Source organism: Homo sapiens, chromosome 14 (genome assembly GCF_000001405.40).
Source record: "Homo sapiens chromosome 14, GRCh38.p14 Primary Assembly".
NCBI classification, from domain to species: Eukaryota; Metazoa; Chordata; class Mammalia; order Primates; family Hominidae; genus Homo; species Homo sapiens.
This window is the reverse complement of record NC_000014.9, coordinates 76,880,968-77,000,896: the sequence shown is the minus strand read 5'-3', so window position 1 is coordinate 77,000,896 and position 119,929 is coordinate 76,880,968. Positions and strand designations below refer to the sequence as shown.

The 119,929-nt window shown below is 51.2% G+C and overlaps 2 long non-coding RNA genes and 4 pseudogenes across 2 annotated transcripts, besides 43 other annotated features; 3 read left to right on the top strand and 3 right to left on the bottom strand.

Moving 5' to 3' along the window:
- Positions 5,155-5,294: an enhancer, noted in NCBI's record as "active region_8785". NCBI's record gives its function as "activates an Ori minimal core promoter by ATAC-STARR-seq in GM12878 lymphoblastoid cells {active_cell/tissue: GM12878}" and the evidence as "EXISTENCE:reporter gene assay evidence [ECO:0000049][PMID:35858748]".
- Positions 5,335-5,384: an enhancer, noted in NCBI's record as "active region_8784". NCBI's record gives its function as "activates an Ori minimal core promoter by ATAC-STARR-seq in GM12878 lymphoblastoid cells {active_cell/tissue: GM12878}" and the evidence as "EXISTENCE:reporter gene assay evidence [ECO:0000049][PMID:35858748]".
- Positions 5,335-5,845: a biological region, named in NCBI's record as "H3K27ac-H3K4me1 hESC enhancer GRCh37_chr14:77461395-77461903".
- Positions 5,337-5,845: an enhancer, noted in NCBI's record as "H3K27ac-H3K4me1 hESC enhancer chr14:77461395-77461903 (GRCh37/hg19 assembly coordinates)". NCBI's record gives its function as "activates a minimal SCP1, AML or CMV promoter by ChIP-STARR-seq in primed H9 embryonic stem cells {active_cell/tissue: H9 hESC(primed)}" and the evidence as "EXISTENCE:reporter gene assay evidence [ECO:0000049][PMID:30033119]".
- Positions 6,563-7,063: an enhancer, noted in NCBI's record as "H3K4me1 hESC enhancer chr14:77460177-77460677 (GRCh37/hg19 assembly coordinates)". NCBI's record gives its function as "activates a minimal SCP1, AML or CMV promoter by ChIP-STARR-seq in primed H9 embryonic stem cells {active_cell/tissue: H9 hESC(primed)}" and the evidence as "EXISTENCE:reporter gene assay evidence [ECO:0000049][PMID:30033119]".
- Positions 7,064-7,564: an enhancer, noted in NCBI's record as "H3K4me1 hESC enhancer chr14:77459676-77460176 (GRCh37/hg19 assembly coordinates)". NCBI's record gives its function as "activates a minimal SCP1, AML or CMV promoter by ChIP-STARR-seq in primed H9 embryonic stem cells {active_cell/tissue: H9 hESC(primed)}" and the evidence as "EXISTENCE:reporter gene assay evidence [ECO:0000049][PMID:30033119]".
- Positions 19,752-20,251: an enhancer, noted in NCBI's record as "H3K4me1 hESC enhancer chr14:77446989-77447488 (GRCh37/hg19 assembly coordinates)". NCBI's record gives its function as "activates a minimal SCP1, AML or CMV promoter by ChIP-STARR-seq in primed H9 embryonic stem cells {active_cell/tissue: H9 hESC(primed)}" and the evidence as "EXISTENCE:reporter gene assay evidence [ECO:0000049][PMID:30033119]".
- Positions 22,344-22,845: an enhancer, noted in NCBI's record as "H3K4me1 hESC enhancer chr14:77444395-77444896 (GRCh37/hg19 assembly coordinates)". NCBI's record gives its function as "activates a minimal SCP1, AML or CMV promoter by ChIP-STARR-seq in naive H9 embryonic stem cells {active_cell/tissue: H9 hESC(naive)}" and the evidence as "EXISTENCE:reporter gene assay evidence [ECO:0000049][PMID:30033119]".
- Positions 22,344-22,922: a biological region, named in NCBI's record as "H3K4me1 hESC enhancer GRCh37_chr14:77444395-77444896".
- Positions 22,793-22,922: an enhancer, noted in NCBI's record as "active region_8783". NCBI's record gives its function as "activates an Ori minimal core promoter by ATAC-STARR-seq in GM12878 lymphoblastoid cells {active_cell/tissue: GM12878}" and the evidence as "EXISTENCE:reporter gene assay evidence [ECO:0000049][PMID:35858748]".
- Positions 29,666-30,167: an enhancer, noted in NCBI's record as "H3K4me1 hESC enhancer chr14:77437073-77437574 (GRCh37/hg19 assembly coordinates)". NCBI's record gives its function as "activates a minimal SCP1, AML or CMV promoter by ChIP-STARR-seq in naive H9 embryonic stem cells {active_cell/tissue: H9 hESC(naive)}" and the evidence as "EXISTENCE:reporter gene assay evidence [ECO:0000049][PMID:30033119]".
- Positions 31,655-32,195: an enhancer, noted in NCBI's record as "OCT4-NANOG-H3K4me1 hESC enhancer chr14:77435045-77435585 (GRCh37/hg19 assembly coordinates)". NCBI's record gives its function as "activates a minimal SCP1, AML or CMV promoter by ChIP-STARR-seq in primed H9 embryonic stem cells {active_cell/tissue: H9 hESC(primed)}" and the evidence as "EXISTENCE:reporter gene assay evidence [ECO:0000049][PMID:30033119]".
- RPLP1P1 (ribosomal protein lateral stalk subunit P1 pseudogene 1) lies at positions 31,714-32,342 on the bottom strand (annotated as a pseudogene).
- RN7SL356P (RNA, 7SL, cytoplasmic 356, pseudogene) lies at positions 33,132-33,379 on the top strand (annotated as a pseudogene).
- On the bottom strand, positions 35,095-41,259 carry LINC01629 (long intergenic non-protein coding RNA 1629). Its single transcript, NR_133913.1, has 3 exons — positions 41,144-41,259; positions 38,290-38,566; positions 35,095-35,282 (listed from the first exon to the last, which is right to left on the bottom strand). It is a non-coding gene; the product is annotated as a long intergenic non-protein coding RNA 1629 (long non-coding RNA).
- Positions 38,712-39,111: an enhancer, noted in NCBI's record as "active region_8782". NCBI's record gives its function as "activates an Ori minimal core promoter by ATAC-STARR-seq in GM12878 lymphoblastoid cells {active_cell/tissue: GM12878}" and the evidence as "EXISTENCE:reporter gene assay evidence [ECO:0000049][PMID:35858748]".
- Positions 38,717-39,011: an enhancer, noted in NCBI's record as "tiled region #14350; K562 Activating DNase unmatched - State 1:Tss". NCBI's record gives its function as "activates a minimal TATA promoter and a strong SV40 promoter by Sharpr-MPRA in K562 cells {active_cell/tissue: K562}" and the evidence as "EXISTENCE:reporter gene assay evidence [ECO:0000049][PMID:27701403]".
- Positions 39,122-39,171: an enhancer, noted in NCBI's record as "active region_8781". NCBI's record gives its function as "activates an Ori minimal core promoter by ATAC-STARR-seq in GM12878 lymphoblastoid cells {active_cell/tissue: GM12878}" and the evidence as "EXISTENCE:reporter gene assay evidence [ECO:0000049][PMID:35858748]".
- Positions 39,216-39,751: an enhancer, noted in NCBI's record as "NANOG-H3K27ac-H3K4me1 hESC enhancer chr14:77427489-77428024 (GRCh37/hg19 assembly coordinates)". NCBI's record gives its function as "activates a minimal SCP1, AML or CMV promoter by ChIP-STARR-seq in primed H9 embryonic stem cells {active_cell/tissue: H9 hESC(primed)}" and the evidence as "EXISTENCE:reporter gene assay evidence [ECO:0000049][PMID:30033119]".
- Positions 39,222-39,431: an enhancer, noted in NCBI's record as "active region_8780". NCBI's record gives its function as "activates an Ori minimal core promoter by ATAC-STARR-seq in GM12878 lymphoblastoid cells {active_cell/tissue: GM12878}" and the evidence as "EXISTENCE:reporter gene assay evidence [ECO:0000049][PMID:35858748]".
- Positions 39,752-40,286: an enhancer, noted in NCBI's record as "H3K27ac-H3K4me1 hESC enhancer chr14:77426954-77427488 (GRCh37/hg19 assembly coordinates)". NCBI's record gives its function as "activates a minimal SCP1, AML or CMV promoter by ChIP-STARR-seq in primed H9 embryonic stem cells {active_cell/tissue: H9 hESC(primed)}" and the evidence as "EXISTENCE:reporter gene assay evidence [ECO:0000049][PMID:30033119]".
- Positions 41,369-41,438: an enhancer, noted in NCBI's record as "active region_8779". NCBI's record gives its function as "activates an Ori minimal core promoter by ATAC-STARR-seq in GM12878 lymphoblastoid cells {active_cell/tissue: GM12878}" and the evidence as "EXISTENCE:reporter gene assay evidence [ECO:0000049][PMID:35858748]".
- Positions 41,479-41,658: an enhancer, noted in NCBI's record as "active region_8778". NCBI's record gives its function as "activates an Ori minimal core promoter by ATAC-STARR-seq in GM12878 lymphoblastoid cells {active_cell/tissue: GM12878}" and the evidence as "EXISTENCE:reporter gene assay evidence [ECO:0000049][PMID:35858748]".
- Positions 44,037-44,571: an enhancer, noted in NCBI's record as "H3K27ac hESC enhancer chr14:77422669-77423203 (GRCh37/hg19 assembly coordinates)". NCBI's record gives its function as "activates a minimal SCP1, AML or CMV promoter by ChIP-STARR-seq in primed H9 embryonic stem cells {active_cell/tissue: H9 hESC(primed)}" and the evidence as "EXISTENCE:reporter gene assay evidence [ECO:0000049][PMID:30033119]".
- Positions 44,120-44,479: a silencer, noted in NCBI's record as "silent region_5960". NCBI's record gives its function as "represses an Ori minimal core promoter by ATAC-STARR-seq in GM12878 lymphoblastoid cells {active_cell/tissue: GM12878}" and the evidence as "EXISTENCE:reporter gene assay evidence [ECO:0000049][PMID:35858748]".
- Positions 44,820-44,889: an enhancer, noted in NCBI's record as "active region_8777". NCBI's record gives its function as "activates an Ori minimal core promoter by ATAC-STARR-seq in GM12878 lymphoblastoid cells {active_cell/tissue: GM12878}" and the evidence as "EXISTENCE:reporter gene assay evidence [ECO:0000049][PMID:35858748]".
- Positions 46,652-47,221: an enhancer, noted in NCBI's record as "H3K27ac-H3K4me1 hESC enhancer chr14:77420019-77420588 (GRCh37/hg19 assembly coordinates)". NCBI's record gives its function as "activates a minimal SCP1, AML or CMV promoter by ChIP-STARR-seq in naive and primed H9 embryonic stem cells {active_cell/tissue: H9 hESC(naive and primed)}" and the evidence as "EXISTENCE:reporter gene assay evidence [ECO:0000049][PMID:30033119]".
- Positions 47,222-47,791: an enhancer, noted in NCBI's record as "H3K27ac-H3K4me1 hESC enhancer chr14:77419449-77420018 (GRCh37/hg19 assembly coordinates)". NCBI's record gives its function as "activates a minimal SCP1, AML or CMV promoter by ChIP-STARR-seq in naive and primed H9 embryonic stem cells {active_cell/tissue: H9 hESC(naive and primed)}" and the evidence as "EXISTENCE:reporter gene assay evidence [ECO:0000049][PMID:30033119]".
- Positions 58,742-58,851: an enhancer, noted in NCBI's record as "active region_8776". NCBI's record gives its function as "activates an Ori minimal core promoter by ATAC-STARR-seq in GM12878 lymphoblastoid cells {active_cell/tissue: GM12878}" and the evidence as "EXISTENCE:reporter gene assay evidence [ECO:0000049][PMID:35858748]".
- Positions 60,458-60,958: an enhancer, noted in NCBI's record as "H3K4me1 hESC enhancer chr14:77406282-77406782 (GRCh37/hg19 assembly coordinates)". NCBI's record gives its function as "activates a minimal SCP1, AML or CMV promoter by ChIP-STARR-seq in primed H9 embryonic stem cells {active_cell/tissue: H9 hESC(primed)}" and the evidence as "EXISTENCE:reporter gene assay evidence [ECO:0000049][PMID:30033119]".
- Positions 64,871-65,468: an enhancer, noted in NCBI's record as "OCT4-H3K4me1 hESC enhancer chr14:77401772-77402369 (GRCh37/hg19 assembly coordinates)". NCBI's record gives its function as "activates a minimal SCP1, AML or CMV promoter by ChIP-STARR-seq in naive H9 embryonic stem cells {active_cell/tissue: H9 hESC(naive)}" and the evidence as "EXISTENCE:reporter gene assay evidence [ECO:0000049][PMID:30033119]".
- Positions 65,469-66,067: an enhancer, noted in NCBI's record as "OCT4-H3K4me1 hESC enhancer chr14:77401173-77401771 (GRCh37/hg19 assembly coordinates)". NCBI's record gives its function as "activates a minimal SCP1, AML or CMV promoter by ChIP-STARR-seq in naive H9 embryonic stem cells {active_cell/tissue: H9 hESC(naive)}" and the evidence as "EXISTENCE:reporter gene assay evidence [ECO:0000049][PMID:30033119]".
- On the top strand, positions 71,390-72,925 carry LOC124903349 (uncharacterized). Its single transcript, XR_007064274.1, has 2 exons — positions 71,390-72,472; positions 72,674-72,925. It is a non-coding gene; the product is annotated as an uncharacterized LOC124903349 (long non-coding RNA).
- Positions 73,187-74,143: an enhancer, noted in NCBI's record as "H3K4me1 hESC enhancer chr14:77393097-77394053 (GRCh37/hg19 assembly coordinates)". NCBI's record gives its function as "activates a minimal SCP1, AML or CMV promoter by ChIP-STARR-seq in primed H9 embryonic stem cells {active_cell/tissue: H9 hESC(primed)}" and the evidence as "EXISTENCE:reporter gene assay evidence [ECO:0000049][PMID:30033119]".
- Positions 75,252-76,246: an enhancer, noted in NCBI's record as "H3K27ac-H3K4me1 hESC enhancer chr14:77390994-77391988 (GRCh37/hg19 assembly coordinates)". NCBI's record gives its function as "activates a minimal SCP1, AML or CMV promoter by ChIP-STARR-seq in naive H9 embryonic stem cells {active_cell/tissue: H9 hESC(naive)}" and the evidence as "EXISTENCE:reporter gene assay evidence [ECO:0000049][PMID:30033119]".
- Positions 75,657-75,951: a silencer, noted in NCBI's record as "tiled region #783; K562 Repressive non-DNase unmatched - State 23:Low". NCBI's record gives its function as "represses a minimal TATA promoter and a strong SV40 promoter by Sharpr-MPRA in K562 cells {active_cell/tissue: K562}" and the evidence as "EXISTENCE:reporter gene assay evidence [ECO:0000049][PMID:27701403]".
- Positions 76,247-77,242: an enhancer, noted in NCBI's record as "H3K27ac-H3K4me1 hESC enhancer chr14:77389998-77390993 (GRCh37/hg19 assembly coordinates)". NCBI's record gives its function as "activates a minimal SCP1, AML or CMV promoter by ChIP-STARR-seq in naive H9 embryonic stem cells {active_cell/tissue: H9 hESC(naive)}" and the evidence as "EXISTENCE:reporter gene assay evidence [ECO:0000049][PMID:30033119]".
- Positions 79,543-82,599: an enhancer, noted in NCBI's record as "VISTA enhancer hs1466". NCBI's record gives its function as "enhancer in: neural tube[8/8] | hindbrain (rhombencephalon)[8/8] | midbrain (mesencephalon)[8/8] | dorsal root ganglion[7/8] | forebrain[6/8] | limb[8/8] | branchial arch[8/8] | heart[6/8]" and the evidence as "EXISTENCE:transgenic organism evidence [ECO:0001131][PMID:17130149]".
- Positions 81,774-81,924: a silencer, noted in NCBI's record as "fragment chr14:77385316-77385466 (GRCh37/hg19 assembly coordinates)". NCBI's record gives its function as "represses an EF-1alpha promoter that drives an FKBP-Casp9 reporter gene in an ReSE screen in HepG2 liver carcinoma cells {active_cell/tissue: HepG2}" and the evidence as "EXISTENCE:reporter gene assay evidence [ECO:0000049][PMID:32094911]".
- Positions 82,303-82,362: an enhancer, noted in NCBI's record as "active region_8775". NCBI's record gives its function as "activates an Ori minimal core promoter by ATAC-STARR-seq in GM12878 lymphoblastoid cells {active_cell/tissue: GM12878}" and the evidence as "EXISTENCE:reporter gene assay evidence [ECO:0000049][PMID:35858748]".
- Positions 83,417-83,711: a silencer, noted in NCBI's record as "tiled region #8364; K562 Repressive DNase unmatched - State 12:CtcfO". NCBI's record gives its function as "represses a minimal TATA promoter and a strong SV40 promoter by Sharpr-MPRA in K562 cells {active_cell/tissue: K562}" and the evidence as "EXISTENCE:reporter gene assay evidence [ECO:0000049][PMID:27701403]".
- Positions 91,985-92,044: an enhancer, noted in NCBI's record as "active region_8774". NCBI's record gives its function as "activates an Ori minimal core promoter by ATAC-STARR-seq in GM12878 lymphoblastoid cells {active_cell/tissue: GM12878}" and the evidence as "EXISTENCE:reporter gene assay evidence [ECO:0000049][PMID:35858748]".
- Positions 95,284-96,483: an enhancer, noted in NCBI's record as "BRD4-independent group 4 enhancer chr14:77370757-77371956 (GRCh37/hg19 assembly coordinates)". NCBI's record gives its function as "activates an origin of replication core promoter dependent on BRD2, P300/CBP, MED14 and CDK7 cofactors, and independent of BRD4, by STARR-seq in HCT116 cells {active_cell/tissue: HCT116}" and the evidence as "EXISTENCE:reporter gene assay evidence [ECO:0000049][PMID:35650434]".
- Positions 95,284-97,046: a biological region, named in NCBI's record as "BRD4-independent group 4 enhancer GRCh37_chr14:77370757-77371956".
- Positions 95,955-96,004: an enhancer, noted in NCBI's record as "active region_8773". NCBI's record gives its function as "activates an Ori minimal core promoter by ATAC-STARR-seq in GM12878 lymphoblastoid cells {active_cell/tissue: GM12878}" and the evidence as "EXISTENCE:reporter gene assay evidence [ECO:0000049][PMID:35858748]".
- Positions 96,309-97,046: an enhancer, noted in NCBI's record as "H3K27ac-H3K4me1 hESC enhancer chr14:77370194-77370931 (GRCh37/hg19 assembly coordinates)". NCBI's record gives its function as "activates a minimal SCP1, AML or CMV promoter by ChIP-STARR-seq in naive H9 embryonic stem cells {active_cell/tissue: H9 hESC(naive)}" and the evidence as "EXISTENCE:reporter gene assay evidence [ECO:0000049][PMID:30033119]".
- RN7SKP17 (RN7SK pseudogene 17) lies at positions 110,284-110,634 on the bottom strand (annotated as a pseudogene).
- Positions 114,125-114,577, top strand: RPL22P2 (ribosomal protein L22 pseudogene 2; annotated as a pseudogene).
- Positions 115,850-116,667: an enhancer, noted in NCBI's record as "H3K27ac-H3K4me1 hESC enhancer chr14:77350573-77351390 (GRCh37/hg19 assembly coordinates)". NCBI's record gives its function as "activates a minimal SCP1, AML or CMV promoter by ChIP-STARR-seq in naive and primed H9 embryonic stem cells {active_cell/tissue: H9 hESC(naive and primed)}" and the evidence as "EXISTENCE:reporter gene assay evidence [ECO:0000049][PMID:30033119]".

The window sequence follows — 119,929 nt, the reverse complement described above, 5'->3', positions numbered from 1 at the left end:
ATTAATGTGGCAGCGTCTTCATTGACAAAGCAAAGAGGCAAACAAGGCGGAAGGGAGTGAGCCACGCAGGGAGACAGTGGTGGCGTGGAAGGAAAAGGGCAGGCGTGTGCAAGTGTGTCTGCAGGGATAGGAGGGGCCCGGGCAGGGCGAGCTGAGCGGGAGGAAGAGGCTGGACAGAAATGTCTGCATCTGTGAGGAAATGTATGCGTGAGAGAGAAAGAAAACGTGAGAGGCTGTGTCTGAGAGGGAACGTAGCGCTGCGAAGTGTGTGCGTGACGACAGAGGAGAAGACAGAGGGAGCCAGGAAGGGAGGGAGGCGGCAGGGGGGGAGGCCTCTCCTCCCTCCTTCAGCCACAGGCTCTGGAAGGCCCTGCGGTGTGGACTGAGGGACAGGCAGGAGAGGTGAGATTTCATTACCTTTCCCTTTGTGTGACAGTTTCGAGTTAGAGATGTAAGACTGGAGCTATAAATAATCCAGTCACAGCTGCATCCTGGAGATTTATGGTGCATGCCAATGCCAGCCAGCTTCAGGCTGGGGAGGGGTTGGGTTTGCTTCACACAGCCAAGATGAAAGGCTGATTCCCCCCAACTAGCTCCCCCCAGCCCCAGCTGGCCCCCACCCACCCCTGTGCCTCCCTCCTGGCCCAAGGGGCCCAGAGGGGAGAAAACCTCACAGATGCTTAGACACCCTCTCTAGTCCTGAGCAGCCGGAGCCCCATGAAACCTGGCATAGTGGTGGCTCTGCTAGCTGGGGAGACCAATGGGGCAGGGGGAGCAAGGTGGGCAGAAGGTGCCTTACCAGGGCGGGCGCGCTGCCTCATGCCTGTAATCCCAGCACTTTGGGAGGCCAAGGAGGGAGGATCACTTGAGGTCAGGAGTTCGAGATCAGCCTGGCCAACATGGTGAAAACCCGTCTCTACTAAAAATACAAAAGTCAGCTGAGCATGGTGGCGTGCGCCTGTAATTCCAGCAACTCGGGAGGCTGAGGCAGGAGAATTGCTAGAACCTGGGAGGCAGAGGTTGCAGTGAGCTGAGATTGTTCCACTGCACTCCAGCTTGGGCAACAAAGTGAGACTCTGTCTCAAAAGAAAAAAGAAAGAAGGTGCCTTAGACAAGGGGCAGGCCTGGCTGGGCCTGGCAGGGCCTACAGGTGACCCAGACTATTCAGGCTTGATGAGGTCCCAAGGGGCCATGACCCTCGCCCCCGCCCCACCATTCCTATTCTTCTCAATGGGCTGGAACCCTGTTCCAAGCCTCAGCTGCAACGACTGCCAAGATGGGCTTGGTGCAAGACTCTGTGTGGGACTAGGGGGTCCTCCCAACCCAGGAGAGGGTGGCTGCACATCCCGTTGGCCTGGGGAACAGCCCATTCCCCAACTATGCAGCCAGTGCATCTGGGACAGTGGGAGAGTCACCTCCATGGATCTGTCTCCAGCGCTGCTGTGAGGGTGGAGGAGGAGGCGAGCGGAGGCATCTGGGGAACCCAGACATTGGCTTCTCCTCAGGTTCTGTGGGAGCTGGAGGAAGAGGATGAGGGTGGGGGTCTCAGGAAGAGGAGCTGGTTCCAGGCACCCCTGCTATGCCTGTGCCTCTCTGCAGTTTTCCACCAGAACAGGTATCCACCTGTGGCCCCCTCAAGCCCTAAGCTTTTGAGGGCAAAGAGCATGCAAGCTTCGCTCTCCCTGCAACCTGGGGACTGTGCGTCAATGTTTGCAGAACAGTCAGGTCCTGGTGCTGGAGTGCACCCTCCCATGGGCTGAGCCCACAGAAGGAGTTTCCTGAGAGAGAGGTGGCCAGGCCCGCCTGGGTCTGCCTCCTGGGGACTGAGGATCTCCTGAACTTCCCACCCTCCTCTCCTCCCTCTTTGGGAACCCCCAGGGCCTGCTAGGGCCCAGCTGTATCAGGCAGCAGCTGCCACCTCAGCAGTTTCTGCTTTGCTTTTCTTCTCATTCCCTGAGCAATATTGAACATCCAGAGAGACAACCAAATCCTGGGTATCTGGGTGGTGATGGAGGCAGTAGCTCAGCTGGTTACTCCTTGGGCAGCTCAGCCAAGACAATCCATACCTCAGGCCAGGCCTCTGGCGGAGGGAGGATGCTGGGAGGCTGGGCCCTTCCTTCAGAAGACTTCTCTGGGGATGGGGGTTCGTGGGATGCCCGGGGCCTCCAGAGCACTCACAGGTTGGTTGTGGCAGGGTCTTTTCTTGGGTGAGGAGGGCAGTCTGTTCTCCTTCAGCCTCCAAAAGTAAACTCTCTGGGACGGGGGTACACACAATAGGATTTCTCCTTCAGGGGGCTCAGAGGCAGCTCAGCCAAAGACACAAAGCAAGCTTGCCCAGTTCAGTGCATGGCAGAGCCACAGGGTTCAGCAGGGGATCTGGAGGCTCTAAGGACCTACCTGACTGCAACTTGGATGCCTCTTCCCCTTCTGCATTTCTGGTGCACCTGTCAGGGGACCACCTTCCGCCATAAGCATTGTCTATCTGTCCTGGGTGTTTGTATCAGTCAGAGTTCTCTTTGAAAGCAAGAGAAATGGACTCTGATGCTCTTAAGCAGAGAAAAGATTTACAGAAAAGATTTGGGGTGCTCATGGCATCCACAGAAAGGCTGGAGCCCCAGCTTGGAAAATGCCTTAAGGGATGCGGGGCAGTCGGCATCACTGCCAAGGTCATGCCACAGGGTGGTCTGTTTAGGATACCTTTGCTGTCACCACCTCTGTGCCTTCCATGGGTCTCACTGCAGCCTCTCTGTGGCCTCTCTGCCACAGCCCCTGCCTCTGCCAGGAATATCTGACCCTGTGGGTCTGAGCTACTTCCTTTTTTTTTTTTTTTTTTTTTTTTTTTTTGAGATGGAGTCTTGCTCTGTTGCCTAGGCTAGAGTGCAGTGGCATGATCTTGGCTCACTGCAATCTCCACCTTTCAGGTTCAAGCAATTCTCCTACCTCAGCCTCCTGAGTAGCTGGGATTACAGACACACGCCACCAGTCCCAGCTAATTTTTGTATTTTTAGTAGAGACGGGGCTTCACCATGTTGGCCAGGCTGGTCTTAACTCCTGACCTCGGGTGATCCGCCTACCTCAGCCTCCCAAAGTGCTGGGATTATAGGTGTGAGCCACTGCCTGGCCCTGAGCTACTCCTGTAAGACTGCATTCCCGGGGGAATTTCTGAATGACTGAGTCTAGGTCATGAGCCCACATCCTGGCTGCCAGCAAGTAGAGGGAGAGAGAATCTCCAGCTTTGATTTCTGTGATTTGATTTCTGTGATTTGATTTGATTTATTCCATAAATACCCCTCAGGAAGGGACATTCCCATCCCCAGCTCCCAAACAGAATAGGAGCATTCTGGATGGCCTTCCCAATTGGTGCCTCCAGACTTCATCCCTCTCACCCTCCCCCACTCTGAAGTCCAGGAGGCTGATCTGTATGGGCTGCATCAGCTGAACTCTCATGCTTCCTGGCTTCTGGCTGGGTTTGCCCAATGGGCGGCACCACTGGAGAAGAATGGAGGTGGGAGGTGGGAGGTGGGAGGGGAGAGGGTGGGGTATTGTTCCCCTTGCTCCTTTCCTTTGCAGCTTTGGGTCTCTCCAGCATCCAGTCACTCTGTCCCTGTCCCACCAGGTCTTCATCATTTTTTGTTGGTTTCCCTTTGTGCTGCCCACCTTTACAACTTGTCCCTTCTTGAAAGATCCTTCAATTGCCCTATTTTAGGGTAACATCTGTTTTCTGCTGGGACCCCAGAATTATACAGGAGGGTTTAACAGTGAGAAGCAACAAAGCTCCAATGAATGCCCACAACATGGTGGAACAGATGCCCATTGGAAGCTGGCAGCATGATAAATGCTCAAGAGCAAGGAATTGGAAGCCAGGCCTAGGAAGGTCTAAATTCTTAGCCCAGCTCTTACTACCTGTGTGAACTTGGCTGAATTCCTCAACCATGCTGAGTTTTTGTTCTTTTTCAGAAGTAAAAGTTAATCCTTAACTCAGGGATAGGTTGTGCCATGGATTTATTAAGCACTTGACACTTAGGAGACCAGTGATCCACTTATGTGGATCCCAAGCTATCAGTAATGGCTCTTGGGAGCACTGTGTTGAGAATTCCGACACCTTGTTCTGGCCTGGAGGTGATGGGTGCACTCGTGATTGATTAGTGATGTTTGTCCCAGTGCAGCCTGGGCAGCAGCATTACTCAATAATAGCTATGCCTTTTTATATTTTTTTGCTCCTTGGGAAGGGAAGCAGGATTCTGCTGGGGTCAAAAAGGCCAGGATCCATTCCCATCAGCACTGCCCAGGTCCTGAGTCATGGAGTCACCTCTCCTGGTTCAGCACAGGCTTCTAGGCAGGGTGGATGCCTGGCAAGCCCTCTCTTTTAATCAGCAAACTGCTTTAGCCCTATTTAGATTGTTTCAATGTCTTTCTGCTGTGACCTCTGTTCATTTCAATCCCCAAATGCCTAGTCTGATCCTCCCTGCCAGCACAGGTACACCACACAGATGCACGCACACCCAATCCCGCGTTCACATAGTAACTCGAATCTCATATAGTAACTTGAATTTCTCAACTCCATGTTACGCCACTCCCCAAGCCTCCCCCATTATCTCCTGCCCCACCTCAGGGGGCCTGATATTATTCCAGCGACACACACCAGAGTTGGCTGAAGGTAGAAGAGATAGAAGAGAAACCATGCCATAGGCGTCCTATGACGAGTGCTGGAGTCTTGGTGATCAGCAGGTGGTCCCTGGGGCAACCAAGAAGATGGGAGTGACCAAGGAATCCTTCCCCGCAAATCCTCCTTTCTAGTTTTAGTTGCACAAAGGAGCGACCTTCATTTAGTTAAGAAACATTTATTGAGTACCTGCCATGTGCCAGGCAGCAAGTGCAGGAAATAGACGTGCTCTCTGTTGTGAAGGGCAGACAGGCATAACCCAGTGCAGTAAAGTGCTAAGTGGAGGCAAGCACAGGGGGACCTCTGATTGGGGTGGCATGGTGGGACAATCAGGGAGGACTTTCCTGAGGAGGTGGCTCCTAAGCTGAGACAGGAAGGATAAGGAAGCTGTTCCAGGTGGTGTGGTAAGGGCAGCATATGCCAAGATTCTGAAGGTGTGTGTTTGAAGAGCTGCTGGTTGCTGGCAGCACCATGGCTGGGGCTCAGAGCTGGAAGGGAGGAGATACTGGAGCAGAACTGGCTGGGGGCTGGGGGAGTACAGGGGACAGGTCCTACAGGGCCTTGAAAAGGGGCCTGGATTTTCCCAAAGCAGCACCCACCCCACCCCAGCCTGTCCTCTCCCTGCTTCGGCAAGTGAGGCCCTGAAAGGACAGACCTTCCAATCTCCTCCTTTCTGTGAGCTGTGGGGCTTCCCAGGCAGTTGGGGGCAGATTCCCACCTTCCCTACCCCCCTCAACCCTTCACGCCCTGTAAGTCATCAGGAGAATAGTGAAAGCTGACTCAGGCAGTGGCGGGTGAGCAGGTGGGTGGCAGTGGCTGAGTGAAGAGGAGCTGCAGAGCAGGCCCCCCACCCCCAACCTGCTGAATGAAGGCTTTAGTGTAGTCCCCATAATAACTGGCAGGCCCAACCATCAGGTGCAATATAGAGTAAAATAGGTGTTCAGGCATTGTATTTCTCCAATGACTAAGTAGCTGTTACCTCTTCCTCTCATTAACCCCCTAGCCCCTTTTTCCCAGCCACCTCCCACACTCAGACTTGCTTCCCTTTGGAAAATGGGAAATGATATGTCTATGAAGCAAAGTGTGGCTCTGTGTGTATGTGTATAGCTATATGTGTGTGTGCATGAAAGTATTTCATGTATATGTGAGGAAGTATATAAAAGGAATATAGGGGCCGGGTGCAGTGGCTCACACGTGTAATCCCAGCACTCTGGGAGGCCGAGGCGAGCTGATCACCTGAGGTCAGGAGTTTGAGACCAGCCTGGCCAACATGGTGGAAACTCTGTCTCTACTAAAAATACAAAAATTAACCAGGTGTGATGATGGGCGCCTGTAGTCCCAGCTACTTGGGAGGCTGAGGCAGGAGAATCGCTTGAACCAGGGAGGCAGAGGTTGCAGTGAGATGAGATCATGCCACTGCACCCCAGCCTAGGCAATAGAATACTTCATCTAAAAAAAATAAATAAATAAAATAAAATAAAAGGAATATATATACTTATGTGTGCATGAAAATATTTCTGTTGATGCCATGCATGGGAGCACATGTGCATGAAACATGCATGGTGCTGTGTGTTTAAGTAGGCGTGTCAGGAACATGGAGGCACACATGTGCACAGGTGTGCAGGAGAGTGTGGGTGGTTACGAGTCGAGGGGACATGAGGCACATGTGTGTGTTTGCAGTGAGTGTGCATGTGACTATCACTCCAGCTACTGTGACAGTGATTGTCTTTGCAGGAGAGAAGTTGTTGGGCTGGGATATTCCTATTAACCAAAGCAATAAAACACCCAACTGGTCTGGCTGCCTCCCCTCTTGCTTCTTTGTAATTCATTCTCCACCTAGCAGCCAGTGAGAGCATTTAAAAATGCAAATCAGGGCCAGGCGCGGTGACTCATGCCTGTAATCCCAGCACTTTGGGAGGCCAAGGCGGGCAGATCACCTGAGATCGGGAGTTCGAGACCAGCCTGACCAATATGGAGAAACCCTGTCTCTACTAAAAATACAAAATTAGCCGGGCATGGTGGCACATGCCTGTAATCTCAGCTACTCAGGAGGCTGAGGCAGGAGAATCGCTTGAACCTGGGAAGCGGAGGTTGCGGTGAGTCGAGATCGCACCATTGCACTCCAGCCCAGGCAACAAGAGTGAAACTCTGTCTCAAAAAAAAAAAAAAAAAAATGCAAATCAGATTATGTCACTCTAAGGCTGAAAACACTCCAGTGGCTTCCCATTGCATCTGGAATAAATCAAACTTGTGACAGTGGCCTGCAGGATGTGCCTCCACTTTGAAGCTTTGCTGTCTGTTCTCCTCTCACTCTCTGGGCGGGCACGCCATGCCTCAGCCAGACATCAAGAGCCTTCATACCTGCTGTTTCCTCTCTTGGACTCCTTTGCTGTTGGGTGGTGTCCTGCCCTCAGGTTTCAGCTCAACATGATGGCATCATCAGTGGGGGCATCCCTGACCCCCAGGTTTAAATTGGCACCCCCAGCCAGGCGCGGTGGCTCATGCCTGTAATCCCAGCACTTTGGGACGCCAAGACAGGTGGATCACTTAAGGTCAGGAGTTCGAGAGCAGCCTGGCCAACATGGTGAAATCCTGTCTCTACTAAAAATACAAAAATTATCTGGGCCTGGTGGTGCATGCTTGTAATCCCAGCTACTCGGGAGGATGAGCCAGGAAAAACATTTGAACCCACGAGGTGGAGTTTGCAGTAAGCCAAGATTTCACCACTGCACTCTAGCCTGGGCGACAGAGCAAGACTCAATCTCAAATAATAATAATAATAATAATAATAATAATAATAATAATAATAATAAATAGGCCGGGCGCGGTGGTTCACGCCTTTAATCCCAGTACTTTGGGAGGCCGAGGCAGGCAGATCATGAGGTCAGGAGTTCAAGACCAGCCTGGCCAACATGGTGAAAACCTGCCTCTACTAAAAATACAAAAATTAGCTGGGCATGGTGGTGCGTGACTGTAATCCCAGCTACTAGGGAAGCTGAGGCAGGAGAATTGCTTGAACCGGGACCCGGGACGCGGAGGTTGCAGTGAGCCAAGATCGCGCCACTGCACTCCAGCCTGGGCTACAGAGGGAGACTCTGTCTCAAAAATAAATAAATAAATAAATAAATAAATAAAATAATAAAAGCAAATAAATAAATAAATAAATAGGCCGGGTGCAGTGGCTCACGCCCATAATCTTAGCACTTTGGGAGGCTGAGGTGAGTGGATCACCTAAGGTCAGGAGTTCAAGACCAGCCTGGCCAACATGGTGAAACTCCGTCTCTACTAAAAGTACAAAAATTAGCCGGGCATGGTGGCGGGCACCTGTAATCTCAGCTACTAGGGAGGCTGAGGCAGGAGAATTGCTGGAACCCGGGAGGTGGAGGTTTCAGTGAGCTGAGATTGCACCATTGTACTCCAGCCGGGGCCGACAACAGCGAGACTCAGTCTCAAAAAATAAAAATAAATAAATAAAATAAAATAAATAAAGTGGCACCCCCAATCCATGTCCATCCTATCACTCCGACTTAGTTCCTCCCCAGCACTAGGTCCCTTAGGTCTGAAGCTGGCACTGAGATGGAGTTAGGAGTGCATAGGGCTCAGTGGGGAGTGGCCCCTATGACATGAACAGGGAGGATGCCGGATTGGGTAGGGGAGCAATCAGACCATGGTGCAGATCTGACAAGGTCTCTGCTGGCCCAACAGGAGGAGTCCTGAGTTAAGTAGAAATGGCTGGACTCTGTATAATAGTCTGGCTCAATCAGGGACTGGAACCATCCACTCAAATAAAAAGGGGAGTCACAGACTGAGAGAAAATATTCAAAAGACATATTTGATAAAGGACTGTCATCCGAGATAGACACAGAACTTGGGCCAGATGCAGTAGCTCACACCTGTAATCTCAGCACTTTGGAAGGCTGAGGCGGGAGGATTGCTTGAGCCCAGGAGTTGGAGACCAGCCTGGGTAACAGTGAGACCCTTTGTCTACAAAAAATTTTAAAAATTAGCTGGGTATGGTGGCGCTGGCCTGTAGTACCAGCTACTTGAAAGCTGAGACAGGAGGATCACTTGAGCGGGGGAGGTCGAGGCTGCAGTGAGCCAGGGTTTTACTACTGCACTCGAGCCTGGGTGACAGTGACACCCTGGCTCAAAAAAAAAATAAAATTATATATACACACAATGAACTCTTAAAACTTAACAATAAGAAAACAAACAACCAGATTTAAAAAATGAGCAAAAGACCCAAAGAAGATACCTTACTAAAGGAGATATATAGATAGCAAGTAAGCATATGAAAAGATGTTCAACATCATATATCTTTTTTTTTTTTTTTTTTAGATGGAGTTTTGCTCTCTCACCCAGGTTGGAGTGCAATGGCACGATCTTGGCTCACTGCAACCTCTGCCTCCTGGGTTCAAGCGATTCTCCTGCCTCGGCCTTGTAAGTAGCTGGAATTACAGGCACCCGCCATCATGCCTGGCTAATTTTTTGTAGAGACAGGGTTTTACCATCTTGGCCAGGCTGGTCTTGAACTCCTGACCTCTGGTGATCCGCCCGCCTTGGCCTCCCGAAGTGCTGGGATTACAGGTGTGAGCCACCACACCCAGCAACGTCATATATCTTTAGGGAAGTGCAAATTAAAACAACACTGGGATTCTACCACACATCTGTTAGAATATCCACAATCCAGGACACTGACAGCACCAAATGCTGGTGAAGATGTGGAGCAACAGGAACTCTCACTCATTGCAGTGGGAATGCAAAATGGTACATTTGAAGACAGTGTGGCAATTCCTTTCTCTTTTTTTCTTGAGACAGGGTCTCACTCTGTTGCCCAGGTTGGAGTGCAGTGGCACGATCTCAGCCCACTGCAACCTCCATCTCCTGGGTTCAAGTGATTCTCCTGCCTCAGCCTCCCTAGTAGCTGGGATTACAGGCACGCACCACAGCACCTGGCTAATTTTTGTATTTTTAGTAGAGGTGGGGTTTCACTATATTGGCCAGGCTGGTCTCAAATTCCTGACCTCAAGTGATCCACCCACCTCAGCCTCCCAAAGTGCTGGGATTACAGGTGTGAGCCACCACACCCAGCCTCAAGTTCGGCAATTTCTTTCTTTCTTTTTTTTTTTTTTTTTGAGATGGAGTTTTGCTGTTGTTGCCCAGGCTAGAGTGCAATGGCATGATCTTGGCTCACCGCAACCTCCACCTCCCGGGTTCAAGCAGTTCTCCTGCCTCAGCCTCCCGAGTAGCTGGGATTACAGGCATGCACCACCACCCCGGCTAATTTTGTATTTTTAGCTGAGACAGGGTTTCTCCATGTTGGTTAGGCTGGTCTTGAACTCCCAACCTCAGGTGATCCACCCGCCTTGGCCTCCCAAAGTGCTGGGATTACAGGTGTGAACCATTGCGCCCGGCTAGGTTCAGCAATTTCTTACAAAACTAAACATACTTTTACTATATGATCTGGCAATCATGCTCCTTGGTAGTTACTCAAATAAACTTAAGTTCACACAAAAACCAGCACACGAATGCTTATAGCAGCTTTATTAATAATTGACAAAACTTGGATGCAACCAAGATATCCTTCAGTAGGTGAATGAGTGAATGAACTGTGGGACATCCAGACAATAGGATATTATTTGGGGCCAAAAAGAATTTCACTACCAAGTTATGAAAAAACATGGAGAAATCTTAAAAGCATATTGCTAGTCTGGGCATGATGTCTCACACCTGTAATTCCAGCACTTTGGGAGGCCAAGGCAGGAGGATTGCTAGAGCCCAGGAATTCTAGGCTGTATATGATTGTGCCACTGTACTTCACCCTGGGTGACAGAGAAGAAAGAAAGAGAAAGAAAAGAAAGAGAGAGAGAAAGAGAAAAAGAAAGAGAAAGAAAAGAAAAGAAAGAGAGAGAGAGGAAGGAAGGGAGAGAGAGAAAGGAGGGATGGAGGGAGGGAAGGAAAGAATGGAGAGAGAAAGAGAGGAGGAGAGGAAGAGAGAGAAAGAGAGAGAAAGGAGAAGAGGAAGAGAGTGAGAAAGAAAGAAAAAAGAGAAAGAAAGAGAGAAAGAAAGAAGCATATTATTAAGTGAAAGAGGCCAATCTCTTTTTTGAGATGGAGTGTAGCTCTGTTGCCCAGGCTGGAGTGCAGTGGCATGATCTCGGCTCACTGCAACCTCCACCTCCCAGGTTCAAGCGATTCTCCTGCCTCAGCCTCCCTAGTAGCTGGGATTACAAGCGCCCGCCACCACGCCCGGCTAATTTTTGTGTTTTTAGTAGAGACAGGGTTTCACAGTGTTGGCCAGGCTGGTCTCGAACTCCTGACCTTGTGATCTGCCCGCCTCGGCCTCCCAAAGTGCTGGGATTACAAGCATGAGCCACCGAGCCTGGCCAGGCCAAAGAAGCCAATCTTAAAAGGCTACCTACTGAATGATTCCAACTATATGACATTCTGGAAAAGGCAAAACTATGGAGACAGCAAAAAGATCAGTTAGAGCAATGAAACTATTCTGTAGGATACTATGATGATGGATACAAGCCATTGTACATTTGTCCAAACACATACAATGTACTACACCAAGAGTGAACCCCAATGTAAACTATGGACCTCACTGATGATGATGCATCCGTGTAGGTTCACAAATCATAACAAATGCACCCCTCTGGTCAGGGATGTTGATAATGGCATGGTGGAGGCGATGCACGTGTGGGGACAGGGGGTATATAGGAAATCCATGTACTTTCTTCTTAATTTTGCCAGATTGCTCTAAAAGATGAAGTCCATTAAAAAAAAAAAAAAAAGAGGCTGGGCTGGGCACAGTGGCTCACGCCTGTAATCCCAATACTTTGGGAGGCCAAGGCGGGCAGATCACCTGAGGTCGGGAGTTCAAGACTCACCTGACCAACACGGAGAAACCCCATCTGTACTAAAAATACAAAATTAGCTGGGCATGGTGGTGCGTGCCTGTAATCCCAGCTACTCGGGAGGCTGAGGCAGGAGAATCGCTTAAATCCAGGAGGCGGAGGTTGTGGTGAGCCAAGATCATGCTGTTCCACTGCAGTCTGGGCAACAAGAGTGAAACTCCGTCTCAAAAAAAAAAAAAAAAAAAAAAAAAAAAGAGGTCAGGCACAGTGGCTCATGCCTGTAATCCCAGCACTTTGGGAGGCCGAAATGGGTGGATCGCTTGAAGCCAGGAGTTTGACGCTAGCCTGAGCAACATGGCAAAGCCCCGCCTCTACAAGAAATACAAACATTAGCCGGGCATGGTGCTGTATGCCTATAGTCCCAGCTACCTGGGAGGCTGAGGTGGGAGGATGGCTTGAGCCCAGGAGGCAGAGGTTGCAGTGAGCAGAGATTGTGTCACTGCATTCCAGCCTGGGTGACAGAGAGAGACCCTGTCTCAAAAATAAAATAAATTCAATTAAAAAATAAAAGAAAGGCCGGGCGCGGTGGCTCACACCTGTAATCCCAGCACTTTGGGAGGCAGAGGCGGGCGGATCACGAGGTCAGGAGATCAAGACCATCCTGGCTAACACAGTGAAACCCCGTCTCTACTAAAAATACAAAAAAATTAGCTGGGCATGGTGGCGGGCGCCTGTAGTCCCAGCTACTCGGGAGGCTGAGGCAGGAGAATGGCCTGAATCCGGGAGGCGGAGCTTGCAGTGAGCCGAGATTGTGCCACTGCACTCCAGCCTGGGCGACAGAGAGAGACTCCGTCTCAAAAAAAAAATAAATAAATAAAATAAAAGAAATAAAAGAAAAGAAAAGAAGAGAAGGGAAGAGAAAAGAAAAAAGAAAAGAAAAGCTTATATTCCTTCAGGACTCCCTTTCCTTCTCTCCTCACGGACATTCTTCTGCTGCCCAGGTGTTGTGACTTCCCCTCAGGGGAATGTGTTTGCTAGGTCTGCCTGTCCTTTTCTCCTCTGGATTGGCTGAATCCTATGTTAACAATTTTCCAGTTTAGGGGCTGGCCTGGCTGGAAGCTCCTGGATCTCTGTGGCTCCTCTGCCCTCCCTGCAGCTCTCTACCCTACCTTCCTGTGGCCCACTGTCCTTCTGGAAAGAATTTCATAAACAAATGACAGCCACTGTAAGCCCTGTCCTGGTATAAATATGTACCCTGACACCCAACTGGGGAGATGGAAATTCAAGATTGGTGAGAGAAGAAGAAAATCCTGAGTAACTCATTAGCACCACCTCCAACCAAGCTTAATCTTGCCTCCTTTGGTGTCAGACAGCGGCAAGACGAAAAACATCTTCCCTCCTCGCCCTCCAGGGATGAAGCTGTCACACAGAACAGACTTGAGGGGGGCCCACCAACTGTGCGCCCCACTTCCATTTCCCAGGTCTTGATTAAGACTTTTAAAGGCAGTTAGCTCTGAAAAGATTAGGGCATCTCCACCCCCATGAATAGTACAAAATGAAATCAATATTAAGCCACAAAATAAGTGTGAGGAAGCCCTTCAACATTTTGAATTTTCCCATGATGACAGCTTTGAAGTTGTTTATTTTTTGAAATATCAAATATGAAATTCTTGGTTTTCTTTTTTTGAGATGGAGTCTTGCTCTGTTGCCCAGGCTGGAGTGCAGTGGCGCGATCTCGGCTCATAGCAAGCTCTGCCTCCCGGGTTCACACCATTCTCCTGCCTCAGTCTCCTGAGTAGCTGGGACTACAGGCGCCCGCCACCACGCCCGGCTAATTTTTGTATTTTTTTTTTTAGAGACGGGGTTTCACCGTGTTAGCCAGGATGGTCTCGATCTCCTGACCTCGTGATCCGCCCGCCTCGGCCTCCCAAAGTGCTGCGATTACAGGCGTGAGCCACCGCACCCGACCTCAATATGAAATTGTTTTTTTTTTTTTTTTTTTGAGGCGGAGTCTGGCTCTGTCGCCCAGGCTGGAGTGCAGTGGCGAGATCTCAGCTCACTGCAAGCTCCGCCTCCCGGGTTCACTCCATTCTCCTGCCTCAGCCTCCCGAGTAGCTGGGACTACAGGCGCCCGCCACTACGCCCGGCTAATTTTTTGTATTTTTAGTAGAGACGGGGTTTCACTATGTTAGCCAGGATGATCTCCATCTCCTGACCTTGTGATCTGCCCACCTCGGCCTCCCAAAGTGCTGGGATTACAGGCGTGAGCCACCGTACCCAGCCAATATGAAATTCTTAAATGATTTTCTCCTTCGCTGGCTTCCTTCCTGTGGGTTTTGTTTGCATGTTGCTCTTATCTGTGATCAGCCCTCACCCCCAGCTGGCCTTCCTGCCTCCACCAGGCCTGCCCTGGTGCTGGACGTGAGGAGGGTGGTTCTAGGGCTGAGCTTGAGGACCCCAGGGGGTCCTTTCATGGAAACTGGCCTGGCGTGCAGAGGGGAGGGTCGCAGAGTCAAGTCCCCTCTCACCAAGGTTAGTGGGCTTGCTGAATAGTCCAGGGTATACCAGCTTAGGGCTGATCAGGGCTGAGCTGAGCAGGGAGGGCAGAGTCCTGGGTGGCTATCAAACTTGAATCAAATCAACAGACAGCTACTGCGGTCCATGTTGTAGGCAAAAAACAAGTTGGCTTGGACGGGAAGGCCAGTACTGGGGTCTTATTATCTGGTGGCCTTGGGCTCTTCTGACCTGTGGGTGGCTCAGATGGTGGAACAGAATGGTCAAGAACCCACTTGGATGCTGCCCATCAGCTCAGGTACATTACTGTCTATAAGGACAGGAGGATCACCCGCATTACAAATAGGCAAACTGAAGCCAGGGCCCATGCCCAGTGATGGAAGAGCTGGATCTGTCTGTCTGGCTCGGTCTGGAGATTTTGCTCACAGTAAGCCTCCAGGGTCCAGAGCCTGGGGCTCCTCACTCATGAGTTTTATCATTGTCTGGCACCTTCTGTTGCTGGAGGGAGAGGTGAGAGGCCTACAGGCATTTTTGTCCTGTCTGCATATTTGGTCCACTATGTGTTGGGCGTTCGCAAATCTGTTACCTCATCCAGGCTGCATCCCTGCAAAGTGGGGAGTGTGGGCCCCATTTTACAGATGAACTCAGCAAAGGAGAGGGACTTGCCCAAGGTGGGGCATATGGTGGGGACTTCTGGCCCCCTGGAAGGGAATCTCCACGGATGCAGAGTCTGTCTGGCTCCCAGCTATAACCCCAGGCCACAGCCCCCAGCACAGCCATCAGTGCATTGTCAGCAAGCAATACATATCTGGTGAATGAGTAAGTCAGTGAATAGTGAATGATTGCTTGATTCCGTTTGGCCCCAAATCTTTGCCCTTTCCTGGTTTTCACCTAGTCTGGGGAGCTGCAGCTGAAAGCAGAATCCCTGGGCCTTCCTGGTGGAAAAGTCTCCCTGGGCTGTGCTGGTGAGAGCCCCTGGGTGAGAGGCCTTAGCAGTGCCAAGGCCTCCCAGCTTCTGCCTGCTCAGGGAACCCCTGCCCTCACCCCTGCCTGCCGCAGCCATCCCTAGTGGCCACATATAGTCCCAGAAGATGCAGGGAGGGTTTCGCTGCAGAATAAACATATAGGCTGTACATCCAGTGATTCAGAAGATCCTACTGTGCTGGCCTCCCTCTTCCCCAAACCATGCTGTTGCCATAGCAACAGTTGCCAAACTAGAGCTTGCTGAGGGCATCCCAATTAACCCCTTCCTGGTGCACAGGGCCCTCAGTACACCTGTCCACATGGCCTGGATGCCCACAGCACTGATGCCCAGGCTGAGAGACAATGGCACAGGGGCAACTTGTGCCAGACAGAGGCAGGGTGGTATTGTGGGCAGAAATGCAGGCTTTGGCGGTCAAAGGGCCTGAGTTGAATCTCTGCATCAGCTATGCGAACTTGGATACTCCAAGAAAACTTTCAAGCCTCAGTTGCAATATGGACCTAATACTGTGTCCACTCACAGAGCTGTTCTAACAGTAGGCTGGATAAAGAATGCATCATAATGTCCAGTGGAATACGTGGCATGCGGTTAATGCTCGTGACTTTGGGCTGGGTTCATGCTCTCTGCATAGGAGGAGCTGGCCAGCATGCTGTGTGTACATATCCAGTCCACTTCTGTTATGCGGGGCCCCAGGGCATGTTAGGGGTGGGCACATAGTTACAGGCATACAGAACAGGGATTCATCTGGGAAAAAGGAAGCCGGTAGCCTCTCAAGCTGTACCAGGCCTGGAGATTGCCCTGGGAGAGCTCTCTCAAACAGCCCATTCATTCCACCTTGAACTCAACCCTCTCAAGGCCCCACTGGGCTCTGGGACTCCCAGAGTGAGAGGTTTGACTAGAAACCAAGAGGGGTAGGAGGAAGCTGATGGAGGAGGGGGTGGGTCTGTGGGTCTCTGGTGTGCAGAGGGGAGGGCTGCAGAGTCAAGTCCCCTCTCCAAAACGTTAGTGGGCTTGCTTAATAGTCCAGGGCATACCAGCTTAGGGCTGATCAGGGCTGAGTTAAGCAGGGAGGGCAGAGTCCTGGGTGGATGTCAAACTTGGACTTCCTCACACTTATTTTGTGGCTTACGAATACGTCTGAGGGGGTGCGGGTGGGGAGGACAGAAAATGAGGCTGTGCTGGAAGCTCTGGACTCACCTGGTGGCCTGTGGCCATGGCCCCCACCCCACCCCCGCCCCCTGTTAACACCAGTTGAGCAAAGGGACCCTGGGGAAAGCGACAGCAGAGAGTAGACCAGAAAAGGCAGTATTAGTGGCCACTGTTGATTGAGAGTCAGCCAGGGGCCAGAGCGATAACGCAAATAAGGCCACATTCCCTCCACCCACTGCTTAAAGCACTCTGATGGCTTCTCCCTGAGGGACCCAAACCCTCAGCTGTGGCTTACAGAGCCTCTGTCCTGGCCCCAGCCCACCTCTCTGCTCACTTTGCACTTCTCTGTTCCAAGCTGCTCTGCTCCCAGTCACTCAGACTGCTTTGTTTGTGTTGTTGTTTTTCAAATGAATTGCTTCTTTCAGCCTCAGCCTTCTGCACAGTCAAGGCAGGTGCCTCTACCTGAAATGCTCACGTACTCTTTCCCCAGTTCATTTACTGCATCTCATCAGTTACAAGATGTGCCATAGAAAAAAACCCTAACTTTTTATTTGAAATAAGTTCAGACTGAATAAAAGTTGCAAAAAATAGTACAAATAATCTTCATATTCTGTTTTACTCTGATTCCCCAAATGTTAGCTTTCTACCGTGTTTGCATTTGTACTGGTGTGATGAACACTAGAGCTATCTCTGTGCATCTCCTTCCCAACTCCCTCTTCAGTGACTTCATGGCGCCAGCTTTAAATTGGCCACAGAGAGTATTTACACCACAGAAATTGGTATCAGGGCTTTTTTGCCCTGAGAGAGTTGGTTGTTAAACATTTTCAGCATACCACCATTTTATCAATCTCTCTCTTTTATCTTTTTAAAACCTTTTTAAAATCAAATTCCCTCTGTCTCTTTTTTTTTTTTTTTTTTGAGACGGAGTCTTGCTCTGTCGCCAGGCTGGAGTGCGGTGGCGTGATCTCGGCTCACTGCAACCTCCATCTCCCAGGTTCAAGCGATTCTCCTGCCTCAGCCTCCCGAGTAGCTGGGACTACAGGCATGTACCACCACACCCAGCTAATTTTTTTTTTTTTTGTATTTTTAGTAGAGAGGGGGTTTCACCATGTTGGCCAGAATGGTCTCGATTTCTTGACCTCTTGATCCGCCTGCCTCGGCTTCCCAAAGTGCTGGGATTACAGGTGTGAGCCACCGCACCCAGCTCAAATTCCCTCTTTATATGTACAGTGTGTGTGTGTGTTCACTCATTCTTTTTATTTTTTTGTCTGAGGTGGAGTCTCGCTCTGTCTCCCAGGTTGGAGTGCAGTGGTGTGATCTCAGCTCACTGCAACATCCACCTACCAGGTTCAAGTGATTCTCCTGCCTCAGCCTCCCCAGTAGCTGGGACTATAGGCGCACATCACCACGCCTGGCTAATTTTTGTATTTTTAGTAGAGACGAGGTTTCACCATGTTGACCAGGCTGGTCTCGAACTCCTGACCTCAGGTGATCTGCCCACCTCAGCCTCCCAAAGTTCTGGGATTACAGGAGTGAGCCACCTCACCTGGCCTCTTTTTCTTTCCTTTTTTTTTTTTTTTCTGAACTGCTTGAGAGTAGGTGACAGATAAGTGTACCTTTATCCCTAAATACTTTGATACATTCTTCTTCAAAACAAGGACATTCTTTTATATAATAACCACAGTACATTTATTGAAATCAGAAAATTAGCATGGCTACATACAGTTCTATTGTCTGATGTACAGACCTTATTCAACCATCTCCAACCATCCTGCTAATATCCTTTACAGCAAAAGAAGAAAAATATTGGGCACAGTGGAAAACACCTGTAATCTCAGCACTTTGGGAGGCTGAGGCGGAAGGATTGTTCGAGCCTAGGAGTTCAAGACCAGCCTGGACAATATAGTGAGACCCTATCTCTACACACACACACACACACACACACACACACAAGCCAAGTGTGGTGGTGCACACCTGTAGTTCCAGCTTCTTGGGAGGCTGAGGTGGGAGGATCACTTGAACCCAGGAGGTTGAGGCTTCCGTAAGCCTGAATTTCCCACCTCAGGCTTCTAAGTAGCTGGGACTACAGGTGTGCACCATCAGGCCCAGCTAATTTTTGTATTTTTTTGTAGAGACAGGGTTTTGCCCTGTTATTCAGGATGGTCTCAAACTCCTGGGCTTAAGCGATCTGCCCGCCTCAGCCTCCTGAAGTGCTGGGATTACAGGCACACATTGCTACACCTGCCTATTTAATTTTATTTTTTATTTATATATTTTTTAGAGATAAGGTCTCACTATGTTGCCCAGGCTAGAGTGCAGTGGCTATTCACAGGTGTGATCATAGTGCACTACAGCCTCGAACTCCTGACCTCAGCAATCTTTCTGTCTCAGCCTCCTGAATAGCTGGGACTACAGGCACGCACCCCTGTACCTGGCTTTATTATTTTATTTTATTTTATTTTAGCACCTTCTCACTTTCTGGCACAAGATGTTCCAGGATCACTTGTATTTTCCCTGAGCCAACCTCAGGGAATTAGCTATTCTCCAAAGTCCCCTAGTTCCTTTTAGTGGAGAATGGCATTTGGAAACCAAGATTTGGGAGCTAGGGTGCTCCCTGCTCCTGGGGAAGATGCACCCTTTACATTTCTGACCACAGGATGCATTTTAGAGATGATGTCTTACAATCCCCCAGCTTGGCATTTGCCTCTTCTCCTTCTGGCCACCCCAAAAACTGAGCCCAGTAGTGACTGCTCAGCCAGGACCCCTTCCCCACACTTCTCCCCAGGCCGGTCCACATAACCCCTTTGTCCTACCTCTTCTTTCCACTGAGTCAGAGCCCAGGAGCCTACCAACCACAAACTCAGGAATTTTATACCCAGCAAAGCTTGCTGCAGGGCAAGGTAGATTTCTCTTGGATTCTACCCTATTCTGATCTCTGCCACTACACATCCTTCTTTGTTTTAAATTAGGTGGGAGAGAGAAAACTCCTCTGGGGCTGCAGAAGGTCAAAAGAGCTCTTTCAGTAAGCACAAAATAACATTTCTAAGGTTAATTGGCTGAATTTTTGTCTCAGTGTTATCTAAAATAATAGTGTGGATGATCAATAGAGTCTTAGATTCGATGAAATAGATTGCACCCAGTTATCCTTCAAAACTGAGCTCACACCACTACTCCTGAGTACTTTTCCTCTGTGTCCCTCAACACAATCAGTAACATGGATTTGGGGGTCACTGTTGGTCCATATCTCTCTGAGTGCCTTGCAAGTGGACTCACCTCTGTGTCTATCATGTTATCATATCTGTATCCTCAATGTGAGGTGCAGTTAGGCACTCAATAAGGATTTGTGGAATAAATGGCTGGATTAATTTAATCTTCTCAACAAGCCTGCAAGCACAGATGACGTTTTCTACTTTACGGGTGGAGAAACTGAGGCTCCTAGAGCCAAAGTTTGTTCAATATTACTTCGCCAGTAAATGGTAGACTCCAGATGCAAACCCAGGTGTGTCAGATTCCTATGTCTGTACAAAGTGTGTCAGTGGAGGAAATGATTTTCGTGAAGAATTGAATTCTTATTCCCATGATGAGGTTGGTCCCCAGAGTGTATAAATTCCTAGAAATTGGGGCAGCACAAATAAGGCTGGGCGCGTTGGCTCATGCCTGTAATCCCAGCACTTTGGGAGGCTGAGGCAGGTAGATCACTTGAGGTCAGGAGTTTGAGACCAGCCTGACCAACACGGTGAAACCCCGTCTCTACTAAATACAAAAAATTAGGCGGGCGTGGTGGCACATACCTGTAATCCCAGCTACTCAGGAGGCTGAGGCAGGAGAATCGCTTGAACCCGGGAGGCGGAGGTTGCAATGAGCTGAGATCACGTCATTGCACACCAGCCTGGGCAACAAGAGCAAAACTCCTTCTTAAAAAAAAAAAAAAGATGCAAGAAAGGACACAGAAGAGAGGGGCTGGTGCTGCAAAACCAGTTTCCACAGGTGGCCACAGTCACTCAGCTCATACTGCCACTAGGTTGGCCTGGGTTGCCCTGCCCCTCTATGGGAGGGCCAGGCAGAGGCATGGGTAAAGGGCAAGCAACCTGGCTGGGCCTGCCTGACCCCAGGCATGGGCCTTGGCCCCTTGTGCTGCCCGACTAGCCCTGGCCTGTGAAGGGAACTTCCACACAGACAGGCACTTTTGGAAATAATTTGAGAGGCATTAAGAAGATCATCTCGATTTCTTGATTATATGCTAAATAAGGGGTGAATAATTCATGAGTGGGGATTTCCTGGGACTAAGGGTCCCTCCCCTGTTTAGACCATATAGGGTAACTTCCTGACCTGACGCTGCCATGGCATTTGTAAACTGTTACGGGGCTGGTGGAAGTGTCTTTTAGCATACTAATACATTATAATTAGTGTATAATGAGCAGTGAGGATGGCCAGAGGTCACTTTGGTCACCATCTTGGTTTTGGTGAGTTTTAGCCAGCTTCTTTGCCACATCGTGTTTTATCAGGAGGGTCTTTGTGAACTGTTTCTTGTTCTGACCTCCTGTCTCATCCTGTCACTAAGAATGCCTAACCTGGGCCTGACGTGGTGGCTCATGCCTGTAATCCCAGCACTTTGGGAGGCTGAGGCATTGGATCACCTGAGGTCAGCTTGACCAACGTGGTTAAACCCCTCCTCTACTAAATACAAAAAATTAGCCAGGTGTGGTGGCACATGCCTGTAATCCCAGCTACTTGGGAGGCCAAGGCAGGAGAATCGCTTGAACCTGGGACGCGGAGGTTGCAGTGAGCCAAGATTGCACCATTGCACTCCAGTCTGGGTGACAAGAGTGAAACGCCATCTCAGAAAAGGAAGACCATCTCCTCTTCTAAGCAGATTTCTGTCCTAGAAATACCACAAATTATAATAACCACTCAACACTTATATACACTGACTAGGTGCCAAGTACTCACTTAATCTTCACGACAGCCCTGTGAGGTTGGGGTTATTTCCCTATTTTACAGATGAGGGTGCTGAGACACAAAGAGCAACTTGCCCAAGGTCATGATCTGGAATGTGAACTTCTTTGTTGTTTTGTTTTGTTTTGTTTTGTTTGAGACAGGGTCTTGCTTTTATTCCCAGGTTGGTGTACAGTGGTGCAATCATGGCTCACTGCAGCCTCGACCTCCTGGGCTCAGGTGATCCTCCCACCTCAGCCTCCTGAGTGTCTGGAACCACAGGCTCGAAGCAAGACTGCCAGCTAATTTTTTTTTTTGTTTTATTTTGTTTTGTTTTGTTTTGAGATGGAGTCTCGCTCTGTCGCCCAGGCTAGAGTGCAGTGGCGTGATCTCGGCTCACTCCAAGCTCCGCCTCGTGGGTTCACGCCATTCTTCTGCCTCAGCCTCCTGAGTAGCTGGGACTACAGGCGCCGCCACCACACCTGGCTAATTTTTTGTATTTTTAGTAGAGATGGGGTTTCACCGTGTTAGCCAGGATGGTCTCGATCTCCTGACCTCGTGATCCGCCCACCTAAGCCTCCCAAAGTGCTGGGATTACAGGCATGAGCCACCACACCCGGTTTTTTTTTTTTTTTTTTTTTTTTTTTTAGAGACAGAGTCTTGCTCTGTTGCCCAGGCTGGTTTCAAACTCCTGGCCTCAAGCAATTCTCCTGCCTCGGCCTCCCAAAGTGCTGGGACTCCAGGCGTGAGCCACCGTGCCCAGGCAAGGAATCTGATCTTGAACCAAGATCGTGCCATTGTACTCCAGCCTGGACGACAGAGCAAGACTCTGTCTCAATAAATAAATAAATAAATAAATAAATAAAGACGGGATGGCTTTAGGCCAGGCATGTTGGCTCATGCCTGTAATCCCAGCAAATTTGGGAGGCAGAGGCGGGAGGATCACTTGAGGCCAGGAGTTTGAGACCACCCTGGGCAACATAGGGAGAGCTCGTCTCTACAAAAAAATAGATAAAACAAAACAAAACAAAACAAAAAACTAGCTGTGGCAGCATGTGCCCCTAGTCCCAGCTACTCAGGAGGCTGAGGAAGGAGGATTGTTTAAGCCTGGGAGGTCGAGGCTACAGTGAACCATGATTGTGCCATTGTACTCCAGCCTGAGCAACAGAGTGAGACCTCGTTTCAAAAAAAAAAAAAAACAAAACAAAAAACAAAAAACAGATGGCTTCAGAGGAAGCTGATCATTACCAGACACTGAATCTGCCGACACGTTGACTGTGGACTTCCCAGAACCATGAGAAATCTATTTCTGTTGTTTATAAGCCAGCCATTTTATAAAATACCATTTTATGGTATTTTATTATAGCAGCCCAAATGAACTAAGACCGGGCATCATTATCACCTGGCCATCTATCTCTTATTGGGGTGGAGACACCAGTAGCACTGTCCAGTGCTACTCAGTGGAGAGTGACAGTTTGCTTTCCTTCCATGTGTCCTGTCTACACATCCACAGGAGGTGTGGCTGCTAGAGGGGTGAGGGTGAGCTGAGGGGCTGAGGCTGGCTCCTAGCAGGAAAGGGCTGACCTGCTTGTTGAGTCGGAGCCTCTGACATCAGAGCCCTGCCTCCCTCCCACCTCCACCCACACAACTTACACAAGCTCCTCTCCCCGGGCCACCCCAGACCTAAGCTCAGCGTGATGACGACGCAGTCACGGGTTTGCCTCTGAAATTCCCCTCCAGGAGAGCAGTGGCGGGCCTGTGCACGGCCTACCCCTTACATGGCTGCTGATGGAGGAAGCTGATGAGGGTGGGGAGGGGACGGGCAGTGAAGGACGGGGGAGGTTATAGGAGAAAGAAAGAGGAAGAGGAGGAGGAGGCATGGGCTGGTGGAGATAGGGTAGGGTGGTTGAACTGGATACACTGTCTGGATACACTGTCCAGATTTGGGCTCAGCCTTCAGGCAGGACTGGGGTGTTGGCACTGGCTAAGGGAGATTAGAACTCAGGCTTCCAGCCATGTCTGATCCAAAAGGACACCCCACTCCAGGTTCCCTCCTCTCCAAACATCACTCTAGGATCCAGGCTCCTTGTGACACTCCTATCTGGGGTCAGGGACCTCTTCCAGGAATTTATAAGAGTTGGGGCCCCCATCCTAGGAAAATCTTCCTCCACACAATCTTGAGCTACTACTACCCAGGCCATCTGTGGACCCTCCTAGAATTCTCATTAGGAACCTCAAAGCAAAGGGGGAAACAGCATTTCCCCAAGAGTTGGCAAGGATGCTTGCAAAAATAGACTCCCAGGCCTGACCTCAGCTATACTGAGGCAGACCCTGGAGGAGTGGTCTGGGGCCTACTTTTTTTTTTCTTTTCTTTTTTTTTTGAGATGGAGTCTTGCTCTGTTGCCCGGGCTGGAGTGCAGTGTCACGATCTCGGCTCACTGCAACCTCTGCCTCCCGGGTTCAAGCGATTTTCCTGCTTCAGCCTCCTGAGTAGCTGGGACTACCGGTGCACGCCACCACGCTCGGCTAAGTTTTGTATTTTTAGTAGAAATGGAGTTTTACATTGTTGGTCAAGCTGGTCTCAAACTCCTGACCTCAAGTGATCCGCCTGCCTCGGCCTCCCAAAGTGCTGGGATTACAGGCATGAGCCACTGTGCCCAGCCTGGGACCTACATTTTAAACAGGACACCAGATAAGTCTGGGAAGCTGGCTGAGGGTAGTTGTAGAGAGGGTTAGAGGAGAGGGTATTGGATAAAAAGGTAGATTCCTGGCTCCGTCTTCAGAGATTTGGATTTGGAATGGTAGGCTGGGTTCAGGAATCTGCATTTTAATCAAACAGCCCAGTGATTTTGATGCTGAGAGACCTTGAAGGAGGCCTGGAAGAGCTAAGAGCCAGCCCTAAGTGATCAGACTAGGTGGGGGCACAGGAAGGCCTGCGATAGATTCATGTGGTTTTCCAGAAAACTGCTCTAGCAACAGATTTGCCAGGCCAGGAAACTGGCTCTCCCCAGGGCTCCCAGTGAAAGGCTGTAAGGTGGGCTGGCCCAGGAGATCTTCTCCTTTCCAGTTAGGCAGCAGGGTGTGAGTCCCAATTTTGTATTCACCACCTGTGAGGCCTTGGCCAAGTCTCCTGGGGCCTCAGTTTCTCTGCCAGTGAAATGAGAGGCCTTTCCAACTCCAACAGTCTGTGACCATGTCATGATGGCCCTGGCCACGTTTCAGGGCAGCGTGCAATCCTCATCCAGCCAGCCCTCCCGACTGGCACCCTGCCCCTCCCTGGGAGAGGGCCTGGGGCCAAGAGGCTATCAGCTCAAGTCCTTCTCCACACTAGCTTTCCTTGAGGTGTGCAGCTGGAAGGGCCGCTCTCTCATCTGGAGTTGTCCCCATCCCCTGGGGCACCACGAGTGTTTGGCCTGAGTGGTTGCTGGTGTGTGTGGGAGGTGGGAGGGGCAGGGCTGGGCTGGAGACTGGAGATCAGGTGGGAATGTCAGGCCCCTGAGGCTGACACCAGCACGGCCCTATCCTCCTGCCTTCTCTGGGGGAAGCATTTCCAGGCCTGAGTGGATGTATCTAGGGTCCTGCCTGGGTGTAGTACACAGAAGGGCAGTGCCTTGGGCCTCTCCACCAAGGCTCTGGAGAGAAGATTCCTGGGAATGCGGTAACCGTGCAGGTGGCTTCCCCAGCCTACCGCTTGCTCTCTGGGCAGATCATGTACCTTTCAGCCACTGTGTGCTCCTGCACACTCCTCCCTTCTCTGCTTGCTTCTCTCCCCACCCCACTCCCTCCCTCTCCAGCTTTCTGATTTGGAAGGACGGCTGTGGGCAGCTGGCTACAACAACCCTTGCTCCCCCAGCCCATATATCCAGATTCCAAAATCCTTAGGAAGTAGAGTTGGAGGGAAGATGAGAGAGGGAACCCAAACTAAACATTTGGCTTCCTCCCTACTCAAAGTTCTCAGCACCACTGTTTTGTATAAGAAACCCACAGACTGAGAAAACCATAAGAGTGTCCAGGCGGCCGGGCGCGGTGGCTCACACCTGTAATCCCAGCACTTTGGGAGGCCGAGGCGGGTGGGTCACGAGGTCAAGAGATCGAGACCATCCTGGCCAACATGGTGAAACCCCATTTCTACTAAAAGTACAAAAAAAAAAAATTAGCTGGGCATTGTGGCGTGCACCTATAGTCCCAACTACTCGGAAGGCTAAGTCAGGAGAATCGCTTGAACCTGGGAGGCGGAGGTTGCAGTGAGCCAAGATCGCGCCACTGCACTCCAGTCTGGCGACAGAGTGAGACTCCGTTTCAAAAAAAAAAGAAAAAGAAAACCATAAGAGTTATAAGAGAGGAAAAGCTCATTCAGTCCTTTCATTCAACGGGTATTTATCGAGCACCTACTATGTGCCAGGCTCCAGGGAGAACAGTGAGCAGATGACGTAGTGTTTGCCCTCATGGAGGCATCAACTTGAGGGGAGTGGAGGCCCTCTCTGGGGGCCTTTTGTGGCTTCCTGCCTTGCTTGGTGGTGAACAGTTGTCCCTGGTCCCAGTCTTCCACACCGGGGAATAGAGCAGAATCGAGCAGCTGTTCTGAACATTTGCTCTCTATGGAGCTCCCCGAGGCCTCACTTTCCACTTGTCCCCGAGCCTCTGGGCATTTACCCCTGGGGAAGCCGTCCCTCCCCATTCCTTCTTGCCTCCCTCTCTCTCTCCCCTGATTTTAGCCCTGGCTGGTGGTTCTCAGTCTTGGCCCATCAAGCCCATCAGCGTCCCTGTTGGAGCTTTCACTGAGCAAGGCCCTGCCCCAGGATGGTCTCCCTCTGGAGGTGCAGGGGCGGGACGTGGACTCTGGATATTTTAAAGCTCTCCGGGTCTTTCTGAGACAATTACAGATTGAGAGCTTGACCCCTGAGGAAAAGGCCCGTGGGCATTTCCCCCTGGATGACCTGGAGCTGTGACATACAGAGGGGTGGGCCCAACAGGTTCAGAGGTGGACCAGCTGTGGGGCTGATTTCACTCAGGTGGGGCAGTGAGAGGCAGGGACCCTCTGCTTGCTCCTCAGGCCACTCCTACAGCCCTTTGTTCCCTGAAGGCTGCAGAGGGATCTGGGGCAGAGCCTGAGTTCAAGGAGGAGAAGGTGGAAGAGAATAGACATAGAGCAGCCCCAGCTTATTTCTCTCCTTTCCCTCTTTAGTCTTCCTTATCTTTCAGGGCACTGTTCAAATTTCATCTCCTCCAGGAAGCCTTCCCTGATTGCCCAGATCAAAACCAACCAATCAATTCCTCATAGGGCTTCCACGAGTATTTCCTTTTGATTCACTATTTTTTTTTTTGAGACAGAGTCTCACTCTGTCACCGAGGCTGGAGTGCAGTGGCACTGTGTCAGCTCACTGCAACCTCCATCTCCTGGGTTCAAGCAATTCTTCTGCCTCAGCCTCCTGAGTAGCTGGAATTACAGGCGTCCACAACTGCGCCCAGCTAGTTTTTATATTTTTAGTGGAGACGGGGTTTCACCATGTTGGCCAGGCTGGTCTTGAACTCCTGACCTCAGGTGATCCACCTGCCTTGGCCTCCCAAAGTGCTGGGATTACAGGTGTTAGCCACTGCGCCCAGCCTCATTTTGTATACTTGATTCATTAAATTTGGATTCGGAAATGACTTTGAAGTTGATCCACTCTCATTCTGCTTCAGGCAGGCCCATAGTACATGCCGTGGATGTGCACACCTCACCCCAAAGCCAGAGCCCCAGGTACCTGAGGCCACCTACAGCTGGCCTAGAGCTCCTGAAGGACTGGGATCTCGGCAGCTCTCTTGAACCCCTCTGACTGCAGTCCAGTGCTAGGGCTCCAGCTGCTGAAGCCTTTCACCTGTGGGAACCAGGCGACGCGTTGCCCCATCCCTCCTTCAGAAGCTGCAGCCAGAAAACCTGCAGCAAGATTCTAGGCAAAGAGCCCTTCCTAGGCCAGGAACAGTGGCTCACGCCTGTAATCCCAGCACTTTGGGAGGCTGGGGGGGCGGGGCGGGGGTGGATCACCTGAGGTCAAGAGTTCAAGACCAGCCTGACCAACATGGTGAAACCCTGTCTCTACCAAAAATACAAAAAAAAAAAAAAAAAATTAGCCAGGTGTAGGGCGGGTGTCTGTAATCCCAGCTACTTGGGAGGCTGAGGCAGGAGAATTGCCTGAACCCGGGAGGCGGAGCTTGCAGTGAGCCGAGATCACGCCACTGCACTCCAGCCTGGGCGACAGAGTGAGACTCCGTCTCAAAAAAAAAAAAAAAAAAAAGAGCCCTTCCTGTAGATGTGCAGGGCCAGATGATCAGGGCCCCGCCTGGAAAAAATTATGGAGCCCCTCCCCTCAAATGTAATGCAAGAAAAACCATATCAAAAAATAAAAAGCCCAGGCTGGGCATGGTGTCTCACGCCTGTAATTCCAGCACTTTGGGAGGCCGAGGCGGGTGGATCACCTGAGGTCAGGAGTCCAAGACCAGCCTGGCCAATATAGTGAAACCCCGTCTCTACTAAAAGTATAAAAATTAGCCGGGCGTGGTGGTGGGCACCTGTAATCCCAGCTACTTGGGAGGCTGAGGCAGGAGAATTGCTTGAACCCAGGAGATAGAGGCTGTAGTGAGCTGATACGGTGCCATTGGACTCCAGCCTGGGAGACAGAGTGAGACTCCGTCTCAAAAAAAATAAATAAATAAAATAAACAAAATAATAAATAAAATAAAAAGCCCAATAAAGAATGTGATTTTTAGCCGGGCACAGTGGCTCACACCTGTAATCCCAACATTTGGGAGGGTGAGGCAGGCAGATCACTTGAGGTCAGCAGTTCGAGATCAGCCCAGCCAACATGGTGAAACCCCATCTACTGAAAATACAAAAATTAGCTAGGCATGGTGGCACGTGCCTGTAATCCCAGCTACTCGAGAGGCTGAAGCAGGAGAATCACTTGAACCCGGGAGGCAGAGGTTGCAGTGAGCCGAGATCGCGTCACTGCACTCCAGCCTGGGCAACAGAGTGAGACTCTGTCTCAAAAAAAAAAAAAAAATGTTATTTTCTCCATGATGACTTTTTTGTTTCTTAAATATCATGTTCTAAAAACTTTTTCTTTGTTTTTTTTTCCTTTTTGTGGAGAACGGGGTCTCGCTATATCGCCCAGGTAGATCTTGAACTCCTGGGATCAAGCTATCTTCCTGCCTCTGCCTCCCTGAAAGCTGGGATTACAGGCATGAGCCACCGTGTCTGGCTCTCAAAATTTTTTCTCACTTTCTTTATTGTCCTGCTTTGCTGGTGACCTCAGCATGTATTACTCTGTGTATTGGGAAGTCCAGATTTCCGTGTGTGTATGTGTCTATGTGCACAGATACGTGCTGCATGCAAATATCACCCATACCTAGAAATGTACACACACACACACACACACACACACACACACACACACACACTCCATATTGACTAGTGGTTCTCAATTATGGCTGCATATTGGGAATACCTGGGGAGTAAAAAAATCCCAGTGCTCATGCTGCACCCTAATTAAAATAAATCAGTAGCCTTGGTGCGGTGGCTCATGCCTGTAATCCTAGCACTTTGGGAAGCTCAGGCGGGTGGATCACCTGAGTTCAGGAGTTCGAGACTGGCCTGGCCAGCCAGGCCAACATGGTGAAACCCTGTCTCTACTAAAAATACAAAAACTTAGCCAGGCATGGTGGTGGGCGCCTGTAATCCCAGCTACTCAGGAGGCTGAGGCAAGAGAATCGCTTGAACCCGGGAAGCGGAGGTTGCAGTGAGCCGAGATGGCACCATTGCACTCCAGCCTGGGCAACAAGAGTGAAACTCCAAAAACAAACAAACAAACAAAAATAAATCAGAACCGCTAGGAGCAGGACCCAGGTGTCAGTAGCTTGTAAATCTCCCCAGATGATTTCAATGTGTCATCAAGGCTGAGAACCACTGATGTAAACTGCAGCTTTCCTGACAGAATTCCTTTACTGAGCAGTTAACAAGAGTTGCATTCAGACTCAGAAACTGTTAAGAGACTGCACTTGGAGAGTAGCGGGCAGTAAAATGAAAAAACGCTTGGCCTGGATGCATTGTTCTCACCTGCAAAGTGAGGCTATTGGACAAGACCATCTGTGGAGTCCCACCCGACTCTTAGAAAATGCTTTGATTGCAGTATGTCCAGGAAGGAGAGAAAGAAATACACTGTTCAAGCAGAGGCCAGGCCCCTCTCTAGAGGCTGATGCGCGCTGGAGTTCTGAGCATCTACTGCACCATAGCTGCTTTTCTTTTTATCATGGGCATAAACCAAGGGCACCCTTGCCCACCTCCTCACTGGACAAACAGCAGCCAATCTGAGCTGCTGGGGACCAGCGATTAGGGAGGGATTATTGAGTGTGGTTCACAGGGGACCTGGAGTCTTGCAGCCAGCTCAAGAATCTGAAGTCCAGACCGAACGCAGTGGCTCACGCCTGTAATCCCAAAACCCTGGGAGGCTGATGGGGGCGGATCACCTGAGGTCAGGAGTTTGAGACCAGCCTGGCCAACATGGTGAAACCCCGTCTCCATTAAAAATACAAAAATTAGCCAGCCGTGGTGACGGGTGTCTGTAATCCCAGCTACTCGGGAGGCTGAGACATGAGAATTGCTTGAACCTGGGGGCAGAGGTTGAGCTGAGATCGCGCCACTGCACTCCAGCCTGGGCAACAGAGCGGGACTTTGTCTTAAAAAAAAAGAGTCTGAAGTCCAAACACAACGAAGGGTAGAAGGATTAGATAAGGCTGTGCACGGAAGGGGGCGTGAGCTGAGGGAACAGGGACAGTGGGCCTTTGGCTGCTTGGACTGTGAAAAGTTTATTTGTTAATTACAGCTTGAGTATCCCTTATCTAAAATGTGTGGAACCAGGTTGAATTTCAAAATATTTGCATATACATAATGAGAGATCTTGGGAATGCAACTGAAGTCTAGCCATTAAATTCACTTAGGTTTCACATACACATAGTCTGAAGGTGATTTTATACAATGTTTTTAATAATTTTGTACATGAAACAAAGTTTTTGACTGCATTTTGACTTCAACCCATTACATGCAGCCAGGTGTGGAATTTTCCACTTGTGGCATCATGTCGCCATTCTCGCCATTCAAAATCTTTTGCATTTTAGGCAGGGTGCGGTGGCTCCCACCTGTAATCCCAGCACTTTGGGAGGCCGAGGTGGGTGGATCACCTGAGGTCAGGAGTTCGAGACCAGTCTGGCCAATATGGCGAAACCTCTTCACTAATAAAAAATATATATATAAGGCTGGGTGCGGTGGCTCATGTCTGTAATCCCAGCACTTTCGGAGGCTGAGGTGGGCAGATCACGAGGTCAGGAGATCGAGACCATCCTGGCTAACACAGTGAAACCCCGTCTCTACTAAAAATACAAAAAATTAGCCGGGCGTCATGCGGGCGCCTGTAGTCCCAGCTACTCAGGAGGCTGAGGCAGGAGAATGGCGTGAACCTGGGAGGCGAGCTTGCAGTGAGCCGAGATCATGCCACTGCACTCCAACCTGGGTGACAGAGCAAGACTCTGTCTCAAAAAAAAAAAAAAAAAAAAAAAAATATATATATATATATATATGTATATATAAATTAGCCAGGCATGGCCGAGCACGGTAGCTCATGCCTGTAATCCCAGCACTTTGGGAGGCCAAGGCGGGTAGATCACGAGGTCAGGAGTTCGAGACCATCCTGGCTAACACGGTGAAACCCATCTCTACTAAAAATACAAAAAATTAGCCGGGCGTGGTGGCACGTGCCTGTAATCCCAGATACTCCGGAGGCTGAGACAGGAGAATCGCCTGAACCTGGGAGGCAAAGGTTGCAGATCATACTACTGTACTCCAGGCTGGGTGAGACTCCATCTGAAAACAAAAACAAAAACAAAACAAAAAAATCTGTTGCATTTGGCCGATCGCTTTGGCTCATGCCTGTAATCCCAGCACTTTGGGAGGCCGAGGTGGGTGGATCACGACGTCAGGAGATCGAGACCATCCTGGCTAACATGGTGAAACCCTGTCTCTACTAAAAATACAAAAAATTAGCTGGGTGTGGTGACGGGTGCCTGTAGTCCCAGCTACTCGGGAGGCTGAGGCAGGAGAATGGCATGAACCCGGGACGGAAAAAAAAAAAAAATCTGTTGCATTTTAGAATTTTTTTTTAAGATTTTTTTTTAAATGTAGAGACAGGGTTTCTCCATGTTGGTCAGGCTGGTCTCGAACTCCTGACCTCAGGTGATCCGCCCACCTTGGCCTCCCAAAGTGCTGGGATTACAGGCGTGAGCCACCATGCCCGGCAAAAGTAAGGTCTTCTTAAAGTAAAAATTTGAACAATATTGACGTATGCAGATAATAAATGAAAATTTTCCCACTCACCAGGTCCTCCCTAATTCTACTTCCCTTTCTCACCATTTTGGTGTTTATCCTTTCAGGCAATTTTCTTTCTTTCCCTTTTCTTTTTAAGTTCAGCTTTTTTTTTTTTTTTTTTTTTTTTTTTTTTTTTTTTTAGGAGCTGGGATTACAGGCATGCGCCACCATGCCCGGCTAATTTTTTTATTTTTAGTAGAGACATGGTTTTACCACTAAGTTCAGCTTTTGATCGAATATATTATAAAAGAGGTTTAGTCAGAAAGACCAAAGCCCATGTCATCATCAGAGTCCTCAAATTCTTCTTTCTTTGCTTCCATTTTCTTCTCCTCAGCTGGAGCAGCAGCAGTGGAGGTGGGCAACCAAGGCAGAAATGGGCGTACGCATGGAGGAAGAATGGAGAGAGTATGCGCATTCTTGGCTGACCACGGTGGCTCATGCCTATTATCCCAGCACTTAGGGAGGTTGATGCGGGTGGATCACCTCCTGCTGGTGCAGCACCAGCTGCTGGAGCAGGTCCTCCAGCCCCTACATTGCAGATGAGGCTCCTAATGTTGACATTGGCCGGGGCCTTTGCAAACAAGCCAGGCCGAAAAGGTTCAACATTTACACCAGCTGCTTTAATGAGGGCCTTGATCTTATACTCTGTGACAGTCACCTCATTGTCGTGCAGAATGAGGGCTGAGTAGATGCAGGCGAGCTCGGAGATGGAGGCCATGGCGCGGGCGAGTGTGGGACTGGCGCTGCCGGACGCAGTGCTAGTCACTGGATGAAGTGAGGGCCTCACCTCAATGTGTCCTTAGCTTCCTCGGAAGGACCGAACACCTTGGCAGCAGCTGAGGAAAGCTCAGGCAATTTTCTATATGCTTATGTTGTGTGTTTTGTTTTTATTGTTTTAAAAAACTTGGGTCGTATTCTACAAATTATTCTGCAAATTGTTTTATCAACAGTGTACCATGATCTCCTCTGTGCCTGTTCCTAAGTCAGAGTTACTTTTGTTTTTGAGTCAGGGTCTCACTCTGTCACCCAGGCTGGAGTGCAGTGATGCTATCACAGCTCGCTGTAACCTCAAACTCCTGGGCTCAAGTGATCCTCCCACCTCAGCCTCCCAAGTAGCTGGGACTATAGGCACACACCACCACACTTCGCTAATTTTTAAATTTTTTTTGCACAGACAGGTTCTCAATATGTTGCCCAGACTGGTCTCGAACTCCTAGCCTCAAGCAATTCTCCTGCCTTGGCCTTCCAAAGCTCTGGGATTACAAGTGTGAGCCGCCATGCCTGGCCCAGAGCTACTTTTTTCCTTTTGGCAGCTGTTGGAGTTCCATGGCCTCTGACCATTTACAGGAATGCTGTAGCCAGTGTACTTGTTGAGCTATTTCTGTAGGATACTTTCCTAAAAGTGGAGTGGTTAGTTCTGGATTGTGGTCAGAGGTGGGCAACCAAGGCAGAAATGGGCGTACGCATGGAGGAAGAATGGAGAGAGTATGTGCATTCTCGGCTGACCACGGTGGCTCATGCCTATTATTCCAGCACTTAGGGAGGTTGATGCGGGTGGATCACCTGAGGTCGGGAGTTTGAGACCAGGATGGACAACATGGTGAAACCCCATCTCTACTAAACATACAAAAATTAGCCGGGCATGGTGGCATGTGCCTGTAATCCCAGCTACTCGGGAGGCTGGGGCATGAGAATTGCTTGAACCTGGGAGGCTGAGGTTGCAGTGAGCCAAGATCCGCACCACTGCGCTCCAGCCTGGGTGAAAGAGAGAAACGCATCTCAAAAAAGAGAGTCTTACTGTATCCCCCAGGCTGGAGTGCAGTGGCACAATCTCCGTTCACTGCAACCTCCGCCTCCCGGGTTCAAGCAATTGTCATGCCTCAGCCTCCTGAGTAGCTGGGATTACAGGCGCCCGCCACCACACCCAACTAATTTTTGTATTTTTAGTAGAGATGGGGTTTTGTCACGTTGGCCAGCTGGTTTCCAACTCCTGACCTCAAGCGATCCGCCCACCTCAGCCTCACAAAGTGCTGGGATTACAGGCATGAGCCACTGCGCCCGGCAATGGGATGGATTTTATCCAAATGTCCCCCAAAAAGCGCTGTAGTCCCACCTGCGTACCCTCTGCCTTAGAACCTCATCAATGCTGGGGATACTAACCCTTTATATTTTTCCCAATGTGAATGGAGAATGTGAACAGGGCTTAAAGAAAATGTAAACGGTACCTAAAATGCAACCCTGTGGGGCTCTGAGTTGGCCGGCAGGGTCCTGTTTTCCCAGGTGGGATGAAGTGGGGAGTGAAAGGGGAGTGATTCTGGTCTTCAACATGCCAAGTGGGAGGAAGAGGAAACACTGGCAGGGGCTCCAGGTGGTTGTGTGTGTGTTGGCAGGTGAGGTGGGGGGGTTTAGTGACAAGGGGAGCATGAAGGGATTATCCATGCCAGCCCAAGGCCTGGGACCCAGCAGCCCACTGAGGGAGCTAGAGAGGCAGGAGAATGCAGTGGGAAGGATGCGGCCACCTGAAGCTAGACTGTCTCAGTTCAAATCCCAGTGTCACCACTTACTTGCAGCATAATTTTGAGCAGGTGATGTAACCCCTATATCTTCCATTTCCCCATCTCTCTTTTTTTTTTTTTCCGTTTTCTGAGACTATGTCTCTCTCTGTCACCCAGGCTGGAGTACAATGGTGAGATATCACTGCACTCTCTGCCTCCTGGACTCCAGTGATAAGCGATTCTCCTGTCTCAGCCTCCCGAGTAGCTGGGACTTGGGACTACAGGCGTACGCCACCACACCCAGCTAATTTTTCTTTCTTTCTTTCATTTTTCTTTCCTCTTTTTTTTTTTTTTTTTTTTTTTTTTTGAGACAGAGTCTCGCTCTGTCACCCAGGCTGGAGTGCAGTGGTGCGACCTTGGCTTACTGCAACCTCTGCCTCCTGGATTCAAGCAATTCTCCTGCCTCAGCCTCCCGTGTAGCTGGGACTACAGGTGCCCGCCACCAAGCCCAGCTAATTTTTTTTGTATTTTTAGTAGAGAAGAGGTTTTACCACGTTGGCCAGGCTGGTCTCGAACTCCTGACCTCAGGTGATCCACCTGCCTCGGCCTCCCAAAGTGGTGGGATTACAGGCGTGAGCAACCATGCCTGGCCACGCTGTCTATTAAATAGGGCTTGAAGAAGTGGTCTTCCTCAGCCTCTAGGGAGAGGATTACTGGCAAAGTTTAGAATGGTGCCTAGCAATAAATGTTAGCCTGGAGTGAGTTTCCAGTTGGCAAACCATCCTCCACCCCAACACACACCTTCCTACTCCCCTTCTATAGGGTAACCACTATTAACAGTTTGGGGTATGTTATTCCAGACTCTTGGAAACATCTAATCACATGGACTTGTGTGTGCATGCAGCTGCCTGTGACAGTTAAAAGCTCACTTAAACGAAATGGAGTTTCAAGGCTCAGAAACTGTGCAAGTCCAGATATAATGCTGACTTTGATCAAGACTTGACTCAGCCATACAGCGTCCCCACAGACCTGGGTCTCTGTCGCTTCTGTCTTTTGATGTCTGAACTTTCTCTCGAGATTCCATTAGGTGTGTGTGTTCTTCCCCTTCCTCAGCTCCATGGCCTTCCCTCATGGGACAAAAAGCCTGCCACGGTCCTAGACCTCCATCCTCAAACCACAGGATCCAAGGGAAGGCAGAATGCGTCCTCTGTAGCTTGGATGGTTCTGTGGGTCTAATTGTTCATCTGACAATCACTAGGTCTATGGTCTTGGCCGTACCCATTTTCTTTATCTGTAAAACGAGGACATTAAACTAGAATGTTTTAAAGAATCTCAGGTTCTCTTGTGCTCTAGAGTTCGTGCCCTGATTGAAGGTAGTTTATAGCCATGGGAGAGGTGGCTTTAGCAGGAAATGGCATCTAGAAAAAGGGAGGGGAGGAGAGGGCCTGGAGGGCCCCACCTTGCACACTGGCAGAACATACCCAGGTGGGTGGTGTTCAGATCTGGGCATGTCTGTCTCTGGGAGCCAAAAAACTGGATTGTGGTTGGAGGCAGGCAACCGAGGCAGAAATGGGCCTGGGGGTGGAGAAAGAAGAATGGAGAGAAGTGGGAGCGTTTAATCTGGGGAAGAGAAAGACAGGGGTCGTGGAGGGAGGTGGCAGTGCTGTGGGTAAAGGCCTCCTGGACTGACTCTGCAGCGGGGTGAGGAAGGACTGGACACAGTCACTGCGGCCCCTGGGGAAGCAAAGGAACAGTGGCTAGGATTTACAGTGCTTTATTTTGGCACAAAATTAGAAATATTTCCTTAAAAGATTTAAATACATTTAAATAACACTTTGCCAAAAGGTAAAAAGATCACAGAAGAGGATATTTGGGGCCCACACTGCTCCTGAGAGCCGGCCTAGCCTTAGGCTCCTCCCCCAGCCTGCTACTCCCAGGCTCAGAACCAAATGCTTTTTGTCACTCTCCCTCCGCCACCACCACCACTGAAACAGTGCTCACCACTGTTCTCACCTACCTGGCCTTTCAGCAGCATGCCACACCATCGGCCACACCTTCTCCTGTGAGCTGGGTTTCCCCCCACCCACCCTCTCCAAGTGGTCCTCCGTGGACTGCTCCTTCTCTGGTCCTTTGCTGGGGTCATTCTCTGTCAGTCACCTCTTTTTTTTTTTTTTCTTTTGAGACAGAGTCTTGGTCTGTCGCTCAGGTTGGAGTGCAGTGTCGTGATATCAGCTCACTGCAAGCTCTGCCTCCAGGATTCAAGAGATTCTCTTGCCTCAGCCTCCTGAGTAGCTGGGATTACAGGTGCATGCCACCATGACCCGCTAATTTTTTGTATTTTAGTAGAGATGGGGTTTCTCCACGTTGGCCAGCCTGGTCTTGAACTCCTGGCCTCAAGTGATCCACCCACCTCGGCCTCCCAAAGTGTGGGGATTACAGGCGTAAGCCACCGTGCCCAGCCTCTGCCAGTCATTTCTATCCTGCGTTTCCCTGGCTCGTGTCCCAGGCCTTTCAATCATCCCATCTTCTCACTCTATACCCTGCCTCCGTGTGTACATGGTGACCAGACTAAAACCCTATCCCAGGCCCCTGTTTAGGGTCTCAGACCACCATAGCCAATGGCCTAGTGTCCCACAGACATCTGGAATTCAGCCTGTCCCAGAGGGACCTTGTTGTCTCCTCTCTCTATCTATCGCTCTTCTTCTTCCAACTCTTCCTCCTGTAGGGAACAGGGGGGACCATGGTTTGTGCAGGAAACCTGGAGTCATCCTTCCCTTCTTCCTTTCCTCTAACCTCCATATCCACAATCCTGTCTCCTAAATATATCTCTCATGTCCATTCACATCTTCCCACTGCAACAACCAAACTCTTTTTTTTTCTTTTTTTTTTTAGACGGAGTGTGGCTCTGTCGCCAGACTGGAGTGCAGTGGAACCCTCTCAGCTAACTGCAACCTCTGCCTCCTGGGTTCAAGCGATTCTCCTGCCTCAGCCTCCCTAGTAGCTGGGACTATAGGCGCGTGCCACCATGCCCAGCTAATTTTTGTAGAGACGGGGTTTCACCACGTTGGCCAGGATGGTCTCGATCTCTTGACCTCGTGATCCGCCTGCCTTGGCCTCCCAAAGTTCTGGGATTACAAGTGTGAGCCACCACACCCGGCCTGTAACAAACTCTTGACGGGTCTCTCTTTGTCCAGTCTTGCCTCCCACTTCCATTTATTATGTCTCTCTGGCTTGAGGCCCTTCCATGGCTGTGTATGGAACACCCCACACCCCTCACCCCCCAGCCACCAGCCATCTGAATGGACTTCCTCCTCAGCCAGGGCAGTCTAAAATTTAACCTGAAAGACTGGTTCAGGCCATGAAGGGAAGCCAAGCCTCATTATACCCCTAACATCAACATCAACACAAACCTTATGTCTGATAAGAAACATTTACAGTCCATTCTCTCGAAAGCCTGCTACTGGAGGCTTCAACTGCATGATAAAACCTAGGTCTCCACAACCCCTTATCATAGCTCAGAGATTCCTTTCTGCTGACAATAACTCTTTCAACCAATTGCCAATCAGTTTATGTTCAAATCTAACTATGACCTGGAAGCCCCCCACTTCGAGTTGTCCCGTCCTTCCAGATCGAACCCATGTAAATCTTTTTTTTTTTTTCTTTGAGATGGAGTTTCGCTCTTGTTGCCCAGGCTGGAGTGCAATGGCGTGATCTTGGCTCACTGCAACCTCTGCCTCCCGGGTTCAAATGATTCTCCTGCCTCAGCCTCCCGAATAGCTGAGATTACAGGCATGCACCACCACACCCAGCTAATTTTTTTGTATTTTTAGTAGAGATGGTTTCTCCATGTTGGTCAGGCTGGTCTTGAACTCCCGACCTCAGGTGATCCTCCTGCCTTGGCCTCCCAAAGTGCTGGGATTACAGGCATGAGCCACCGCGCCCGGCCAGAACCCATGTAAATCTTACATATATTGATTGATGTATTATATCTCCCTAAAATGTATAAAAGCAAGCTGTACCTTGACCACCTTGCGCACCTGTCTTCAGGACCTCCTAAGGCTGTGTCATGGGCTTGTCCTTACCCTTGGCAAAAATAAACTTTCTAAAGGGACTGGGACCTGTCTCAGATATTTGGGGCTCACAAATCTCCATCACCCTCAGGACAAAATCCAAATGGCTGAGCAGAATTTCAAAGTCCTTTTGGGTCTGGCTTCTTTCCACCTTTGGGGACCCCAGCTCCCTGCACTCCCTCCCACCCTGTGAGCTCCAGCCAGCCTCACCCAAATGGCACCACTCACAGGCTGTTCGCTTGGCCTGGAAAATCTCTTCCTTGCTCATGGCTGACTTCAAGTCATCTTTCAGACCTGGATCCAGCTTCTCTCCCTCCAGGGAACCCTCCCTGGCTCCCCAGGGCTGGCTTAGCTGTGCCTCTCTGTGGGCTTGTCAAGAACCATGTGTTCAATGGCAGAGCCTTCATCCATGTGTTTTATCACTTGATTGCATCTCTGTATCCCAGGTTTCTAGAAGCTCTGTATGAGCAAGAACCTTGCCTGTCTTGCACTGCATTCCTAGAGCCTGGAACAGAATGCATTTGATAAATATTTTTGACTATTGATGAATCGAGACTTTTGACGAATTGGGTGCAGCCCAGGACTTGGGCAATAGCCCCTGCCTTAAGAAAGGACCAGGGCTCAAGCTCTAGGGTGAGAAGCTGAAGCTGACAGAGAAGTGAGAGTGACTAGAAAGTGAAAGTAAAGCTGAGCAGGGAGGAAAGAACCCCACGGTGTGAAGTCTCTGGGGGAGGGACCAGGCCAAGAGTTCATTCAACACAGTTGAGTGAGGCTCCTGAGGAAGCCGACGGGTGCCGGGATAGGCGGGGGATGTGTGGGCGGGACAGCGAGCTTGACGAAAACGAGAGAAAATGTGTTTTGTAATTAGTCATTGCCCCCTGGGGTGAGGTTGGGAGTTTTCACCGGAGGTGGGTTGACCAGATTTGCAAAATGACAAACAGGGGCTAACCGCGGGCTGGGGCCGCAGCGGGGCTTCCGGCCCCGCAGGCAGAAGTCGAGCTTTCTAGTTTTTTCTCTGTCCCGCCCCCCTGCATTCAAGGTTCCGCCAAATAGTAGAAACTGGGAGGAGAAAGACTCTCAGGAGACTGCCCAGGGGCCAAACTGCCCTTTCTGACTCCGGCCCCTGCGCTCTGCGTGGTCTCATGGCCAGGGGAAAGGGGACAGGGTGGCCCTTGCTACTTGGAAGGGTCCATCCAAGGATTTTGACTGACTTAACGCTGTGGAGGTTCTGGGGAAAGTTGAAAACATTCTGAAGATGGGGGATCTGGATGAAAGCTACCATCCCTCTTTTCCTCCTAATGAAAATAGCAGGCTGGGTGAGGTGGCTCACGCCTGTAATCCCAGCACTTTGGGAGGCTGAAGTGGGCAGGTCACCTAAGGTCAGGAGTTTGAGACCAGCCTGGCCAACATGGTGAAACCCCGTCTCTACTAAAACTGCAAAAGTTAGCCAGGCATAGTCTCAGCTACTCAGGAAGCTGAGACAGGAGAATCACTCGAACCCAGGAGGCAGAGGTTGTAGTGAGCCGAGATCGTGCCACTGCACTTCAGCCTGGGCGACAGAGCTAGACTCTGTCTAAAAAAAAAAAAAAGAAAAGAAAAAAAAATAGCAAAGGGAATGGAGCACATTTCGGTGTGAAGGTGTGAAGCGTATGGAAAAGTGGAGGTCAGTGGTTCCCCTACAGGCACTCCTGGGGTGCTGCAACCAAATGCTAGGACAGAGACCCCCACCCCCACCCCACTGCCGACACATACACAAAGGGCACACTTTGGTCTCCACTCCTCTATTTTCCAGAGCAGTGGCTTTCGAACATTTGAAATCAAGACCTGCACTAAGAAATGCGTTCCTATCTCAACCCATTACTCAGACAAGCATACTACCCTGAGGCAAAAACTTTATGAAATTAAACGTTCCTTTTAACCTGCACTTCTATTCTTACATTCTCTTCTATTTCCTTTTTTTAAAAAAAATTCTGGCTGGGCGTGGTGGCTCACGCCTGTAATTCCAGCACTCTGGGAGGCCAAGGCATGCGGATCACTTGAGGCCAGGAGTTCGAGACCAGCCTGGCCAACATGGCAAAACCCCGTCTCTACTAAAAATACAAAAAATTAGCCAGATGTGGTGGCAGGTGCCTGTAACGCCAACTACTTGAGAGGCTGAGGCTGGAGAATCACTTGAACCCAGGAGGTGGAGGTCAGTGAGCCAAGACTGTGAAACTGCACTCTAGCCTGGGCAGAGACTAGAGACTCTAGCCTGGACAGAATGAGACTGTCTCAAAAACAAACAAACAAAAAAATTCTGTGTATGACTATGATCCCTTAACTTGATTTCATGACCCACGAATGGATCTCAACCTACAACTGGAAAAACCCACTACTCTGGAGGAGCTGATTCCGTACTCTGCTGGATCTTCAATTCCTGACCGCTGGAAATTGGCTGCAATTTTCCTGGTGAGTTCCTCCCTCCATGTTCTCCTCACTAATACACCCTACACCAGACCTCCAGTCCTAAAAGCCACCACCTGCTTCACGTCACCACACCTGTGCCAATCAGATTTCCTCTGTTCCCTCTTGGACCTTCAGGGACCTCCAGGATAAATGCCAGGATCCCAGTTACTGGCAGACTGAGAGAAGGATGACAGCCCCAAAAGATCACGAGGTTCCTATCTGTTCATATTTGGTGGGCAGCTTTCGTCTGCAAGAACAAAATACAAGCCGGGTGAGGCGGCTCACATCTGTAATGCCAGTACTTTGGGAGGCCGAGGCAGGCGGATCACCTGATGTCAGGAGTTTGAGACCAGCCTGACCAACATGGCGAAACCCCATCTCTACTAAAAGTACAAAATTAGCCAGGTGTAGTGGTGCATGCCTGTAATCCCAGCTACTCGAGAGGCCGAGGCAGGAGAATCGCTTGAACCCGCGAGGCGGAGGTTGCAGTGAGCCGAGATCGCACCACTGCACTCCAGCCTGGGCGACAGAGAGAGACGCTGTCTCAAAATAAATAAATAAATAAATAAATAAATCAATAACAAAATACATAACTCAAGCAATTTAAACAGTGAGGGGTAAAACTGAAATCACATACCAGGAAGCCCAGAGGTCTGCGGTTCCAGGGTTGGTAAATGAAGTGACCACTCTATGTCTATTTCTCTCTTGTCATTGACACCCTTTGGAAGTGTCTTTTTCTACCTTAGTCTCAGTATGACAAGAGTGCTATGTCAGGGGGCTTTTGTAGGTAGCAGAAGGGAAGGGTGAGGCCAGGGTTTCAGCTGGCTGGGCAAGTGGGTGAGTCACTAAGTGGCTGGGCCCCTTTAGCCCCATGTAAGGACAGGCTGCAGCCACCCACTGCCCGCCCCAACTGTGTCTGGACAGAAATGGACATGTCTGCTTTGCAGCAGCCACGCCTCATGCTGGGATAAACCTATGAATCAGGAAGGCCACAGATGCTATCACCCGTTTCTCTCCACCAGTTACAGGCCCCGAAAGCAGAAATGGCTGTGGCCTCACCTACGAATCCTGAATGGCGAACCCAGCATCCTGTCTCTAGCTCAGTGCTGGATTCCCTGGAGCAGGAGTGCCAAATGTGGCAGTGAGGGAAACTCTTTGGTTCTCCCTTCCACTTTGGGCTCATTCTAAGTCTATTCTCTAGGCACTGAGACCCCTCATGTTGATTTCTTCTGCCTACATGGGCCTGTTGTCTGTCGGTTTTCCCAGGAAGAGCTGGGAACTTGAGGGTTGGGGTGGGTGGGTATAATGGTGGCAGAGTCTCCCCCGGTTTCTGTGTCTATGGTAGTACCTGATAGCACAGACCTTGCCTTAACCTAGGTCTAGTAGCATGTGGGACTGTGTGTGAACTGGAAGGAACATGAGTGCCACTTCCCTTACTATGTAGATGTGGAGCCCCAGGCTCAGAAGGGGATAGTGATTTGCCCAAGGCCACACGGCTCCTTAGCAGCAGAGGCATACACTGGGGTTTCCTGGACTTCAAGCCTCCACTCTTTTGCCACTCCCACCTGTGGGGATCCCTGCTTTGCCCCCTAATTGGCTCCACCTCCCAAAGTCATCATAAATGGCCCAGGTGAGAGTGGTGCCCTGTTGCTAGGGGCTACCGGGTCCAGGCAGTAACTCAGATGCCTGCCCCAGGAAAACCCTGACAGTGGAGGAAACGCCTGTGTTTCTATCCCAAGCTGGTTTGCCTCGCTCCTGCTGAACACAGTAAAAAGAAGGTAGAATCCACACTGCAGGCCCTGAGACAACAAATGCTCACCCTTCTGAGGAAAGCTGCCTTTAACAAAGGGGAGTAGGGCTTGGCTGGCCCTGGAAAGAATTTGCTACGGGTGCTGGTGTTAGGGAGGGTATGGTACCAGCCAGTGTGTAGGAGTTCTGCTCATGGGAGGGTGTACCGGGTGTGTGCTGATTCCTCTGTGTGTGCCCAGGAAGACGGCAGCTAGTGTAGACAACCAGGGAGTGCCTGACTGGCAGCTGGAATGCCAGGGTTCTCTCAGCCACCTGTCGGTCCTGTGACCTTGGGACTTAACCTCCCAGTCTCAGTTTTTCTCAGCTGCAAAATGGGGATGCTAAGAATCTCCTTCACAAGATTGCTAAAGAGGTAAAACGAATGGATGTGCATATTCTCCCAGCGGCTGGACAAAGTGGCTTATGCCTATAATTCCAGGACTTCAGTAGGCAGACGCAGGAGGATCACTTGAGCCCAGGAGTTCAAGACCAGCCTGGGCAACATAGCAAGACCCTGTCCCTTCAAAAAAAAATTAAAAATTAGCTGGGCATGGTGGCATGCACCTGTAGTCCCAGTTACTCAGGAGGCTGAAGGGGGAGAATCTTTTGAGCCCGCGAAGTCGAAGCTGCAGTGAGCTATGATCGCGCCACTGTAGTCGAGCCTATGTGGCTGAGAGAGACCCTGTCTTAAAAAAAAAAAAAAAAAGTTGTTCACCCAGGGACACAGCATGAGGGCTGCTCTGGAGGTAGGGGCTGGCATGGAGTTGTGCTCCTCCCCCCTGGGCCCTCACTCTGCCTGCGGGTGTCAGGCAGTGTGTGGTCTGGGGAAGGGCAGGGCAGGGCACAGCAGCTCCCGAGCCCCTCGTCTGTGATTTCCTTCCTGACTTCCTTGGCTGCCCAAGGCAGCACTAAATCAGGTCACCACATCTCTCTCCTCACAGTAGGTGTCATGCAAACAGCTCCTGCCCAGCTCCCAATCCAGGTCACCATCTCCCCACCCACTCCCTTTTCTGGCAGCCAAGGAAAGGGCTTCTTGGTGCTTTTATTCTTAAGTGGCCGTTTATTAGACCCTGGCTATGTGCCTGACACTGGGCCTATTGCTTTAAGTAGAAATAACAGGCACCATTTGCTGCATGTGATATACCAGACCCCATCATGAAATTATCCTCTTTTAGGGAGATATGATCACCTCTATTTTATAAGTGTGGAAACAGGCTCAGGAAAGGTATCTCATTTAAGGTCCCTGTGGCAAGTGCAGAGCCTAGGCTGAGACCTAGATGTGGAGATGTGGCTGATTCCAGAGCCTGTGTTTTCAGCCCCTGAGGTCCCATGTTAGGGGACTGGTGGCAGAGGGTGGGATGGGAGCTGGGGGTGCCAGGGGAGGGAAGGTGTGCCACTTTGGCCTCAGAAACCCCAGGGTCACTCCAGGAGACAAGGTGAAGTCTGAGGGGAGGAGGCTGGGGCTGAGGGAGGGGGGTGGGGGGGACACACACACACTCACCCAGACACACGTATGACACACACATGACAGGCCCACAGGCCAACACAGATGCCCACAGACAGGGACAAAGACCCACCAGACAGGCGCAGGGATCAACATGCACTAAGACACATACACAGACTCAGCCATACACAAAAGACAGACACAGCCGCGAAAATATACACCGGTGATGGACAGGCATCAGACATACAGACAGACCCTGCCACACCCGCACACACCCACGCCACACACCCCTGCTGGAGGGAAGGGAAGGAAGAGCCTCTGCCTCATTTCCGGGCCTCCTCCTCCAAAGCGGAGGGAAAAGCCTTCTGCAGAAGTGCTGAGTCAGCAGCGGGTGACAAATGAGCCTCCGGGCGGCGGGAACGGGCGCGAGCACTTAGCATGCAGAGCGCGTTCGTGCCAGCGCCAGCCCCGGCCCGCGGCGGGCGAGGGGGCAGGGAGCGGCGGCCGGCTGCCCGCTCGGGGGAGGCCTGGGGGAGGAAGTGACTCGCTTTGACTTTGCAAACGCCCGACTTTGCAGCCCAAGGTCACGCAGCAGGCGCCGCCAGCCGGCTTCCTGCAGGGAGGCGGGGTGGGCTCTGGCTGGCGCTGGGCGGCAGCCGGGCCAGGCAGGGGAGGGGCTGGACCCGGGGAGGGGAGGGGAGCAAGAGGAGGGGGTGGCCCTCCCAGTGTGGCAGGACTCCGCAAGAACAGACAATGGAACTGCGAGGAGAGGTCCCTGAGCGCGAGGGCCGTCTCAGAAATGCCCAGGGCCGGCCCAGGGAGCTGAGCGTGGCTAGAGCTGATCCCTGGGGTTCTTCTGCTCGCCCGAAAGCCCCCACTGGAATCTAGTCAAAGGGCACCTCGCAGCACGCCTGGGTTGCTGCAGCCGCCCCAGGCAGACTTCTTCCCTCCTGCCCCTCTAATTTATTCTTCACGGAACAGCCAGCGAGTTCTTTTCAAAACATCAATCACATCATTTCCTGTGATGGCTTCCCTCTGCCCTTAGAATAAATCCAGCCCCTCATTGCGGGTAACTCATCTCCGGCATGAGCCACTCTTGATTGTGAAAGGATGAGCTATTAAAAACGACACCAGGAGGACATGCCTGAACTGGGACTGTCCCAGCACCAGGCCCAACTTCTAGCCTGTTCCCACTGCGGCACTTCTGCCTACACCCCCCTTCTTTGCATGGCTGGCCCAGGTCTCAGCATGAATGTCAATGTCGTCTCTGCAGAGAGACCTTCCCTTGCCATCCACCTGCAGAGGTCCCTGCTCCTTAAGCAGTTATACTGCTTTATTTCCTTCATAGCTTTTACCACCCTCTGATTTTACCTTTTTTGTTTGTTTGCTTCTCTTTTGTCTATTTCCCTCCTTCAATAAAAGCTTGAGGGCAGAGACTTTCTCGGTTTTGTTTGGCTCTGCTGTATCCCCAGTACCTGGAAGAGTGTGTGGGACATAGTTGGTGCTCAGTAACATTAAATACAGAAATGAATGCACCAATGGGTGGCAGACCTGAAAGTGAACCAAGTCCTGGGAGGACAGCCTCAGGGACACATAACAAGGAGAGGGCCAGGGCCTGCGTGGGGGTGTTCCTGTGCAGGATCTATGGATAAGAGCCGCAGGGGCTTTGGGAGGCGGAGTGGGCAGATCACCTTAGGTCAGGAGTTCGAGACCAGCCTGGCCAACATGGTGAAACCTCGTCTCTACTAAAAATACAAAATTTAGCCAGGCGTGGTGGCGGGCGCCTGTAATCCCAGCTACTCAGGAGGCTGAGGCAAGAGAATCACTTGAACCTGGGGGGCAGAGGTTGCAGTCAGCTGAGATCATGCCATTGTACTGCAGCCTGGGCGACAGAGGGAGACTCAGCCTCAAAAACAAACAAACAAACAAACAAACAAACAAAAAAGGCTGCAGGGGCTCCTGACCCCTGAAAGCAGCAGGAAGGCTTTAGAGAAATCCTGAGCAGGCTTGAGAATCTCTGCTAGCTCTGTCTTTAGGCAATATTTACTATCTGGAAAGTAAGAATGAACACAACTTCTCCAGGGTTGTTGACGGCTCCTGGTCCTCTCCCAGATGTCACCTCCCTTCCTTGCCAGCTCCTAAGACACACTTGGCTCTGCTGGGAAATCCAGGAGTGAATTCCCTTCCTTTGTTTGTGAGTGTTGCACTGTTACAGGGGGCCATGATGGAGGCGTCAGCTGTGTTTCCACTCTGGGTCCTGCCAGGGTTGCCTCAGTTTCTTCCTGGATGGGCAGAGATTGAGCAAGGCTCTGCTGCTCTGAGGTGAACCTCTGGGAACAGGGAGGAAATCTGGCAAAATACAAAACCTACAAAATGTTCTTGCCCTGGCTTTCTGGCTTCAGTTGACTCCCAGCCTGGAGGACATTTTTTTTTTGCATTTGTTTTTTAATTCCTGTCTTCCCTATCCCCGCCCCAGAGTGAGGATCTGGTGAGATAATAATCATGATAGTGCTTTGAAAGTATCCCTGGCAGGCTGAGTAAATGGTAAGTCACACCTGTAATCCCAGCACTTTGGGAGTCTGAGGCAGGAGGGTCGATTGAGACCAGGAGTGTGAGACTAGACTGGGCAATATAGTGAGACCATCTCTACAAAAAATTTTAAAAATTAGCTCCTCGGGAGGCTAAGGTGAGAGGATTGCTTGAGTCTGGGAGGTGGAGGTTGCAGTGAGCTGAGATTGCACCACTGCACTCCAACCTGGGTGATAGATTGAGACCCTGTCTCAAAAATAAAAATAAATAAATAAATAAATAAAGGTATTCCTGGCTGAGGAATATAAGGGACTGTCATTATTACTATTTCTCTGCTGAGATTTACTCACATGGCTATGGGGCACAGAGGCTGTTGAGCCGCCTTTCTCCCATGTTCAGGAGGCCCCCCAGGAGCCAGTTTTTCTTTTTCTTTTTTCTTTTTTTTTTGAGACGGAGTTTCACTCTTGTTGCCCAGGCTGGAGTACAATGGCGCAATCTCGGCTCACTGCAACCTCCGCCTTCTGAGTTCAAGCGATTCTCCTGCCTCTGTCTCCTGAAAGTAGCTGTGATTACAGGTGCCCCCCACCATGCCCAGCTAATTTTTGTATTTTTAGTAGAGACAGGGTTTCACCATGTTGGCTAGGCTGGTCTCGAACTCCTGACCTCTGGTGATGCACTCGTCCCGGCCTCCCAAAGTGCTGGGATTACAGGTTTGAGCCGCTGCGCCTGGCCAAGCCAGTTTTTCTGACTCCTAACTCCCACCCCATCTCTGTGAGCTGGGCCTGCTGGTTCTGCTTCTGTGGAGAAAAGAGAAAGTGAAAGTGGCCCGGTGGAAGAGGCTCCCCTTGGAGCTCAGGGCCTGCTGGCGGCCTGTGGAGAGATCCCAGCAAGAAAGGGGAGCTCCTCCGCCCCACCCCAGGCCCCTGCCCTGAGCTGCCCGCACAGCCTTGGCCTGCCCTGTGGCTTGGCTCCTTCCTGCCACAGCCCTGGGCAGAACAGGCTGCCTGGGCAGCGGGAGAGTGGCCTGAGGCCACTGTTCCTGGTCTTCTGTCCTGACTCACCCTTCCAAAGTGGGTGAGAGGAGGGAAGGGAGGGCGTGGCAGCCAGGAGCTGTCCCCTGTGGGATGGGTTAGAAGCTGGAATGGCTGGGCCCTTGGGTCAGGATGCCACAGGGCTTCCCAGTGATATCACTGGGAGGCCCAAGGTATAGGTGTGGGCGAGGAAACTTAAAGGAACAAGATAATGCCATCAGCCGGCCTCTGGCACTAAGCTAACCTCAGGCCAGGCACCCTGCCAGGTGCTTTATCCACCTAGAAAACTTAGGGGTGCCTCAAAATCACAAGCTTCTGAAAAATACCTATGCCACTGGCCCTGCCCCGTTACTCCATTTATTCAATTATATATGTCTTTTTAAGAAACAGGATCTCCTGGCCGGGCGCAGTGGCTCACGCCTGTAATCCCAGCACTTTGGGAGGCCGAGGCGGGCAGATCACGAGGTCAGGATATCGAGACCATCCTGGCTAACACGGTGAAACCCCGTCTCTACTAAAAATACAAAAAATTAGCCAGGCATGGTGGCGGGCGCCTGTAGTCCCAGCTACTCAGGAGGCTGAGGCAGGAGAATGGTGTAAACCTGGGAGGCAGAGCTTGCAGTGAGCCGAGATCGCGCCACTACACTCCAGCCTGAGCAACAGAGTGAGACTCTGTCTCAAAAAAAAAAAAATAAAGAAAGAAACAGGGTCTCCTTTGGTCACTGCCCTACAGGCTGGAGTGCAGGGGCACAATCATAGCTCACTATAAGCTCACACTACTGGGCTCAAGTGATCCTGCCGCTGCAGCCTCATGAGTAGCTGGGGCTACAGGCACGATACCCAGCCAGTTTTTTTTTTCTTTTGAAGGGGTCTCACCATGTTGCCCAGGCTAGTCTCAAACTCCTGGCCTCAAGCAATTCTCCCACCTCAGCCTCCCAAAGTGTTGGAATTACAAGCATGAGCCACCACGCCCAGTCTCAATGAATATTTTTTTGAGTGCCCACAGTGCATCAGGCCCTGTCTAGACACAGGGACATAACCATGAAAACAGTTTGTTTGTTTGTTTTTGAGTCGGAGTCTCGCTCTGGTGCTCAGGCTGGAGTGCAGTAGCGAGATCTCGGCTCACTGCAATCTCCACCTTGCAGGTTCAGGTGATCCTCCTGCCTCAGCCTCCCAAGTAGCTGGGACTACAGGCATGTGCCACCATGCCCAGCTAATTTTTTTGTATCTTCAGTAGAGACGGGGTTTTATCATGTTGGCCAGGCTGGTCTTGAACTCCTGACCTCAAGTGATCCACCTGTCTTGGCCTCCCAAAGTGCTGGGATTAAGGCGTGAGCCACCGCGCCCAGCCGGAAACAGATTTTTAAAATCCCGGTCCTCATAGAGCTTACATTCCATTGGAGGGAGAGTCAATAACCAAAATACGTGAAAGTTTTAGTACATAAGATGGTGACATGTGCTATGGAGAAAAATACAGAAGGGAAGGAGGATAAGGATGCTGGAGTCGGGATGGGTTTGTAATTTTAAGAAGAAAGGTTGGAAAAAGCTTGCTGAGAAGGTAGCACTGATTCTAATTTATTATCTCTTCAATACTCACAAAAAGCCAAGGCACGGTGGCTCATGCCTATAATCCCAACATTTTGGGAGGCCGACGCGGGAGGATTGTGTGAGCCCAGGAGTTTGAGACTGGTTTGGGCAACATAGTGAGACCCCATCTCTACCAAGAAATACTAAAATTAGCCAGGAGTGTTGGCATGTGCCTGTAGTCCCAACTACTGGGGAGGCTGAGGTGAGAGGATCGCTTGAACCCAGGAGGTCAAGGCTGTGGTGAGCTCTGATCATGCCACTGCACTCCAGCCTGGGTGACACTACCAGACCCTGTCTCAAAAAAACAAAAAACAAAAAACAAAAAAAGCCAAGAATGCAGAATACAGTCACAATTATTAAGGAAGACGACACCAATGCCCAAGTAAGGAGTCCAAGGTCAGAAGGCTGAGAAGGGGCAGATCCGAAAGTCAAGTTCAGGTTATGTCTGTGCTTGTAACAACCACAGCATGATATTGGACACACAGAGAGAAAATGGAATGAAAAAGAAAAAGGAAGTAAGAGGGTGTATGGCCAGCCTTGCAATGGTGGCCATCTGTTTTCCAACTGAAAATCAGGACACGATCTGAAAGGATTTTCCTGTTGCTCGCAATGAGAGAGGCCGTCTGGGAGAGGCGATTTGGATGTGGGCCTGAAGGGTGGGATTTCTGAGACATTCCAGTGGCTTGTGGGGCCCACGAGGGAGTCCAAGGGTAGGGCATTTTCATGGCAACCTCAGTCTGGCCATTGGGACAGAAGCCTAGTGCAGACCTGGCAGAGAAACCGTGCTGGGCGTGGACCTGAGACTCGGAGGGCCAGGGGGCATGGGGAGCCACTGAGCAGCCAACACCGAGGGGACGAGGGGGCATGGTAGGGGGAGAGGGGAGTGTGTGGCTGGCAGCCCACACCCTAGGCCAATCTGGAGGATGGGCTGGCTGGTTCCAGGACGCCCCCTGGAAGGAGTCTGAAGGGCAGCTGTGGAAAGAACCCAACCTTTCCTGTTAGCCCAGCCTGGGTTTGAAAGTTCTCTCTGCCACTTCCTGCTCTATGGCCCTGGGCAAGTCACACAACTTCCACGAGCGTGTTTCCTCATGTGTGAAATGGGGAGAACAACGCACTCATAGGGTAGTTGCAAGGATTCTCATGCATTGAGATAACGCATGAACTGTGTTTGGCAGACTGCAGACTCCATAAATGAGTATTGCTGTTTCCCTCCACCCAGTGGGGCACTGGGGGCATGCCAAGATGGTGAGCCGGGTGGAATGGAAAGAATTGTGGGGCTTGGGAAACGGATGACCCAGTCACCCAGGGTAGTTTCAGCCTCCCAGCCAATTCCTGCACGTGGGCTGGGGCTTCGTCAGCAACAGAACAATACTCTTCCCCAAAGGCCGGGCCCACAGTGCAAGCCCTCCTCCCAGTCCCACCACTCTGCAGCTTTGGTGCCCTGGTGGATGGGCCTTGCCACCCACCCACCCCTTCAGGCATCCTGAGCAGCACCAGGGCCCATAGTGCCCTCTGCTCTGGTGAACAGCCAAGGTGCCTTCAGAAGGAACAGAGGGGCTCCCATAGCTTCTGCTGGGTGATCCCTTCCTTTCTGCCCAGCTGCCTAGGCGCCTTCCAGTAAACTCCATTGCTGCCCGCACTGTTGCTTCCGGAAGATTGTCCTTAAAGAAAGGAAAGAGAACCAGAAAGAACTTTTGCATCCCCCCACCACCTGCCCCCTACACACCCTTCCATGGGCTGAGCTGCATTCCTCCAGCCCCGGACGAGCCAAGGAGAGCTGGAAACCAGCCCAGCTTTTACCAATAATTCACCATGTGACCTTAAACATCCTTTCTAGGTCTCCTTGCCTTCATTTGTAAAGTGAGGGGTTCAGATTAGATCATCTCTAAAGTCTAGTCATAACCTCTAAATGATTGCATTCATCTATTCTTTTTTCTCTTCCTTCATTCATAGCACTTATACTTCCTGACATAGTATATTAGCATATTTCTTATTTGTTTGTTTATGTCTGTCTTAGTCCTCTCCAGCTCCCTGAGGGCACAAGTTTTTCTTTTTCTTTCTTTTTTTTTTTTTTTCACTGTTATATCCCTGCCACTTACAAAAAAGACAGTAGGAACTTATAACTGTCTGTGTACTGGAAGGAAACAGAAGATTGAACACTCAAATAGAGTGACCAAGGGTTCAAATAAGAACAGAAGGTGGGGTGCGGTGGCTCATGCCTGCAATCTCAGCACTTTGGGAGGCTGAGGCGGATGGATCACGAGGTCAGGAGATCAGACCCTCCTGGCTAACACGGTGAATCCCCGTCTCTATTAAAAATACAAAAAATTAGCCGAGTGTGGTGGCACACGCCTGTAGTCCCAGCTACTTGGGAGGCTGAGGCAGGAGAATTGCTTGAACCCGGGAGGCAGAGGTTGCAGTGAGCCAAATTGCGCCACTGCACTCCAGCCTGGGCGACAGAGTGAGACTCCGTCTCAAAAAAAAAAAAAAAAAAAAAGAACAGAAAGAACTGGCCGGGTGCGGTGGCTCATGCCTGTAATCCCAGCACTTTGGGAAGCTGAGGCAGGCAGATCATTTGAGGCCAGGAGTTCAAAACCAGCCTGGCCAACATGGTGAAACCCTGTCTCCACTAAGAAGTACAAAAACTAGCCAGGCGTGGTGGTGGGCACCTGTAATGCAAGCTACTTGGGAGGCTGGAGCAGGAGAATCACTTCAACCCAGCAGGCGGAGGTTACAGTGAGCTGAGATCATATCAGTGCACTCCAGCCTGGGGGACAGAGGGAAGACTGTCTCATGGAAAAATAAAATAAAATAAAATAAAATAAAATAAAATAAAAGAATATAAAAAACTATATATATATTTTTGTTTGTTTGTTTGAGATATAGTCTCATTAGTGCAGTGGTGTGATCTCGGCTCACTGTAACCTCTGCCTCCTGGTTCAAGCAATTCTCCTGCCTCAGTCTCCCAAGCAGCTGGGACCACAGACACGCGCCACCATGTTCGGCTAATTTTTTTTGTATTTTTTAATGGAGATGGGGTTTTACCATGTTGGCCAGGCTGGTCTTGAACCCCTGACCTCAGGTGATCCTCCCACCTCGGCCACCCAAAGTGCTGGGATTACAGGTGTGAGCCACTGTGCCCGGCTGTAAAGAACTATTTCTAAAGTTGTAGACGAAGTAAGGAGACCAATAAGGAAGGGAGATGCATCCCAGGGCTAACAGCAGAGTAGTGGGTGGGGCTGAGGGGGCGAGGCCAGGGAACCCTCCAGAGCTGTGGCTGAGCTAAGCTGCAGGAGAGGACCAGAGGACAAGAGCTGCAGGCATGGGCAGAGGAAAGCAGCCACTGGCACCCCATGCCCAGCAAGGAAGTGAGTGTGGGGTAAATACCCCGACCTCTTTATCCTTCTGCCCTCCAGTCACCTGCCACCTTATTCCATTGGCTGAATCTAACCCGAAGCCAAGGGGTAAGAACGCTCTGTGGCACAGTCCTGAGAGGTCAGGGTAAGGAAAAGGTGGAGGAGGGTGGACTATGGATCTAGAGAGGAAGTGTGGATTCAGGGCAGCACCTGATCAACATTGCTGAGCACTGGCTCGGTGCCGGAGTGCCTGTGCTGTAGCTGGACATGTGACAAGCAAGTTTAAAATCAAGGTCTCTGCCCACCAGGCAGCACAAACAGGATGCCTTGGCTGGGTCTTGGGGAGCCCCGCTTTCCCTCTGCCCCGGGGACTCCTATCCATATCTGATTTTTGGAAAAGCCTGCTTTGCAAAATTACACTGACAAATGGAAATTACAGGAGCACCGTTGAAGGGAGGCTGTGGGTGAGGGGAGGTGAGGGTAGGGAAAGGATTTGGAGGGCCTAGGCGGTGAGAACTGGCTGTGGAGCTCTGAACCAGCTCGGGAAGGTGACCTTGACATCAGTTGAGGCTCCAGAGTCTGAAAGGTTCAAATCCCACTCCATCACTCATTTACTGTGTGATGTTGGGCCTGTTCCTTGACACCTCTGATTTTCAGTTTTGGCATCTATGAAAATGGGGGGATGAATAGGACGTAGGAATTTTGTGCGGATTAAACGAGAATCTGTGCAAAGGGCTTAGCATAGTGCCTGAGCACAGGGCAAACACTTTATTATGATAATTAGAGGCCAAGGGCCACACTCCCCCCTTCCCATTTCTCACCCGACATGGGATCTCCACCCCCTTTCCAGCTCCATTTAGCTCTGAGTGTTTTAGGTCATTCTATGCCTGGCATTCTGCCAAGGCTTTGACAAAGACAGGAGTTTCTGCTCATTCATCCTAATGCAAGTTCCTGCGTTTATGATAATAGGGAAAAAATGCATGAAAGGGCTTGCTGCCTGCAGAGGGGAAATCAGCTTAGAATTGAAAATCGGAGTCCTTCCTTGGCCCAGCTTTCCCCTCCCTGAGCTTTGGCAAAGGCTGCAGCAGGGAGGGCAGCGGGGAAGAGAGGAGAGGAGAGGAAGGGGAGGGGGAGGGGGAGGGGGAAGAGCTGGCCAGTGAGGCAGAAGGGCAGGGTGGGGGCAGGGGCGAGGGCCCGGCGCACCCGGATGAATGGGTTTCAGGGTGGCTGAGGAAGCCTGCCAAAAAGGCCAAGTGAAAAGGCCGGCCCCGGGAGGCGCTGCGAGCGGTTTCCTTGGCGACACCAGCTGCTGCCTGGGCCCCGCGCTTGCCGGCTCTTTAGTCCCGGCGGGGCCTCGCCTGCCACCACATGGTTACTCAGCGCGGTAGGGAAGAAAAATCCCACGGGTTGCCTTGGCCCAGGTGTCACCAGCCAGTGCCACCGTGTTCTAGACACCATGCTGCCCCCTGCGTGGGGAGACGAGCACCTGGGAAGTACCCGTTGGTGCCTCCTAGAAGCACATACTTCACCTGGTCCAGTGTGGAAAGAGGGGCTGCCTTGCAGGGGCACGACAGGCTCTCCAAGGCCTACGGGCTTTTTCAGTGGGACATGGCAAGGCCAGTGTGTGTTTGTTAAAGATGGCTGTGCCTACGGAGGACTCCTGGAGGATGGGTGGGATGTGTACCCCGAGAGGCTAGGCCAGGCTTCTGTGGCTTGACCTAGGGCAACGGTAGGAGGTGAGTGATTTCAGATCAGAGTGATTTAAGAGGTACACATGACCAGGCCTGGTGCTTGGTTGGAAGAAGGGATGCCAGGGCTTTGGCTTGGGCAGCAGGCAGGTGGAGCCTGTGTTCCCCAGACAGAAAATAGGGGTTGGGGCCGGTCGGTGAACTGTCTGAAGAGAGGACCCCCTTGTCCCATTCTTTTCTGTTCCACTCCTCCCAATTCTCCCCCACCCCAGAGACTGCAAGGACTTGGATCAGGGTGGGGATGCCCAGGTTTGGTGAATGAATACGTGAAATGAGGAGAGATAAAAAAGTGTGTGAGGCCGGGCGTGGTGGCTCACGCCTGTAATCCCAGCACTTTGGGAGGCCGAGGCGGGCGGATCACCTGAGGTCAGGAGTTCAAGAGCAGCCTGACCAACATGGAGAAACCCCATGTCTATTAAAAATACAAAATTAGCTGGGTGTGGTGGAGCCTGCCTGTAATCCCAGCTACTCTGGAGGCTGAGGCAGGAGAATCGCTTGAACCCAGGAGGCAGAATTCGCAGTGAGCTGAGGTCATGCCATTGCACTCCAGCCTGGGCAACAAGAGCAAAACTCCGTCTCAAAAAAAAAAAAAAAAAGTGTGTGAAACAGCGCTGGGTGCGGTGGCTCATACCTGTAATCTCAACACTTTGGGAGGCTGAGGTGGCAGGATCCCTTGAGCCCAGGAGTTCAAGGCTGCAGTGAGTCATGATTGTGCCTCTGCACTCCAGCCTGGGCAACAAGGAAGACCCCGATTCCAAAAAAAAAAAGTGTCTGAAACAGGGTGGGTGTGGGGAGGGAGAGCATCAGGATAAAGAGCTAATGCATGCGGGGCTTAATACCTAGGTGATGGATTGATAGGGGCAGCAAACCACCATGGCACACGTTTACCTATGTAACAAACCTGCATGTCCTGCACATGTATCCCAGAACTTAAAATAAAAAATATATATATTTTTTGAGATGGAGTCTCGCTCTTTTGCCCAGGCTGGAGTGCAGTGGCGCGACCTCAGCTCACTGCAAGCTCCGCCTCCCGGGTTCACACCATTCTCCTGTCTCAGCCTCCCGAGTAGCTGGGACTACAGGCGCCCACCACCATGCCCAGCTAATTTTATGTATTTTTAGTAGAGACAGGGTTTCACTGTGTTAGCCAGGATGGTCTCGATCTCCTGACCTCGTGATCTGCCCACCTCGGCCTCCCAAAGTGCTGGGATTACAGGCGTGAGCCACCACGCCCGGCCCAAAAGAAAATATTTTTTTAAAAAGAAAGAAAGTGTGTGAAACCAACAAGAGATAGAAATGCACTCTCTCTAGATATTTATATACCATCTCCCTAGAGGCACCACCCAAGACTGCTGGGAACGAGGTAAAGTCACACCAACCTCTCACATGCTGACACATACTCTGATTGAACTTTGTCCCTTAAATGTGTCATTTTGGTTTTTTGGTCGTCTTAGCATTCAAATTGGCTTTCACAATTTTTTTGTTTGTTTTTGAGATGGAGTCTTGCTCTGTCGCCCAGGCTGGAGTGCAGTGGCGTGATCTTGGCTCACTGCAACCTCTGCCTCTTGGGTTCAAGCGATCCTCCTGCCTCAGCCTCCCGAGTAGCTGGAATTACAGGCACCCACCACCACACCCAGCTAATTTTTATATTTTTAGTAGAGACGGGGTTTCACTATATTGGCTAGGCTGGTCTCGAACTCCCGACCTCAGGTGATCCACCTGCCTCGGCCTCCCAAAGTGCTGGGATTACAGGCATGAGCCGCTGCACCCAGGTGGCTTTCACAAATTGATTGCAGTTCTATTTGGCTTTTACTCACTGTAGAGTTTCTTTCACAAGCCATGTGAGGGTGGAGTCCTTTCTCCTGCACCATAAAGCACATCTGTCTACCTGTGAGTGTGTGGGTTGCAGGTGCCCCTTGTTCTAAGTAAGCAGATACAGCAGATAGGTATTTAACCCAGAGAACCAGTTAGTGTTGACCTCGTGCTCTACAGAAGAAATCTCTGCAGCTTTCCTGCAAGGCTGTGAAGTGACAGCACGGCTCAGTGGACACAGAGCTTTACAGGGACACCACTACCTGTGTCATTTTTATGGGGGACTAGCTGGCCGAATGTACACTTTATCGGAATCCTGCCATCTACTCTTATCTTCCAACCTATAACATGCCTGCTACTTGGTGATGAAATGGGGGCTGGGGGCAGGGGCGAGGGGGCGGGCTGTGCACATCCAGGCCTGCCCTGTGTCCGTAATCCTCAGACTTTACCTGATGCCCTTTGTAACAGACTTCCTCACCCAAACTCCTCTCCCGAGACCAGTTTTAGTGTTTGCAGGACCCTTACTTACCACCATCTGTAATTGTTTTGTTGTTTACTTGTTTATGATGAAATGTTTATCGCTCACCTTTAAGGTTTTAGTCCCTAGAAAAGTTTCTGGCAATCAGGAGGACTCAGTTTTGTGTTTTTTGTTTTGTTTTGTTTTTGAGATGGAGTCTAGCTCTGTCACCCAGGCTGGAGTGCAGTGGTGCGATCTTGGCTCATTACAATCTCTGCCTCCCAGGTTCAAACAATTTCTCCTGGCTCAGCCTCTCGAGTGGCTGGGACTACAGGAGCGTGCCACCACACCCAACTAATTTTTGTATTTTTAGTAGAGATGGGGTTTCACCATGTTGGTCAGGCTGGTCTCAAACTCCTGACCTCAAGTGATCCACCTGCCTCGGCCTCCCAAAGTGCTGGAATTACAGGCGTGAACCACCGTGCCCAGCCCAAAAGGCTCAGTTTTTGATAGAGGAATTAACAAGTGAATGAGTGAATGGGCAAACTAGGAGAAGTGGCCAGTTTTTCTTACATGCACTCCTCCTCTGATTGGGTTCAGGAGGCCCTTAGGCAGTTTTCATGTCCATCTTTCTGTTTCCAAGGAGGACTGGATTCCAAATACCCCTGTAGGGGCCGGGTGCAGTGGCTCACACCTGTAATCCCAGTACTTTGGGAGGCCCAGGTGGGCAGATCACTTGATGTCAAGAGTTCAAGACCAGCCTGGACAACATGGTGAAACTCCTGTCTCTATTAAAAATACAAAAATTGGCTGGGTGTGGTGGCGTGCACCTGTAATTCCAGCTACTCTGGAGGCTGAAGCACAAGAATTGCTTGAACCCTGGAGGTGGAAGTCGCAGTAAGCTGAGATCAAGCCATTGTACTCCAGCCTGGGTGACTGAGTGAGACTCTGTCTCAAAAAAATAAAAATTAAAAAATGAATAACAAAAAACAAATACCCCTGTAGACTAGACAAGGGCAAAGCTGTTATTTATCACCCACAGATATTACTTGTGTCCCTATAAGTGCCAGACCCTCTGTGGGATGCAGCAAAGACAGCAGTGGGCAAGACAGCCAGGGTCCCTGTTCTCCTGCAGCTACCGTTTTAGTGTGGTAGACAGACAATATGTTGTAAGTGATACATACATATGAAAAAAGGCCTGTAACAGAGAGTTAAAAAGGCCATCTAATTGAGATAGGGCAGCCAGGGGAGGTCTTTCTGAGAAGGTGACATTCTAGCTGAGCCCTGAAGGTTGAGAAGGAACCAAACATGGGAAGAGCTAATGGGATGATGTTCCAGGGAGTGGGGCCAGAAAGTGCAAAGGCCCTGTGGCAGGAAACAGCTTGGGATGTTCCTGGAAGGCCAGAGGTCAGGAAAACGGGCAGAGTCCAGCGTGGAAGACCCATATAGCCCCTGGCGAGGAGTTTGGGTTTTACTCAAAGTGCACTGGACAATCATTGTAAGGGTTGCCTAGGAGAATTACATAATCGGACCATGCCCTGGCTTCTAGGAGCCAGTATTGGGTGGATTGGGGATGGGGTGGGAAGCAGGATACATCTCTGGAAGTACAGAGCAGTTGGAAGGTGGGAGGGAGGGGAGGTTTAGACAGGTTAGGATGGTGGCCATAAGGGTGGAGAAAAGTGGGTAGAAACGAGACCTGCATGGAGGTGGGGGTGGGTTGGAGCTGGGGAGGGAAGAGGATGAGTCTCCAGGACTTCTGGGTTTCTGGCTGGAGAAACCCAGCAAACCTGGTAAACAATGCAATGTCCAGCTGCTGTCAAAGAAGACCCGATGTTTGTTGGGCCTGTGAGAACTTTCCTGAGAGTCTTATAGATTGGGAAATAAAAGCTTCCACTCCTGCTAAATAAAGAGCCCCGTGTGAATCGCGCCCTAACCGTAGGTGTCTTTGAGGCACAGTGTCACAGGAGCAGAGCTTGGGCAGCAGTGATCATCAACCATTCAGCATGGTTTTGAATCATCTCATTCTTTCTGTGACTGTCCCCAATTCTAACATTTGAAAGCTGGTTGACTGAGAGAGCACTTTACCTTTGAAAGGCCTTCCCGCAGAAAGGGGAGCAGCTTTGTGGCCCCAGAGGGCAGAATCAGACAGTGAGAGGCATGGGGGTAGAGACTGCAGCTCAGCACCAACAGGAAGAGCTTGAGTAATGAGAGCTTTCTCATGGGATGAGCCTCCCATCGGTAGGTGTACTCAAGCAGAGGTGGACAGGATGCTGGGGTGTCTCCAACCTGGCAGCCAGTCAACCAGGAGACTCAATTCCTGTGGTTGTGAACACCCTTTTCATCTTGCTTCCCTGCATCTCAGGAGGATAACAGCTGCCTCCTATCCCCTGCACTAAAACCCCTCTGCTGGCTAAGGACAGCAGCTAAGTCACATCTAAGCCTGCCCTGCTTGTTCTGGGTTTAACAATCTCAGTGTTTCCTCCCACCCACCCGCTCGCCCATGGCCAAGAGAAGAACAAACCCCAGCGTAGGTGGAGAAGTGGGGGCCGGGGTGATGCTGTGCAGGCCTGTCCAAGGCCTCCTGGCTTTTCAGGAAAGGGTGTCCTCATGTCTGTGGGACTACCGAAGCCAGGCTTGGTTCCCTGAAACTCCTCCGCCCACAGGTCAGACTCCTGCAGGGACAATCAAGGGTGTCATGGGTGTGAGACGGGGACTTTCCTGGTCAAGCCTTCTGGACACCCCCCTCCCCTCATCCCAGCTGCACTCCCCAGAACAGCAGCAGCTGCCACTAGATAGGAAGGACCCCACCTCTGGTGTCCTTGGGGAAAGGGGCCTTGCATAGGCGGTGACACAAGCCACTTGGTCCCAGCTGCGGGTGAGGGGAGGGGCTAACACTTCCAGAAGACCCTGAACTCTGGCAGGCCTGATTGCTTTGCTCCAGGGCTGGTCTCAGCTGCTATCATGGATCCCTGGGAGCAGCTGGAGGGAAGAGAGATGGCATCCAGCGCCGATCGATCGTGGGAAGAAGCTGGCCCCTTTGGGAGGTAGCCCTGGGGCATGGCAGCACCACTCCTATCTAGGCTACCTCTGATGATTTTGGTTCTTTCTTTGCATTTCTGAGTCTAAGTTTTCATATCTGGAAAATGGGGATAGAACAATATCTACGTTCTGTGAGAATGGAGTGAAACGATGGACAAGACAAGCCTAGCACAGTTCTGGCACACCGTAGGTGCTGGATGAGTTTTCTCCTAGAATTTTCTTTTTTCTCCATACTCTCCCCTCTGTTACCGTCTGTAGAAGTGGAATTGCTTACCAGTGGTGGGGATGCTCTTGTAGGGAGAACGAGATCCTTCTGGTTCTGAAATATCCCTGCCTTTGCTGACAAGATTACAAGCCTGTATTGCTTTTTGCTTTTTTTTTTTTTTAATTGAGACAGAGTCTTACTCTGTCACCCAGGCTGGAGTGCAGTGGCTCACCGCAACCTCTGCCTCCTGGGTTCAAGCAATTCTCCCACCTCAGCCTCTAGAGTAGCTGGGATTACAGGCGCCCGCCACCACGCCCGGCTAATTGTGTGTGTGTGTGTGTGTGTGTGTGTGTGTGTGTGTGTGTGTGTGTGTGTGTGTGTGTTTAGTAAAGATGGGGTTTCACCATGTTGGCCAGGCTGGTCTTGAACTCCTGACCTCAAGTGATCTGCCCGCCTCAGCCTCCCAAAGTGCTGGAATTACAGGCGTGAGCCACCAGGCCCGGCTGTTTTTTTGTTTGTTTTTTAGAGACAGGGGTCTCACTTTGTCACCCAGGCTGGAGTGCAGTGGTGCAACCATAGCTCACTGCAGCCTCGATCTCCTGGGCCCAGGTGATCCTCTCACCTCAGCTTCCCAAGTAGCTGGGACCACAGGGGTGCGCCACCACACATTGCTAACTCATCATTTCTATTTTTATTTTTTGTAGAGCCAGGGTCTTGCTATGTTGCCTAGGCTGGTCTCAAACTCCTGGGCTCAAGCAGTCCTGTCTTGGCTTCCCAAAGTGTTGGGATTGCAGGCATGAGCCACTGCACGCGGCCCAAACTTGTATTTTGTTAACATAAATAAATGATAGAGAAGGCAGGCGAGAAGCGTAGCTGCCAGGCTGTGGGCCCACTGTAGCTGCCCACGCTTTCCAGTGGGTGCTGTGGAAGGGGAGGTCCTAGGTGGGGTGGGCTCCCTACCTCCCCTGACTGTGGCCCCGCAGCTGGGGAGGGATCTGGAAAGGGGATCATGGGCATGGTGATAGGAGACTGGTATTCCAGACTTCCCAGGTTGGGAGCCCAGTTGAGAGAGGAGGGGGGCTGGATGGGAGCCGGCCCTGGGGGAGATGGGGAGGGGCTAGGGGCCATTTGCTCTTCCAGCCAGCTGACCCTGTTATTTTTAGCCCTGGAATGCTCCTCCCAAGCCCCCTTCACTTCTATTTATCTTGCTTTGGAGTCTTGGTTCTTTCCCAGAAATTCCACATGAGGGGAGGCAGAGGGGATTGAGGGTGCCAGGAAGAATGGGACACACTGGCTGGGGCTGGGCTGAGGAAGAGGAGGAAGCTGCTCTCCTTCTCCCCACCCCAGCCCAGAGGCTGCCTTTTCCTCCTTTCTCCATTTTGGCTGGAAAATGGAAAAAACCTGGCTCAGAGAACACTCAGCTGTCACCAAGTTATCCTTCCTTCTTCTCAACCACCCAGATGAGACCTCCATTGTCCCCAGCCCAGGCCTTGGCTGCCCATCCTCTCACTTTTCCTTCAGGGAGCTCAGGGGACGGTTGGGGTGGTCAGGAAGGGTTTGCCTTGGAACCCGTAGCTGTGCATCAGGACACACTGGGGGTCCCTGGAAGGAGTTCCTGTGTGAAAATAAAAGAAGGGCCAGGTGTGGTGGCTCACGTCTATAATCCCAGCACTTTGGAAGGCCGAGGCGGGTGGATCACTTGATCCCAGGAGTTCGAGATCAGCCTGGGCAACATAGTGACACCTCATCTCTACCAAAAATTAAAAAAATTAGTTGGGCATGTTAGCACGTGCCCTGGGAGGCTGAGGTGGGAGGATTGCTTAAACCCGGGAGGTCGAGGCTGCAGTGAGCTGTGACTGTGCCACTGCACTCCAGCCTGGGCAACACAGTGAGACCCTGTCTCAAAAAAAAAAAAAAAAAGAAGAAAAGAAAAGAAAGAAAAAAAGAGAAAATGAACAGAATGAACAGGGGCAGTTAGAAAAGAATTGGTATGAATGCTGGAGGTTTTCTCAGCACTCCCTGAGCTTCAGTTGCATCCTCTGTAAAATGGGAATGACAACAGTTCCCTCTCTATGAGGGATCTGCTGGGGCATGAGCTGGTGAATAGATGGCACCATTTACACGTGGAAACCACTCCATCAATGTCGCCAGTGCTGGCAGGATGGGCCAATCCCAAGGCGGGTGTGCTTTTGGGTACTGATGGGGCCTGAGCCTCCTGAAGGCCACACCCCTCCCCAGCCTACTTTAGTTGCTGTCAGGCTGCAGAGTGCTCTGCTCTGGGCTCTTGGTGTTTTTCTTTTTTTTTTTTCTTTTTTTAAATTTTTTTATTTTTATTTTTTGAGACAGTTTTTCCTCTTGTTGCCCAGGCTGGAGTGCAATGGTGTGATCTCAGCTCGCTGAAACCTCCGCCTCCTGGGTTCAAGCGATTCTCCTACCTCAGCCTCCCGAGTGCTGGGATTACAGGCATGTGCCACCACGCCCTGCTAATTTTTTGTATTTATAGTAGAGACGGGGTTTCTCCATGTTGGTCAGGTTGGTCTCAAACTCCCGACCTCAGGTGATCTGCCCGCCTCGGCCTCCCAAAGTGTTGGGATTACAGGCGTGAGCCACCGCACCCAGCCTGCTCTGGGCTCTTGTTACAGGTGAATGTCACTCACTGGCAGCTCTCCCTGCTCCCCCCAGCACAGGGGTGAAAGTGGGCAGTAATTCTGGGATAAGGGACACTTTGAGGCAAGGTAATCCCCTCCTGCCAGTCCCTGGAGGAGAGGAGGGGAGTGTGCCTCTGAGGCTCCCCAGCAGGGTGGGCACGCTTTCTCTTCCTGTCCTGTTCTCCAAGCCTCCTTGTGGGAAAAGTCCATCAGCCCTTAGGGAGGGCCGGGCATCACCTGGAGCTGGCGCTAGGGAGAGAGGCCAAGGCAGTCAATGAAGAGCCTTGGTGGGCCCAGTGCTGAAGGAACGGTGGAATATTCTGGTCATGAGTCAGTCAAAAATGGCCAAGCTCCAGGCCTGGCGGTAGCCTTGGGGGTCTATGTGTAGAAGAGAGGGTGGACATGCCTGGGCCAGTTCTGGATAAAGGCAGGGGATGGGGAAAGCCATCTGGGGCAACCACTGTCCCCCTGGCATGGGATTAATGCCACTTAGAGGTGGAAAAGAGGCAGCAGCTGCCATATCCCAGGAAAGTCACTGACCTTTAGAACAGGAGACAGAAATAGCCCTGGAGAGTTCAGAATCCTGTGTGAGAGAGGTGGCCAGGCCAGGCAGGGCAGGCCCCAACATGAGGAGGGGAGGAGAACCATGTTAGTACCCACTGTGTCAGACATGATGCCCGGCATTTCACAGGCCTTCCTCACTTACTTTCCACCTCCAGCCAGCAGGGTATGCATGATTGTCTCCATTTTATGGATGAGGAAACTGAGGCTCAGAGAGGCGTGGCCAAACTTGTCGTCAGCAGAGTTGGGGCTGAGCCAGACCTCGCTTGTCTGACAGTCCACGTGTCCCCATGGCTTCCTTCACCCCCAGCCCAGTTGCTGCTGCCATCATGGGTGTTGGATGGGGTTATCCAGCTGAACCTGTACTCAGCTAGCCTGGTATAGGGGGGTGGAAAACCTCTCATTGAGGCCTGGAGGCTCCAAAAGGTGAAACTCAACTACTTCTGCTTATGAAGTCACCCCAGAGCCTCTTAATCTTGGCAGCCTTTGGCCAACTTTCCTTTTCTCCCTTGCTCACGGAAAGAGGGACTGCCAACATTTCTCCCCTTACGTCACCTCAATTGTGCCAGGCTCAGGGCTAGGTGGAACCCCTGGAGACCCCTCCCCTGTGGCAGTGGCAAGGATAAGCTTGGGGGAAAGGGCCCAGTCAAGCCAAGGTCTGAGAGGGTAAGAATAACAACGTGTTAAAATAACACGCTGACTGGCTGGTGGGCTCCTCCTCCCTTCCCTGATGGTGTTCCAGCCTCAGCAGCTCCCAGCTGTTTCTGCTTATCTGAAGCCAGGGAGACTGGTTGCCTGGATACCAGGCTGCTGATTCGCAGTTGGGTCCTTCAGGGGCAGGCAGAGCTGCTGCATCTCCAGCCAGCTGGGCGTGGCACCCTCAGCCCCCTGCACCGGCCCTGGGAAAGGTGGCAGGGAGGACTGGGGGTCAGGTGGGGAGCGCTGATGGAAGAGACCCCTTGTGCCGGAGTTGTTAGAGAATCTGAGCCCTGCCGTTTGCTGGCTGTGTGACCTTGCTCGTGCTAACCTCTCTGAGCTTTTGTTTCTTTATCTGTGAAGAGGGGATAAATATCCCCTGCCTCGAAGAGCTGTTGAAAGAATAGATGTGGGCTGGGCACGGTGGCTCACGCCTGTAATCCCAGCACTTTAAGAGGACAAGGCTGGTGGATCACTTGAAGTCAGGAGTTTGGGACCATCCTGGCCAACATGGCAAAACCCCATCTCTACTAAAAATACAAAAATTAGCTGGGCGTGGTGGCACATACCTGTAATCCCTGCTATTCAGGAGGCTGAGGTACAAGAATCACTGGAACCCGGGAGGGAGGTTGCAGTGAGCCGAGATTGTGCTGTTGCACTACAGTCTGGGCGAAAGAGCCAGACTCTGCCTCAGAAGAAAAAAAAAAAAGAATAAATATGATGAGTAAGTGACTGCACAACAGAGCACTACAGCTCAGTAATCCTGACAGCCTACCCAGCACCGTTGGGCCCCATCCAGAACCTTTGGTCTGCATCCCACAGGGAAGCCATGCGGGGTCACTGAAGCAGGCAGCTGGGGAGCCTCAGAGGAGGTGGCCTCGAGCCTGCTTCCATCCTCTAGGGATGGAGGCTATGACCCAACCTGGGGCCCTCAGAACTTAGCTGGGGTTGAAGGGCCAGCCTGGGGATGGGTTGGGGAAGACTAGGCCAGACAGCAGGCCGCTGATGGCATCTTAGGTGATGAAAGGAAAGCCAGCTTTGTGTCCAACCAATGGTGAATGTTCCCGTTCAGCATCCTTTCCTGGCAAAGGGAGAAGTTGCCGGATTGCAGGTGGAAGACTAGGGAAGGAGGCAAGAAAGCCCAGCATCGTGAGCTGTCTAAGGTCCCTGTCACCTGCCCTGGTTGAGTAAAGAAGACAGCAAGACTGGGCTGGGCGCAGTGGCTCACACCTGTAATCCCAACACTTTGGGAGGCTGAGGTGGGCAGATCACCTGAGGTCGGGAGTTTGAGACCAGCCTGGCCAACACGGAGAAACCCTGTCTCTACTAAAAATACAAAATTAGCCAGGCATGGTGGCAGGTGCTTGTAATCCCAGCTACTCGGGAGGCTGAGGCAGGAGAATCACTTGAACCTGGGAGGCGGAGGTTGCGGTGAGCCGAGATCACACCACTGCTCTCCAGCCTGGGCAACAAGAGCGAAACTCCATCTCAAAAAAAAAAAAAAAAGACTGCAAGGCCAAGGGAGCAGGAACAGGACCAAGAGGACATGTCCTTCTGGTCTGCTCAGATCTAGTGGTCCCCATGTGACCTTTTTTCACTTAAGAGATGAGTGAGGCAAGCTCAGGGCTGTGGGCTGGGGGCTGGCAGAGCTGGGCGGGAGAAACCTGAATCTCCTCTGCAGGAAGGGCTGTTCCCAAGCTCATCTGCTGGCTCTCCCGAAACCTCTCCAGAGCCAGGCCCATGGAGCAGGCACTGGGTCCAGATGAGAAGCAGCAAATAACCATGGGCTCTCAGTGGCCCCGAGGGGTGTGCAGGGCCATCACAGACCCTCTTCTTCACCCTCCTGACTTAGGAAAAGGGCAGCGAAGAAAAGGGCAAGTGGGAAGGGAAGGGAGGGGGTGCTGTTTCACCAGGGCCTGTACCTTTTTACTCCCTTAATGCAGCAGGAGAGCAGCCTGTGCCTGCTGGTAGCAAAGAGACCGGAGCCCATGAATAATGCAAAGAAGAGCATGGGGCAGCTAGAAAATGGTTACTGTTTCGTCAAAGTGGGGAATGGGCCTGGAATGCAAAACAGAGGGGAGACAGGGGCTGGAGTGGAGGCGAGGGCTTGGTGCTGCCCTTGGGCCACTGGGCTGAGGGACTCGCCATTCTTGTGCTGAGCCCAGCTCCTGGCTCTGGCCTCTCTGTGGCATCAGTAGCAGCCCAGGGCTTGCAGACTGGGCAGAAGGGTTGGGCCCTGCCCCAGGCCTGGCCTTCTGTTAGGGCGACTGGAGGCAATGGCCACCCATCATATCTTCACAGAGTTGCTGGCACTGGCAAGCAAAGTAGAAGGGAGGTTTGGCGGGAAACTGAGGGAGCTTCCAGAGATGTCTTATCAGGATGGGTGGGGCACTTCCAGCTGCTTGGAAGTTTGAGAATTGGGGAAAACTTAGGGGTCAAGGAGTATCATTTAAGAGTCAAAAGAAGGTACACTTTGGGAGGCTGAGGCAGGCGGATCACCTGAGGTCAGGAGTTTGAGACCAGCCTGGCCAACATGGAGAAAACCCATCTCTACTAAAAATTACAAAGAAATTAGTTGGGCGTGGTGGCACATGCCTGTAGTCCCAGCTACTCAGGAGGCTGAGGCAGGAGAATTGCTTGAACCTGGGAGGCTTAGGTTGCAGTGAGCCGAGACCATGCCACTGCACTCCAGCCTGGGTGACAAAGCAAGACTCCGTCTCAAAAAAAAAAAAAAAAAAAAAAAAAAAAAAAAGAAGAAGAAGAAGAAGAAGAAGGAGAAGAAAGTAAATCAGTACATCTATAAGGATGGATTTGGAGTAGGTATGAGTGGAAAAGGTACCGCCTGTCCTCACTGCCTTGTCCCCGGTGGGCAAGAGAATGCCTGGTTACAAAAGGCCTGAAAGTTATACAGCTGCACTTTTTTTCCTGAGTTCCATGAGAATCCGTGGAAGGATTTTACAGGAGAGAGACAAGATCGGATTTAAGTGTGAGCAAATCATAGATAGTTTTATTGTATTGTCATGGGAGATCAACAAACCATTTATTATGTATTTGCCTCCTTTTTTTTTTGACGTAGTCTCGGCTCTGTTGCCCAGGCTGGAGTGCAGTGGTGTGATCTTGGCTCACTGCAACGTCTGTTTCCCCGGTTCAAGCGATTCTCCTGCCTCAGCCTCCCGAGTAGCTGAGAGTACAGGCATGTGCCACCACTACGCCTAGCTCATTTATTTTTCTATCTCTCTTTTTTTTTTTTGAGACGGGGTTTCGCCCTGTCGCCCAGACTGGAGTGCAATGGCATGATCTCAGCTCACTGCAACCTCCGCCTCCTGGATTCAAATGATTCCCCTGCCTCAGCCTCCCGAGTAGCTGGGATTACAAGCACCCACCACCACGCCCAGCTAATTTTTGTATTTGTTTTTAGTAGAGATGGGGTTTCACCATGTTGGCCAGGCTGGTCTTGAACTCCTGACTTCATGATCCGCCCACCTCAGCCTCCCAAAGTGCTGGGATTACAGGTGCGAGCCACTGTGCCTGGCCCGTACTTTTTTTTTTTTTTTTTAAGTACTGTTCCCACTTGATGGATGTCTCTGCTTCTAAAGCTTGTTGGTCACCATGTGATTTGGGAAGGAGGGGACACGGGGTGAGTTAAGGGGACGAGTTAGGGGACTGGCAGAGTAGTGCAGGTGCAAGAGGCTGGGTGACCAGAGGGCCTGGGTAGGGGTAGGAGGCAGGAGAGCTGTTCAGAAGGTCGAAACAATCACTATTGGTGACGTTCTGTGTGGGTGGCCACCAACAGAGAAAGAGGCATCAAAGGAGACTCCCGAGTTTCTGGTGTGGGTGTGGCTACTGGGTACCAGGCAGATAGGGTGCCTCCAATCCAGAAGAGAGGCCCTGGAAGCTTTGGTGCAGGAGGATAGTGGGGAAGATGCTGAGTTTGAGATTCCTGGGTGACAACCAGATGGCAGATGGAAATAGGGCCAGGAGTTTGAGGCTGGGCCTTGCTGCTAACATGGGCACTGTAGGTACAGACAGGCCTTTGCTGGTTCTGGGCTCGCCTCCCCACAGCGCGTAGGAGAAAAGGGGCCAGGTGAGGAATACAGATTCTATTAAAGTCCCTCCAGCTGGGCCCTGGGGCTACGGGTAATTCTGTCACCCAGCGCTGCCTGGAGCAGACCCTCTCTGCTTTTGCTCCCCAGCCCTCTGAAGGCCAAGGCATCCCAGGCCTTTCTTTTTTCTGCCTGCAGGTGGGCTTCAAGCAGCCTCAAGAGGAGTCTTTCCCATGGCAGGACTCCCCAGGAGAGAGGCTTCCTCCTCACGCCACTTTGTCCTCTGGCAGCAACAAGTCTCAGGGGCTGAGGTATCCCCTTCCCTTGCAAATCCCAAGGGGGCACCTGAGGTGTTGCTTTTGGGTGGAGAGGGAGCACAGGCTCTCAGGCTGATGAAAATCTCCTGGGGGTGAGCGTTTACTGCTCTCCACAGCTGCCTCCCACCCCTCTGGGGGCCACTCTCCTGCTGACACCCAGCTCGGCACAACTGTTCCACCAAGACGGTGTCCACAAATGCATCCCCAAACGACAAGTGCATGCAAATCACCCAGTTACAGAAGCAAATAGCAGTCCAGAGAGAAGAAGAGCCGGTGAGTGGCCCAAGCTAGGGACGAAAGGAAACAAGCTGAGATTGCAGGTAGGGGGAGAGGGAGCTCTTTGGAGAGGCCCAGAGGCAGGAGGAGGCTAAAGAACAGTGAGGAGGTGGAGAAGAGGAGGCTCTGGGGGCTGCCGGGAGACAGAGGGTCCCAATGACCTGGCAAAGGTAGACTGGTGTCAAGTGGAATGGGAAGTAGAGGGATGCAGATCAAAGGGGCCCCGGCAGGGTCTAGAAGACTAAGTATCATTTCACTCCTCCCTGTACCTACTGTGTTCCAGGGGCTGGTCTGAAATGCAGAGAAGGGATACAGTCCTGTTCCTGGAGTAGTTCACAGCTGTGAAGGGCAGAGACAGGGCAGGACCCCAGAATATGGACCCCTGGCACAGGCTGGAAGGTGCAGGAGTAGTGGTTGGTGACCTGGAGATGGTAGGACCCAGCTGAATGTATCCAGAGGGAGAAGTGGCAGACATCCAAGTAGAGAAGGGGTCGGGGAGACCCAGGGAGCAGAGCAGCCATGCAAAGGTGGAGAGGCAGGAGAGAGCCAGAGGGCTTGCTGGAGCTGCGGTGAGTACAAGCGTGTGTATCGAAATGCACAGAACAGCAAGAAGTGAGACAAGGCTGTCTAGGCAGGTATAAAGCACTTGCCTTGCCAAATGCCCTGTGTGCTCTGCTGTGAATACTTGGATGCAGTGGAGCACATTCAGATGACAGAGAGTGACAAGGTAAGATTTGTGTTTTGAAGACAGTGTGGTGTGCTGGAAGACTGAAGCTAGAGGGCAGCTGGTTAGGAAGCCTTTGCAGTATTTCATGCTAGACGTGATGGAGGCCGGACAAGATACTAGTAACAGCCATGCTTCCATGCCAGGCATTGTTCTCTGCCTCTTTACAGAGTAGTTCACTTGATCATCACAATAGTACTGTAAAGTAGGCACCGTACTACTTTTATGTCCACTTTGCAAGTCAGGAAACTCAGGCCCAGAGAAATGAAGCAACATGTTCAAGTTTCCTTATTAAAGCCCCAGAGTTGGCCAGGCTCAGTGGCTCACACCTCATTGCACTCCAGCCTGGGCAACAAGAGCGAAACTCTGTCGCAAAAAAAAAAAAAAAAAGAGAGAGAGAGAGGGGAAAGAAAGAAAGACAGACAGACAGACAGACAAAGAAAGAAAGAAAGAAAGAAAAGCCCCAGAGTCTGTGCTAAATGGGAAGGCCCTGGCTGTCAGCATGGTGAAGAGGAGACAGACAGGCAGATGTCAAGGAGGAGCAGTCAGGCTGACCTGAAAGCTTCTTGGGAGTGGTGGGGATAAGACAGAGGGAAAAATCAAAGATGAGGGTAAGGGAGAATCCTGGGTCAAATAGCTCCCCCGCCAAATTCATGTCCAGTTGGAACCCATGAATGTGACCTTATTTGGAAATAGGGTCTTTGCAGATGTAATCAAGTAGAGATGAGGGCATACTTGACTAAGGTGGGCCCTAAATCCAAAGACTGGTGTCCTTTTTTTTGTTTCTTTGAGATGCAGTCTCACTCCACTGTCCAGGCTGGAGTGTAGTGGCATGATGTTGGCTCACTGTAACCTCCACTTCCCAGTTTTAAGTGATCCTCCCACCTCAGCCTCCTGAGTAGCTGAGACTACAGGTGCGTGCCACCATACCCACCTACATTTTTTGTATTTTTAGTAGAAATGGGGTTTCACTATGTTGCCCAGGTTGGTCTCAGACTTCTGACCTCAGGTGATCTGCCTCCACCTTGGCCTCCCAAAGTGCTGGGATTATAGCCGTGAGCCACCGTGCCCAGCCAAGACTGGTATCCTTATAAGCGGAAGGAAACTTGGACACAAATACATGGGGAAGGCTTTGTGAAGATGGAGGCGGAGGTGGGGTGATGGAACACCCAAGATTGCCAGCAAACAGCAGAAGCTAGGAGAGGCAAGGAAGGATTTTTCCCCAGAGCCTTCAGAGAGAGAGAGGGCTCTGCCAACACCTTGATTTCAGACTTCTGGCTTCCAGAACTGTGAGAGAATAAATGTCTGTTGTTTTAAGACACCCGGTTTGTGGTCATTTGTTATGGCAGCCCAGGAAACCAATACACTCTCCCCATCTTCAAAGAAACCAGGCCTCTGCAAGGAGAATGGTAGCACATCCACCTGAGTCAGGTAACATTCAAAACACGGAGGGGCCAGCCGCAGTGGCTCACGCCTGTAATCCCAGCAGTTTGGGCGGCTGAGGCAGGCGGATCACGTGAGGTCAGGAGTTCAAGACCAGCCTGGCCAACATGGCGAAACCCGTCTCTAATAAAAATACAAAAATTAGCCCGGCATGGTGGCGGGCACCTGTAATCCCAGCTACTAGGGAGGCTGAGGCAGGAGAATCACTTGAACCCAGGAGGTGGAGGTTGCAGTGAGCCGAGATCACACCATTGCACTCCAGCCTGGGTGACAGAGCAAGACTCTGTCTCAAAAACAACAACAACAAAAACAAACAAACAAACAAACAAAAAAAACACGGAGGGAAAGGGCAGGCAGATCCTACAGGTGAGGCTTGAAAGAAAGAGTGGAGCCGACCTGGGAGGCCCTTGAAAATGAGCTTCTGACAGTGTAATCACGAAAGGTCTTGACGCAAAGGAGAGAGGGAGGAGCCTGAGAGACAAAGTGGATCATCGCAGGCTGGCAGATGAGCTCAGACTGGGGAAGGACACATTCAAAGCTGGAGGAAGGGCACAGAACCAAGGGCAGGAATAAAGGAGCAGCAGAGACAGCAAGAATAGAACCCGGCACGCTGCAGCCTGCACGGAGCTGAGGCTTGCAGAAAGGGCCAACCGCAAAACAATTTTTTTGAAGGTGGGGGGAAGGGCAAGTAGGGAGCTTGAAAAGTTTTCTAGAAACAGGAAGACCTGCCTGGGGGAGTAAGGGCTAATTTGGCACTCAAGAATGACAGATATACCCAGATGCTATTTGTCATTGATCTTCTCTATAAAGATAATGGGGGGCACACATTTTTTTTTTCATGAAAAGGGTGGCACAAATATTAGCAGAAGGAAATTCAAACCCAATTGCTTTGTTTTGTTTTGTTTTGTTTTGTTTTTGAGACGGAGTCTTGCTCTGTCTCCCAGGCTGGAGTGCAGTGGCGCAATCTCAGCTCACTGCAACCTCCGCCTCCTGGGTTCAAGCGATTCTCCTGCCTCAGCCTCCTCAGTAGCTGGGATTACAGGCATGCGCCACCATACTCGGCTAATTTTTTGTATTTTTAGTAGAGACGGGGTTTCACCGTGTTAGCCAGGATGGTCTGGATCTCCTGACCTCATGATCCGCCCACCTCGGCCTCCCAAAGTGCTGGGATTACAGGTGTGAGCCACCGAGCCTGGCCCTGATTGGGTTTTAATGAGATACTTGTAAGATGATGAGATCCCTGTCATAGGAGGTATTCAAGCAGAGACTGGATGAGCCTTTAATCAGAGGTGTTGTAGAAGAAAGTCCTCTGAGACTTTAGAGCGGACACAACTCCTTGCTCATTGTCAGGCCATCTGACCCTTAGTTATGCTCCAACATAGGGAAGACAAGTGGGGTGGTTGCCTAGAGCTATGCCTGCTCTGCATTGGTGAGGAGGCAGCAAAAAGACAGTCTTGCCACAGGGCCACGGCTCAGACTAGGTAGTACCAGGGAAATCATAACCCTGTGAATATGATGGTTTTCTTGCTGTGAAGGTTTTGTGATGGTAAAAGTACTAACTTAAGTTTTCAGCTTTGTTTTTGTTACCAAGCACTGAATGCAACACGGCATCAACAAATCACCCAACCCTCCCCATTCCATGCCCACCGTCCCATCTTTGGCCTCCCTCCATCCTTGACCTTCTGCCCATCCCTGCCTATTCGCAGTGGCCTTGTGGCTGAGGAGCACAGAGGAGCAAGGCAAGCCCCTCTCCCTGGTGGCAGGGGGAGTCAGGAACGGTTCCCTCCTTTCTCCTTTCCTTCCCTCCTGTGTCTCCCCTCTTTGTTCTCCATTTTTCCCTCTGCCTCTATAGCTGGCAGGATGAGCTGGCTGGGGATGAGCCAGGGCAAGCCCTTGCCACCCCTGTTGTCTGTCTGTCCATCAAAGAGGGGGATGGTGGGATCATTAGGAGGATCTCGAGAGCCCCTTTGCTCCCACAGTGCAGGATGCACACTCCTCCCAGCCATGCCAGACCTGGCTCTCCTCCACTCAGGTTTCCCCAGGAGGCTGGGTCTACTCCTTGTGTGTTGGCTGCAGGTTGGGGAAGAAAACAGAGAAGTGTGCCCTTGGCTGAGGACAAGAATCTGCATGATGTTTTCTTTGACCTTGAGAATGCCTTTTGCTTGCCCTGCAGAGCAGGAGAGGAGCTGGAACTTTCCCGTTTGGCTCTGTCAGCCAAGTGCAGCTTTCAAGTTCTCTAGGGACTGCTGTATTTTCTCATGAGTGAGTCAAATGCTCAATCTGAGGCCTGGGAGACAGGGTGGAGGAGGGGAGTGGGGAAGGGGACACCAGCATCTACCTTCGGTTGGGAGAATTAGGCTGAAGCCTGCCTGGGCTACTGGTATGTGTCCTTAGGCCACCAACACCATTATCATCTCAATAAACAGCATATGCAGTGTGCTGGGTTGATAGCGTTTCTCTCAGGTTCCGACTTCAGATCTCCGGCTCCTCTTTCACTGGACGGATTCCAAATACTACAACTCCCTGTGTGACAGCTGGAGAATCACTGCACCTTTCTGGGCCCCATTGAGTGACAGAAGATCGGAATGGATAGTCACATGCCTGCCCCAGCGTGGAAGGAGAAGAGCCTATACTTCCATCCATTCTGGCCTCTTCCAAGTTCCCCTCATTTTTCTCTCTAAGATCAAATAAATAAACATGTTGTTATTCTTTTTATACATTTAATATATGCTCATGAAAGAAAAGTAGCAAGGGCCAGGTGTGGTGGCGTACACCTGTAATCCCAGCACTTTAGGGGTTGGAGGCGGGTGGATCCCTTGAGGCCAGGAGTTCCAGACCAGCCTGGCCAACATGGTGAAACTCTGTCTCTAATAAAAATACAAAAATTAGCCAGGTGTGGTGGCACACGCCTGTAGTCCCAGCTACTCGGGAGGCTGAGGTGGGAGGGTCACCTGAACCCAGGAGGTTGAGGCTGCAGTGAGCTGAGATCGCACCACTGCACTCCAGCCTGGGCGACAGAGGGAGACTCCGTCCCAGAAAGAAAAGAAGCAAAAAGGCTATAACAAGAGTCACCACCTAGAAAACAATCACTGTTCACATTTTGGAATGTGTTATTTTTTTCTCTCTACCCATTCATTCCTCTGGCAGACACTGATGACTCCTCCGTGACAAGACAGGCAGGGTTCCTCCCTTTCTGGTGCCTACATGTCAGTGGGAAAAATTGTACATAAATCTATATAGCATCTACAGACAAACAAGACAGGGCTCTCTACGGAAGTCCCTTCTCCTCTCTCTCTGTGTCTATTGCCATTGATTTCCTCCCCAAGAATCCTTCCTTTTCTTCTACACATCTATGCTTTGGCAGAAAAGGGCTTAGTATACCATGAGAGGGTGCCAGGGGCCCAGGCCTGGGTGGGCTGCATGCTGGGACTGTGCCCCTGGGGAGGGGAGAAGCAGCCCCGCCCTTGGCAGAAGCGAGATTCATTTGGGTCCTTGTCTAGAGTGCTCAAGGCTGTTAGTGCCCCTGCCTCATGTCAGCAAAGCCTCACTCTGGTGGGTGGAAGGAGAGCCTCTGCAGAAGTCAGGCCCAGAGAAGGGTCTGGTCACCTGGCCAGGTCACAGGAGCCAGGACCTGGTTTGTTCCCATGAGGCTTGGGACCTCTCATGGCCCTTTCTTTGCACCCCAAGTAGTGTGAAGGAGGAGGAGGGTGTGCTCAGGCAGCTGAGGAAGGAAGGGAGAGGCAGAGGAGGGAGGAGAACCAGACTCGTTTCCAAAGCAACCACACATGTGAGCCAGCTGCTGTCACCATGGAAACAAGGGGAGCCTGCTCAGAGGCTGCACTGTCTCAGGGGAGACACAATTTTTGACCAAAAAAAAAAAAAAAAAAAAAAAATATATATATATATCCTTTGATAAAAATAAAGAAAAAATAATGAAAGCCACACTCTCTGGGATTCGGGGGCACTGCAGAGTGAGGTGACAGAGAGGAAGGGGCTGGGCTTTGCAGAGGATGCTGCGGCTTCTGCTGCTGCAGAGAATTGCCGAGTCAGTGTTTTAGAGCCAAAGGGGGCCTCAGAGACCACCCCCCCTTGATGGATGAGAGTGGGTGCTGGGGAGGGAGGCTGGCGGCCCCTGGAGGTCCCAGGGCAGGAAGAATCAGCACAGGGAAACCCAAGGCCCCTGGGAGAAAGGCAGGGTCACGCTGGGTCTGTGGGGCTTTTCTTTTCTTTTTTCTTTTTTCTTTTTTTTGAGACGGAGTCTCTCACTCTGTCGCCAGGCTGAAGTACAGTGGCGGGATCTCGGCTCACTGCAACCTCTGCCTCCCGGGTTCAAGCGATTCTCCTGCCTCAGCCTCCCGAGTAGCTGGGACTTCAGACACCCGCCACCATGCCTGGCTAATTTTTGTATTTTTATTAGAGACAGGGTTTCACCATGTTGGCCAGGATGGTCTCGATCTCCTGACCTCGTGATACACCCGCCTCGGCCTCCCAAAGCTCTGGGATTACAGGCGTGAACCACTGCGCCTGGCCTGGGGGCTGTGCTTTTCATGAGCTGGTGTGTGGAGCCAGGAGGGAGAGAGAGGCAGGCGGGCAGGTGCAAGCCCCTTTAGCTGGGACAGGCGGTCCCGCAAATGTCTTGGCCTCTTTCTTCCTCTCCCTTTGCCCCACCCTTCTGCTAAGCTCAGCCTGCAATGTTCTGGCTGCCTCCCTGGGGACAAAGCTGGGTGAGCCCCCACCAGTTGGGCAGGCCTCAAACTCAGTTTGGTGGGCATGGGACAACAAGAAGTGCTCCTGGCGCACTGGTCCTTGACTAGATATTTGGCCATAAGGAGATGCTCTTGGTAGGAGTCAAGTCAGGAAAGATCAGGAAATACACAGGACAGGAAGGTGGGGGCCTTAACAAATCTTTTTTTTTTTTTTTTTTGAAGGAGTCTCGCTCTGTTGCAAAGGCTGGAGGGAGTGCAGTGGCGTGATCTTGGCTCACCACAACCTCCTCTTCCCAGGTTCAAGTGATTCTCCCCTCAGCCTCCTGAGTAGATTGGGACTGTAGGCATGCACCACCATGCCCAGCTAATTTTTGTATTTTTAGTAGAGACAGGGTTCTACCATGCTGGCCAGGCTGGTTTCGAACTCCTAACCTTATGATCCACCCGCCTTGTCCTCTCAAAGTGGTGGGATTACAGGCGTGAGCCACCGTGCCCGCCCCCATTTCTTTTTTTTAATCACAAGGCTTTCTGAACTGCGGGGTTCTATGCAGTAGAGCTGGGCCTGGACCAGACGGGAGGCCAAGGGTGGACGCCATCCGAGTGTCCTCCGATTTCACTAGAAGAGTCTCTGCTTTTATCTCTTTTATATGCTTTTTTTTCCCTTTCATAAAGCACTTTCCTGAATGTCATCTCATTTGCTTCTCTCATCACCCGTGAGAGGAGATGTCCCCATCCCTTTTGTGAGGATGAAGACACAGCCTCAGAAAGGTTAAGTTCCATGCCCGAGGTCACAGAGCTCCCAATCAGCCAGAACAAGAATCCCAACCCCAGTTCCGGGTGCCGACCCCATTTCACAGGTGGGGGAGACTAGACACGCCCAAAGGTGTGCTTCCCGGGCAGGCAGGATCGTCCCTGGCCTCTCCGAGAAGAGCCCAGAGTTGCAAGGAGACCCTGCCCCACGACAGTGACACAGACTGGCCCAGGTCAAGGGCACATCTGGGGGCAGTGATCTGGCAGCCTCTTTGTCCTGGAGCTCCACCTACTCTTTCCCTAGGGCTTTGTGCAGCCTCAGCTGAGAGCCCTGGAGATGAGGGTGAAGGGAGGGCGGCAGCCACAGGGAGCTGGGCGGGTGGGACTCTGCCAGGGCAACGGGGGGTGGGCAGCAGAGAGGGCGGGCTCCAGCTTGACTCTGCCCTCACCTCTGGGAGGCTGGTGCCTCTTGTCAGCTGCCCTTCCCTCCCCCCATCCCCCAGCCTCTAAGGCAGCGACCACGTGGGTGAGTTGCCATGGAAACTGTGGAGTTCTATTTGAAAGCAATACACGGTGTAATGTGAGATGGCTTGTTGGGGGGTGATGGGGGATGTGATAGGCAGGTGGGGCATCTACACCTGTTTGGCTAAAGTCCTCCCAGCTCATCTCTTTCCACCAAAAACTGTTTGGGGGCCAGGCCACCTTCTTTCCCACAAGATACTCGCCTCCCACAGTCCCACCGCCAACCACCCACTTTCCCCAACCCCGTTTGTAATCTCAGGCAAGAATCCCTAAGCACTGTCCTGACTACCCCCCACCCCAGAGAAGAAGCCATTATCCCTGTGACATAACACTAGGCGGCAAGAAACCAAGGAGGTCATTTTTGCCATACAAGGGACAGGACGGAGCTGCAGGGATTATCTGGATTACAGGGCACCTGTGTGGGAAGGGGGTGGGCAGCACTGGGGGTCCCACTGCTGCAGAGATGAACACGTGAACCCCCTTCTCCCCCTCCCCACCGAGGTTTAACAGCAAGGCCGGCCAGAGTCCGAGGGCTCGCAGGAAGCAGGAAGGCGGAGTCTAAGGAGAGACGGGCTTGCCATGGCCTCAGAATTTCCCTGAGACCCACACCCAGTCCCTTGCTGGTCCTGGCTCACGCCTGGTTTAGGCCCTGCTCTTGGTCTTGCCTGCTGTCACTTTTGCTGTGTCCTCCACTCCCAGTCCCACCCCCAGTCCAAGCGATAGCAGAAGAGTTCTGAATTTTCTCCTCCATTTGGCTGTGTGACTTGGGGTAAATTGCCTAGCCTTTCTGAACTTCACCAGCTTATTCCGTGAAACAGGGACAGGGAAAAAAAAAAAACCTGCCTCATAGAGTTGCTGGGGGATTAAATGAAACAATGTATTCAAAGTGCTTAGCATAGCGCCTGGTGTCAACAAAAATAGAAGTATGATTACTATTATTATCCATCCTTCAACACTCAGAACAAACCCCATCTCCTGCAAGAAGCCTTCCTTTCTCTGAGGGAGGAACTAGGGCTCAGGCGCAGCTGCTGTGTGCCAAGAACTTCGATGCGTTTTCTTACTGCGTCTTCACAACAGCCCCAGGAGGGCGGTGCTGTTTTCATTATCCCCATTTTACAGAGGTGGACACGGCGGCGCAGCGAGCGTCTTGCTCAAGGTTGTTGGCTAGTAAGAAGCAGGTTCAAGGTTCAAACTCAGCCTGTCTGGTTTTAAAGCTGTGTTTTTTCTACCATGATGTGCACCTCATAGATGGTACAAATCCTCCCCCAGCCATTTTCCTTCCAGTTCAAAGCAGGTCATCATTGCTTCTGATTTCTTTCTTGCCTTCTTTTTGCCTTGATTCCCTGCACCAGGGCAAAGAATAAGGAGGTAAGCCGAATGCTCAGGGAGGGTCAGGAACTCAGACATCTCCTGGCTTACTGGAAGCTTATGCAGCAGGGAGCTGGAAGCCAAGCTCGGGTGTTTGTGAGAAGCAGGTGACCCAGGTGGGGAAAGGGTTCCAGGTGCTGGTTGAGGTGGGTTGGACGAGGTGGGCTGGACTCCAACAAACTCTCCCCAAGCCCACTCTGATTTTCTGCTTAGCTCTGGCCTTGGTCTCTAGACCCCAACTTCCCAGACCAGGCCTGGTGAGGGCTTGATGGATGATCTTGACCTGGTTTTGCTTTTTGGGGGGCTTGAACTGTCTCCTTTAAGGAAGAAGAGAGAGATTGAGGGAGAGAGAGTGAGAAGGTTGGGGGAGAAAGGAGAAATAGGAGGGAAGAAGGAGGAGGGAGGAAATGGAGAAGGGGAGGGAAAGACAGCCGGATGGAGAGGGGAGGACAGGGAGGAGGGGAGGGAAGCCAGCCCTGTGTGGTTGTGAGCTCCGAGGCAGAAGAAAGGATGAGAAAGCAAGAAATCAGCTTCAAGGGAAGGACGAAGGGGGAGGGAGCCGACGTTGGTGGGAGAGTGCGAGAAAGAGGAGGAGGGCGAGAGAAAGAGAGCGAGAGAAGGAGAGCGAGCTGGGGGAAGGGAGATGAGAGGGTGGGGAGAGGCCTGGGGAGAGAGAGGAGAACAAAGGCAGAGATTGAGCGCTGCTTTCTCCCGCCACACGCAGAGGCCTCAGTGGGCTCTGAGGGGCTGAATGAACCTGGAGCCAGTCATGACTCAGCCTTGGGGCTCTCCTGCCCCACAGACAAATCCTTTCTGGCTCAGCAGTTTCTACTCTATCGAGTGGGGGGTACCATCCTCCACTGTCCATCCTCCGCTGTCCTCCATCATCCTCCACTGTCCATCCTCTACCATCCTCCACCCTCCATCCTCCACCATCCTCCACTCTCCATCCTCCACCCTCCACCATCCTCCACTCTCCATCCTCCACCCTCCACCTTCCACCCTCCATCCTCCATCCTCCATCCTTCATCCTCCACCCTCCATCCTCCACCATCCTCCACCCTCCATCCTCCACCGTCCTCCACCCTCCATCCTCCACCATCCTCCACCCTTCATCCTCCACTGTCCTCCACCGTCCATCTTCCATCGCCCTCTGCCATTCATCCTCCACCACCCTCTGACATCCATCCTCCACCGTCCTCTACTGTCCACTCCTTTCCTGGGAGGGAGTCTTCCCTGAGGCCCTGATAAAAGCCCCGTCCCCACCTCCCAGGACTTTGTGGCTGGTACCTGCCCTGAGTTCTTCCAGTTGCACTGTCCTGGATAACCCTTCTGGAACCTTCCAAAGAGGCAGAAACTGGTCGCTGTGCTGGAGGAGTGAGGAGTGGGTGTGCATGCAGCCTGAACAATCTCCTTGTCCCCCAGCTGCTGAAGCCTGTCACCTTTCTAAGGAGTTAGTGCCCAGGAACCAGCTTTTCCTTAATAAAAGAACTCAAATGTATTGAGAGCTTAGCAGGAGCTCAGCAAGTTTTATGTTGTATCTCATTTAATCCTTCACAGCAACCCTAATAGGTCATGGCATTCCAGTTTCCAGAAGCATAAATGAGAGTTAAGGAGGTTTGGTTATTTGCCCAAGCTAACATAGCTAATAGGAGGAGGAACGCTGGTGTCTAGCTCTCATCTCCCAGGGCCAGAGGTCGTGGTCCTCCTGGGGTTTGAACCCAAGGCAAGGGCTGAGGCAGGAGAGTATGGGATTAGCTAATGGCTTATGATGGCTTGGGCAAGTCTTGGAAGTCTCTGTACCTCAATTTCCCCATCCAGCATCTCAGTTGCTGTAGGAATGGTGGGAGGGAGAGGTGACCCGAGGAGTCAGGACACAAGGTCAGTAAGGCAGCGTTTGAGGGTGGTGTCTTTTTGCAGGGAAGAAGGCCCCAGGTACCTGGGAAGAAAGCTCTGAAATGGTGTTCCCCTGCCAGCAGCCTTATCAGCATCTTCTGGGAAGACCAGATGGATGGTAATAAGGCCCCGTTTTCATGGGGCTTCCAAGAACCTTTCTCCAAAGCACTTTCATATATGGGTAAACACACACACATGCACACACACACACACACACACACACACGCCATTCTTATCGTTAAAGCCACTTCCCATGCATGTAAAGTCCACCTGACTTCATTTTATATGGCTGGGCTCCCCAGCTGGAGAAGGCCAAGGTCACATAGTTAGCAACAGGGAGAGCAGATACCACCCGGATGCATAGGTAGTGACAAAGTTTCTGTCCTCAAAGCACCTTGTGAGCTCTCAGGGAATCAGTAGGCACACAGCACCCACTCCACACCGGGCCGCAGCCTACCCTCCCCCACCCCCACGGTACCTGGGGGTCATCCTGAAGACCGTATGCATTGCCATGGACTCCCCGGGCACCACCCTGCAGCCTGCCCATGCCCCTCTCCAGCCTGAGCTGCTTCCCTCCCAGCCCAGAGCCCTGGTGAATTCCCCCGTCACCTTCCATCAGGGTTCATGTTAGAGCTCCAGTTTGGAAAAGGACTTCCCCCTCCTCCTCCCCCAACCCCCTGCCCAGATGGCAGTTCCCCTTCCCCAGGGACCAGTGATGCAGCAGCTCGTGTAGCCTGCAGTTGCCATGGTGATAGCCCTCCTTTGGCTTTCCATGGGGTGGGGGATGACAGGGAGGGTGTGAGTGTGGTGAGTGTGTCCCATTTTCCGCTCCAGGTGAGGAGAGCTTATGGAGTGGAATCCTACCCTCCTCGAGTGGGGTCTGCTCCTCCTCCCAGCTGGGACCCAGCCAGCTCAGTGGCATCGCAGCAGCTGGGAAGACTGGAAGACAGACAGGGACACTGGACTGAAGAAAGATGTCCCAGAAGGAGCACTGGAGGTGGGGGGTGGACATGGCCATTGGCACAGTTGCCAAAGGATGGAGGCCGGAACCTGGGGTGGGAGCCAAGGCATCGGGGAGCTGGGAGGAGGGACAGGCTGGAGCCTCAGAGCCTCGGAAGAGACCCGGAAAGGGTGGGCCCCTTATTTCTGCCATCCACCCAAGGAGTCTCCCACTGCGCTTCCCCAGTCAAGAGAAGGCCCCTCTGCTCTTCCAACATGATCTGTAATTTCCGGCAGACATTTGAGGCCCCTGACATCTGCATAATGTGGGCCAGTCTCTTAGCAACGGGGAACAGCTGTCTGGCATTTCCAAGATTAAACTGTAACTATACGCGGTCCTTGCCAGGGGGAGGGGGTGGGGGAAGGGGATAAACACTGCCTCCTGGCATTTTCAAACTCATTTAGCTTTTATTCATTTCCTGCCTCCAGTAAAGAGGCCAGGGATTCGGGCTGGGCTGTTACTGCCCCTGCCACCGCCGCCTGCCACGCCGCTGCCACCACCTCCGCTGCTGAGGTTGCAGATGGCTCTTCCCCCAGATCTGTTTGCATGCGGGTGGGGGAGAGATAGGAGACAGCACTCGCTCTTTTTTTGTTGTTTTTATTTTATTTTATTTTTTGTAAGTGCTGCGATCCTGGCATACTGTGTAGCTGCAGCCCAGGAAGAAAAGCCAGTGTGGCCCATCAGTTAAAGCCTCCAAGTCAGCTCGAAGCTGGATTAATTCCATCAAGCTCCGTGGCTAAAAGCTAGCTGCGTGACCTTGTGCCAAATTCCTTCACCTGCCCACACCTTCACCTCCCTGTCTGTATAAGGACATAATTCTACCCTGAGGTGGCTCTGAAGACTGTGTATGCACTCAGGCAATGGATTCATGATTAATAATTGTGGTTCTCTGCTCCTTTGGTCACCTTCCAGCCGCCATCCTCTGCTAGTGACCTCGGGCTCTGCTACTGGGGCAGAGAGACACAGGCCATTTCTCTGGGAGCTGCCACCTTGAACTCCGGTTCCCTGGGGCCCCAGGCGATGACATTTTTGCCCTGCAGTACTTAACCAGGGCTCAGCAAGCCCTAGCAGGGCCCTCTCTGTGGCTGGCCAGAGGTGTCCTCATCCCCTGGCCTGCTTGGGCCAGGCAGCTCCTGTTTCCCAATTGCTCTGCCAGCTCCTGCCACTTGGCTACAGCGCCTGAACTCGTGAACACGGTGTTTTGGTTTTGCAGCAAGAAGGAAAAATAAAAGGGCGGGTGTGGGGCCCGGACAGGAGGGTGAGAGGGAGAGAGAGGAGGAGGGAAAAACCCTCCAGCCGCCTGTGCTGGCCAGTTCCAGGAATGTGTTCTCGGACATCAGTGCCAAAGCAGTGACCCAGGCGTGGCGGCCAGGCCGGGTCTGGAGGCCTTCCCAGGAGAAGGGAGAGGCCGGCTCAGGCTCCAGGGCTGAGGCTGCCTCGCCTCCCGCCTCCCCCACGACGCCTCTGCTGACTCATCGCTGCCCCAGCTGGCAGGAGCCTTTTCTGGGGATGGCTGTTGCTAAGATTCCTTGGAGATGACTGATTGCTTCTCCTTGAGCTTTGTGAAAACATGTTTGTAGACTGCACGCAAACACACGCATGCACTCCTGGGGGCTTACACGCCTGGCCTGGACACCTGTGCATGCACGTTTATGTGTCCAAATGTGTGTGCACATGGAAGACCAGAACATGCTTCCTGTTCCCATCACCTCCGAGCGCACGTGTATGGACCAGTACACTCCCTACTCCACCCAAAAAGGGGCTGAGACACGCCAGGCTTTCCTGGCAGTAGGGGAAGCTGCCACTGTACGGGCCGCTCTCATCTGAAGGAGTTTCAGGTTGCCTTGAAACATTCTTGGCCTCTGTCCCTCCTGCCTTCTCTGGGTTTTTGGTTTGCTTCATTCTGCTGTAATGATCTAATCTTCCCTTCTCCCCAGGCCTGCCAGGTTTTTGATGTCTGGTGTTTCAGGCACTCAACTGGGAGCTGCTTGAGATCAGGCTGCCTGGCTTGGAAATGACTTGCCAAAGAGGCTCCAGGGAGTCTCAGTGCCTCTGTATCCCCCCCTCCCGCCAGGGGAGGGAGGGGACCAGCAATAGCATTCATGGAGGGGAAGTGCTGGGCCTTTCTCTGGGCTCTGCTGTTGAATGACGTGGGGGATGTTTGTTCCTCCTCTGTGCCCAGCTGAGCCTTGGCTGGGGTGAGGGTGAGGGTGCTCGGTGCTTAGCCTGCAGCCCTGGATGCCCGGCCTCCGGGGCCTTGTAGCCAGAGCTGTGTGTGACCTTGGTCACATTGGGCTCTTATTGCCTTGGTTTCCCCACCTGCTGGGCTGAAATTGGACTCCTTGCCGAGTCTTCCAGGGTTTTAATATGACAGGGCTTGGCAGGCACTTGGGCACCAGGCAAGGTTGTTTGTCACGGGTTCTTGAAGGGGTGGAGGGACAGGCAGGCCCCGTGCCAGCATGGAGCCAACACTCTTCTCTCACTAGCTCTGCTAGGCTCAGGCTCAAGTGTGGCTTCTTTAAATGGACCAACCCTGGGGGCCAGATCCCAGGAGCGCTCTCTGCTGTGATTCTGCAACTGTTGCTAGGAAAGGCTCTATACCTGGCCTCATGGGATGAGCTGTGGCCAGCCTGAATTCAGTGGGGTTGGCAAAGCTCACAGCTGCCACAAGAAAAATATCCCTCTGTGCTCAGGTCCTCATCCTAAATGAGGACAAGGCTGGCTTCAGAATTCCCGCTGCTTTTAACAGGCAATGATATGGGTGGGAACAGGGGTTGGGGGTTGGGAGGTAGAGTGGAAATTAAGAGAGTAAAGCAAATGACAAAAATAAAAGTAAGTGGCACAAAAAAATAGCTCTTTGTGGGAATGTCAGCAGCCTAATGCAAGCTCCCCAAGGCAGGAACGCTCTACTGGATGCATTATTTTGGATAGCACCACAAGAGTCTGGCAAATCGTAAACAGTCTCAAGGCGGGAGAGAACACAGCACTGTGTCCCACGGACACCAGCCTCACCACTCACGACGCATCAGCCTCTTGCCCAAGGCTCCCAGCCCACCCATGCCCCTTGCTCCAGCCTCAGGACAAAGCAGGACACCAAGCAATTTGCCCGCAGTCCTTGTTTTCACCAGGAGGTGGCAAGAACTTCCATATGAACTGCCTGCTGGTCAGGTTTGGGAATTACAAAGTCAGTCAGTAACCACAAAGCCTGTGAGATGGGAATCTCCAAAGGATGGGCTCTGGGCCCTAGCAGAGGTCTCTGAGCTGAAGTGGGCTTGCTGGGATCCACTGGTGAGGATGCAAGCAGAGAATGATCATAAGGACACATCTTTGTTGAGCTTTTAGTGCGTGCCAGGCACCTTGCTAAGTTGTTGCATGTATCCATCCATTGGATTCTTACAACCACCCTCTGAAGGAGGAAGTACCATGACCTGTATTTTCCACGTGGGAAAACTGAGGTGCAGCGATGTTAAGAAGGAGCTGGTCAGTAGAAATTTGTCTCCAGGCTGGGCGTGGTGGCTCATGCCTGTAATCCTAGCACTTTGGGAGGCCGAGGCGGGGGGATCACGAGGTCAGGAGTTTGAGACCAGCCTGGCCAATACAGTGGAACCCTGTCTCTACTAAAAATACAAAAAATTAGCTGGGCGTGGTGGCAGGTGCCTGTAATCCCAGCTGCTTGGGAGGCTGAGGCAGGAGAATCGCTTGAAGCCGGGAGGCGGAGGTTGCAGTGAGTTGAGATTGCACCACTGCACACCAGCTCGGGCGACAGTGCGAGACTCCATCTCAAAAAAAAAAAAAAGAAAAAGAAAAAGAAATTTGTCTCCAGAGCCTAACCCTTAGACACTTCCCATCATTGCTCCCTGATGATCATCATGCACGCAGTCATGGCACCAGGTGCCACCATCTTCTCCAGCGCTGCCACAGGCGGAGGAGAAACCTAAGTTCCCGTGCCGATATTCCATTTCCACGGCGCTTCTGCCTGTGACCTCTGGGAACTCACATATCAGCCAAGACAAGCCTCGTGGCAAATTTTATTAAGGTGTTCTCTCACTGAGTGACCAGAGCATGTGATTCAACCCCTTGGACCTTATCTTCTCCCTTTCTGTACAATAAGAGGCCTGTGGGGCCCCTCAGTTCCTTTGCTTTTCTGACATGCAACAATCTTAAGAAACAGCTTTCTTCAGTTCCTTTCCTTTTCTGACATGCAACACTCCTAAGAAACGGCTCTCTTCCAGGACTCCCAAGCACATTAAAGATGCAACCGATTTGCCTGGTCACAAGCACATGTGCACACACGTGAGATTCTGCGCCTATGGGTGCAAAATCCTGAACAGAGTCACACAGATGCACTATGGAACTGGGCAGGGCTTCCAACAGACTTGCATTTTTATTGTTTTTGTTTTTTTTTTTCTTTTGAGACGGAGTCTCCCTCTGTTGCCCAGGCTGGAGTGCAGTGGCACGATCTTGGCTCACTGCAAGCTCCACCTCCTGTGTTCACGCCATTCTCCTGCCTCAGCGTCCCAAGTAGCTGGGATTACAGGTGCCCGCCACCGCGTCCTGCTAATTTTTTGTATTTTTAGTAGAGACGGGGTTTCACCGTGGTCTTGATCTGCTGACCTCGTGATCTGCTCGCACTGGCCTCCCAAAGTGCTGGGATTACAGGCGTGAGCCACCGCGCCTGGCCAGGATTTTTTTTTAAAACGGAGTCTCACTCTGTCGCCCAGGCTGGAGTGCAATGGCATGATCTCGGCTCACTGCAACCTCCGCCTCCCGGGTTCAAGCGATTCTCTTGCCTCAGCCTCCCAAGTAGCTGGGACAACAGGTGTGCACCACCACGCCTGGCTAATTTTTGTATTTTTAGTAGAGACGGGGTTTCACCATGCTCGCCAGGCTGGTCTTGAACTCCTGATCTCAAATGATTCGCCTGCCTTGGCCTCCCAAAGTGTGGGGATTACAGGCGTAAGCCACCGCGCCCAGCCCACCAGGATGTTTTGTAGCGTGTCCCTCATATTGCCTGGCACAGTGCAGCCCCTAATAGGTGATCAATTTGTATTTGTGCATTGGTGGCTAGTGGAGAGCAGGTGAGTTAGGCTAACAGAATTGTTTGGTTACATGCATCCACCAACCCCATGACACTTTCAGAAACCACCATCAGGACTAAACTCCACAGTCTGCTCTCTAAGCCAGCTCCTCACTCAGTTGTCCCACCCCTACCTCCCAGCAAGTGCTAAGGCCACACCCTACATCTCCTGCTCTTCCTGTGTCTCTGCCCATCTCCTACCTTGCTTTTCCATCTCCTACATGCAGATTTGAATCCATGCCCTGAACTACTGCCTTTCCTCCCTCTCTCCTTCTTTTGATTTTCTTCTCTGAGAAGAGCCAGAGGGAGGCCTTTAAGTGGCTGTTGGAGAGGGGAGGACTTGGAGCTGGAGGCACCGAGCCCCAGGCCTGGTTGGGGGTGTCAGGTGGAGGAGGGCAGGCTCCACCCTGGCTTCTCTCCTTGCCTCTCCTCTTTCAGACCTTTCCTCCCTGAGGCCCACCTGGGGAACCAGAAATGCCAGAACTGTAACTCCACCTCTGGGATCTGCAGGGTGAGCCTGTGGTGAGTCCCCAGGTGGGTGGGGCCTGGGCGAGTGGCAAGCAAGCCTAGCAAGCCAGAGGAAAGTCCTGCAGTGTCTTTGTGTTTTGTTTGTTTTGAGACGGAGTCTGGAGTCTCACTCTGTTGCCCAGGCTGGAGTGCAATGGTGCAATCTTGGCTCACTGCAACCTCCACCTCCTGGGTTCAAGCGATTCTCCTGCCTCAGCCTCCTGAGTAGTTGGGATTACAGGCGCCCGCCACCGTGCCTGGCTAATTTTTTGTATTTTTAGTAGAAACGGGGTTTCACCATGTTGGTCAGGCTGGTCTCAAACTCCTGACCTCAGGTGATCCATCTGCCTTGGCCTCCCAAAGTGCTGGGATTACAGGTGTGAGCCACCGCGCCCAGCCAGGTCCTGCAGTGTCTACGTTCTCCTGCATCGGGGCTTCAGGATTCAGAGCCTGGAACCAATGAGGACAAAAACAAGCGCTTTTTCCATGCTCCCTTCCCAGCCCGAGGAGATGGGAAGGAAGCCAGTGTTGGGCGTGGGGTCTGCTGGTTTCTGAGTGACAAGCCTTTAGATTAGGCTGGAAATGGCCAGTTGGAAGCTCCCAGTGCTGCCTGACTTTGAACTAGGTTTGCTTGATCTGGAGCTAATGAGACACCAAAGTCTCCCTGGTGGCCGTGTAGTCTACCTGGCCCACTAACACCTTCTATGGGTGGGGGCTAAGGAGTGGCCCCCAGGCAGGACCCCAGGAAGCTGGGCTGAGCTCCTGGACAGGGGTGTGGGGGTGGGTGGTAAGGGTGGGGGTGCCTGCTGTCCCACCCAGTGGCTTGCTGGGATGAGAAGGTGTGATCTGTCCTTCCACATCACCCTCCACTCATTTCAGGCCTTTGATGGAGGCCGCCTCTGTCCTCAGGCTTATAGACCAGGACATGCACCTTCTCGGGGGTGCTTCTGCTGGCCTTGAGGCTAGGGGGATAGGACCACTGCTCTGCTCCACCCCAGCCTCCCGCCTTTACTTCCCCAGTCCCTAGGGTGGGTGCTGGAGAAGGTCCTCCTGCCACCACCCCTCATCCCACTGGCTGCGCAGCGACACCTGGTGGATCACGAGTGCCATCACAAGGAGACCCCAGAAGCCCCACACTGGCTGAGCCCTCGGTTCTAACCTCTGAGCCTCACTCAATCTCAGTCCATCCCCCCAGGGGGCTAAAACCCACCATTTCCCTCTGAGCCCAGAGTCCCAGGTACTGGGGACTGCTGGAAACAAGGAGCTGAGTCTTGGAAGGAGTCAATGTCCTATCAGACAAGGACTTTGGGGAGCCAGTCCAGGTCATAAAGTCAAGGTATTTGGCCACTAGGGTTGGATGAAGCTACCGGAAAGGTCTGGAAGGGACTGGGCCTGGGGGTGAGCCCTGGGTCAGCTCCTGGGGATTTGTGGGCACAAAGCAGATTCTGCTGCCCTCCTCAGGGCCAAATTGGAATCTGTACCAGGCCCTGAGCCTGGACTACACCCCCACTCCCCCACCCCGGGGACACACCGCGTGAACTGATTCCACACACTACTCCTGACAGCACTGCTGTCACCCAGGAGCTTGCCTGTGTGCTTTTTGTTTGGTTTTTGAGATGGAGTCTCACTCTGTCACCCAGGCTGGAGTGCAATGGCGCAATCTCGGCTCACTGCAACCTCTGCCTCCTGGGTTCAGATGAGTCTCCTGCCTCAGCCTCCTGAGTAGCTGGGACTACAGGCATGCACCACCATGCCCGGCTAATTTTCATATATTTGGTAGAGACGGGGTTTCACCATATTGACCAGGGTAGTCTTTTTTTTTTTTTTTTTTTTTTGAGATGGAGTCTTGCTCTGTCACCCAGGCTGGTGTGCAGTGGCTCGATCTCGGCTCACTGCAACCTCTGCCTCTTGGGTTCAAGCGATTCTCGTCCTCAGCCTCCCGAGTAACTGGGATTACAGGCTGCAGTCGCCTGGCTAATTTTTTGTATATTTACTGGAGATGGGGTTTCACCATGTTGGCCAGGCTGGTCTTGAACTCCTGACCTCAAGTGATCTGCCCACCTCGGTCTCCTAAGGTGCTGGGATTACAGGCATGAGTCACTGTGGCCAGCCATTGCCTATGTGTTTTTAGAACTACAGGAATAATGGGAAGAGTTTGAGCTGGCATGTCATCCACCTATTTTTCATGGTGTGACTTAGGCAGGGTCACACAGTTACAATGCAAGGGGCATCTCCCTGGAGGGGACATGGGGACAGATCACTTCCTTGTGGACTGTAGTAACCTGAGTCCATTTCACAGTAGAGCATTGCCAGGTGTCTAAATGCAGGGCGGAACAGTCACATCGTTCCTTCCTGCTGATTCTTTTGGGTGATGGGGGGTGGTCTTTTCATTATCGCTTCTCTCAGTTCCTCAGTATTGAGGACTGCTGGGGTTTGAATCTAGTTTTACAGTATTACAGTGTGGCCTTGGTTCCATAACCTCTCTGTGCCTCAGTTTCCTCACCTGTATAAAGATTGTAATGCTACCTACTTCACAGGGTTGTTATGAGGATTCCATGAGCTAAGGTATGGAAAGTGCTTAGGAGAATGCCAGGCGCATGGTCACTGCTGAGAATCATTGATAAGAATTATTTCCCCACCCCCTCAGAAGGCAGTATATGCGGGGAGTGTGTCTTAGCTTGGGCTACCATAACAAAACATCATAGACTGCATGGCTTAAACAACAGAAACTTATTTTCTCACAGTTCCAAAGGATGGAAGTCCAAGAGCAGGGGGCCAGCAGGATTGGGTCCTGGTGAGGGCTCCCTTCCTGGCTTGTGGATGGCTGCCTCCTCACTGTCTGCCCACACTGTTTCCTCTGTGCATGTCAAGAGCAGAGTATCTTTTCCCCTTCTTATAAGGCTACCGATCCTTTTGGATTAGGGCCTCACCTTTATGACTTCATTTAACCTTAATTACCTCCCAAAGGCCCTATCTCCAAATATAGTCACATTGGGGTTAAAGGCTTCAACATACAAATATTTTGGGAGGACACAATTCAGTTCATAGCAGAGTGGAACACTGATTGAAGAACTCAGGTACTGCATGTATAGCAACCAGTGACACTAAGACCCAAGTCTTCCTTGGCCCTGTGGCTGGGGCTGGTTTCTCCTGTCAGCAGCTTGAGGTAGTAGAAGGATCAACAGGGCAGATGGGCTATTCTAAGCCCCAGGTCCCTGTAATCCCAGTGCCAGGGGATGCAGATCTCCCATCATGGAGGCAAGTATTGAATGCAGAGTCCATGCTATTTCCTGGGGTAATATGTGGCTGGGCACAAAGACATTCTTTTTCAAGGCTGTCAAATTTGAGCTTGAAAAATGTGCATGCTGGCATGGGCCACGGGTTGGGTTAGGTGAGGTCCTTTCTTTCTTTCTTTTTTTTTTTTGAGACGGAGTCTCACTCTGTCACCCAGGCTAGAGCGTAGTGGCATGATCTTGGCTCAATGCAACCTCTGCCACCCGGGGTTCAAGGGATTCTCCTGCCTCAGCCTCCTGAGTAGCTGGGATTATAGGTGCCTGCCACTGTGCCTGGCTAATTTTTGTAGTTTTTTTTTTTTTTTGAGATGGAGTCTCACTCTGTCACCCAGGCTGGAGTGCAGTGGCACGATCTCGCTTCACTGCAAGCTCCGCCTCCTGGGTTCACACCACTCTCCTGCCTCAGCCTCCCGAGTAGCTGGGACTACAGGCGCCCGCCACCACGCTGGGCTAATTTTTTGTATTTTTTAGTAGAGACAGGGTTTCACCATGTTAGCCAGGATGGTCTCGATCTCCTGATCTCGTGATCCACCTGCCTCGGCCTCCCAAAGTGCTGGGTTTACAGGCGTGAGCCATCACGCCTGGCCAATTTTTGTAGTTTTTAGTGGAGATGGTGTTTCACCATCTTGGCTAGGCTGGTCTTGAACTCCTGATCTCGTGATCCATCTGCCTCAGACTCCCAGTGTGCTGGGATTACAGGAGTGAGCCACCACACCCGGCCAGGTGAGGTCCCCTCTATAAGGCTGACTACGAGATTGTCAAAGCACATGGCAGAAGAGATATGCTGGGGCTATGGGTTTCTTTGGCTAGACTATAGGTATAAACTGGCAGATTCTACCTCTCCATGTGCTCAATACCTCTCTCACAGCCCAACTTGGAGAGATGCTGCTGAAAGATTACATTACTTAGGACGGTTTCAGTTTCAAGTTACAGAAACCCAAATCCAACTAGCTTAAGCAAAAAGAGAGTTTATTAACCCTCAACTGGGCACCACCTTCAGGCACAGTTTGATCTAGGGGTTCAAACAATGTCATAGGCGTTTTATCTCCTTAGTCTCTCAGCTTTGTCTCCTTCTATGTACTGGCTTCACTCTGCACATGTGCTTTCTCTTGTGTCAGAAAGATGACAGCTAGTAGCCTTAAATTCACATCTTTCCTTCTAATAAATTCCCAGAAACATAATTTCTGTCTTTCATATATTAGGGAAGACTCTTTTTTTTTTTGAGATGGAGTCTTGCTCTGTCGCCCAGGCTGGAGTGCAGTGGTGTGATCTCGGCTCACTGCAAGCTCTGCCTCCCGGGTTCAAGCCATTCTCCTGCCTCAGCCTCCCGAGTAGCTGGGACTACAGGGGCCCACCACCACACCCGGCTAATTTTTTGTATTTTTAGGAGAGACGGGGTTTCACCGTGTTAGCCAGGATGGTCTTGATCTCCTGACCTCGTGATCCGCCTGCGTCGGCTTCCCAAAGTGCTGGGATTACAGGCATGAGCCACCGTGCCTGGCCAGGGAAGACTCTTAACTGGACCTTTAGAGGCCATGTCCACTAAAGGATCAATCAACATAGGGAGGAACCTCTGGCTGGGCAGCCAAGGTCACCTGCCTACCCTTACATTCTTGGAAGCAGGTAGGGCCCCCTGCAGAGGGAGAGAAGTTCCCCATGGAAACTAAAGGGAGTTGGATGGGGAAGCAAGTTGGCTATGCAAAGCCATCACTGCCATATTCTTCTTAGAGGGACTTCAAGTCCCAGGAGGACTTCTTTTTCTTTTTTTTGAGACGGGGTCTTGTTCTTGCCCAGGCTGGAGTGCAGTGGCACCATCACAGCTCACTGCAGCCTCAACCTCCTGGGCTCAAACGATCCTCCTGCCTCAGCCTCCCAAAGTGCTGGGATTACAGGTGTGAGCCATTGTGACTGGCTGCCCAAGAGAACATCTGTCTTCACATTGGAATGGCAGCACAGGAATGTTAAAACTTGTCAGGTCCACCCCAGCTCACTTGACAAACAAGAGGACTGAGGCCAAGGTAAGCACCTTGCTCAAAGTCATCCTTCTTTCTTCTGCAGAGGCATGACATCATTGTTGGCTCTGTGTCTAATTATTCCAGTCAAGATCCAAGTGCCTGGCCCAAGGGTTGTCTGAGAATCCCTCTTCCCCTAGAGTGGCTCAGCACACAGCCAGGAAGTGACGAGGGTATTTCAAGAGGCTCCTTATCGATTAGCCCAAGGTGTCTGGCCCAGTCCTCACCCTCCTCAGGGCCATGGGCTGGGAGCCCTCTCATCTCTCCTTTGCTAGTGGAGGCTGGGGAGACTGCGAATGGCTATCAGGACTTGAGAAGGTGTGGCTGGGAGATTGGCTACGAATGCATGGAGATTACAAAACAGGGAGATGGGTCTCCATGTGTGGTCTCTGTGATTCATCTGAGGGTCCGAAGTTCGAGCTCACCTCCTGGGGAGGAAGTGAGCATTGAAAGGCCTGGTGAATTCTGATCAACATGGGATCCTCAACCCAAATCATCTCTAGATGCTGTCTTCATTGGGCTCCTCCTCCAAGGCAGGATGTGATGTCAAGAGAGGAGCCCAGAGGGAAGGCAGCTGCTTCCTCCTTCTCACCACAGGACCACAGCTTCTCTCTTTTCATGTGTGCATGGCCACACTGGCCCACCTCACATGCTCTCCACACAAGCCACCTGCCTCCTGCTACACCCATGCCATTCATGTTCCCTTGCCACTGGAACACTGGCCCATAGAAAGCACCCATTATGGTCGGGCACGGTGGCTCACACCTGTAATCCCAGCACTTTGGGAGGCCAAGGTAGGTGGATCATGAGGTCAGGAGATCGAGACCATCCTGGCTAACCTGGTGAAACCCCGTTTCTACTAAAAATACAAAAAATTAGCCGGGCATGGTGGCGGGTGCCTGTAGTCCCAGCTACTTGGGAGGCTGAGGCAGGAGAATGGCTTGAACCTGGGAGGCGGAGCTTGCAGTGAGCCGAGATCGCGCTACTGCACTCCAGCCTGGGCGACAGAGCGAGACTCCGTATCAAAAAAAAAAAAAAAAAAAAAGAAAGCACCCATTATAGGCCAGCTATTGTTATTTATTTATTTATTTATTTTTGAGACAGAGTCTCACTTTGTTGCCCAGGCTGGAGTGCAGTGGTGCCATCTCGGCTCACTGCAACCTCCGCCTCCCGGATTCACACCATTCTCCTGCCTCAGCCTCCCAAGTAGCTGGGACTACAGGCGCCCGCCACCACGCCCGGCTAATTTTTTTTTTTTTTGTATTTTTAGTAGAGACGGGGTTTCACTGTGTTAGCCAAGACGGTCTCGATCTCCTGACCTCGTGATCCGCCCGCCTCAGCCTCCCAAAGTGCTGGGATTCCAGGCGTGAGCCACAGCCTGCTATTATTTAAATCAGTGGTCCTCAGGGTTGAATCTCCCCTAGGAAGAATTTTGGAAATGTGTGTGCCCGCATGAGCGTTGGTGGTGGTGGAAATGTTGCCTTCTCATGCAGTCATGCCTAAACATTTACATACGGAATGCAGTCATTCCTGACCATTTACATATTGAAATACCTGTTGTTTCATTTTAATATTTTTCCTTTATGATATAGTTATAATAATAATGATTAAAATATATATATATATATATATATGTATATGTATGTATATATTTTTTTTAGATGGAGTTTCACTCTTGTTGCCCAGGCTGGAGTACAATGGGGCCACCTCAGCTCACTGCAACCTCCACTTCATGGGTTCAAGTGATTCTCCTTCCTCAGCCTCCCGAGTAGCTGGGATTACAGGTGCCCACCACCACACCCGGTTAATTTTTTGTATTTTTAGTAGAGATGGGGTTTCACCATGTTGGCTAGGCTGGTCTCGAACTCCTGAACTTAGGTGATCCACCCACCTCGGCCTCCCAAAGTGCTGGGATTATAGGCGTGAGCCACCGCGCCTGGCCGATTAAAAATATTATGTCAGTAGGTAGGTTATATTAACACATTTACTTTCAGGTTGCTGTTACAAAATATTTAAAAATCAATTTTAAAGGGAATGTCATTGGGTCTCAAGGGATTGAGACCCACAGTTCTAGATGGCTGGACTTATATTGCCACTCTTTTTATTTTATTTATTTATTTATTTTGAGACCAAATCTCGCTCCGTCACCCAGGCTAGAGTGCAGCGGTGCAGTCTTGGCACACCGCAACCTCCACCTCCTGGGTTCAAGTGATTCTTGTGCCTCAGCCACCCGAGTAGCTGGGACTTCAGGCACACACCATCATGCCTGGCTAATTTTTTTTTTTTTTTTTTTTTTAGTAGAGACGGGGTTTTGCCATATTGGCCAGGATGGTTTTGAACTCCTGGCCTCAAGTGATCTGCCTGCCTCGGCCTCCCAAAGTGCTGGGATTACAGGTGTGAGCCACTGCAACTGGCCCACTCTTATTTTTAAGCAGGGCACCTTCCCCTCTGAACTTGGCACACACACACACACACACACACACATTTAAGTCCCTGTCACCAGCTACCTGCACCTTCTCTGTGCATATCTAGGACACATCTGGTCCAATTCTGTCCCCTCCCTACTCTCACCTGCCCCCAGCATTGCAAGGACAGGCCCAGACTGGTAGAACTCAATCACGTGTGCACGCAGAGAACCAGCCAGGGTACCCAGCCTCTCCTGCTGGCTGTCAGGTCTAGGAAAAAGATGATCAAGTGTGGTGGCTCATGCCTATAATCCCAGTACTTTGGGAGGCTGAGGCAGGAGGATTGCTTGAGCCCAGGAGGTCAAGACTACAGTGAGCCGTGACTGCACCACTGCACTCTAGCTTGGGGGACAGAGTGAGATTCTGTTTCAAAAAAAGAAAAAAAAAAAAAAAAGGCCTGGCACAGTGGCTCACTCCTGTATTCCCAGCACTTTGGGAGGCTGAGATGGGTGGATCACGAGGTTAGGAGTTCAAGACCAGCCTGGCCAACATGGTGAAACTCTGTCTCTACTAAAACTACAAAAACTAGCCAGGCACGGTGGCAGGCGCCTATAATCCCAGCTACTTGGGAGGCTGAGGCAGTAGAATTGCTTGAACCTGGGCGGCAGAGGTTGCAGTGAGCTGAGATGGTACCACTGCACTCCAGCCTGGGTGACAGAGGGAGATTCTGTCTCAAAAAAAAAAAAAAAAAAAAAAAAAAGATACAAATGAAAAAGGAAAAAAGATGGATGTGTGCCATGTGCGGTGGCTCACGCCTGTAATCCCAGCACTTTGGGAGGCTAAGGTAGACGGATCACTTGATTTCAGGAGTTCGAGACCAGCCTGACCAACATGGTGAAACCTTGTCTCTACTAAAAATAAAAAATTAGCTGGGTGTAGCTGTAGTCCCAGCTATTTCGGAGGCTGAGGCAGGAGAATCACTTGAACCCGGGAGGCAGAGGTTGCAGTGAGCTGAGATCACGTGCCATTGCACTCCAGCCTGGGCAACAAGGGTGAAACCCCATCTCAGAAAAAAAAAAAAAAAAGAAAAGAAAAGAAAAAGAAAGATGGATATGTTCCTAGGAAAGGCATTGCTTCTCACCACACCTTCCTACCTGCTCAGCCATCACCTCACAGTGCCAGCCATCATCCCCTCATCACCCCCTACCAAAACACCGCCTCCCCACCCCCACTCCCCACACAACTGAAACACAGCCTGGACTCTTCCAAGTCAGGTTTGTCATTGTTACAAAATGATCATTGTAAGAAAAAGGAACAAACCCATAGAGTAGAACTCACACCTACTCCTATTATCCAGAGAAAGCCCCTGCTGATATTCTGAGTTTTTTCCTCGGAAATCATACCTCTGTATTTTGTGTGTGTTTTTTTATTATTATTATTTTTTGAGATGGAGTCTCGCTCTGTTGCCCAGGCTGGAGTGCAGTGGTGCGATCTTGACTGCAACCTCCACTTCTCCAGTTCAAGAGATTCTCCTGTCTTCAGCCTCCCAAGTAGCTGGGATTACAGGCGTGCATACCATGCCCTGCTAATTTTGTATTTTTAGTAGAGATGGTGTTTCACCGTGTTGGCCAGGCTGCTCTCGAACTCTTGACCTCAGGTGATCCACCCACCTTGGCCTCCCAAAGTGCAGGGATTACAGGCAGGAGCCACTGTGCTCGGCCTGTATTTTATGTTTTAATAATCTCTCTGCACATGCTGTTTTGTACCTTGCTTTTTTTTTTTTTTCTGCTCAATTACATATCTTGAACATCTTTCCAGGCCATTAACTATTCTTCTACCAAGAAATGTCAATGGCTGCCCAGTATTCCATAAATAAATCAGTGTTTATTTAACCAGCCTACTGATTGCTAGACATTTTGTACCTCATTCTTGACTTTGTTTGAATCTCGGCTCTGCACTTAATAGCTGCGTGCTAACAGGAAAGTCACTTCCGCTTTCTGAGCCTCCGTTTGCTCATCTGCCCGCTGAGCAGCCTAATGCCCCAGTGCCCTTAAGGCATTGCTTCAAAGATCTGAGTTGGTGGATGATGCAGCGCTTGGCACGGTGCCGGTGACACATCCCCCTAAGTGTTTTCTCAGTGTGAGTCTTCATCGGCTTCTCTGCTGTGCCTTCTTCAGCTTGTTTGCGAGTTCCTGGTTCATCCTGACCACCCTGAAAGGCCGCCCCTGGGACTTTGCATAACTCATTCTGTCTCCTGGTGTGTAAGTCTCTCTCCTGGTTCCCAGCAGGAGTGTAGGAATGAGTGCTTGTCCTGGACTCTGGGCTGGGAACTAGCACCTAGTGGGGACTGGACTAGGATGACTTGGGCCAATTTCTTTTCAGGCTGAGCTTGGATTTCAGATCAGATCTCTTAGGACAGAGCCCTTGGGAATTCCCATGGTGTGAATGTCCTGGGCCAGCGGGAATGGCTGCTCGCTCATCTCTTCCAAGGTGAGTGTGAAGGTCTGCCCAGGCCCCTGGGTGCATGCCAAGCTGTGTGCTCCCACCTTGATGTCCAGAGATGTAACCCTCCCAGACGGTGAGTATGCTCCAGGAGCCTCCCACACCTGCCACGGGCCACTCTTTCTGGGGCTGTCTCTGTGTGAGGGTCTGGCCGTGGCTGCCCTAGACCCACTCAGGAAGACTTGCTTCTTCAGCCAAGTCTCCCTTCTGTCCAGCCACTGGTGTGACTCATCACAGAGCCCATTTCTACTGCAAAAAGAAATGCTCAGACCTACGGCCCTGGTTACAAAAGAGGCCACTCAGCTGAGGATCTGCTTCCAACAACTGGAATGCCGACCCTGAATAACCCCAAGTAGAAAACGCGTGTATAGAGCTTGTGTGCGCAAGTACACACACACGCATGTCCTCACGTACCCTCCCACGCGCTCTCACTCGCTCTCCAGCATGCCCATCCTTATCCGCTCACACATTCACACACATGTATGCACGCACGCAACTACCCTGTGCTGTGCCAGACAGCAGTTACTCTGGCTCAGCTTATGTTTTTCGTCATGCTGTTCTGAGAAAAAAGAGAATATGTTTGGAGAGACCCCAGCTGCCAGACAGCAGTGCTTTTCTTCCCCCCCTAATTTTGGCCCCATAAGTCAGATCTCAATTTTCTTTACCCCTTGAGCAGTGAAAGAGAAAGGGGCACACACCACAAACCAGAAATGAGACAGAAGCCTGGTGCAGTGGTGTGCACCTGCAGTCCCGAATACTCAGGAGGCCGAGGCTGGAGGATTGCTTGAGGCCAGGAGTTTGAGTCCAGTCTGGACAACATAGCGAGACCTTGTCTCTAAAAAAAAAACTTAAAAAAAAAAAAAACACATGAGACAGAGACCTCTACCCTGTGACACCCTGGTTATCTGATTGCACCTGGTGCACACTCTTCAGTGGGATACAGAGATTCTTACTTCCTCTTGACCTACAAGATAAGCATATAGTAGGTCAGAGTGCTGGAGGGAGGTGGAGAGGGGTCAGGAGAGAGAAGACTCGGGACTGGCTTTGGGAAGGAAGCAGGAATGGAGATGGGCCTGGAAGGATTGAGAAAATCTCATCAGAAGAGGCCAGGTGCAATGGCTCACACCTGTTATCCTAACACTTTGGGAGGCCAAGGTGGGAAGATTGCTTGAGGCCAGGAGTTTGAGACCAGCCTGGGCAACATGGTGAGACTCCCTGTCTACATAAAATTTAAAAAAATGATGTGGGCGTGGTGGCCCACACCTACAGTCTCAGCTACTTGAGAGGTTGGGAGGGGAGGATCACTTGAGCCCAGGAAGTAGAGGCTGCAGTGAGCTGTGATTGTGCCAAGACACTTTAGCCTGGGTGACAGCACAAGACTTTGTCTGAAAAAAAAAAAAAGGCTTAACAATCCATCCCTTTCTAAGTCCAAAACCAGTACAGAATCAGCCTAGAAACCTTTATAATCTAATTTAACTTAACAAATATTCAAATATTTACTGAAGGTCTAACATGTGCCAGGCACTGTCAAAAGATGCCAAGAGAAGAAAAACATTCCTTCTTCGAACCTTCCCCAGGGAAGCGCTGTCACCCTTTGGGCATACACTTCCCACGCTTTCTGAGACAGGGTCTTTGCAGATGGGCTGGTCAGCACCATCCTGCAGCTTCTTGGGGACTATTCGTCTGCGTGGCAGAAGTGCAAGAGAGCTGTCAGGAGTTGGAGGACTTGTAACTGCTGCTTACTCTCTTCCTACAGCACAGTGGTTCACAATCTGGGAGATTTTGTCCTTCAAGGACATGTGGCAATATCTGAGACATTTTTGGTTGACATAAATAGAGGAGGTGCTACTGGTAACCCCCCTGCAAGGCAAAGGACAGCCCCCACAGTGAAGAGGGAGCTGGCCCCAAGTGTCATCAGGGCTGGGGCCAAGAAGCACTGCTGTAGCATATTAGTTCTGGTTGCTGTGATGGTGATTCCTTAATAGCATCTCTCACCATTTCTTTCTTTTTTTTTGGAGGCGGCGGGACAGAGTTTCAAAAAGGCAACGTCTGCCTCCTGGGTTCAAGCAATTCTCCTGCCTCAGCCTCCTGAGTAGCTGGGATTACAGGCGCCTGCTGCCACGCCGGCTAATTTTTGCATTTTTAGTAGAGACAGGGTTTCACCATGTTGGCCAGGCTGGTCTTGAACTCCTGACCTCAGGTAATCCACCCACCTCAGCCTCCCAAAGTGCTGGGATTATAGGCGTGAGCCACTGTGCCCAGCCATCTCTCCCCATTTCTTTATTTTATTTTATTTTTTTGAAATGGAGTCCCACTCTGTTGCCCAGGCTGGAGTGCAGTGGTATGATCTTGGCTCACTGCAGCCTCTGCCTCCTGGGTTCAAGCGATTGTCCTGCCTCAGCCTCCTGAGTAGCTGGGACTACAGGTGCCTGCCACCACGCCCGGCTAATTTTTGTATTTTTAGTAGAGATGGAGTTTCGCCAAGTTAGCCAGGCTGGTCTCGAACTCCTGACCTCAGGTGATCTGCCCGCGTTGGCCTCCCAAAGTGCTGGGATTACAGGTGTGAGCCACCTCGCCCAGCCATCTCTCCCCATTTCTAATGCACGAATCCAATCCATCATGGCCTGGGAAACTAGTTACTTAAGCTTGCTAAGACTGCTTCTAAAAGAAGAATAAAGAGGTACAGAATCCAGCACCATAGACTACCCCATGAGTCAAATGCATGAGCTTTGTGATCCTGACTGAGGTTTGACTAGGGCTTAGGAACTAGACTCATGACTCAGTGGGTCTACCAAGGTGGGTGGTGTCAGTGGCAGGGATTCTGGGCCTTCAAGAGAGGTGTTCACGCACAAAGAACAGATCCTGCCCTAGGGCATTAATCAGAACTCTCTGGTACCCAAAGGGCAGCTTCCTCCCTTGGTTGGACCATGGCCCACTCCTGCGGTTTGTGCCTTTTCTATCTGGGCATTGAATCCTGGCATCTTTGGCTTCTGCTCCTCACTGTTTCAATTCCTGGCCATACCCCATGCTTTGTGCCACCCCATGATTTGGTTTCCATGTTCCATCTTGCCCTCCTGCCTCCTCCTGGCCCCTGCCCTACAGCCAGACAGATGGAACAATAGGCCCCCTTTCCTCCTTCTGGATTTTCTACAGTGTTCCGCATAAACAGGGTGGCCACACTCGTGGCCTCTTTGTATGGCTTTACCATATTTGGTTTGGGAACACATCATGTATGTAATGTGCCAGCACTCTGTTCTTGGCTCGGGCTGGCTCATTCCAAGTTTTATAGGACTTCTTTGGTTGCAAGTGATGGAAATCAACTCTGGCTGGGCTAAGCAAAACAGGAATCTTTTGGAAAGACCCCAGAGGCATCTCAGGAATTCCAGGGCAGAGATGCCACTGGGCCTCAGGGATTGACTAAAACCAGGAACAGGGCACTGTGGGAGCACAGAAAGCCCTCCCTCTCCTTTCTGCCCTCTGCCTCCTGCTTCTTCCCCACATCTGCTTTCTGGGATGCTCGGAACTTGGGGTAGAAAATATCCAGTGAAAATAACAGTGGCTGGGCTTACATGTCTTCCATTCAGGGGAGCCGTCAGCCTGGGCTGGAAACTCTCGGTCCTGATTGAAAATTTCTGGGGGGAAAGATTTCTATGGCCGGTGGGCAAACAAAATACTAGGTATCCATGGTGACATTTACACTGATGGCCAAGAGAGGACACTAAAAGAGAGGGAAAGCTTCTGTTTTGGGTAATGAGCTTTGAAAGGCTGGGCGGGGTTGAAATGAAATCAGACACTCAGTAGTGCAAGTCTAAGATGTGGAGGGCTTGGCTTAATTCCACTCAATCTAACACACTTTTAGGAGAAATGACTATAGCTCCAATCCCCAAGGAGCTCCCCCTCTAATAAGGGACTAAGACAGACAAAAAACTACAGTACCAAGGTGGGCTGTCCAGAATACTGCCACAGACAGTGCCCTGTGCACCAGGGCAAGGGGTGGGGAACTCTGCCAGGTCAGGTTAGCCCAGGAAGGGCAACACTAGTTGGGTGACATTTGAGCTGAGCCTCCGAGGATGGAAAAAACAGCTGGGCGGCAAAGCGAGTGGGAAGGACATACCTGGAGCTCCCGGGAAGCCTCCTGGGTCTTTGGCGACTGCAAATGCAACATCGTTGGGAGGATTTCTTCTTTCCACTTTTCTCATGGTCCTTTCTCTTTTCAGCCCCGTTTTGGTTTCCTACCATGTCATCACAAACTTAGTAGCTAAAACAACACAAACTTATTATCTTATAGTTCTGAAGGTTAGACGTCCAAAATGAGTCTTATGGGGCTAAAATCAAAGGGGAGAGTCTGTTTAGCCAGGGGATAATCCGTTTCCTTGCCTTTTCCAGATTCTAGAGGCCGCCTGCATTCCTTGGCTTGTGGCCCCTACTTCCATCTTCAAAGCTCATCACTCCACCTCTGCTTCCATTGTCCCATCTCCTTCTTCTACTTTTGACCTTCTAGTCTCCAGAGTTTCGCTCTTGTTGCCCAGGCTAGAGTGCAATGGCACGATCTCAGCTCACCGCAACCTCTGCCTCCCAGGTTCAAGTGATTCTCCTGCCTCAGCCTCCCGAGTAGCTGGGATTACAGGCATGTGCCACCACACCCTGTTAATTTTGTATTTTTAGTAGAGACGAGGTTTCTCTATGTTGGTCAGGCTGGTCTTGAACTCCCTACCTCAGGTGAAATGCCTGTCTCAGCCTCCCAAAGTGCTGGGATTACAGGAGTGAGCCACCGCCCAGCCTTCCTCTTATAAAGGCCCTTGTGATTACATTGAGCTCACCTGGATGATGGGGGAGAATCTCCCCAGCTCAAGGTCCTTGACTTAATTGCAACAGCAAAGTCCTTTTGCCTCATAGGGTAATGGATTCACAGGTGCCGGGGATAAGGGTGTAGATTTCTTCTGGGTGGCAGGCATTGTTTGGCCTACCATAGCCTCCTTCACCGCCCTCCTCACTCTTGTTCTAGCTGCAGGCAAAGCCACCCATCTGATGGGATAGCCTGGGGAGCACACAGCACTCCTGCAGGGCGTGGCAGGGGGCACAGCTCACCTGTGCTGGTGGAGGCAGGATGTACAGCTGGGGCTCTACTTCCAGCTGTCCTGGATTAAGCAGACAGAGCAGGCCTTCTCCTGCCGGCAGGTTCAGGTGGGTCCTTGCTCTCTGGGTTCTAAGTTCTTTAGCTGCAATTGGAAGATTTGTCAGAGTTGTGCAAGGACTAGATTCGAGGAAGGCAGTCGGAGACCCTGCCAATTCTGCATTCAGCTCTTCAGTAATAAAGCCTGACTTTCTGTGCAGGTCCCTACTTAGCTCCTTCTGTCTGTTTTCAACAGGCCAAGAGCCCAGAGAGGAGGAGAAGTGAGTGTGGGGTTCCCTTTACCTGCCACAATCTGGGCTCACAAGGCTATCAAAGGCAGCTATCTAGGCAGTGTGAGTAGGAAGTACAGTGCCCGGAATAAGGACAGTAAATAGCCCATTGTCCTCCACTCTGCAAAACACAAGGGAGTTTTGTGTTCCATCCTGGGGCTGCATTTAGAAAGTGACATTAGAGGCCGGGCGCGGTGGCTCATGCCTATAATTCCTGAACTTTGGGAGGCCGAGGCAGGTGGATCACCTGAGGTCAGGAGTTCGAGACCAGCCTGGCCAACCTGATGAAATCCCATCTTTATTAAAAATACAGCTCCCTCTCTCTCCCCCTCCCCTCCCCCTCCCCCTCTCCCTCTCCCTGTCCCTGTCCCTGTCCCCGGTCTCCCTCTGATGCCACCAAAGTTGTGAAAGCCGAGGCTGGACTGTACTGCCGCCATCTTGGCTCACTGCAACCTCCCTGCCTGATTCTCCTGCCTCAGCCTGCAGAGTGCCTGGGATTGCAGGCGTGCGCCGCCACACCTGACTGGTTTTTGCATTTTTTGGTGGAGACGGGGTTCCGCCGTGTTGGCCGGGCTGGTCTCCAGCTCCTGACGGCGAGTGATCTGCCTGCCTCGGCCTCCCGAGGTGCCGGGATTGCAGACGGAGTCTGGCTCACTCAGTGCTCAATGTTGCCCAGGCTGGAGTGCAGTGGCGTGATCTCGGCTCACTACAACCTCCACCTCCCAGCCGCCTGCCTTGGCCTCCCAAAGTGCGGAGATTGCAGCCTCTGCCCGGCCACCACCCCGTCTGGGAAGTGAGGAGCGTCTCTGCCTGGCTGCCCATCGTCTGGGATGTGAGGAGCCCCTCTGCCCGGCTGCCCAGTCTGGGAAGTGAGGAGCGCCTCTTCCCGGCCGCCATCCCGTCTAGGAAGTGAGGCGTGTCTCTGCCCGGCCGCCCATCGTCTGAGATGTGGGGAGCACCTCTGCCCCGCTGCCTCGTCTGGGATGTGAGGAGCGCCTCTACCCGGCCGCCACCCCATCTGGGAGGTGAGGAGCGTCTCTGCCCGGCCGCCCCGTCTGCGAAGTGAGGAGCCCCTCCGCCCGGCAGCCGCCCCGTCCGGGAGGTGGGGGCCAGCCCCCGCCCCGCCAGCCGCCCTGTCCGGGAGGGAGGTGTGGGGGTCAGCCCCCGCCCGGCCAGCCGCCCCGTCCGGGAGGGAGGTGGGGGGCGCCTCCGCCCGGCCACTGCCCCGTCTGGGAGGTGGGGGGCGCCTCTGCCCGGCCGCCACCCCGTCTGGGAGGTGTACCCAACAGCTCATTGAGAACGGGCCATGATGACGATGGCGGTTTTGTCGAATAGAAAAGGGGGAAATGTGGGGAAAAGAAAGAGAGATCAGATTGTTACTGTGTCTGTGTAGAAAGAAGTAGACATGGGAGACTCCATTTTGTTCTGTACTAAGAAAAATTCTTCTGCCTTGGGATGCTGTTAATCTATAACCCTACCCCCAACCCTGTGCTCTCTGAAACCTGTGCTGTGTCCACTCAGGGTTAAATGGATTAAGGGCGGTGCAAGATGTGCTTTGTTAAACAGATGCTTGAAGGCAGCAGGCTCGTTAAGAGTCATCACCACTCCCTAATCTCAAGTACCCAGGGACACAAACACTGCGGAAGGCCGGGAGGCCGCAGGGTCCTCTGTCTAGGAAAACCAGAGACCCTTGTTCACATGTTTATCTGCTGACCTTCCCTCCACTATTGTCCTATGACCCTGCCAAATCCCCCTCTCCGAGAAACACCCAAGAATGATCAATAAATACTAAAAAAAATAAAATAAAATAAAAATTAAAAAAAATAAAAATAAAAATACAAAAAATTAGCTGGGCATGGTGGCGCGTGCCTGTAATCCCAGCTATTCAGGAGGCTGAGACAGGAGAAGAATCGCTTGAAAGCGGGAGGCAGAGGTTGCAGTGAGCCAACATCTCACCACTGCACTCCAGCCTGGGCAACAAGAGCAAAACTCCATCTCAAAACAAACAACAACAACAACAACAAAAAACAGGCTGGGCGAGGTGGCTCATGCCTGTAATCCCAGCACTTTGGGAGGCTGAGGTGGGTGGATTACGTGAGGTCAGAAGTTCGAGACCAGCCTGACCAACATGGAGAAACAGTGTCTCTACTAAAAATACAAAAATTAGCCAGGCGTAGTGGTGGACGCCTGTAGTCCCAGCTACTCGGGAGGCTGAGGCAGGAGAATTGCTTGAACCCGGGAGGCGGAGGTTGCAGTGAGCCGAGATCATGCCACTGCACTTTAGCCTGGGCAACAAAAGCGAAACTCTGTCTCAAAAAAAATAAAAATAAAAATAAAACCAGAAAGAGGCCTGGCGCAGTGGCTCACATCTGTAATCCCAGCACTTTGGGAGGCCGAGGTGGGCAGATCACAAGGTCAGGAGTTTGAGACCAGCCTGGCCAACATAGTGAAACCTTGTCTCTACTAAAAATACAAAAATTAGCCAGGTGTGGTGTCGTGCACCTGTAGTCCCAGCTACTCGGGAGGCTGAGGCAGGAGAATCACTTGAACCCGGGAGGCAGAGGTTGCAGTGAGCCGAGATCACGCCACTGCACTCCAGCCTGAGTGACAGAGTGAGACTCTGTCTCAAAACAAACAAACAAACAAACAAAAAAAACCCAGAAAGAGACATTAGAACAGAACCTGGGGGCATGTCCAGGAGGAAAGGACTAGAAACATGTCACATGATGAGCAATTACAGGAAGTAAGAGAAGAATTAAAATGTTAATTCATTTGTTGCCTGTCTAAAGTGTTAAGGCATTTTGCGCAGAGGTGCTCTAATCATCCCAGAAGCCCTGGAGAAAAGTGCATTTATCTTCATTAAACAGATGAGCAGACAGGAGCTCAAATAACTCAAGAATATCTCCTAAAGTCACACAGATAAGGAAGTGGTGAGCCTGGACTTGAAGTCGGGGGTCTGAAACCCCCTTCCCCAAGTGAAGGCTTCAGCCTTCCTCCAATGCTGCCTCTCCATAAATGAATTTTGTCTGAAAAAGCTTCTGAAGCAACTGTTAGTTGCTTACCCAATGCCCATTTTCCCTTTCTTCTTTATCAATAGCATCATCATTTTATTTGAGATGTGTCCAGATTTAAACAAATAAAAGATACACTATACTCCTTTGCAACTTGGAGAGACCACGGGTGACACTTCTGGCCTATATGACATGAGCAGAAGTCTGCTGGGTATTTCTGGGAATTATTTCCTGTTGCTTTCCCTTTTTTCCTTCCTGCTTGGGATGTGGATTGGAGTTTGAAGGTGGAGCACCCACTCCATAACTGCAAGGCAACCATGAGGATGAAAGCTACCTATTAAGGATGGTAGGCCGGGCATGGTGGTTCACACCTGTAATCCCAGCACTTTGGGAGGCTGAGGCAGGCAGATCACTGAGGTCAAGAGTTCGAGACCAGCCTGGCCAACATGGTGAAACCTAGTCTCTACTAAAAATACAAAAATTAGCTGGATGTGGTATCGTGTGCTTGTAATCCCAGCTACTTGGGAGGCAGAGGCTGGAGAATCGCTTGAACCTGAGAGGCAGAGGTTGCAGTGAGCCAAGATCGTGCCACTACACTCCAGCCTGGGCGACGGGGCAAGACTCAGTCTCAAAATTAAATAAATAAATATAAATTTAAAAAGTGACTTAAAAGATGGTAGAGCAGAAAGAGAAAAATAAATGAAGACACTCAGGACCTCATAGAGCTGTCACACCAGCTCCAGCCTGCCCAGCCCCAGCCTTATTGTAAGGTGAGAAATATCTATCTCTGCCTTTGGTTAAGCCATGGTCGTATGGTTTCTGCTTCATGCGGCCAAACTCGCTCCTTACTAGTAAAAAGGAACATGACGGCGCTTCTTAAATACTTGAAGGACTGTCTTTGGAAGTGGGTTTGCGCTTTTCCTATGTTGCCCTGGAGAGCAGATCTAGGGAGCGTGGAAGGTGCAGAGAAACAGAAACTGTCTCAGTCAGACAGAAGAAGAACTTTCTAGCTGTGCTCTTGTTTCTTGGCTCAATGGAAGAATTGACAATGAGTCAGGGGCCGTCCTCACCCATGGGAGAGTCTGGGCAGAGACTTGATGGCTCTAAGTGGGGCCAGATTAAGAGACTATGTTTGCATCAGTTAAGGACTGAACTCGATGCCATTTACATATCTGAGGACGAGAGCCGCTCAGGTATATCATCACATGACCCTCCTAATTAGGAGTATTTGCAGGATTGTGCAGTAGGCCTTTTCCTGTATGTACCTGTGAGGCAATAAGCTACCTTGATTAAAAAAAAAAAAGGTCCCAGCATCAGGTTAGTCGCGGAAGAACACAGAGGTTGGGAGATCATGGGTGATTAGATAACCTGGTTATTCTGACTTTGTGTTTTGCCTTTTCCTTGGGATCTCCCACTTTTACCACGTTGTCTCCAGGAAGGTGTATCACTCAAGAATCTCAGTTATAAGTGGCATAAAATCCCCAGAAGGGAATTTGTTGACTCAAGTAACTAAAACATTGAGAGGTTCGCAGATGATGTCATCAGGAACCTCTTTCCTTACATTTCTCTGGGCTGCTTTTCCCTGAGTAGCCTTCATTCTCAGGTAGTTTTTTACTAGGTGGTAGCCAGATGAGTATCAGCAACTTCATACTTGCATCGGGGGCTCATAGCAACCCCAGCAGTGAGCTAGCACCTTTCCTCTAATAGGTTCAGCAAAAACCCTGGAGAGGGCTGTCATTGGTCCAGCCCAGGTCACATGCCCACTTCTGACCAATCATGATAGTCAAGGATACACAGTGCTTTCATTGGCTAGGCCTGGGTGCTCCTTGATGAAGCTTGGCAGAGGGGTCAGCCCCACATGGGCTGAGAATGCCGGGGGGACGGAGTCCTTTCAGAAAGAGGAATTAGACGCTGGATAGGCTAAAACGACAGACTGGATTCTACCATGGGGTGCTGCTCTCCTTTTCCCACACTGACTGAAGGCTTAGCACCTCACCTTGGTGCCCGTTTACATGATCAAGACTATCTGGGTCTTTCCAAGACTGTTCTAAATCTAAAGGAGAAAAGGGGAACCAATCACAGACTCTTTAGGAAACATAAACCCAGTGTGACTTATCAAGTAAACCTTATGACATGGATAAAAAATTCAACTCGGGCTCAGATACTGCTTTGCAGAAACCTTAGCTGACTTCCTTGGCTCTTAGTTCTTCACCTGCCACTACATGGAGGGCAGTGATGTAGTTTCCCCCAAGTACAGGAGCTAGACCTTTTTACACCTGGATCTTTTGTGACTCAGCAAAGAAGACTTCTGACTCTGTTTTCCACTTAAAACCTGCTCACTGGGTATGGAGACCACAACCTCTCTCTTCTCTTTGTGGAAAAGGACAGTGTTGTCTACATATGTTAGTCCTACTCCTTTAACTCTAGCCATTCTTTAAAATATTTTAAAAATTTGTTTTAATCAACGTAATAGGCATATGTATTTTATAAAATTAAATGTATGATACGACTTATAGTGAAACTTCCCTACCTCAATTTCTCCTCCTGAAATTGAAAAAACCATGTTTAACCTTTTAAGTTTTTTCTTATGCAATTTACCTCCAGATTTCTAAATAACATGCTTTTACCTCTATTTTATTTATAAAATTTAGATATTATCAATAGACTTTCTATAGTGGAATCTTAGGATCCAGCTCTCCTAAGCTGGGAGACCTGACCACACAACCTGTTTCCAAGCTCAACACACTTCCTTGACACCCATCCTCCTGTGACAGCTTTAGTTAAACCATTATTTAGTGTTTGCATTGTGTGTATATGTAAAACTGTTCACAGCTGACCTATTGTGTACTGTGATTGTATCTCCTCTCTTACACAATTTATCTTACTAATTTATCTCTATGGCCCGGTGGCTCAAGCCTGTAATCCCAGCACTTTGGGAGGCTGAGGTGGGTGGATCACCTGAGGTCAGGAGTTTGAGACCAGCCTAGCTAATATAGTGAAACCTCATCTCTACTAAAAATACAAAGAAATTAGCCAGGCATGGTGGCAGGCCCCTGTAGTCTCAGCTACTTGGGAGGCTGAGGTGGGAGAATCACTTGAACCCGGGAGGTGGAGGTTGCAGTAAGCAAGACTGCATGCACCACTGCACTCCAACTTGTGTGACAGAGAGAGACTCCATCTAAAAAAGAGAAAAACAATTTTGACCTCGTAATGCAACAGTATTTTTTTTTCTTTTGAGTGAGACCTCAATTTTTTTTTTTTTTTTTTTTTTTTTTTGTATTTTTAGTAGAGACGAGGTTTCACCATGTTGGCCAGGCTGATCTCAAACTTCTGACCTCAGGTGATCCACCTGCTTTGGCCTCCCAAACTGCTGGGATTACGGGTGTAAACCACTGCACCTGGCACAAGAGTTTTTGTTCTCTTTCTTAAAGACCTCCCTCCTGAAGACTTTCTTGCTTCAAATTGAACTTGTTGACTTGGCTGGCATCTTAGAGTTGTTTCTTTTCCATTACCCTGAGACTTCTTTCTCTCTCTCTTTGGTGGAACAAGTCTTTCATATCTTCCTGGGGAAGGGTGCATTAGAAGTAAAAATTTTGAAGCCTTGCATGTTTTTACTCTCCTCACATGCTGATTGATAGTTTGGCTGGATATAAAATTGCAGGTTAGACATAATTTTCTTTCAGAACTTTCAAAGTATTGTTCCATTGTCTTCTAGCTTTCAGCATCACTGTTGAGCAGTCTGATTTTATTTTAAATCCTAGTTTTGGGCCGGGCACAGTGGCTCATGCCTGTAATCCCAGCACTTTGGGAGGCCGAGGTGGGTGGATCACCTGAGGTCATGAGTTCGAGACCAGCCTGGCCAACATGGCGAAACCCCATCTGTGTTAAAAATACAAAAATTACGCCTATAATCCCAGCACTTTGGGAGGCTGAGGGGGGGTGGATTACTGGAGGTCAGGAGTTCAAGACCAACCTGGCCAACATGGTAAAACCCCATCTCTACTAAAAATACAAAATTAGCTGGATGTGGTGGCTTGCACCCGTAATCCCAGCTACTCGGGAAGCTGAGGCAGGAGAAACGCTTGAACCTGGGAGGCGGAGGTTGCAGTGAGCTGAAATTGCACCATTGCACTCCAGCCTGGGCAAGAAGAGCAAAAGTCCGTTAAAAAAACAAAATTAGCTCGGCGTGGTGGTGCATTCCTGTAATCCCAGCTACTGGGGAGGCTGAGGCAGGAGAATTGCTTGAACCCAGGAGGCAGAGGTTACAGCGAGCTGAGATCACGCCACTGCACTCCAGCCTGGGCACAGAGCAAGACTCTGTCTCAAAAAAAAAAAAAAAAAATCCTAGTTTTGCCTGGCACTGTGATGCCTATAATCCTAGCACCTTAGGAGTCTGAGGTAGGAGGATTGCTTGAGGCCAAGAGTTTGAGACCAGAGTGGTCAACATTAGCAAGATCCCTGTCTCCATTAAAATAAAAATAAAAATAACTAAAAAATAAATAAATAAAATTAGAAAAAAAATCTTAGGTTTTCTCTTCAGGGCTTGGCAGAATGCCTGGGACATGGTGACATTCAGCAAATCTTTGTTGAGTGAGTGAACACAGATACTTGCCACATCCAGAATGTTTGGTGAAGCTATTGTCATTGACATATTGACTCAGAATGTGTTGCTTTGCCGTTATGATTGTCTACCAGCAGTTCCTGTGTTCTGTGTGGTTTAGGGGGGAGCTGTTTTCATCCTAATCTTATTCTGGAGGCTCTCACCACTGGGGTCCAGGAAGTTCCAGTCTGATTAGTGCTGGCTCCACCCCCAAGCTGCTGCAGAAACCTACCATAATCCAAGATTTTCGGGGGCCTGTTGGTCAAGCATTGCCCACCACCCTTCTGTCTGCAGGTGGAGGCAGTTCAGACTGACCTTGGATGTCTGGGGTATTGCCTCCAAGGGCGTGTGCTCCAAAGGCTGCTCCTGCCAATTGGCCCTGGCCTATCACAGTTCCCTGCACCCCATAAGCCATCTCTCTAGTAACAACTTTTCAAGATGCCCCTCCTCTCCATTCCAGTGCTCCTGTCTTGGTTCAGACCATTACATTTCTCTCCTGGTACACTCCTGTAATCTAACTGGTCTCTCTGCCTATGGGCTAGTTAACCACCTTGCAGGGTTTTTTTGTTTGTTTGTTTGTTTGAGACAGTTTTGCTCTTGTTGCCCAGGCTGGAGTGCAATGGCGTGATCTCGGCTCACTGCAAACTCCACTTCCCGCGTTCAAGTGATTCTCCTGCCTCAGCCTCCCAAGTAGCTGGGATTACAGGCATGTGCCACCATGCCCAGCTAATTTTTGTGTTTTTAGTAGAGACAGGGTTTCACCATGTTAGTCAGACTGGTCTCAAACTCCTCACCTCAGGAGATCCACCCACCTCGGCCTCCCAAAGTGCTGGGATTACAGGCGTGAGCCCCACACCTGGCCTGCAGTTTTAAAATATATCTGCAGAACTTCAACAGGTTTCCCTCCCAAAGATGGAGGTTCATTCCTCTTTCCTTGAGTGGAGGCTAGACTTACTGACTCACTTCTAACAGATTGAATATGGCAGAAGTGATTGTATGTGATTGGGTCATATAGCACTGGGACTTCCCCCATGTTCCCTCTTGGATCACTGGCTCCAATGTTCGTTGCCATGTTGCAAGCAGCACCATGGAGAGGCCCATGGGGTGAGGAACTGAGGCCTTCTGTGAATGGCAGATGAGTGGGCCATGTTTGGAGGTTCTAGCAGGGGAGCACAGCCACTCACATACCCTTGACCAAAGAACAGCCCTCTATCGGGGAAGGTCGTCCTCTTCAACCTAGCGCACAGCTTCGGGAAGGACATATGTGGAGCAGTGAGAGAGGAAGGGGACACCTGCCGCACCATCCAGATCAGCTGAATCAACCCTGGCAATCAATGGTGTGACAGATATCATAGCCGGATCGAAGTGGGCCATTTTAGAAGCACATCTGCTGGCCGAGTCAAGCCTTTAGACAGCTTGTCTGCAACCTCGTAGGAAGCCCTGAATGACAACCAAGCTGCTGCCAGATTCCTAACTTTCAGAAACCATGTGAAATAGTAAATATTCATTGTTTTAAGCTGCTAAGTTTTGAGATAATACACTATGTAGCAATAGATAACTAATATACCACTTTCCAAATTACCCTTCATATCACTGCCAAAGTAATCTTTCTTTTTCTTTTTCTTTTTCTTTTTTTTTTTTTTTTTTGAGACAAAGTCTCACTCTGTCACCCAAGCTGGAGTGCAGTGCCACAATCTCGGCTCACTGCATCTCCGCCTCCTGGGTTCAAGCGATTCTCCTGCCTCAGCCTCCCGAGTAGCTGGGGTTACAGGCACATGCCACCACCCCTGGCTAATTTTTTTGTATTTTTAGTAGAGACAGGGTTTCTCCATGTCGGTCAGGCTGGTCTCAAACTCCTGACCTTAGGTGATCCACCCACCTCGGCCTCCCAAAGTCCTGGGATTACAGGCATGAGCCACCGTGCCTGGCCAAAGTAATCTTTCTAAAATAAAAATCTGTTAGCAAGGTGCCTGTGGTCCCAGCTACTCGGGAGGCTGAGGTGGGAAGATCAATTGAGCCCAGGAATTCTGGGTTACAGTGAGCTAAAGAAAGAGAGAGAGAGAGAGAGAGAGAGAGAGAGAGAGAACGAAAGAAAAAGAGAAAATGAAAACCTGATCAAATAATTTTCCTTCTAGAATCCTTCTGTGGCTACCCATGACTTTCAAGATTAAGTCCTAACTCTTTTGCTTAGCACACAGGGCAAGAGAATGGCGTGAACCCGGGAGGCAGAGCTTGCAGTGAGCCAAGATTGCACCACTGCAGCCTGGGTGACAGAGAGAGACTCCGTCTCAAAAATAAAAAATAAAAAAATAATAATAATAATAAAGGAGAAGGATGGGTCTCTTTCCTTCGGCTCCCCTGGCGAGGAGATTCCTGGCTCTAGGGCTGACAGCCAACCAATACAGTGTTGTTAATGTATTGAAATACTTTCATTCTAGTTAGCAAACAGCCATCCCTGAGCCCCTTGAATACTCTTTCATCATCCTAGCCTGCTTTCCTTGGGACCCCAAGACTTCTTCTGAATCCAGCAAGTAAAAGAGCATCTCAGCGGACCTCCGGGATCCTAACGCAGTTGGAATGTCCATTCTGATTGCTGGGGCTGTGTTGCTGTGCAGGTTGTTAAAATTTGTGAATATCACCTCTGGCCAGACCCATTGCCTCAGTGTTGAGGAAAGACCATTTTGGGGGCAATTAGGGGCTCTGGGTTCGAGTCCTATCACCAACAGGCGGTGTAACATTGGATACATTGTCCTTTATGGGTCTGAGTTTCTTTACCTATAGAATGAGGGCGCTGGGCCAGGTGAGCTCTGAAGTTTTTGACAGAATCCTGTGATTCCATCCTCATCCTCCAAACAGGTGTGTACCTGTGTGTGTACCTATGTGCGTACATGAGTGTACATGTGTATATTCCCATGTTTCCTTGCTACTGAGCTTCGTTTCCAAGTGCAACAAAACCTGCTGTCCCCTATACCTTCAGGCTGGCCCAGGGCAAATGCCTGATAGTCTCTGAGCCATGGGGCCTGGAGCTTGTGCTCTCCTCCCTTCTGTGTCCCTTCCCCCTTCAATCCTGGACTGTTCACAGCTGCATAGACTCAGACCCTCTGTCTACCTAGCCAGAGCCCTGTTCGAGCCAGCTCTTCCCGCCGAGCTGTGCAGAGCTGTGCAGAACCGCTTCTGGCTCTGAACTGCTCCCTGCTCCTCCTTGTCTACCTTCCTCTTCCCAACCCCAGTCCCAGGTTCAGCCCTGCCAGTCCTCAGCTTGGGAGGCCCCCAGTGAGCACAGGTACTAGATGTTCCCAAAGTCCAAGCGTAGATGAGGGTGGGGCCGGAGTGGGCATGACCAACGTGGTGGAGCTGGCATCTGTCGCAGCTAGCGGGGAAAAGGTTTGAGGGGTAGGAAGCAGCCCCTCCCCCAGCGCTGGGAAATGAGTAGGGGTCTTCTAGGGTGCTGGCAGAGAGGGAACTTCTGGCTTCTACCCTGTTCCCTGAGTGAAGGACAAGCTCAGTCCTCCTGCCCTCACCTTCCCATCAGGAGCCCCAAGTCCTGCAGGCTTAGAGATGATGTGCTGTCTTCCAGGGAGAGGTGGCATGATTATATCTGCGCTCTATCAGGCTAGTAGCTCTGTGATTTTCACCCAGAAAGGAAGCCCCCAAAGATGAATCTTCTTGAACATGAGAGCTCCCCCTCACTCAGAGGCCACATACATGTGGTCTGTGGATTAGCTGCGTTACATGGGATGCTATAAAAGGCAGATTCTTGTGTCCCTAGAGTGAGAGGGGAAGGGCATATGTCTGCACTTTGAACACTCCCTCCTTTCCCTGATATTCTCATGCACATAAACGTTAGTGTGCATTAATTTGTGAATATCATCTCTGGGAGACCCATTGCCTCAGTGTTGAGGAAAGACCATTTTGGGGGAAATTAGGGGTTGTGGGTTCGAGTCCTATCACCAACAGGCAGTGTAACCTTGGATACATTGTCTACTAAGGGTCTCAGTTTATGCACATAAACTTTAGTGTGCATAAGAATTTCAGGAAAAGGAGGTTGTGTTAAAGTTAACACATTAACCTGTGTTCTAATGAGCTTTCCAATCTTCTTCCTAGGGACATCCAGATAGAAGTATCTTTCTTTGCAGCTATAATTTGGAATTCTTTAGAATTCTGTTAGAGCCTTCAGGATCTGTTACTTCCTGCTTCTCTCGGCTTGGAGTGGATCCCAGATGCTTGACTGTGCTGCCTTCAGGCTCTGGGCCCTTTCCCTTCACGGTGCCGGTCCTCCAGGGCCAGCTGGTTGTGGCTCCCTGATCGTGATGGAGATTCACAATGTCGATTCTTGATGTCATCTGCTGCAATCCCAGAGCAGTTGGTGGCTCATTGTCATAGCCTGGCTTCATTTCTGTGTTCTGTTGAAATTGCCTATCGATTGTTCTTCTAGAGATAATTGTGCGCGTCTTTAAGGAAGGTTTCCTAATCCTGGGTCTATGAAGGTCTGCGGATTGGCTGCAGAGGGCCAGCAAACCTTCTGAAATGGATACAGAACTGAGTGTGTGTGTGTGTGTGTGTGTGTGTGTGTGTGCGTGCATTGCATTTTTCTGGGGCAAGTTCATAGCTTTCCAAAGATTCTCAAAAGTGTCTGTGACCTAAAATATATTAAGAGACCCTTAAGGGCAAGGACTTTATCTTAGCTGTCTCTTTGTTCCCCATGGTACCACCAAGCGTGGTGCTTTGCATAAAACACATGTAAACATGATGTTCACTAAAGTTCATTGCTTCTGTTGAAGGGTGATGGTCTCCACTCCCTGGATACACCAGCCTGGGAGGTGCCTTCTCAATGGAAAGACAAAAAGAGCATTTTCTCGCTCCCTTTCTAACTCCGCTGCCACCATAGCTCCTGTGAAAAAGCTTGTGGCGAAGGGGGACAAAAAAAAGAAGAAGGTTCTGAAGTTCACTCTTGATTGCACCCACCCTGTAGAAGATGGAATCATGGATGCTGCCAATTTTGAGCAGTTTTTGCAAGAAAGGATCAAAGTGAATGGAAAAGCTGGGAACCTTGGTGGAGGGGTGGTGACCAACGAAAGGAGCAAGAGCAAGATCACTGTGACATCCAAGGTGACTTTCTCCAAAAGGTATTTGAAGTATCTCACCAAAAAAATTTGAAGAAAAATAATCTATGTGACTGGTTGCGCATACTTGCTAACAGCAAAGAGAGTTACGAATTACATTACTTCTAGATTAACCAGGATGAAGAAGAGGATTAAATTTCATTTATCTGGAATATTTTGTATGAGTTCTTGAATAAAACTTGGGAACTAAAAAAAAAAAAGAGCATTTTCTCTCTAAAAAAAAAAAATCCCTGTCACCTGGAGAGTCCACACATCACGCCCGGGCTCAGTAGTGGCACGTCCTCTCTCCCCAAGATGGGTGGGGAGGTGGAGTGGGTGGACAAGAAAGACACCATCCCCCATCCCTAGGCAGGTCTGAAATTGAATTCACCCCCAGGAGGAAGGAGAAATTTGCCAACCTAATAGCTTTCATTCTGTGTGAGCTTTTCCTGCTGCACGGGAAGGGGGACCCCTCTGGTTCTTAAAGGAGACAATGAATCTTCATTCATTTGTGCTCTGCAGTGTTTGTAGATTGGGTAGACCTGGAGGGGAGTCAAGGTTCTTTTAGATTCTTTCAACAATGGAAGGCAATTGGAATTGGGTCCTACTGAGTCAGCACACCTGTCATCTGTGTCTGCGGTGGCTGGACCAGCTGCTTAGGGAAAAACACGGGTCCAGAGCTCTTCCAAGGACACGTTTCCAGGTCCTTTCTAGCCTGAAAATACCTGAGTCTGAGAAACGAGCCTGGGATTGCCAATGGCAGTGGAAATGTGTTAGGCATGGGCAGTCTCTGCCGTGGAAGGGGTGGTATCCACTGGCTGAGCACTTCCTATGACCCAGGAGTGCCCGGCCCCTCCTCATCCTTACGGAAGCCTGTGTTCTCAGTCACCCTGGGAGGGGGCCATGAGTTCCTCCTTTACAGGTGAGAAAGCTGCCCTGAGTTGCCCGGGGTCCTGAGGCCAGGGAGTGGCAGAGCCGGGATCTGCCTCCAGAGCTCCACATCGCTCTGTGCCACTGCCACCCAGCCCAGAGGGCTCTGGGAAGCTGGCAGCAGAAGGCTTGGGCATTTGGGTTGTTGCCCTGTCACTTAGCTGTTGGCCTCAACTGACATTTCGGGCCTCAGTTTCCCTGTCTGTGAAAATGAGAGGATACGTGAAAGGACGGCAGCGACAGAGCAGCAGCCTCGGCAAACCTCCGGAAACCAGGAGGGGCTGTGGAAGTGCCAGGGGCCCAGGAGCCTGAGCTGGGAATGGGAAGGAGAAGGCAGAGGTGGGGCTGGGGATGAGGCCTGCCCAGGCCCAGTGTGGAAGTGCTGGGTTGGTCCACCCTTCCTGTCTCCCGCAGCCGGTCCCTTCAGTCTCCTCCCCCGCCCTGCCCTCTGGGCTTTCCTCTGGGCTGGCTTTTCACAAACCTCTGACGAGTGTGAGGAATGAAATTCTGACCTGAGCCCACCCTCTCCCGGCCTCCCGGGAACATGGGCGTTTGAATGGAAGGGATTCGCAGCCTGGGTCCTGGAGGTGCAAAGGAAGGCGTCTGGCTGGTCCAGCCCTCAGCCTCAGGGAACCAGGGTGCGGATGTTGAGTGTGCCCTGCCCAGGGACTGTGGCTCCAGCCTGGTCCGGCTCTGCCAGGGAAGGCAGACGGGGTGGTCTGGCTTCCGAGAGTCGGGCCAGTGTCTGGGCTGGGCCTCAGGCAGATCCCCTGGGCTGCATCTCCACTCTCCCTGCCTCCTACACAGGGTGGGGTTCCCTTCCCACCCTCTTCTGTGGAGCCCAGATCCTCTCCAGCCCTGGTCTGGGACCCGGGGCCCACTCCCCTCCTGCCAGCTTATGTCCCAGCACTGCTTGACCCTGGCCCAACTGTGAGGGACAGGAGAGCCACAAGAGCAGCCGGCCGCATCCAGGAGGTGGAAACCAGGAGTCAGCTGGGCCCATGCTGGAGGAGCAAGGCACCCGGCCGGCTGCCTGCTGGGGGAGTTTCTGAATTGCCTACTGGCTGAGACTGTCAAAGGGGTGTGAACCAGAGCAACTCCATATTGAATAGGAGCTGGGTAAAATGAGGCTGAGGCCTACTAGGCTGCATTCCCAGACGGTTAGGAATTCTAAGTCACAGGATGAGATAGGAGGTCAGCACAAGATACAGGTCATAAAGACCTTGCTGATAAAACAGTTTGCAGTAAAGACGCCGGCCAAAACCCACCAAAACTAAAATGGCGACAAGAGTGACTTCTGGTCGTCCTCACTGCTACACTCCCACCAGCTCCATGACAGTGTACAAATGCCATGGCAACGTCAGAAAGTTACCCTATATGGTCTAAAAAGGGGAGGCATGAATAATCCACCTTCTGTTTAGCATATTATCAAGAAATAACCATAAAAATGGGCAATCAGCAGCCCTCAGGGCTGCTCTGTCTATGGGGTGGCCATTCTTTATTCCTTTACTTTCTTAATCAACTTGCTTTTGCTTTGCACTGCGGAGTCCCCCTGAATTCTTTCTTGCGCGAGATCCAAGAACTCTCTCTTGGGGTCTGCATCGGGACCCCTTTTCTGTAATAAGACCAGAGGTCAGAGCGGGCCTGGGCTGGCCCTGCTGGCGGAGGCCCTGAAGAGCTTTATCCTGGCTCCAGGCCTCACCACCGCCACCCTCCGCCTCACACTCCCCTTGTGCCCACCTCAGACCTGCAGCCTCCTCCAACAGCGAGTTCTAGCTGAAGTGGCTCACCTGCTTGCCCACCACCCATGGAGGGCCTTGGCAGGGAGGGGCCTATCTTCCCCTGGCCCCTGCCCTTCTTTCTTCCTGACCCCACCTGCAGCCTGTGGAGGTCAGGGCTGTTTCCTCTCTCTCCTCTCTTCCGGAAACCCACGTGCCACCTGGCCAACCTCGAAAGGAGGCCCTGCTGGGTTCTTCATCTTTCTCCTTCCAGCTGTGGAGAGGTGGGGGTTGGGGCGGGGCAGAAGGATGGGTTGTCTGTTCCAACACCCTCCGATTCTGTTTCCCAGACAGGAAGGCCCTTTGTGTATAAATGTCCTCACCCTAGATGGGGTCTGCTAGATAATGTGTGGGCCATTTGTTAAAAAATTGTTAAGAATTTCAAGACGGAGACAACAGAGCATGAAGCCAAGTGGCCGATCCTTCCATGTGCGGAGCCTCGTGTGACCACACAGGTTGAACACCCACAAAACTGGCCCTGCCCCCGGAAAGCCCTAGGCCCTCCTCGGCCTCGCCGTCTCTCTCCTGGACCATAGATGCGGTGGAGACCTTGGCTGGAAGGCAAGTCTGAGCGGACCTCCACCCTACCCTCTCCTTCGCTTCTCACAGTCTCCTCAGTGGAAGTGTCTAATGCTCCATCTCGACCTTCTTCCCGGGGAAACTGAGGCAACGGGGAGGACTGGGGCCTCCCGATCCCATGCAGTCCCACCCATCCCAGTTGGCCAAGGGAGGGCTGATGGTGGTGGCTGAGTCCAGGGCTTCCCCTGCGTTGCCCAGGATCTGTTAGTCTCAGTGTTCCTGGTGGGCCAGGGAGAAGTCCCTGCCTTGGCCTTCTGTTACCCATTAGCGCCAGCGTTCCTGAGGGGAGGGAGCCAGCGGATTTTGGGGGCACTTTGCCAGTTCCAGGCCAGGCCTCCCTGCAGCCACAGCTGGGGCACTTTGTTCTTTGCAGCCGATGCATAGCAGCTGGCTCCACCAGCAACCAGGCAGGATGGCCACCCTTGGGCTGTTCAGTTCCCTGAACGAGGGAGAGGCCAGGGCTTTGGATTGGGATCCAGGATTTGCTTGACTCTGGCAGCCCCAGCTGGGCTGAAGTCAGGGGAAGCAGAAGCAGGCAGGCCATCCACAGGGTCTGGAAATGATCTCTCCAATAGCAGAGAAAGGCCAGGCCCTGGGGAAGGTGGAATGACCACTCTGCCCTGGCAGGCCCCGCAGGATGCAGCCAATGGTCCAGGCTTCCAGGTCTGCCACCAGCTTCAGGGACCATAAGACCCACCACCCCTCCTACCAGGGAGCACTTAGTCAGGGCCTGGTGAGGGGCAAAGTGGTCTCGGGGCACCTCCTGCACCTATCCTCACAAAAGCCAAGGAGAGGGGTCCTCTTATTATAATAACGAGATTCAGATAATCGAGCCACTGCTTCCAGCCCACAGAGCCACTATGTCGCCCACATGTGGGGGTCGTCACAGTGGGAATGTATGGGGGCTACTTGTGTAATGTGCACCTCCCTGATTAAGGCTCTAAGCTCTGTGTCACTGAGCAGAGCTGCCATGTGCATTTATGTCTGGCCAATGCGATGTTCAACATCGTGACTCTGGTGCTACGCACAGTGCCTGGCACATAATAGGACCTCCATAGGTAATACGGGAAGAAAGGAGACCATTGGGTCAGGATCCCAACACAGGTCAGCTTGATCCTGAGCCTGTGCGCTAAACCACTGCGCACACTACCTCACTGTCACCCGAGGTCTCTCTTGACAAACTTCTGGAAGGCTGGTGAAGGTCCTGGGAACAGACCCAGATAGAGCCCTGCACCCAGTCTAGGCTGGAAAGCAGATAGCACTGGCCTTGACTTCATGGAAGGAGCTTAGGGAAAGGGGGAAGGACACCCTGTCTCCCCTTCTCCGTCCCCCTATCAAGAGTCCCCACTCCTGAGGCTTTGGGAAGGTCCCTCCTCCATGGAAGACCTCACTGGGCCAGCTGGTTCCTGGGTGGCTTCTTACTTCCCCAGCCCCGTAAGGCAGGGGTCATGGGCAGCTGGAGGAGTCTGGCCCTGCATGGGCTGGGTAGCAGGGAGGGCTTCAATAGGGAGGCCTTTCCTGGAAGAAATAACTACATTTGTAGCGTGCTTCCAATCTTGCTCCATGGAGCAATTCAGTCCTTGGCTTTCACGGTGCAGCTGGATCATCTGCTTTCACAGTTTTGCTGGAACCTCAGCCTCCAGGCCAACACTTCTGTTGTCTCAAGCATCTGAGGGTGTTCACCCCAGACATATTTACACCAGGCACTGCCAGCCTACTGGGGCGGTGTGTCTGCCAGAGAGGCGTTCAGGAAACCCCACAGCTGGGCTGCTGAGAGCGGTCTCACTGTCCTTTAAATGTATTCATTAGAATCCTCTCTGAGCCTCTCCTCTGTCCCACGCTAAGTAGGCAGATCCACCAGGGGAAGCACAGCCCTGGACTCAAGGGGCTGCCAGGCCAGTAGGGGAGGAAAACATGCCAGCAGACAACAATCACAGAGGGATGCTAGTGTGCAGGGACACATGGAGGGGCCCGAATGTCCTAGGGGGCTTTTGGCTACAAGTAACAGAGAAATCAACTCATCCTAGACATAGGATGTGATTGTGGGTTTGTTTGTTTGTTTGTTTTTTTGAGACAGAGTTTCACTCTGGCCCAGGCTGGAGTGCAGTGGCGTGATCTCGGCTCATTGCAGCTTTGATCTCCTGGGCTCAAGCAATCCTCCCATTTCAGCCTCCTGAGTAGCTGGGACTACAGGTGCTCACCACCATGCCCAGCCAATTTTTGTACTTCGTGTAGAGATGGAGTTTTGTCATGTTGCCCAGGCTGGTCTCAAACTCCT